Here is a 104,690-nt window from a genome sequence, read left to right on the forward strand (position 1 = left end):
TGTGATTTCCCAGTTAAATCGTTAAATCGATTCTGGGTTATTTTTTGATTACATACACATATTTGATCATTCAAATTCTAATTTCTCAATTGATAATTTCTGTATCTGCCAAATATAATTTTTGAATATGATTTTCATTTATCCTGTTACATCAGCAAAATTAATAACATTACATATTATAATTATACATATACATATTATATATTATTTAATAACATATACATATATATGTGTGTGTGTGTGTGTGTGTGTTTTTCTGTAGTGCTTTCCACTTTTTCTACAGTACAAATATGTGGATGTTGCAAAGCTTTTACTATATTAATGTAAATTTGTCATGTCAACAAAGCACCTTGTCACTAACCTTGAACTGAGAGAGAGGAAGTGCAGGGGGTCCTCAGGGTGATGTTACACACTCAGATGGGGGATTTCCTCCCACTTCAAACACAACACTGCACATATAAACTATAAAGTAAACCTCCACTCTCTCTCTCTCGCTCTCTCTCTCTCTCCTCTCTGTCTCTCGCTCTCTCTCTCTCTCCTCTCTCTCTAACTCCTCCTCTCCGGTCTGACTGTATTGGTATGTAAATGTCTGAGGGCTGAAACACCTCACAGGTGAAGCTCTGCTGTCAGACACTGACGTTCAGCTCTTTAACTCAGACTCAGTGAGTGTCGAGTGTTCAGATTTGCAGTGTACAGTCTGTCACTCTGTATCACTACTGACTCTCATTATGGGAACATTAACAGCTAAATACAAATGTGTACGTTCTTAATAGGGTTCCAATGTGTTTAGAACATTTTTTGCCTTTAGCTGAGTGTGTTTTGGATTTGTTGTTCTACAGTCTAGACTTTTTGCTCTCTAAACTTTCACTAAGCAATGCCTCTGCTCTCCTCTGTGGATAACTCTGGACCTTACTGGAGAAGGAACACAGTTCTAGATGTTATTAGAGCCTGAGGATGGTTCTGGACGTTATTGGAGACTGAAGATGGTCCTGGATGTGATTGGTGCCTGATGACTGTTCTCTGCATTACTGGAGCCTGGACTGTTCTAGATGTTCTTCTAGGACGGTTCTGAGAGGTACTGGGGTCCACTGTGGTGGAGCTGGGCTGGTATGAAGGATTTTGGTGGGTGTTCAGTTCTGGATCTGATCAGCTGGGTGTGAGAGCAGCTCTGATGCTGCTGCATTTCGAGCTCCTTCTCTGCTGCATCATCAGCGGCTGTTCGGCACTGTGGAGACCATGTACAGGTACAGCCTCTCACCGTGCACAGGTGTTCTGTCTCAGCACCGGCAGATTTTACTCAGCACTTTACCAATGACAGTTACACCTAACTTGCACAGGTACACGTTAGCTGGCACAGGTGCATTTTTCCCAACACAAGTACACCTCATCTAGCAGAGGTCGCTTCAGCTGGATAAAGTACACCTTACCTGGCACAGGTGCACCTCACCCAGCATTGATACAGCTCACCTATCACAGGTATACCTGAACCAGTATACGTATAGCTCACCTGGCACAGGGACACTTAGCAAACATCCACCTCACTCAGCACAGGTACACTGGATCTGGCACAGGTACTCTTTGCCTGGCACACGCACACTTTACCCAACACAGGCACACTTCACACAGCACATGTATGGCCTTTCACCAACACATGTACACCTCACCTGGCACAGGTATATTTTACCCAGCACTGGTAAACCTAAACTAGCATAAATACACCTCAACTGGCAAAGGCACACTTTACCCTGCACAGGTACACTTCATCCAGCACAGGAACACCTCACCTAACACAGTTACACCTCACCTAACACAGTTACACCTCACCTAGCACAGGTACACTATACTGAGCACAGAAACACCTCATCTTGCATATTACATTTTACCCAGCACAGGTACACCTCACCCTGCACAGGTACACCTCACCCTGCACAGGTACACCTCACCTAGCACAGGTACACTTTACTGAGCACAGAAACACCTCACCTAGCATAGTTACATTTTACCCAGCGCAGGTACACTTTACTGAGCACAGAAACACCTCACCTAGCACAGGTACCCCTCACCTAGCACAGGTACACCTCACCTTGCACAGGTACACCTCACCTAGCACAGGTACACTTTACTGAGCACAGGTACACCTCACCTAGCACAGGTACACTTTACTGAGCACAGGTACACCTCACCTAGCACAGGTACACTTTACTCAGTACAGTTAAAACCACCTCACCTGGCAGCAGCATGATCTCTGCTTCCAAAACTGTTATTTTGCCTAAATCATCTTTAAATCATTCATTATGAACAGCGAGCCACAGCGCAGGTGACTGTGCTCATCTGAAGGCGGCTGCCTGTTTCTTTATGCCGTGATGTTACAGAGTGCAGCTCAGCAGGTTCTGACACGTCCTTTTAATGTTAACTGTCAAAGGCAGTATTTCACTCTACTGTTCCAGTCAGGCTTTGTAATTACTGCAGATTTTCTACCAGATTGCCAGAGGATTATGAGCTTCAAGTTCAGTAAACTGTTTAAGCTAACTAATTATGTTCTATCATTCAAAAGCCTGCAGGTAAAGGGGAGGCGCAGGGCTGTTCTTCTGTTCTTCTGTATGATCTTTCCTTCCTCGCTCCCTCTTTCCTTATAGCTGAAGTGGACGTGGTGGAACTAGATGTAGTTGCTGTCGCGGAGATGAGATTCAGATTAGATGTGCCATCCAAGTGTTGAGATAAAACAGTTACGTCTCTGATGTGAGAAAATGAAACAATTTCTGCACAATATAAAAAAATGGACTGTCGAATGTTTGGGGACACCTGGGTGAACTCCTCCAGTTCCGCCAAATGTGAAATGGTTGAGTGTAGAGACTCTTTACAGTGGTGGTGATAGGAACCAGGGGTCACCAACAAATATAGACATTTTATTTACTATCCAGAACCACCAGTGAACCTACACGAGTCTTCTGAGTTTATATGGAATGTTGATGATGGAAAATAGTGGAAAATCTGAAATAATAAGTTTTCTTTGGGGACTATTTTGCCTCACAGCACCCCTCACAGCGCCCTGCATGTATCCCTCCACCATGAATGGAGTTTAAGTTCTCAAAACTATCATAAAACAGTGTCTCAGTCATCAGGCAGTGAATTCATAACCATTTCATGTAGTAATTTTCTGTGAGGGAGCTTTTAGAGCTGTGAACAGTTCTGACTCGGTACGTTTCTCTACACTCTTAAAAACATGGCTCTCTGAGGGGTTCTGCGGTATAGACAATGATTCTATAGAGAACCATGAACACTCAAAGAATCTTTTGCAAGATTAAATGGTTCTCTGCATGGTGAAAAATTCCTCAGTTTGTTAGAGAATGTGTTGCATATTTTTCTATATAGAAGCTTTTTGAAAAAGCACCAAATTGTTTTGATATCAAGCTCATAATGAAAGCAGAACCATTTTCAAAAAGCTGAAAAACCATACACAACATAACTTAAGCATGCAAATGGTTCTTTGGGTGTTCGTGATTCTATATAGAACCATTGTCTTTACTAAAGAACCTTTGAAGCGTTTCACACTAAAACACTCTTTGAACTTCTTTACATCTTATGCTGCAAAAAATACTCATAGCACATGAAAACATCCCTTAATGTAGTCAGTATATCTGATATTTCCCATTATGAGACTGTTGTGAAAATATTATAAAATTATTGAACTTATTTCTAGATAGTTTTGCTTGTTTTGAGTAATATATCTAGTGAGTGTCTTGTTCCACTGGCAGATCATTAAACTCATCTTTAGAAATAATGCAGGTACTACCAAAACACACCAACAACCTCATAATGAGAAATGTTAGAGATACGGACTAGATTTAAACTGTTTTGACTTGCTAATAGATCTTTTTTTCAGTGTAAACATTTATAAAAATTTAAATTGTGAAAAACTGGTGGAATGCCCGTAACAGAAAGTTATAAGTGTGATTCTGATGTTACGGGAGCAGCTGATAAAAGCCGTATGTTGAGATTAAAGCCCAAAGCTGTGCATAGTCTCCCCCTGATGTGATGTTACTTAACAGCACTCAGATGTTTAAACCACCTTTTAAACCAAAAGAGCTTCAATATGAGCTTCTAACAACATTCTGGAAATCATTATTTAGGCAGAAGCTGCTCTTCATACCAAGCAAAACACTCAAAGCATTAGTGAGTAGCTGTTTTATGTTTGCTCCTGTTGGGCGTGTTGGTGAACTTGGTCACCTGTACCTGTACGCTTTTACAGCGCAGAGGATACTGAGTGATGTCAGATCAGTGCAGCACAGCAGGTCACTCAGTGGATATGTTTAATGAATGTGGTAAAGCAGAACTGATTAACTGTGTTTGTAATAAAGTGGCCAGTGAAGGGAACCACAAGGTGGGTGTTTCTAATGAAGTGGCCAGTAAGTGGAAGCACAAGGTAGGTGTTTCTAATATAGTGGCCAGCTTATTTTGAACAGTTAAATTGACAGATGGACGGTATAAAAACATCAAACTTTTATTTTAATAACTGCTGTTGCTTATTGATTTGTTAAGCCATTGGCAGTAATTAACAGCAGACAGAATTACAATATTTTGCACGAGTAGTAGAACAGAATACAGTCCAGTAAAGTGTATAAATATGCCTGTACAATGTTATTTCCTTCTAACAGCCATTTGTATGTTGTAGTTTCTGAATGAAAAGTTTATACTGGAACAAACGGAACAAAACATTCTATCTCCATTTTTCAAAATTTGAAATTCCCCCTGTCGTTTCTGGTGTGTGTTCATTTTACTGAGTATGTTTTTTCTCTGTCCTGTAAAGCTGGCGTTTAGGATATATGAGGTTTTGTGACGATATTCTGCTTTGTTATTTTTCCTGAATGTGTTCTAAAGTGGTCTTTGTTCACACATGACTTCCACTGAACGTACAGCGTTTGTTGTAGAATGAAAGGTTCCTCAGAGCCGCTGTGTAAAGTCCTGTTTGCTGTCTGAAGCGGCTGCCCGGCTCTTCAGCTCTTTGAAATGTGATCTGTAAAGTCTCTGCATCGCTTCGTTTCCCTCTTTGATTTTTTCAGGCGAATCAAAACAAAACAAGAGGTTTTGCCCTTTGAACCTGAACCGTTTATTTAAGTAAACACTCGCTTCTCATAGAAATCTGACTGAGCCTGTCATCACTCAGCACACTTTCCAGAAACAGCAGCATAGCAGAGCAGCTAAAGGCTAATGACTGAACTGGAGCTGAGGCAAAATAGATTACAATCTAGGTGTGGACAATGCGGTTATATTGATTGTTATCATGATCATTTACATCATATTACATGACAGTACATGTTGTTGTACATCACATGAATGTTGGCCTGTATTTATCAGAGTTCTCAGAGTATGAAAACTGATCTGGTACCAGTTTATGTCGTTTATATTGTGCTCTATAGGACTACACAGACTGATCAGACCTGACCTTAGATCAGTATTTTTACTCTGAGTTGCCTGATAAGTGTGGGTCAGTGCTTAAAGGTGCGCTCTGGACTAAAACTCCAATTTAGTCCAATATGGTATTTGTGGTGTTGTCCAGTTTTCTGTAGAGAAGCTTTGCATCCCTCAACCTCAACGATTTGATGGAATTTACAATTTTATACCGCTTTTTAATCATTTTTACATTGTTTTTTTTTTAGTTCACTACAATACCCAGCATGCATTGCACTTGCAGTGTTTTCAAAAGGTCCTCCCACCTTCCAGATGCATCATCAGAAGGTTGTTTTTTTAGACCGTTTACAACAGACAATGGTTACGTTTCTCATTTTGGTCAGAGTTTCCCTTTAAAGAACACCTGCATGTTTCATAATAAAAAAGAGAGCATAATTAGGCCTGTTTCACTGGATTCAGTGGATTCAGTGGATTCAGTGCGAAAAGCTGAATAAAATCATTGTATCATTTTAAACGCAGCACTACTACAGTATTTTGAAAACATCTTCAAGTATCGTGATGATATACTTTTGCCGTATTGGCCACCTTAATTATACCTTGGTCAGGGCAATGTTTAATCTGCAACACATTAATCTTTGGACATAACTGTTAGGCCTTATTTGTGCTTTCTGTTTTATTTAAATAAATTACTAATAAAATATCAGGATTGGGCAAAATTCTAAATAAACTGTTCTAAATGTATTCAGTAACATATTTCATTACAGTACATAATAAGTAACGTATTCATACACATTTAGAAAACATTTACAATAAATGTTTCAGGCATACTGTAAATCTTTTTCCATGCTGTTCCTCACTGTTACTGGTTGTCAGTTTTCTTCATGCAGTTCTTCCTTGAACTATGTTTCATGAAAAAAATCACTAATCATTTAAATGAATTTCCAAAAATTCATAACTTTTTTCTCTCTCATCATCTGCTTCAGTCCACTGCTGCTCCCACAATCCCCGAAGCAGAAGTCCAGTACAACACTGATGCTAAAATTATTACTCCCAAACACGTCCACTGCTGAGGAGATCATTGGTTTATCCGTCTACTCAGGCTTTAGTAGGAACTTCAGTTTGCAAAGAATTTTTAATTCCGTTAATTGAGGCTCTCTTTAGAGTTGGTCTAGCGAACATGTTTGCTACACTGAGCACTGAATCCAAAATAGTTAATAAACAAGCAGTGATGGAGTTTATTTTAAAGACGGTATATTCTTTAATGTAGTGGGTGAGAACTCTTAAATTATTCTTTTTTTTCTGAATCCGGACTTTACAAAATGTAACTTGGATGGAAAACAGATACTTTATTTCTGTGCTCTGAATATTCCATTACATTCCAACCCTGTGAATGCCCTTTACTGCTTTCTGCAGTGCCCCCTGGTGGACATTCAACTGGTAGAATGAAAATTGACCCCAAATGAATGAATGAATATGACTGGATTTATCAAAGAAAAGCCCCACAGTCAATGAAACAACTTAAAATAGCTTAAGAGATCTTTAATAGAAAACAGTCATGCAGAAAAGGAGTAGAAATGTTTTTTTGTGGCAGACGAGCTTCAGTTCAAACTTCCTGGACTACAGTTTAATTAATATGATCAGATAAAATATTTTACCCACAACTCTGTTATCAGATGAACTAGGACTCTGTCATCTCTCTGTGTGTGAAATGTTGTTGAGCTGCTAGAGAGCAATGAGCCGTGAAAGAGGAGGGGGGGGACCCCCTGCTGTGAAAAATGATTCACACCTCTCCACAACGAAGGCCATGCTGACATAAAACAGACACCTGCAGCTTTCTTCATATTAGACAATCCTGCACAACTGACATAATAAACACGCACAGCGTTTAAACTCAATAACAACACTTTTGTAAATCAGACGCATTTCCATCTAAATATAATCAATCAACAATATTGAAGAATAATGCATAGGTCCACTGAGGGAGATCCAAAACAGGCAGAACTAGCATTTCATTGTATGTTATGCTGTTTAAAGGGTAATGTTTTTTTTTAGTTCATGTTCGTGCCCTAAATCGTTGTGTAACTAAAAAGCACTATACAAATATAGTTTAGCATGAGTACTAATATTACTATATTTCCAAAAAAGTTGGTATCCTGGGTGAAATGTAAATAAAAACAGAATGCAACAATGTGCAAATTATTTAAAACTTATATTTCATTGAAAATAGTACAGAAACAACATATCAAATGTTGAAACTGAGATTTTTTTTTAAATACAGGCCTATTTTGAAATTGATTCAGCAACATGTTTCAAAAAGTTGTGCAAGGGGCAACAAAAGGCTGGTAAAGTTTTGTAAAGTTAAAAAAACACCTAGTGGAGCATTACATAACCAATTTGGCTAAAGAGGAGAGGGACCCCCTGGCTTGTTATCAGCACACAGTTCAAAAGCCAGCGTCCTTGATGGTATAGCAGGGGGGCATTAGTGCACATGGCATGGGAGACTAGCACCTCTGTGGAGGCACCATTAATGCTGAACAATATATACAGGATTTGGACCAACATATGCTGCCATCCAGACGACGTCTTTTTCAGGGAAGGCCTTGATTATTTCAGCAAGACAATGTCAAACCACGTTCTGCATGTATTACAACAGCATTGCTCCATATTAAGAGTCTAGGTGCTAAATGACCTGCCTGCAGTCCAGATCTGTCACCACTGAAATGTTTGGTGTATTATGAAATAAAAAAATTTGACAAAGGAGACCCTGAACTGATGAGCAGCTGAAATCCTGTATCAAACAAGAACGGAAAACATTTCACTTTCTAAACTACAGCAGTGTCTCCTCAGTTCCCAAACACTTACAGAGTGTTGTTAAAAGAAGAGGGGATGTCCCAACTTTTTTGGAACATGATCTAATAATCTAATGGCCACATATGTTTTTTTAAAAAATTATATTTCTCAGTTTTAACATTTGACGTCATCTTTTTAGTATTTTCAATTAAATATAGAACTTAAATGATTTGCATATCATTGTATTCTGTGTTTATATTTTGCACACCTTCCTAACTTTTTTGGAAACAGTGCTGGGGCTTGTTTATGACCACATGAAGATGAAGGCCTGTCAAGCCTCTTCGAGTCAGGGCCATAAATCATAACAGGTTCCTAAAATAGCCGAGTGTAATGACGCGCTCTTCCCCATCGCTGATAAGAGCTTTCAGGTCAGAGATTATCTCCACTGATTCCTTCATCACTGCCATCTTCATCCCTGCTGCTTTGCATCGTCCTTAATTTGCCTGTTGGAGCTGATAGACACAGTTTTCCAGTGACAAGCTCAATTGGGCAGCTGACAGACTGTGACGGAGCTCAGTGAACTCCTGCCTTCTGTATTAAACACGTCACTCACCAGAAACAGGCTTTTCTTAAATAACTTTTACAACAAGATCATTAGTCTCATATTTCTAGATCTGTCATTTTAAATCTTGGTGAGCACGTGTAGGTTCACTGGTGGTTCTGGATGGTAATAAAATGTCTATATTTGTGTTGTAGTCATGGCAACCCCTGGTTCCTATCACCACCACTGTAAAGAAATCTGAACCATCTCACACCAAACCTCTCTGAGTGTGTACAGCTCACACACATTCAGTTATAGGGGATTTACAGTGAGATAATTTTACTTAATAAAAACACTCAAAATAAGCAAAAAAAAGTCTAGAAATATATAATCTTATAATAAGCTTGAAACAATCTCAACACTAGAAATATTACATATATTCTCCAGATTTAGGATCATCTCACCTGCCCAGATGCCATTTTTTGCAGTGTGTAATGTTAATGGTGGTAAAATAGTGAATAACTATCATAAAACAGTGTCTCAGTCATCAGGCAGTGAATTCATAACCATTTCATGCAGTAACTTTCTGTGAGGGAGCTTTTAGAGGTGGACGTCTGGTTCCTATCACCACCACTGTGAACAGTTCTGACTCAGTAAGTTTCTCTAGAATGTTTGGTGTTTCACACCAAACCACTCTGAATGACTCTGTTTACATCTTAACCACTTAATTATGCAGAGATTTATGTCCCTCATTAAGGGAATACTGGCATGCTTTCCTCAGTAAATGAATGCCCTGCTGATTAAAGGCAATAAGAACCATTAGGATAAAATCTGAAGGAATGAAAATGTATAATTGTGAATCATCAGCATAGCTGTGAAAATTTATATTGTGTTTTCTGAAGATATCACCTAGAGGTAACATGTACAAAGAGAAAAGCAAAGGCCCTAAAACTGAACCCTGTGGGACTCCATAAGTAATTTTAAATTTTTTCGATGAAGGATTTTCCAGGGAAGCCAAGAACTGTCTATGAACTACCCTGCTGAAAAAAGACCATTAGAACCATTAGGATTAAAACCTGATGGTTTTGCTTTCCAATGGGAATTGGTTTATGGGTACCATTTTTTTATGGGTACCGAGTCTTTTACACATCATATCAATCCATGATAACACAGAACACTATTAGAGACTATTGGGCACCATCAGAAACCAGAAGAACATTTTAAAGAGTAACTACACCCCAGAAGATATGGAGAATCAAATGGCACTTTTGTAACTGAGAGTCTTACGAGGCTGAAGACTTTTCTCTACTACCCTCTCCCTCTTCGATGAGGCAAGGTGTTTCTGATCAGGCAGTGTGTCTCAAGCCTTAAGAGTATGAGCCGCTGACTCAATCCGCTGAAGAGTTAACTGAGTGCCAGATAACGATATTTTAAGCAAGGCTGGTATATTTTATTATTACAGAGCAGTGCATTTTAGCTGTTAATGGGAAAAAGGTTTTAGGGTGGAGTTACTCTTTAATGGGTTCTATGATTTTATTCAACAGGTACTGGAGTCCATTCCTCATTAACTGAATCCCAGAGATTGTTCCTGTGTAAATTTGTGATGACGGACACCAAATGTAGTCAACCAGCTGAGACGTGTTTGGTGTCTGAAGTTTGTTTCTTTAGTTTTAGCACTGGAGCTACAAGGCTAATGTAGCTAACAAGCAGTAGAAGCTTATACCCACCTGTTAGCATGGTGCTAACAGCACACCTAAAACATCACATGCTTGTCTCAAACCGTGTGGAGTTGTTCAGTATCTCTAATAGACTATACAAGAGAAGAATTAAAGTGTGACTGAATGCGCTGCACCGTTCCAACTCCAGAATGTTCCGTCTGATCAGGAATGGTGTGGTTGTATATGGCATTTTGATCAGATGTCCAATCAGTAATGATTATGTATCAGTGATGAAGAATGAGGAATGGTGTGCAAAAGTTTGTTTTTGTCAATACAAGACCATTAACAACATCCTATTAACCATGTGAGGGAACCATAGCATCCACAACAACCTAGCAACTCCCTAGCAACCACCCAGCAACACCCAAGCAACCATTTATCAAGACCTTTGCAACTACCTAAAATACCATATTAACCGTTCGGCAACACCCTAGCAACCACCTGGGATACCAGAGCAACCACTAATTAAGACCTTTGCAACCACCTAAAATACCACATTAACCGTTTGGCAACACCCTAGCAACCACCTGGGATACCAGAGCAACCACTTATCAAGACCTTTGCAACCACCTAAAATACTATAGTAACCATTCGGCAACACCCTAGCAACTACCTGGGATACTATAGCAACCACTTAACAAGACCTTTGCAACCACCTAAAATACCATACAGGTTTAGGCGACTGTGCCCATCTCCTTGGTCTGTTTCCTCTACAGATCTGCTGCCGCTGGACTTGCTGAGGCGGGTGGTTCCGGCGGGGGGCATGTATCAGAGCCACGTGCGGTTGGTCCAGTCTCAGGGCGCACGGGGTGTGAAGTTCTCTGGACCTCCTCAGGCTCTCAGCTTCCCCGCAGCTCCGCTCTTCACCAACTGCAACTTCTTCCCTGCTGAGTTCTCCATCGTGGTCACGCTAAAGATACCACAGCTAGCTCCTAACGTGAGACACACGCTGTAACACTCATTAGCTAGGTTTTTAAATTAATTCCAGGCCTCGTGGCCTCACCACCAATCCATCTGTGTCCTGCAGTATACTTATGTGCAAATGTGTAGCAGGTGCTAATTTGTGCTCATTTGTGCTAATGTGCTAATAAGCTAAGGTGTACTAATGTGCTAATATTGCTGAGGTACTCTTACAGTAGTAGTGTGCTAATTTGTGCTGATTTGTATTGATGTGCTAACGTGTGCTGATGAATACTGTGCTAACGTGTGCTGATGAATACTGTGCTAACGTGTGCTGATGAATACTGTGCTAACGTGTGCTGCGGTTGTGTTTGCGTGTGACACAGAGAGATGAGTATATCTTCACTCTGCTGGACGGAGATTCGAACCGGTTGTTGTTAGGCCTTCGTCTGGCCCGTGATAAACTCCACTTCCTCCAGCGCTCCCGGCGAGTGACCTTCAGGGCCGTGGGGCTGGCAGACGGCCGCTGGCACACACTGGTGTTAGCTGTCACCGGACACTACAGCATCCTTACTGTGGACTGTGGAATCCCCCTTGAGCTGTGAGTTACTGACCCTGGAACCTTGCTGGACTGGAGTGTGTTCAAATCTTTATGTGCATTTTAGGCTTGTGTTTGGCTTTTAGGCAAGTGTTTGGTGTCTGAAGTTTACATCTTTAGTTTTACACTAGAGCTACAAGGCTAATGTAGCTAACAAGTATTAGAAGCTTATGTTACCTAACCAATGAGCATCATTCTCACACTGTATAACATCTTTTACCTATAAACATGAACATATATATATATCCACCAGTTTAAGAATGACATTCCTCACTAAGTGATGGCAAGGATTTTAGGTGTTTCACCCTGTACAGTGCATAATATTACCAAAAGATTCAGGAAATCCAAAAAATCTGTGTGCATATCACCTTATGGACTGGGGAACACTTTAACAAACTGTTGTCAATAAACACCATCCGTAAATGCAGGTTAAGACTGTACTATACACAGCAGAGGTAACAACATCCAGAAACACTGCCAACTTCTCTGAGCTCGAGCTAATCTAAAATGACCTGATGCTCAGTGGAAACGTGTATTGTGGTCTGATGAGTCCACCTTTCAAGATTGTTTGTGAATGTAATGGACGTTGTGTTCTCTGAGCTAAAGAAGAAAAGGACCATCCAGATTGTTACCAGTGTAAAGTTCTAAATCCAGCATCTGTCATGGTGTATATGTGTGTGTTTAGGGGGGGGTATTAGTGGGTAACCTGCACATCTGTGAAAGCACCATCAACACTGAACACATTTTGGAGCAACATATGCTGCCTTTTAGATGACGTCTTATTCAGGGACGTCCATGCTTATAACAACTAGACACCAAGCTGCATTCTGACACTGAACCACGTTTTACAGCAGCATGGCTGTGTAATCAGAGAGTGTGGATGCCGGACTGACCTGCCTGCTGTCTAGAACCGTGTTCTTTTGAAAACATTTGGAGTGTTATGAAGAATACAACAAAATGCCCAGTGCGGTTATGCAGTGGAAAACTTTTACAACCCAGGAATGGCTAAAAATTCCACTTTCAAAACTGGATCAGTTTGTGTCTTCAGTCTCCAAACGATTATTAAGTAATGTTTAAAGGGAAGGTGATGTAACACAGTGTAAACATGCTCCTGTATCAACTGTTTTGGAACATGTTGCCAGCGTCAAATTTACAGTGAACGTCTATTTACAAAAAAACAATTATATTTGTAAGGTAAAACATAGACTATTGTGTTTCTGTACTGTTTTCAGTTTAATACAGGTCAGTCAGAATTTACTAATCACTGCATTCTGTTTTTATTAGCATCTCAAACACTGTCTCAGCTTTTTTGGATCTGATGATATAGGCATGCAGTTAATGAGATATGCTAATGCTAATTTGTGGGCTTTAAGCTTCCATTACTTGTTAGCTACGTTAACCTCGTAGCTCTAGTGCTAAGACTAAAGAAACAAACTTCACCAAACAACACAAAACATTTCTGCCTGAACTTTAGCTTTAAGTCCAGATATTTACTGTGTTTCTGTTTCTTCATGAACTCCAGGCAGACAGAGAAACCTTTCCCTGAGGATCTGAACACTAAAGGCTCCACCTTTTTCATAGGCAGCAGGAGAAGGTGGAATGGACTGTTCTCGGTAAGACCGCTGGACCTGTTCCATATACAGACATAGAATAAATAATAAAATAACTAAAATAACTACTTGTTGGAGCAGAATATGAGTTTTATACTCAAATACTACAAATACAGCTAATGGTTGCATACAGTAGAATACTTTAGAAAATCAACATTTAGTATCATTAAGAGTTTCTGAACACTGAAGATCACTGTAGGTCCAATTTATGATTCTTAAGTAACATTTTCAAAGACCCAGGGAACCTAAATCTGTGAAAACTGGAAGCGTGAGCTCCTTGGATGCATCAGCCTCGGATGTGATTCCTGCTGTCGCTGTGCTGCTGCTGAAGGAGACAGATGAGGATCAAAACTATGAAAACTACTTTACTTACAGCTGTACAGAAGAGCTTTTCTGATGGTGCTCTTCTCCACTGTAGTGCTGCTCGATCAGAGATCACTAATATAGCAGAGCGAGATAACGACCTTCATTTAACATCAGATAGAGTTAATGATTTAACTGTTAAAATACATTACACCAATTTACACTAACAGCTACTTCATTCTAAGTAGGTACTCAGTGTGGTATCAGACTCGGTATCGGCGAATACTAAAAAATACAGTCTGAAAAAATGGTGTCACTGCCTTCCTCGTTCCAATGACCAATAAATGACCAATATATTTCACCATATTTCTCTCCTCTCATTGTAAATTGATCTGTCATAATCTTGAGTAACGCTTCTGTAAGCATTTGCCTGACCAATCACAAGGCTGCATCTCTGGCCCCTCCCACACAGAAGGATTTCAGAGTCAGAGAATCTTCGCGAGCTAAAGCTAACACAGCATAACCAAAAGCTAGCGAGCCACACCACCTGTCTGTAGCAGCCTGTTGCCCATTCACTCGTTTATCTGTACACAGACACTGTTCCCTCGTCCATTCCTTCATTCAAGGGTTGCTTCGTTTGTCCGTCTGCACATCTGCTTGTTTGTTAATTTTTTCCGCTGGATAATGATGTGAGATCTGGATGAGGGGCAGAGCAGGCTAGGAGTGTTGAACAGAGAGCTGTCAACCAAGCTGCTCATTAGCCACGCCCACACAGTTCTCAGATCAGCGGTCTGATCAGCGGTTTTTAAGCCACGTTTTATCATATTTATATCTTATATTTTTCATTCCAGCTTTGCTGGATGTTTAAATAAATACTCAAGTTTAGTATCGTACAGACACTTTTAATATTTTAATATTTTACTCTGAGTTCTCTGGGAGGTTACTGGCTTATATCCTGCCTATCCTGTTTGTCTCAGACTCACTTATACTGTTTTATGTACTAAAAAACTGTCAAAACAGTTCATTTCTATCTAGGGTTCACTCCTCTCAGACCTCACCTGCTTTCTAAAATACATTTTTAGCCTGTTTGCTATAGTTATTCTGCCTTTCATTGGAATAATAATTCATGTGTCCGACACACACTTTCACTTGTTCTGGACAAACGTTAATGTTGAGTGTTGCATATGTATGTCTGTAGTAACTGTTAAAGTACTAGTATCTCTCTCGCTCTCTGTCTGTCTGTCTCTCTCTCTCTCTGTCTCTCCTTCTCTCTCTCCCCACTACCCCCTCTCCCTATCTCTCTCCCTCCTTCTCTCTCTCTCCTCTCTTTCTCTTTCTCTGTTCCCTGTCCTCTCTCTTTCTCTTTCTCCCCTCTCTCTCTCTCAACCCCCCCGCCCCCTGTAGGGTCTCATGAGACAGCTGGTTCTGTTACCCGGTTCTGATGCGTCCTCTCGGGTTTGTCCGTCCTCTCAGCCTCGACTGTCTATCCTATCCGTCCCTGAGGTTCTGTTACACCTGCCAATCAAACCACCGACCAATGAGCTTCCACTCTACCCGTACGGTAAGCAGGAGCATTACCTATCTGACTTCCTTCTGAGAAATGGAACATTTCAGATCAGCCCCCGCCAAAGCTCCTCCCACCTTAAAGACGCATCATCAGAAGGGGGTTTAGTGTTTAAAGTGTAAGATCTCACTCTGCAGGTGCTGCAGCTCCGCTGTAGGAGGAGAGCAGGTGTGTTTACAGCAGATGTAGTGATGGTTATGTTTTTAATTCCTGCCAAAGTGTCGCTTTAAGAAACTCTAGACGAGACGTTTTCCTCAGGCTCGTTATTGCAGACCTGCAGCGGGCTGAGGAGAGGAGATGGACGAGTCCCGCAGATGGAGTTTTGGTTTGTTTAGGCGGGTTTTCACTTTCAGAGGAGACACTCAGTGGTTTGGAACCAAAAACAAACACTTGAGCAGAGAGTGATTCTCACTTTACACCAAATGAAAAGGAAAAAATAGGAGGAGGTCCAGAGAGACATTCGGGAGATTTACAGTATTTATTTAGCACCTTTAATATGATAAAAACACAAAGTGCTTCACAGTGTGTGAATAAATCAGTGTCAGTGAAACAGTGTTTGACTAAAACGATCATAAAATCGGTCGATTCAACCGTGTCTGCTGTAACAAAATCAGCTGATGCTGTGAAAAGCTAATGTAAGATTCTAATGTGTGATCGTCTCACAGGTAGATGTAAACGTTAAAGTTCATGTTGAAAAAAGTCAACGCCAATATATTTTAGCATGTAGCTTAGCAACCTGGGGCTGTATTAGAGAAACAGTTCAGATCTGACAGGTCAAGATAACATTTTTCACACATTTCTATCACAGAGGCAGATCTGATCTTTTAGGAATGTTATCTGATCTTACAGCATCTTATCTCCAGTTAGGAAATCTTAACCTACTCAGTCGACAATCAGTTGTCATGACTGTTTCCAGCTGAACGTAAACACATCATCAAAAAAACGTAAAAAATGCGAGTCCCAGCTGCTGTTACTGATGTAGAAAAGGTTAAACAGAGCTAAAGTGTGATAAACTGTAAGTAGTGAATACTGTGAGAGCGCCCCCGCTGTTTATCAGAGCGTCGCCGCTCCCCAGTTTCAGTCTCCATTTCCCCAAACGCTTTAGCTGAGCGCGCTAACGTTACTCCTCCTAATAAACAGACACACGTTCAGCTCCATCTCCTCATTATTCACCACCATCACTGTAATATTTCATCATCAACATTAACACACGAAGGTAATCAGAGGGGCGGTGGAAATCGAGTCTGCAGCGTCTGAGATCTTTAAAACGCAGAGTTAGAAAAGAAAATCATCTCACAGTGAAAGCAGCGTTTTACAGTAGAAATAAATGGAGCTCATTATGCTGGTAGTGAACTATGCTGCTGACTCAGCTGCCTAAAAACCATAGAAACGGACCTTAAACAGAAGTGAGGACCCTGTTGGGGTTCATCCTAAAGTTAGGACAGTATTTAGGAGGTTTAGTCTAGTTAAAGCAGGGGTGTCCAGACTTTTTTCAAAAAGGCTCAGATTGTACTGTGTCATGCAATGATGTGCAAATCATTTAAACCCAATATTTTATTGTAAATAGTACAAAGACAACATATCATATGTTGAAACACAGAAATTTTACTGTTTTTTGAAAAATATTTGCCCATTTTGAATTTGATATCAGCAACACATTCCAAAAGTTGAGACGGGGGCCTGTTTACCACTGTGTTTCATCACCTTTTCTTTTACCAACACGCTGTAAGTGTTTAGGAACTGAGGAGACACTGCTGTAGTTTTGAAAGTGAAACGTTTTCCATTCTTGTTTAATACAGGATTTCAGCTGCTCAACAGTTCAGGGTCTCATTTGTCTTATTTTTCATTATGGGCAGAATGTGGTTTTACATTGTCTCGCTGAAATAATCAAGGCCTTCCCTGAAAAAGACGTCGTCTGGATGGCAGCATATGTTGCCAAACCTGTATATATTATTCAGCATTAATGGTGCCGTCACAGATGTGCAAGTCACTCATGCCATGTGCACTAATGCCCCCCTCTATACCATCACGAATACTGGCTTTTGAACTTTGCGCTGATAACCAACTGGATGGCCCATCTACTTTTTAGCCTGGAGGATGCAGCATTCATGATTTCCAAAAAGTTTTGATTTCTCTCTCTCTCTCTCTTTCTCTCTCTGTTTATCTCTCTCTCTCTCTCTGTCTATAGAGGCTGAGGTGCGGGTCAGTCCGGTGGTCCCTCTCTGTGGGGTGGGTGAGGAGGGTCAGCTGTGGTTCAGTACGGTGAAGAGAGGCCTGTTCCTGTGCGATGGAAACACGTGGATCACCATGTTACAGGGTACACACACACATACACACACACACACACACACACACACACACACACACACACACACATACACACCTCCACGCACTTTCTGGCTAAAGCTGGCTTCCTATTCACCAGCACTTGTTCAGATTTTCCGTTCCACCTTAAATTTTGCAGCCTTGGGCACCGGAATGTGTTTGAATAAGAAACTGGCAAATAGGAAGCCAACATAAACAACACGTTTATAGTTCAAAATTAACATTTCATAAAATTCATCAACATTTCTTTTCTATAATGCCTAAAAAAGTACTAAATTCATCATGTATGTGTTAAAATTTGTACAGTTAGCCAGCTAAATCATTTCAGGGCCAAAATATGTTAATCATTTGAGACGTTTGAAACAGCTCTCTAAGCTCGGCATCAATCCAGCTTTCGTGAAAAGAATTTTTCGGAAAATAACCAAACCTATCAACAAAATTTCATTCTAAAACAAATGTTAATGTGATTTTACATTAACCTCCTTAAAATATAACTATACTAAAAAAAATATGGTTCTTCAGGGGTTCTTTAGTAAAGGGAATAGTTCTGTTTAGAACCATGAGTTCTATAAAGAACCATTTGCATGCATGAAATGTTCTCTGCATGGTGAAATGGTTCTTCAGATGTGTGTATGCGTGTTTTATATGGTTCTATATAGCACCAAAAAGGCACCAAAAAGGACTCTTCTGTTATTATGAGCTTGATATCATAACAGCAGAACCCTTTTTCTTGCTGCATAGAACCATTTTCAAAAATATACAACGTGTTCTCTATCCACCTGAAGAGCCATTTCACCATGCAGAGAACCATTTAAGCACGCAAATGATTATAGATAGAACTTTTGGTTCTAAATAAAGCCAGTCTGCACTAAAATGTTCTTGAAGAAACCTATTTTTAAGAGTCTGAAGAGCCCAGCAGACACTAAGAGTTGGAGGCCAGTTCTTCAAACCATCTCCGGTTCTGCTGTTCTCCACAGAGAAAGAGAGGCTGGACTATGTGGAGGAATACCAGGATCTCTTCACCGTCTCAGAGACGTTTGATATCGAAGTGTTCAGCATCCCGTCTGTGGGACTCTTCATGGCGACTGCGAACCGAGACCAGGGCTCGACTGTGTACCGGTGGACCAACGGCAGGTTCGAGAGATACCAGAACATCAGCACCCACGACGCTCAGGCGTGGAAGTTCTTCACTGTGGGGAAAGAGGTTAGTGGGGCTCCTCCCTGCGTTCCTCTACCTGATGATTCTTCTAAAATAATATGCTGGATCAGTCAGATCCACCTGACTGGGTGAACGTTTTCCAGAGTCTAAAGGACAGTTTGATCTAATGGCTTAAGCTTAAATGGTTGAAATTTGACAAATAATAATAAATGTCCTCCAAATGAAAACATTTAAATGTAAGAATCCAAATTTAACCCTTAACCAACTAGTATTAGTTGGCAATTAATCACTTATGTTAGATCTGCAACTATTGACTATTTTGATAGTCGAATAATCTGTCGGTTATTGAAATGAATTATGAAGCAGCCAATTACTCAGTTCACTCTCAGAAATAAAGGTTCTAAACTGTTACTGGGGTGGGACCCTCGAGGGTCCATCTCAGTCCCTTTAGTCAGGGAACATAACTGAACCATAATCCACTGAAATGATATATTCTAAGCTGTACTGACTCCACACACCCCGTCTCGTCTCCAGGCTTTTATTTTACTGTTCTGTTTAAAACATTCGGTTATGAAAAGGTACAAATATGAACTTTTCACCTGGAAAAACTTATTTAAGGTTCACAATCAGACCTTAAAACCACTGTTGGAGCTTTGAGGGAACATTTACGCTGCTTGTATCTTGATGAATGAAAAATGTACCTGAACAGAACCTTTATCTCTAACAGTGTTCAGCGGCTGCTGTGTGTGCAGAAGATCATGGCCAGCATAGCTGGCATTTGATGTGGTTGTCTGAGCAGAGACACTTTTAATGTCATAAATCAAACGAGTGAAATCACAGAAATTAATTTTGTCTGATGTTAAATGGAAGCTTCCCCTCATACCCATAATTACAGCCAGCAGCTCTCCAGCTGTTCAGCCTGCAGCTGCTTTATCTCTCTCTCCCTCTCTCTCTCTCTCTCTCTTTCTCTCTCTCTCTCTCTGCACTGATTTATATTACAGCTCCTGTCAGAGGCACTTAAACCTTAATGTACCTCAGACTTCCAATTACGGCAGAGCAGTAAAGTAAAATTTAGGGTGGATGTTAAGCATTAACACGCCTCACTAATCACTAAACATCCTTCCTCTGTATCCCAGAATTCTCCACGCCACTTTGAACCCAGATCTGAAGAGAACGCACTTTAAATTAATGAGCAGCAAATTCATTACACTCACAAACTTTCACTCATAACATCCTCTTATATATGAAGTTTTTATTTCAGAATTGCAGTAAAAACACATCTGTTTTTACAGATGGTTAAAAAGGCAAATCTTAACCCTTAATATTCCAGACCTACTATTCACTTATTAATCAGAAGACTTATTATTCAGTGCCTAATATGAAGTATTCAGTAACTATGTTCAGAGTAGTTTGAAGTTTCTGGGATGCTATTAGTATGTCACCGCGAACCCACACCAGAAGAAGCTCATCAATGCACATATTTGTTATAACGTCTATTACAGGGGTCGCCCAAATGTTAAGAAGAGCGATTTTACCTTTCAACACAAACCAAACCACCTTGGGAGCCACAACATTTTCTGTCCATTTAACCATCTTGGCTGTAAATATGTCTCAGTATGTGATGAAGCACTAGTACAGGCTAAAATATAATATAAATGAAAACACAGACTTACTTTGCTCTGCTTTAAGCTTTAATTCATCTATAGCTGCTTTTCTCACATCTCCAGCAGGAAACTTTTCCAAAAGTAGAACAGTTTCTTGTAAAATGTCTCTCAACATTCGGCTTTTTACAAGGCTGAAGTCGCTTCTCATTCACCAGCTTCTTGTCCGAATTTTCCCGTTCCACCTTAAATGGCTTCACGATTTTTTGTGTTTGTCAGTTTCTCACTGCAGATTAAACGTATCAGGAAACCACCTGGAGTGATTATAAAGTCCATTCATCTCTAGATTATCGATGTTCATCTTAAGTCTTTCTCTTTACCTTTTCGTTACCTACTAGCTAGGTCAGACTGTTGTCTGTGTTGCTATGGTGACCAGCAGTCTGCGCTGATCTTCAGGGTTAAAGGGTGAATTAGCAGTTCTACATTAACTCCAGAGTTTAAGACCATTTATTGTTAAACTGTGTTGAACGATCAGCAGAGCTTTATTTTACTGTAAAGGAGGATTATTTTATTTTTACCTACAAATCTGATTCTGCTGTGGAGCCACAACAGGGCAGTAAAAGAGCCGCATGAGGCTCCAGAGCCACATGTTACCGACCCCTGGTCTAATATAACGACTAGTGAAGCAGTTTACAAAGGATGTTGGGTTACTTACTATTATATTATTTAACCTGTGGTTTTATTAAAAATTCACCACAATCAATGTTAGATTTCTTTAACAAGAAAATATTGTCCTAATTATTTTTAGATATGGCCCAGGCCTCTAGTGTCTACTGTTAATTATTCAGTTTGTACTGTGAAACTAATATGTAATTTCTGTGATTATGAAAAAGAGGGATTATAATTACTATTATTATTGTTGTTGTTGTTGTTAATTGTAGTGATAATAATGATGATTAAGACTTTCTCCTCCCACAGTGTGTAACTGAGTGCTGTGTTTGTGTGGTGTAGAGTTTCCTGGTGGTCGCTAACTCCGGCAGTAATGGTGGTCAGGAGGTGTCGGTGATCTATAGGTGGAATAAGCGAACGCTGAGGTTTGTTGTGTATCAGAAGCTACAGACGCACAGCGCCCGTGACTGGGAGGCTTTCCACATCCACAACGAGGCCTTCCTCGCCGTGGCCAATCACAGACAAGGTGAGACTCACCTGCACAGGTAGAGAGATTTATTTTCTCTTCACAATTAACACCTTTAGAAAAGTTTACAGTGATAGTTCTGCAGCAGCTCCTCGAAAGTTAGTTTCACTTTGTTTTTTGCTGCTTAACAACATAAAATCATGTACTGAATTGGGGGTTTAGTGGGCCATGATTGGTTGGTGGGCCTGCACAGGCTGGTCACAACATCATCACTACCAGATATTGTTAAACAGAGAGACTTACAACACGTGAAAAACAGTGAGAGGAGCCAAACTGCTACTGCCATTGCAGAATGAGGCAGCAAGAATATTAACATGGACTAGAAAACAGGACCGTATTAGAGCGGTTTTAGCTTCACTGCACTGACTTCCTTTAGAACCCAATATAAAATTTCACTACTAGTTTTTAAATCTCTTAATGATTCAGTACCTTCATACATCTCTGAGTGCTGATAGGTGATGTTCCAGATCCAGTTTTAAGATCATCCAGTGCTGCTTCTCCATATTCCACATATGAAACTTAAACAGAGTGAAGAGGTTCTGTTTTTATGCATCAGAGATCTAGAACACTTTACCAACAAACATCCATCAGGATCCTGCTGTCAATAAAAAACAGTTAAAACTTATTTCTTTACTTCAGCGTTTAACTCATTTCTTACTGTTTCCTTTGTTTTTACTGGAATATTACTGTTACTTTTACTTTCTTGTTAGTTGCATTTTTATTGTATTTTTATTTCTTATTCATGCTTTTATCTTGTGCTTTTTAATTGTAATCATTATTAATACATCCTTTTTTCTGCTATTTATTATTTATTTATTCTATTATCTTTTTTTTCTCTTTGTGAAGCACTTTGAGCTGCATTTTTAATGTATGAAAGGTGCTATATAAATAAACATTATCATTATTATTATTATTATTACATTTAATATTTGCAGAGAATCTTTAAGAATTCATGACCTAAAATTCTGCAACAAACGTCATTTGTAAGGGCAAAACATGCAGTTTTTGCCATTACAAATGTATTTTGTAAAACTGCAATTTTATTTTTTAAATTACAAATAATAACACAGTGAATATTCTCTGTAAACCCCTGTTTTTCACTTATTTTCCTTTGACTTTTTTTTGACCTTTGTCTTTGTCTTCTGCAAGTAGATCATCTTATATCTAATCTGCTAAAATATCTCCTGAAAAATCAGTAACATATACTTAATGACGATTCTGCTAGGTACTATTTTTCATAAACATAGAGTTGAAAGTGTGCAATTTTCAACTTGTAAGAGCTGCAATTTATATTATATAAGCCGCCTTTGGAGAAATTAGACCAATCAGATGCAACACAACACCATGTTCTGTATATGTGACATCACAACCACAACTAACTCATAGTCTGACACACTCAGCATTCAAGCTTCATGCCAGAAAAAGTGGACATTCTGGTCTTTTTGGGCAAAAAAAAAACAAGCCTGGAAATTCATTTATAGAAAATGACTACATTTAAATCATAATATCGGTCAGAAAAATTGCAATTAGACATTTTCCCCAAATCATTCAGCCCTACATAAACATAACATTGCTGCTCCTAAATTGCTTCACAGACCCAAAACTGTGTGTTCCACTGAAATGCAGGGATGAACAGCCTCTAGAGCACCGTCTGTAATGATAATTACAGTCTGTGCTCGGCGTGATTTACACACTAAAACCCCCCTCAAAAACATCTACAGGTGAAATGAACCACAACATTGACAGTGTGATCTACAAGTGGAACCCAAACACCAAGAGGTTTGAAGTGAATCAGACCATCGCCACGTCTGGAGCTTACGACTGGGAGTTCTTCACCATTGGCCCGTACTACTTCCTGGTGGTGGCCAACACCTTTAATGGAAAGTCCACCGTCATCAACTCCACCATCTACATCTGGCTGGGAGGAGCATTCCAGCCGTTCCAGTCCATCATGGTAACTGACAGAACTCACTCATAACCTGTAATTTTTAGCTCATTTTTATTTAATAGAATCTCCATGTTTGTTGTATTTAAGCTCTTGATCTTATTTCACTGTTAAGTTTTGATTGGAAGCACAAGGGGTAAAATCTTGAAGTGTCTAAAGGAAAATGATCCAATCAGGATTGTTCTCTCTGTGGTATCTAGGTAGATACAACTAAGCGAGCTCTCCCATTGGTTAGGAGACTGGACTGAAGGCCTTACATGTTAGATTAACTACCAACATCATTAGGAAGCAACAGAGGAACCAACCAATCACGCGTTAATTTACAATACCAAACAAAAAATTATTGTAGGCCTTATGTAAGTTCTAGATATGTCGCTGACTGTGACTATGTCCGACTACGAGTCATAGTCTAAGCAGGTTCCGGTTAATTGTTAGGAATGTATGTCAGATCTATGTCAGAACTCTTTACTGAAAGAGTCACTGTCTGTGTTTAGATGCAAGAATTTTGCCATTCTGATTACAGAAGACTGAAGTGTTTTTATCTCACTCTACTCAGCAATCTGATGAAAATCTCCGTTTACATGCTCACTACAAGTAATCCAATCCAAAGTTACGCGCATGCGTAGAGAACCACTTAGTGTAGACGTTACCATGATAACCAGCATCACGTGAGTCCAGTCAGAGTGAGGTGAGCAGCAGTGAGCAGCGCTTGTGTTTTAATTACTTTAAAATGATGTCAGACTCAGGAAAACGTCCTTCACATGTCCTTATTAAAGAAGGCCGAGAGGAAGACGTCGTGTTCTGAGACACATAAGCTGGACGTCCGTCCCACCGCCGTCTTTTAAAGATCAGAGCATAAACTTCGTCTCCTCTGCAGACCAGTTTCTGCTCCGCCATGTTGAACGGTATAAACTTTCACTATGACGCAACGAACATGATCAGAACATACTTAAACTTTCCGATAGGGAATGTAATCAGATACAGGCGTTTACACAGATATTATTCTTCTATTTAACGGATTATTTACAGGATCACCCACCTCGATCAGTCGGATAGAAACTGTATTCTGAAAGGCCTCAATCGTACTAGATTATTCTGACTGAGGTGTAAACATGAACGGATTCTATTCAGATTGAGCTATTAGTCTGATTATTAACAGATTATTAGGCTGCATGTAAACGTGGCTACTGTAAAACTGATACATACAAGCTCAGATATATAATGTCTGTTACAAGCTTCAGATAAAACATATGAAATCGCTTTCACAAGTCTTTAATCTAGAACAGCAAAAATATGGGTGTTCATGTGATTCGCTGTTAGCTTAGTGCTAACATACTTCTAGAATCTCATAAGGGTGCTAGGAAAAATAAGCATTTCATATGTGTTTTTGACCAAGTTTTGACAAGCATTCTTCAAACTGAAGGACTAACTGTAATAGTCATGGTTCAAAACTGCTCTAGAACATTAGCAATATTGTCAAATTAGCAATATCAAAACCTGTTATTGTGAAAATCAATTTTTCTCCTGAATATTCCTCTAAATTTTGAGTGAATCATTTAGCGTATGCGTTTATCAGAGGGCACTTAAACCCCCTGCAGGCATGTGAGCTGTATTATAGCGGGGATTTCCGAGGCTGCGGTTTCTCCTGTTTCATTAAAGAGTGGTGTGTGATTAGTTCCTTTGAGGTCTAACCTGCTGTGTTTAATGAGAGGAACTCTGGATGTTTTGTCTGACCTTGCAGACCACTGGAGCGATAGACTGGGAGATGTTCCAGATTGGGAACAGGTTCTTCCTGGCTGTGGCTAACAGTCAGAGACTCGATGGCTCTGGCTCGATTCTTTATAATATCAACTCCACCATCTACGAGCTCAACATGACCTCACAGACCTTCGTTAAATTCCAGGACATCACAACCAGCAGGTAACAATAGCTTCATTATCACTGACCCCACCAGCAGGGCTGCACTCAGGATGACCACTACACAGCTTTGTGTAGTTATTTTTTTTTTGTGTCATCTAATTTTGCTGCAGTGTTTAATGAAGCAACATTTACTTTATTAAGATGATTTTACACAAACAAGACCTGACCCAAACTGGAACCCACAGAACTCACAGTTCTAGTTCTAGTGCTGGAGAGACAGCTGGAACAGTTATAATAACCATGATTAACAAATTTAAAGATCTTTTTGGTCATTTTATGACCAAAAGTGTCCAATTTGTCTAATTAGCTCACCTTATTGGCTGGTATGAAAGTTTATATTGCACTTTGACGCTCACTCTCACTATTATGTCCACATTTACACAGAATCAGGTGTCGAATCAAACAAGTTTTTCTCTGTCGCGAGTAAAATAAAAGCAAAAACACTCGTTCTGTAGAGGCTACTATACATGCTAATTGTGTTTCCATACTGAAATCTGATATATGTCAATATGTAGGTTTCAAATACATGAAATACATTGTCATTTATCAATTTCTCTTATATACAACTTATATTTGTCACATATGGACTTGTTTGTGACATATATGCCATCTTATTTTAAATCGGACATTTTCAAACATGGGACATATATTTCAGCCTCATATCAATATACACAAACATATATGTGTAACACACATTTAACAATATATGTTAGAAAACGTTATTTATGTATGGGTGGTATGTATTACTCATATATACTAGCTGCATGCTATATAAGGTTTTTATGCATCTTCTTTGTTTCTTCTTCTCAATGAAGTGAAAATTAGTATAACAGCTGCATAACTAAACTCTAAAAACATGCACATTTTAAGCTATGTAATAAAAGCATTAAAATATGCAATAATAACTAATATTGTTCCCAGGCGCATTTAAATAATTTAATATTTAAAAGTAAACTGTTAACTTAGTAACGATTATAGCTGTACTGGGATGTATTCAACCATGTCTTAGACATACATGTATGATCCATATATTATACATTTCTGTCCAATATTTGATACTTATGTATACGTACACAACATATATATACATATATTCTATACATATAATATATATGCCTCACCCTTTATGATATATGTGTGTATATGGCCATATATAAGATTTCCATGTGTGTTAGCTTCTTAACTATGTCTCCTTATGTCGAACTACCTATGAAGTCATAATTCTAAAAATAGCAATGAACACATCAGCATGGCGTCTTTACAGTCTGGAGCTCATATTGGCCAAATAGTAGTGCTGGGTAACTTTATCTTCATCTGTAAGAGTAAAGAATTGGCTAAATGATTGTCAGTGTTGGCTGCAAGTGTTCGCAAACACAGAGGAGCCTCAGTGGGGTTAATGCTGCTAATAGCAGCTCTACCTGCTTCTGAAAGCTGGAGAACAGGAAAAACATCAGTAAAACCCATTACATACTGACATCACAGCCTCAGACACATGAGATTTCACTGTTATTGCCAAGATTTTATCTGTATTTACTGTAAGCCGTTCTGTGACTGAGAGCTGCTGGATGTGAATTACCACCTGAAAAATCATAACCAGTCTTTATGTTTACAAACATTCTGATTTGGTCTAAACTGATACAGCATTAATACTGCAATATGCAAATGAGCCTCTAACCAATCACTGTTCATTTGTGCGCTGAGCATCCTGACCAATCACAGAGGTTGGAAGAATCAAAGCATTGACTACGGTGGCTGAGAAGACCCAACAAACGGCACATAAAAAAGAAATGCAAACTCCGAAAACACCTTTATCAAAATGACAACATATGCATTTTATAAACGCTCTGCAAATAATAAAACGTGTTCCAAATTCATAGACGCTCCACAAACTCCGAAAACAATTTCATCAGAATGGCAACACTAGCGCTACGTTTCACAAACGCACTGCAAATTCAGAAACACAGCAGAGTCACTCACATCACAACGGAAATGGTTACAGAGACACTCAAAGAGGACGGAGACGTTAAAATTTTACATTTAATGCAGCATAAACATTCACCAGTAACATAAAGTTAACTTTTATTTGAACAGAGAAATAATATCACTGTATCGTGATGGGAATTAGCTGTAGAGTATTACCAGATACCTACTGTAGTACAGCCAGAGAACTTGTAGAGAGGAGAATTACCACTCTGTATTGTTTTCTGGGTTCCTTAAACACTAGAGGGCGCTCCCGGGCGAGTCCAAAATGAATGGGTTAATATGGAGCATTTGACCAAAATCATAGTTTATAAATGCTTAAAACATTTTAAACAGCACAAAACATTTTAACACTGCTTTTATATTTTTAAGAGCTTTTAAACTTGCTGCTCCGCTCGCCAACCAATCAGCACTCAGTAGCAGTAATGTTAGCGTCCTGCTGCCCAAAACCCGTTTGCTGTAGAAAAAGGAAACATACAGGTGAGTTTTCTTTGCTTTTTTAATGAAATCAATCCTTTCTGAAATTCTGCCTTCTAAAATTAAAGGACAGTTCTGGGCGAGTGATTAGAAACTATTTTAACTTTGTTTTGGGTGTTGAGCTCCATTTACTCCCATTCAATGAGGACTTGCTTGTGAGCGCCTTCTGCTGTTTAGCAGTCCTGTTTTTGAGATAATAGGGGAAATAAGAAGTGGCCAGATACCTCATAAACCATCTGGTACAGCCATGGCATACAGCATGACTAGCCAGCCAAGCTTACCATGAATGTACTGTAAGCCTCATCAGCTTCTGTCAGTGACTCTCCATCACAGATATTCCATCTCCTTCCAGAGTCTTCCAAAGACGTCTCCACTGTGGCTCACTGCCGCTGTGCTGTGACCGGCTTTGCAGCGTCTCTGAAGTTGTGTGTTTTCTGTATTTGCAGCGCGTTTATGAGTTTGTAAGACGTCTATATTCGTACTGTGTAAAGGGTCCTTTTAGCCACTGTAATTTACACAATCCAACAAACATCAAACTACCACAGGCCAACCTTTAACCATGTGAAAACACTGTTGGTGTAGTTTATTGGAAAGCCCATCTCAGTACACAGCAGTGTTTCTGTGCAGCCCGGCCCCCCGCAGGCCCTGCTGCCCCGCCATGTGTTAACACTGTCCTCATGGTTTGTGTCCGCAGTGCTCTGGACTGGGAGTTTTTCACCGTGGGGGATGATAAGTTCTTGGTGGTGGCGAACTCATATGATGGAAACTCCTACTCACTGAATAGTGTTATCTACAGGTGAGGTCACTGCTGTCCTTTGGGTGCTTCATTCGGTCATGAGCTGAGGTCAGTTAGGTACACACACACCTGACCTCAGGTCACCTTTATTACAAAAACACTGTACGACTCACAGATGCATGAAATAAGCTGTTTTGTACAGGAAGACTTATCAAAACTAATACAGACGTTTGTAGTGTTTCCTCTAAAAGGAAGGTGTTAATAGTGCTGACGTGAGCAGTAGGGAGTATGATTTCCTTCAAATTCTACAGTAATGAATTACCAAAATATGTACATTCTTAAGAAATCAATTAACAAAGGTACGACAATTGTAGAGTAATTGATTACCAAAAAAGGTATATTCAATAGAAATCAATTACCAAAAATTTGACAGTTCTAAAGTAACAATTTACTAAAGATATGTAAATTCTAGAGAAATGAATTAACAAAAATATGCAAATACTAAAAAAAAGAATTATTAAAAAAAAATAAATTCTAGAGAAATGAATTACCAAAAATATGTAAATTCTAGAGTAATTAATTACCAAAAATGTAAATGAGACAGACGGTCAGTCACTGAGACAGATGGTCAGTCACTGAGGAGCTCTGCAGTTCACAGTACAGAAACTCAGAGAGAAAGAACTACAGCTGTGTGTGTGTGTGTGTGTGTGTGTATCTGTGTGTGTGTGTGTGTGTGTGTGTGTCTGTGTGTGTGCGTGTGTGTGTGTGTGTGTGTGTGTGTATGTGTGTGACTGTGTGTGTGTGTGTGTGTGTGTGTGTGTTTATGTGTGTGTGTGTGTGTGTGTGTGTGTGTGTGTGTATCTGTGTGTGTGTGTGTGTGTGTCTGTGTGTGTGTCTGTGTGTGTGTGCGTGTGTGTGTGTGTGTGTGTGTGTTTATGTGTTTATGTGTGTGTGTGTGTGTGTGTGTGTGTGTGTTTGTGTGTGTGTGTGTGTGTGTGTGTGTGTGTGTGTGTGTGCAGGTGGCAGGGTTATGAGAGGTTCGTTCCTGTTCACACTCTGAGCACTAACGGATGCCGAGATTGGGAATTCTTCACTTCCTCAGACGGATCCTACCTCATCTCCTCCAGCGCCAGACAGGCCCTGTCCAAGATCCTCAGACTCAGAACCTACTATCAGCACTGACCCGCTGCCAGTCCAGTTATCACTACACTAAAGCTGCATGCTAGAACTCTGTACTGGACACAGTAACGTCCAGTCATCACTACACTAAAGCTGCACATTGGAACTCTGAACTGGACACAGTGACGTCCAGTTATCACTACACTAAAACTGCACGCTAGAACTCTGAACTGGACACAGTAACGTCCAGTCATCACTACACTAAAGCTGCATGCTAGAACTCTGAACTGGACACAGTAACGTCCAGTCATCACTACACTAAAGCTGCACACTGGAACTCTGAACTGGACACAGTGACGTCCAGTTATCACTACACTAAAGCTGCACGCTAGAACTCTGAACTGGACACAGTAACGTCCAGTCATCACTACACTAAAGCTGCACACTGGAACTCTGAACTGGACACGGTAATGTCCAGTTATCACTAACCTAAAGGACAGTGGAATTAATTATTATTCATATTGTGCTTTTGTTGTTATTATAATTATTATTATTGTTGTTATTATTGTTGTTATTAATCTATTTGAGATGTTTTATTTTCTTCTCTCTGTTATTTATGAAGTACTTTTTCTATGCGTTTCAGGTCCATCAGCTCAAAGTGCTGAACGATAACACTGAAAAACAATCATTTCAAGCGAGATACAGTGCTGTGCAAAAGTCAGAGACCCCCTCACTAACTAAATTTACAGTTAAACCGGTCATTAAATCACTGTCTGGCCAAAATAAAGACACACACTAATATTTTGCTGGACCACCTTTAGCTGGTTATGCCGTGTATTCGGCATGGCTCTGTTTCAGCAGCCTCAACATCACTACATTTATTTCCATCCAGAGTTGCACTAACGTTGGAGATCTTGTACTGATGACAGGAGATTAAAGATAACCTGAGATAACAAGATAATTAACTTGTTATCTCAAGATAACAATCCAGAAAACTACCTTATGGCCTTTCTTGACTACGGAGCCCCGCTGTTGACATAATGTGTGGCCACGACTTAGTAAGGCATGGGAACAAGATAATTAGGTTGTGGCCACAATCAGACCTTAGAACCACTGTAGTACCTTTGAGGAACATTTACACTGTTTATAACTTGATGAAAGTAAAATGTACCTGAACAGAGCCTTTATTTCTAACAGTGTTCTGTTGGATCTAATCTGTGGTTGTTTATTCACTGTTACTCTGATCATCACACTGGCAGCTATCAATAATACTGCAAACTATTTATTCTTAAAGGGCCCATATTTATCGTCGCTGTCCAAAGAAAAACATGTATCTCCATCATTTGAGCTCAGCAGCTGCTCTTTACACTGAATGAGAAGGTCAGGATGAACGGACCAATAGAAATTCTCCAAAATTGCTTTCAATAAAATCTCTTTACATTGACTTACATTGAAAATAAGGAGTGTTTTTGCCCTCTTACTATTTTGGAGATACTTGTTTTTCTCTGGACAGTGACAATATGTAAATATGTTCATGTCTGTGATGTCACAGCCATGCTTTATATTTAAAAACAGGCTCTGTATGGACAGAGCAGTGAGTGGTCCTCTTTAACATGTTTACAAACTACATTCGACACTTTATTTTAAGAAGATAGTCAGTTTTCCATGATATGGGTCCTTTAACTCTCCTGTAATATTGTGTTTATTGTATTTATCTGTGCTATGATCTCTTCAGTGATGGGACACTCCTGCCTTTGAAGCTGCTACAGGTGCAGCTACATTTCTGACCACGGTGTCTTTGGTTTTCTCTCATATTTACTGTGTGTATTGATGTGTATGAAGCTATAAATGTATGTAGGTTTAGAATGAACAGGATATGATTATTATTTATTTATAAATCTGTAACATTGTGTGGTGAATGCGTCTGTGCTGGTCAGCTGTTGTTTATGTAAGACTGTAAGACTCTGACCTTCATCACAGAGTGAACCCTGACTTGTTATTTCACCTTTGAAGCTTTTCTGTTTGTGTTCTGTGAGTCTTGTTTGTTTCTCAGTAACAGATTATATTAATATCTGAGGAGCTTCACAAAGGCTTCAGTCTCAAAAGCACTGAAAAGACTCTACTGTAGTCCTCTGTATCTATATATATATATATATATATATATATATATATATATATATATATATATAGTTTTAACTACTGAGATTTAATCACAGAATAAATATTATTTTATTGTGTATAAATAACACAATAGCGCCCCCTATTGACAATAAAAAATCACTGAACTCCGGCTGACAATAACTCTTTATCGCCCTCTAGTGTCATAGCTTAATTTTTACACTGATTTTTGTCAGTTACTCTTGATCTTCAGCTCTCAAAACTGCAGTAAAGATGAAGTTATTAACACCACCGTCATGTAGGATAAACACAGATTCACAGATCAGCAGTAACATGAAACCACCTCCTTGTTTCTACACTCACTGTCCACTTTATCAGCTCCACTGACCACATAGTTTCACTTTGTAGTTCTACGGTTACAGACTGTAGTCCATCTGTTTCTCTGCATACTTTGTTACCCTGTTCTTCAGTGGTCAAGACCCCCACAGGACCCCCACAGAGCAGGTACTATTTGGGTGGTGGATCATTCTCAGCACTGCAGTAACACTGACGTGGTGGTGGTGTGTTAGTGCGTGTTGCGCTGGTACGAGTGGATCAGACACAGCAGGAATACACAGAGACCTCTGCTTTAGGGCCCTAACCTAACATAACCCTTAACTTAACATAGCCTATCACTCTTAAAAAGATGGTTCTTTACTAAAAACAGTGGTTCCATATAGAACCATGAACACTCAAAGAACCATTTACATGATTTAATGTTTCTCTGCATGGTGAAACGGTTCTTCAGATGATGGAGAATATGCTGTGGATGGTTCTATAGAGAACCTTTTTGAAAAAAGTTCTTCTATTGTTGCAAGTTTGACATTGTAACAATAAAAGAACCCTTTTGGTGCTATATAGAACCCATTTCAAAAAGGTTCTATATAGAGCCATAAGTAACATATTTTCCATCGATCTGAAGAACTCTTTCATGATGCAAAGAACCAGTTAATCATGCAAAAAGTTTTTTGAGTGTTAATGGTTTTAAATAGAACCATTTTCTTCACAAAAGAACCCTTGAACAACCATCTTTTTCCAGAGTGTAGCTGAGCCAAAACTGAAATCAGTGACTGAAAAAAAATTGATTGCAAAACATATCAAATGCTAAAAATAATAATAATCATAATAGTGAATTTAATAGTAAAAAACAATCAAATCAGAATAAACTATTACTAATAATTAATATTATTCAATATTTAAAAATAATATAAGTAAGTAATTAACAATAAATAATAAATAGAGATCAAATAGTAAGTGTGTACTTGTGCACAGGACATATAAAACAGCCTTTATCGCCTACATTAATTTTGTTTTGTGCACGGATAAAATATAATGTGCGCACTATTAAAAGAAAATGAGAGAACGGATTGTTAATCATGGGAACGAATTAAGAAATCGTGGCCACGAATAAAAGAAACCGTGCATACAAATTGCAAAACATTGCAATATTTTTACTCTCCTGTCTGTAGAAATATATATATTTTTTATTTTTAAGTTTCCGTAATTTTAATAACACCTTTTTCGCTCCATTTAAATTTCTGAAATGGACAAATTCAGTGTCAATTTCAATAAAATTAAAACGGCCGCAGACCCCGCCCACATCGTACATACGCCACGCCTGTGTCGCGCAAACGCCCCGCCTACTCCCAGTGAGACAGGCGGGCTGAGCAGGCGCTGTAGCGGAGGGTAAACACGCTGCGCTGCTCCGGTTGCGGACAGTAACCTGACTTTTCTGCCTTTTATTCCTTCTCTCTGCTTCTTTCTCCCTCTTTTCTCCGTCTGTACCGGAGAAATCATCATGAGTGACGCCGGGAGGGAGTTCGCCGAGCGGGTAATGGACCTCAGTAACGGTTAAACGCGCTTAAGTTAGTCGCTTCTTGGATGTTTTGCTTGTGTATCACTATCAGGCGAGCGCTGAGGCTGTTCATGTACTAAATGCGGCTGTATCTGCTGCTGTATATGAAGTTATATGTCGTATATTTTATGATTGTGTTAATTTGTGCTTTTAAATGTGAGCTATTTTAGGCCAGCTCGCCAGCGTCTTGTTCGAATTGTCCGTTCCACCTTAAAGAGGCGCTGCTGCACCGTTTAAGGTGGAACGGAACATTCGAACAAGAAGCCAACTAAAGCCTCGCTGTTCAGTTTTCGAGGTTTAACCAGCACAGCGGGATAAATAAAGTGAAAATAATGCCATAACTGTTTAATTCTGATGCTGTTCTTTGCTTAAACTCCGAAATTGAACCCGTTTAGCTTAGCTTTAGCTTTAGCTTTAGCTTCAGCTCCGCCTGCATTTCTAACTAGCTTAGCTGCACTTTGTGCTTAATGTACCACACGAGCAGAAGGACACAGTTCGAGTGTTTTTTCGCCTAATTACAGCTTTAACGTTGTCCTGTATGGTGGAGATTATGCCAGTCAGTCGCCCTGATCAGAAATCCTGATCAGAAATAGGTTAATTGTTTTATTTTTAGCTTAGCTTAGCGTAAGCGCGACAGGCCTGAACCCGCAGCCACACTCACACATCGCCGTGTTTAAAGGGGAAATACACTTATTTAACAAACCTTCTGCATAACTCAGTGTTTGAGATGTGAACAGAGTCATTCAGAGTGGTTTGGTGTAAAATGCTCCATTTTAGAGAAACTTATCATTTCAGATGTCTTTACAGTGGTGCTGATAGGAACCAGGGGTCGCCATGACTACAACACAAATATGGACATTTTATTTACTCTCCAGAACCACCAGTGAACCTACACGAGTCTTCTGAGTTTATATGGAATGTTTACTAAAACTAGCAGTGAAAAAAATGATCTTGCTAACTGACAAAAAACAAAAAAAAAACAGTTTTCAGACACAAAAACTGAATTAAAACTGTACTGTCCTCTGCCAAACTAACTAAAACAAATCTGAATGCCTGAGAATAAACCTTTAGTTTTTATTTTTTTCCAGTGGTAATGAGAGTTTAGGAGTGTGTTAGTGTGTTCACAAGGAAAGCTGGAGCCGAGCTGAGCTCAGTCTGCTGCTGTGATCATTATATTCCAGTCTGATCAAAGACCAGCTGTCACAGCGCTGACAACTAAAACTGAAACAGAAACTAAACTAAAACTGTCACTTTTAAGAGAATTAACACAAAACTAAAATGTTAAAGCACCATTAAGACTAACTGAAACTAAGCTGGAGTCAAAAACCAAACAGAAAAGCTAAATACAAGCTATAATAACCTGGTTGATGATGATAAAATAGTGATGAATATGGAAAAAAAGTTTTCTTTTTGCTTCACGACGTCCTGCTTGTATCCATCATGAATGGATTAAAATATTCATTTTAGACCAAAATCTTTTCAAAACTTTAGTAAAGCACTGAGTGCATTTACATGCACTTAATAATCCGATAACTGCAGAAAATCAGATTCTGTCAGTAATCCGATCAACGCGTTTACATGCACTTGAGTAATCAGATAATGGGGAAACTCCAGGTCTACATGAGTCAGACAGTAATCAGATTTCTGCTTTACAACCAGCCAATAAACTCACCAAAGAAGACGTGACGTAAAGGTAACATAAAACTCTTTGCTGCAAAACTTCATGCTGCAACTTTTAAAAACATCACGTTGCTCTATCTGAAAATATGAACATACATCATCTAGAAGATGAAGAATATTTAAGTCCTTCATTTCATGTTTGGTTTCAGTGTCGCTTCAAAAGTGTTTTGCTGCGTCTCACAGTGACGCTGCTCACTTATTTCCGGTGCCGCTGTCTGTTTTCACACATGCTCAGACCGAGAAATATGAAAGAAATCAGAGTAAGAGTTTACAGCACTGAGAAATCTGGTTACTGAGCTAAAATCCAGCCTCTTTATCAGATTTCTAGATCTGAGTATGGTGTTTACATGACCATTTGAATAATCAAATAACTGCAGAAATCCGATTATGATCGGATTATTGATCATGTAAATATACTCAGTGTCTCAGTCATCAAGCAGTGAATTCATAACCGTTTCATGTAGGAACTTTCTGTGAGGGAGCTTTTAGAGGTGGACGTCTGGTTCCTATCACCACCTCTGTGAACAGTTCTGACTCGGTAAGTTTCTCTAGAACGGAGCGTTTCACACCAAACCACTCTGAACCGCTCTGAACCACTCTGTTTACATCTTAACCAGTTAATTATGCAGAAATTTTGATATATCATTGGAGTTCCCCTTTAATGCTACTACATGTGAGTGAATGTTGTGATTTGCTGCTTGTATTTTACCCCAAATTATAAAGTAATATTCATTAATATCCAGTAACGGTCAGTTATATTAATAGCTCCAAGGTTCAGGATGATCAGAAATGAAATGTAGTCCCCTCCGACTCACCTCACACTGTTATCACTCATGAGAATTTACACAAAAATGAAAGAAAGAACAAAAATCAAGACTCTTGTGATGTGTAGTGTTGCACATTCTTCATCCTTTTCTTTTTTTGTCAAGGTGTATGGTTGGAAGAGGAGAATGCTGGACGAAGTCAGATGAAGTTGTTAATGAAAATGTGTTGAAGCTCAGATGTGTGAAGCTGAATTGTCAATGCATGCTAATAATGAGGCGGAGAAAGAAGTTCCCAGATGTAGCATTAATGAAGTCAGAGGAAAGAAGTCAGACATGAGGTTGAAACTGAAGAAAGAAGAAGAGATGTGTGTTGAAGTAATGAAGTTAAGATGAGAAGTTATCTGGATTAAGATCGCAGCGCTAAGTAACTATTAGTATGTTTTGTCCCATGCGTGCATGCACACTGTTCATGTTCTCATTTGTTTACATTGATTCCAAACATATTTCTTGCTGATTATTTTTAATTGATTAGCTACTCTGCTGTAACAGTATAATTGATTCATGTTTAATGTTTATTAAATATGTTTTTATCTTAATTAAAATGGAATTCAGCCTGAATGTTTTTGTATCTCAGGGTCATGTAGGCTAGACGGGCCTTTAGTGGGCCAGACCAGGGTGCGAATTACAGGGGAGGGTGGTCTGAGGGGGGCTCCCAGTTCACACTCTAACTCCCCAGAAGGAAGTAGGACAAAAGGTTGAGGAGGTGGTTCCTAATATTACTTGTACTAGATCATTTTAATATGAAACACTGAGATGTAGATCCTGATCTGTTCAGGTTCTACAGTTCTAAGCACCCCTACAGTGGGCTGCACCATCTCTGAACCGCTGATAGTTCCTCAGTTGACTCTGTTCATTGCTGTGTTCATTATCATGAAGACTTCAGTCTTATGTCTTATAAGTTAATTAATATTAATATAATTAATATAACTATTAATATAATTTTATATATATAATACATTTTTTCTCACATCTGCTAAATGGTTCTTTGCCTGTAGAAAATGGTTCTCCTGATTGGTGGAGTGTTGTAGATCATTCTGTATAGCACCAAAAAGGGCTCTGCTATTGTGACAATATCAAGCTTGTACATGCTTAAAAAGATGGTTCTTCAAGGGTTCTTTAGTACAGGGAATAGGTCCATTTAGAACCATGAACACTCAAAGAACACTGCATGACAAAATGTTTCTTTATATTGAAGGAGAATGCACTGTAGATGGTTCTGTATAGCACCAAAAAGGGTTCTGTTATTGTGACAAACTTGTACGCACCTAAAAAAAAAAAAGATGGTTCTTTAAGGGTTCTTTATTAAAGACAATGGTTCTGTATAGAACCTTCTTTTTCCATGGTGAAATGGTTCTTCAGATTGCTGGAGTATATATTATATATTGAATTATATATATATATATATATATATATATATATATATATATATATATATATATATATATATATATGTATAGGGTATATATTGAAAATGGTTCTATATAGCACCTAAATGGGTCCTGCAATTGTTGTGATGCCAAACTTGTACCAATAGCAGAACCCTGTTTGGTGCTATATAGAACCATACACAGCACATTTCCCATCAGTCTCAAGAACTATTTCAGCATGCAAATGGTTGTTTGAGTGTTCAGTTCTATATAGAACCATTGTGAAAAGTGTTTTATGTAGCGTCCAAACAGGTTCTGCCATTGTTATGATGTCAAGCTTGTAACAGTAGCAGAACCCTTTTTGGCGCTATGTAGAACCATATACTGCACATTCTCCATCAATCTGAAGAAGCATTTTACCATACAAAGAACTCTTTAATCAGGCAAATAGTTCTTGGAAAGTTTGTGGTTCTATATAGAACTATTTTCTTTATGAACCATCTTTAAGAGTGTACCTAAGTGCCTAGCTTGCTGGTGAAGCCGGTTCCCTCCACTTTTGCTATTGACTCTAGTTAAAATATAGAAGGTGCTTCGTTTCATAAGAACTGGGTAGAATTCACTGCATGAAATTCTGTGTATTGAATAAAATGAAACTGCAACGTTAATAAGTGTGAAAGTTTGGCAGCTTGATATCATCGTTTCTGCTGTGTAAGAGCAGCTCAATTAGGGCTGAAAGGTTAATCGTTTTTAAATCACAATCGCAATTTAAGAAAATGAAATTTTCAAATCACGACATAATTTTTTACATTTATAGTCTACGTTATCAAAAGCACTATCAAAAAAGTTCTAAGAGTGGAAATTTAACCTTATAACACAGTTTATACTGCCTGTAGAGTTAGACCAATCAGAGGCAACCAAACCTCCATCTGTTGTGACATTACAACCACAACCTACTGGCTGTCTGGAACGCTACGTTAAGGGGTCGTGCCTCAAACCAGAAAAAACAGGTCTGAACCTCAATTTATAGAAAAAACTCAATTGCAGTCGCAATATTAGAAAAATCACAATGAGATGTTCTCCCCAAATCGTTCAGCCTTAGCTCAAATGAACCACCTAGGTTTTTTCTGACTGGAGAACATTACACTGCAGCTTTAACATGAGTCTCAGCAGCTGAGAGAACATGACAGTGATTTTAGTCCCAGCTGCTTTAGCCACTGTGGCTAAACACAGGTGAAGGTGTTTGTTTCACTGTTGCTATTAAAGAGCTACATTGCCTTAATTAGCCATATTTCAGTATCTAACTGATCCGGCTCCTGAAAGACTAGCTGTGTGTTGTTGGTGCAGCTCACTGAGACACAGATCTGTAATATTATGTAAGTAGGGACCCTGTATGGTCACTGTGAGGGGACATGGCTGACCCTCCTGAGGGTCCCTGTAATCCGCACTCTGGTCTAGCTGGACGTTAATGGACACTGTGAGTTTGCTGGACGTCTCCTCTGCCTGTGCGGTGCTGAGGCTCTCTCTCTGCGCCCGCTTTAGGAGTCGCGCTCGGGCTCCAGGAGTTTGAGTCCGAGGGGCTCTCACAAATCCACCAGCCGCTCCCCGGCCCACTCTCCTGCCCGCTCAAAGCAGGGCTCGCACCACTCCCGCTCCAAATCCCGCTCGCGCTCCAGGTCCAAGTCCGGGTGAGCACCGCATTGATTCATCACTTTAATTGTCAAATAAAGATCACACATCAGATACACCCAGCCACACACATATAGTCAGTCACCCATGACATGTTTGGTGTCTGAAATGTGCTTCTTTAGTTTTATGAGGCTATTGTAGCTGAAGAGTAATGGAAGCATAGACGCCACCTATTAGCCTGGTGCTAACTGCAGGCCTAAATGACACTGTCTGATACACTGTTATCTATAAACATGGACTAAAGTACATTAGCATAGCTAAACACAGCAGCAGCTCCAGCTTCAGACTTTAATTCAAGAACTTCAGAATCTGCATTACAGAAACAACCCATCTTTAGTCCTAAGTTAGGATCTGAACATGAATCTAAATGCAAGTTTGGTAGCTAGACAGGTACTGTTTTCATATAGGTGGGTGTGGGTGTGTGTGTGTGTGTGAATGTATATATAAATACATGTATATATGTGTGTAAAATGTGTGTGTGGAGAGAGAGAGAGAGAGATATAACTACTGTCAGGACAAAACCTACAAAAAATTCAAGGTTTTCTGTCTCCATTTTTGTCGTTTTTCATTTTTTGACATTTCATGATGAATGGACCAAAAGAAATGGTCCAAAATTATTAAAATTACAAATATTTCTCTGTTTACTTCCATTAAAAGTTAAGAATGTTTTTCCTTCGCCTGTAAAGTCACCGTTTCGGAAATACAAAGTTTTGTTCTGACAAGAGCTAAATATATAGCTACAGGCCTTATATGCCTTTTTCTCAAATGTTCCTCTAAATCACTCAAAGAGAGGAAGTGTAAACTCTGTCTGTATCAGAGCTTAAAGAGTGATGTGAGAATACTGAAATATGTGAATGTGTAACGGCTGATAACAGGTGGCAGTTTCACACATTCCTGAGTGAACTGTTCAGTGCTGAATTTAGTGTTGAGTTAATTCCTGGTTTATCCAGAAGTGGGTGCGGTTGTTCACAGCTGATGTTTATTTGAGAAAATCAGGTCTATGTAACCGTTTCAGATGTCAAGTTTGCTGTAGAGTTAAACTAATCATAGAAAGATCAATGAAAAATGTTTTCAGTTATAGTTAAAGGTCCTTTTTGACTCATTCTGACTGCAGGTACTTTATTTTTTAAGCAATATTGGTACTGTTAGCAATAAAACAGCTTTTTTCATACATAGAAAAGCAGCTCAGAGTTCGACGTATTTAAATAAAACAGGGAATATCAGACAGTAGAATTAGAAGTTAAAAGGATGTGCTTGTTTAGCAGGTTGTAAAAGGAAAAATCAGTCAAACAGAAACTGAAGTCAATAAAAATTTAAAAAAGCGTTTAACAAAATAGTGGATTTTTGTGCCAGTTTGTTGTTAAAGTAGTTTCACTGATTCTGCCTGTTCTGTTCTGTTCTGCCTATTTTTTAAATTAGTTTTCTCTCCTCCTCCTTCAGATCCCGTTCCCATCGGAGCTCTCGGAGGCACTATTCCCGTTCCCGCTCTCGTTCCCGCTCTCGCCGCCACCGTTCCCGCAGCCGCTCCTACAGTGGAGATTCCAGACGCAGGCGGAGCCACAGCCGCTCGCCGATGAGCAACCGCAGACGACACGTCGGGAACAGAGTAACAATAACTTTACATCAGCTCACTGTATCTAGAACCAGGTTTTAAAGAAATTAACACACAGAACAAGGTTCTAAAAATTTAGCATTCAGAATGAGGTTCTAAAGAAATTAACATCCAGAATGAAGTTCTAATGAAATTAACGTCCAGAATGAAGTTCTAATGAAATTAACGTCCAGAATGAAGATCTAATGAAATTAACGTCCAGAATGAAGTTCTAATAAAATTAACGTCCAGAATGAAGTTCTAATGAAATTAACGTCCAGAATGAAGATCTAATGAAATTAACGTCCAGAATGAAGTTCTAATAAAATTAACGTCCAGAATGAAGTTCTAATGAAATTAACGTTCCGAATGAAGTTCTAATGAAATTAACGTTCCGAATAAAGTTCTAATAAAATTTATACCCAGAATGAAGTTCTAATGAAATTAATATCCTGAATTAAGTTTTATTAGAACGTAACCAGAAAAGTTGAAGTACTGAATAAAGCATCTGTAAATGCTTTACTGTATAGTGTATTAAACATTGTATACATTGTTTAAGTTATAACTGTATTTAAATATTAATGAGTCTAAACTTGAACAGTAGTGTAAATTAGTTGTTGTAACTGCTGTAGCTGTAGTTTCTGCTCCATGTCTGTGACTGAGTGATTGTATATATTGAGTTTCTGAACCGTCTCTGTCTGTCTGTCTCTGTCTGTCTCTGTCTGTGTCTGTCTGTCTCTGTCTGTATCTGTCTGTGCCTGTCTATGTCTGTCTGTGTCTGTCTGTCTCTGTCTGTGTCTGTCTGTCTCTGTCTTCGCTGTCTGTGTCTGTCTGTGTCTGTCTGTGTAGGCGAACCCTGACCCGAACCCCTGTCTGGGCGTGTTTGGTCTGAGTCTGTACACCACAGAGAGGGACCTGCGGGAGGTTTTCTCCAAATACGGCCCGCTGGCAGACGTCTGCATCGTCTACGATCAGCAGTCCCGCCGCTCGCGGGGCTTCGCCTTTGTGTACTTCGAGAACAGAGAGGACGCACAGGAGGTCAGTTTAGCTCCGTTCTTTAAAGGTTTGTTAGCTCTACACACAGCAGAAACCACAGGATAGTCCAGTTTCAGTACAACATCAGATCAGAGAAACACGTTTAACCTTAGAATCTTGTCCAGAGGGACTTTTTTACTCGCAGCACCTCTAAATTAAAGACATCACACTAACGTTCCGCACTGCTGACCGTTATGGAGACTTTGCCGTATTTCATGTTTTGGATGGCATGAGTCGTGTCCGTTTATATCCCTACACCATTGAAAATATGTTTATTCTAGATATTAGAGCTGCAGATGCTTTTAGAGTTCAGAGAATATGTAAATATATAATGGCTGATGCCGGGTGGCCGAGGGCCAGATGTTTATGTTCATCATTACATTAGTTAGAGTTGAGTTAGAGTGAGCTAATTCCAGGTTTAACCAGAAGAGGGCGCTGTCTGCAGTTAGAATGTAAATTTGGAGCTTGTTTTCACAGCTGAGAAAATATCATGTACAAGAGCTTCTAGAGCTGCGAGGTTAAATCTTGTGCTAGACAGAGTTTATTTGTATAATTTTCTGCTAATGAAAATAAGTGTTTGGCAGTATATTAAAAAAGAAATACAATGTGTAAAAAAATGGTGAATAACAAATGATGGGCTAAAAAATTTACACTCTACAGTACATTAAGATAGAAGGAAAATAAAAGCAATAAAGTAAATTAAATATAGCTGCAGGTTTCAGCCTGTGGGCCGCAGCCCCCCAGTCGGCTGTGATGGTATTGCTAGGGAGCTTTTGGCAGTCATTTATTACATAGACATAGACAAATACATAGACGTTTAACCATTAAAAATTTCGATCGGGCTCAGTGACTGGTCTTGCAAAAATGCATGACTGATGTATCTGACATAGTTAACTAGATATGTATGTTTTTAGTGAAAGTCAATGCAGAACATTTCTATTTTTGACCATATCGAATGCTTTCATCATGGATAAATGGGCACAAACAGAAATGTAGGAGTTTTTTGGTGTTTGTCAGTCAGTTGAAGTTCAGTAAGCTACGTTCATTGCTGAGTTATATTTGCTGTATCGTATTTGGTTAAACCTACTGCTGCAAAAGCTTTTGTGGTGAGTTTTGCGGACCATGAGTTGCGAAAAGTTGGGAATCCCTAAAATATAGGATTATATATGTAATAGGGACAGGCAGTTTGGCAGTATTTTATTGTTATGGTGATAAGTTGACCCAAAATGCATTTCTGAGTATATTGTAGATATCGTCTGTGTCTACAGAAGACTGAATAATTAAATGTTTCATCACAAAGTGAGCTTAATTAGGCCTGTTTAAATGGATTTAGTGCATTACAAGTTTGTAAAACATTAAATAGAAATTATTGTAGTGGTAGATTTGTTTTGTTGTTATTGTTGTTATTATTATTATTATTATTATTATTATTATTATTATAGTGTGTTTAAATGTGGCACTACAGGTTCTGTTTTGTCTGTTCCAACTTATTAAATCTCAGAAAAACTGAATCTCATGATGCATATCATGTATTGAAGTATCGTGATATATTTCTTGCCTTATCGCCGACCCCTAATATGTGATCCCAAATCAAATACATCGAGTTCTGTGTTTGTTGATGTGACGTCGTGTCCCGTTTCCAGGCCAAAGAGAGAGCGAACGGGATGGAGTTAGACGGCCGCAGAATCCGGGTGGACTTCTCCATCACAAAGAGACCCCACACCCCGACCCCCGGCATCTACATGGGCCGACCCACATAGTGAGTGTTTAACCTCCTGCCTCATTAACATAGTGTGAACATGCACTGACGGGTCAGTGTTAAGGTGGTGCTTAGCAGCATCGGATAATCTGTAATAGGAATGTTCAGTACAGCGTGAGATTCATCGTTCGTCCTGAATAAGGTTCTCAGGCTGTTTCTGCAAGCTTAATGTGTGTTTGTGTGTGTGTGTGTGTGTGTGTGTGCGTGCGCTGCAGTGGCGGAGGCCCCAGCATGAGCCGACGCCGCGACTACTACGACCGCAGCTATGACAGAGGCTACGATCGGTATGACGACAGGGATTACTACAGCAGGTCGTACAGGTGAGGCGGCACAGGGCTGAGTGGACAGAATAACGGAAACGGTGTCTCCTAGTTTCTCAGCATCATCCTGAAGTTTTGACCAGCATTCAGAAATCCAGATCCACCTTTTTAGGTTGTTATTTAACAGAGCCGTTTGACAGAGTGTCCCACATATGTCTTAAAAACTTCATGAAGCCCACCTAAGCTATAAATTTACAGAAATTTTGTAACATTATTAATATTCTGAACTTTTAGAATTAGGTAAAGATTTACTATATAGTATGTATAACAAGCCTGCATTTCCTTGCGCATCTTAACACTGAGAGATCAGTTAAAAACAGGACTTTAGTGCAGTCTTATAAAGAAATTCTTCTTACACGTCACTAAATCAGAATCAGCGGGAGTGGAAGGGAGAATAGGAGTGTTGAGAGGCTGAAGGTTCTGCCTCCAGCAGATACAGAAGCTGAGAGTTGGGTCAGGGAACTGAGGGTAAATGAGTGAAATGGAGGGTTTTATAATGAGTGTTTGCTGTCTTTCAGGAGAAGATCTCCATCTCCGTACTACAGCCGCGGTGCGTACCGCTCCAGATCCCGCTCTCGCTCCTACTCTCCCCGTGAGTAACAGAACACTGTCTACATCCTGAATACCAAAACACTACATACATTCTGAATTAAAGAACCCTGCCCACACTCCCAGTCCCAAAATACTACTACAACTCAAATCCCAGAGTGACAACTATATTGCAAAATGCTTATATTCCCAAAACGCTACATACGTCCCCAATCCTCAAACAATGCTTATGTCCCCAGTCCCAAAATGGCAACTATATTTTGAATCCCAAAACGTTGCCGATGTCCTGAATCCCAAATCATGCCCATGTTCCGAATCCCTCAGCATTGCATACGTCCCCAGTCCCAACAAAGCCACCTGCAACTCGGGTCCCAAGCGCTGCAAGTCCCAAGCCGTGCCTATGCCCCAACCCCAAAAAACAGCCTTTGTTTCTAGTCACAGTCCCAAAACATCCCAAAATGCAGTCTGTGCCCCCAAACCCAAATGCTGCCCAAGTCCCCAATTCCAAAACACCAGCTTTATCCCAATTGAGCTGAATATTGAGTCCCAAAACGTCGAATTCCTCCCTGATCCTAAAATGCTGCCTGCATTCCCAATTCCAATTGCCAGTGTCCCCACAGTCTATATCCCCAATCCCACAACACTGTGTAGATCCTCATTCCCAGAACGCACTCTACATCCCCAATCCCACAACACTGTGCAGATCCTCATTCCCAGAACACACTCTACATCCCCAATCCCAAAACACTGTGCAGATCCTCATTCCCAGAACGCACTCTACATCCCCAATCCCACAACACTGTGCAGATCCTCATTCCCAGAACACACTCTACATCCCCAATCCCAAAACACTGTGCAGATCCTCATTCCCAGAACGCACTCTACATCCCCAATCCCACAACACTGTGCAGATCCTCATTCCCAGAACACACTCTACATCCCCAATCCCAAAACACTGTGCAGATCCTCATTCCCAGAACACACTCTACATCCCCAATCCCACAACACTGTGCAGATCCTCATTCCCAGAACGCACTCTACATCCCCAATCCCACAACACTGTGCAGATCCTCATTCCCAGAACGCACTCTACATCCCCAATCCCACAACACTGTGCAGATCCTCATTCCCAGAACGCACTCTACATCCCCAATCCCACAACACTGTGTAGCTCCTTATTCCCAAAATACAGTCTACATCCCCAATTCCAAAATGCTGTCTGCATCTCCATTTCCAAAACATCATCTTTGTCTTCAATCCCAATGACACTGCATATGCCGCCAATTCCAAAACAGTGCCCAGGTCAGCAATCCTGGAATGCTGCCTGCTTCCATTATAGAGTAACACACTCTGGCGCTGAATATCTGTGTGTTTATGTGAACTTCTCTGTTTTCCCACAGGTCACTACTGAAAATCTGATTTTTTTGTGTTTTGCCCCTGAAGAAGATTGAAGATGAAGAATGAAGATGATAATGAAGATGATGATGATGACAGTGTTTATTATATATTTTTTTTAATTCATTGAATGTCAGATGAGTTTATGTTTCAGCTCAGTAAAAGTCATTTTCATGCAGCTGAGTTTGAGTTGATGCCCTAAGCCTGTCATGGTTCTTTTGCACTCTTTGTTTTTTTTTTCCATCCAGTTTTAATTTGGATGTCTGAGCTGTTTGTTCTTTAAGGTGCTGGAGTCCAGAGCGATGGCCGCTGTGCCCCCTGCCCTTCAAATTCATATCTTTTGTGTTTTAAAGTTAAAGTTAATGTTATTATCACAATAAAATCCACTTCACGCCACAGATCGTGTCTCAGATCCTCATCTTTACTTCAGCTTCTCCTGCAGGATTCTGAAGCGCTGCAGTTCAGCAAGACCTGTTACTGGGTGGAGCTTTTAGCAGATAACCAATCACAAAACTGTTTGATGTGAAATATTACTTCAAATATTCTTACAAATCTGAGTTCCACAGGCAAAAAATTTGTCACCTTGTGTGTTTAAGTAACTGGTAGTAACTTCAGTTTCAGTTTAAGTAAGTGGTAGTAACTTCAGGCTCCTGCAGATGGCGCTGCACAAGGATGATCGGGCTATAAATACCTGTGAGGTCTTCGACGGGATTCACGGATTGAGAAGAGGTGGTACAGTGCAGGCAATATCTCGTTCAATGTGTGGAAAATGGGTAGCAAAGGAGATATTAATGATCGGCAAAAAGGAGTGATTGTATTTGGGCAGCCAAAGGCCACAGTATAAAGGAAGTAGCTGAATTTGCAGGTGTATCGAAGCGTACGGTCATACGGGTCAACCAGCAGTGGCAAAAATCGGAAAAAAAGCATGAAATTCTCGTCAGAATTTTAGACGAAAGACAAAACTGACAGGGACCGCCGGCCAATGCAGGTCCTTCACAACCAATTTCTGAAAGAACCTCCGCAGGGAACAGCATACCATGAACATATGGAGCAGAGCAGCATGCAAGAGGCCTTTGATCACTTCTGCTCACAGAGTTGTCCGGTTACAGTGGACGAAGAGACACAAACACTGGACTGTTCATGACTGGAAACGTGTTATCTGGTCAGATGAGTCTCGTTTCTGCCTGTGTGTGAATGATGCTCAGCGTCGTGTTCATCGTAGACCTCAGGAAGCCTTCAATGAGGACTGTGTGCAGGTGTGGTTCAAGGTTCTGTGATGTTCTGGGGATGTTTTAATTATGCAAAAATGGGTTCTTTGGTTGAGGTGACAGTAAATTTGAACCACAGTGCCGACATTGAGCTGCGGGACAACCAGATTTTGCCTTTTGCTCATCATCTCACCAAGGAATATAACATTCCCATCCCTGTATTCCAAAATGACAATTCTCGTGTTCACAGGGCTGCAGATGTGACTGATTGGCATGATGAACGTTCAGAAGCGTTCACACATCTGGACTGACCTCCAAAATCCCCACATTTGAATCCTCTTGAAAATCTGTGGGAACAACGAGGAAGACTCCAGGGAAGGATCCACAAAATCTGGCAGAACTGAGCAATTCTTTGATGTAAGTGTGGCTAAACATTGATGTCGCCTATGTCCAAAAACTTATCCAGTCCATGCCGAATCAAATCCCAGCTGTTATTCATGCTCGTGGAGGTATTACATGCTATTTCTTCAGTAATAAAATTGAGTTGATTAGGCACAAAATTCAAAATGTGCAGCATTGCAGTGCAGCGTCCTATAAACCTAATCTAGATCTGGAGTGCAGAATAACCACTACAGAGACGCTGAAGTCTTTTACTTTACTCCAACAAACAGAGCTCGTCCAAATTATTTCATCTTCAAAAACAACAACCTGTATACTAGATCCAATTCCTACAGGTTTACTTAAAGACGTTTTGCCAGAAATAACCAAACCTTTTCTATCTATAATAAACTCTTCTCTCAGCCTCGGCTATGTTCCAAAGTCTCTTAAATTAGCTGTAATTAAACCCTAATTAAGAAACCCAGTCTTGACCCCTCTGAGTTATCAAACTATAGACCTATTTCAAATCTTTCCTTTTTATCAAAAATTTTAGAGAAAGCTGTGCCAAAACAATTATGTTCCCATCTGCATAGGAGTGATATACATGAAAAATTTCAGTCTGGCTTCAGGCCTCACCATAGTACTGAAACAGCGTTAGTGAAAATTGTAAATGATCTTTTATTATCCGCTGATAAAGGAAACATATCCCTACTGGTTTTACTCGATCTTAGTGCAGCTTTTGACACAATAGACCATTCCATTCTATTAGACAGGCTTGAGAAACTAGTAGGAGTGACAGGTAAAGCTCTTTCACAGTTCAAATCTTACCTTAGTGATCGCTTTGAGTTTGTTAATGTAAATGGTGAACCATCAGCTCTCACAAGAGTAAAGTATGGTGTTCCACAGGGCTCTGTCTTAGGACCCATGTTATTACCTTATATATGCTACCACTAGGTACCATCATTAGAAAACGTGGCATCAGCTTCCACTGCTACGCCGATGATACACAATTATATATTTCAGCTAAACCAGAGGACAAAATTGACCTTAATAAGATAGAGGACTGTGTAAAAGACATTAAAGACTGGATGTCAAGTAACTTCCTCTTACTAAATTCGGACAAAACAGAAGTCCTTCTTCTTGGTCCAAAAGCTGCTAGGGATAATCTGCCTACGTTTACTCTTAATCTCGATAGTTTCTCAATTGCACCAGGCACATCTGTAAAAAGCCTTGGTGTCACGATTGATCCCAGTCTGGCCTTCGATGAGCATATTACCAATATTACCAGAATAGCTTTCCTCCACCTGCGTAACATTGCTAAATTAAGAAATGCACTGTCGCTACAGGATGCAGAAACGTTAGTTCACGCCTTCATCACGTCCAGGTTAGATTACTGTAACGCTCTGCTTTCTGGTTGTTCCAGCCAAAACCTTAACAAGCTTCAGTTAGTCCAGAACGCTGCAGCCAGAGTTCTCAGCAAAACCAGGAAATTCGACCCCATTAGCCCAATTTTGTGTACCTTACATTGGTTGCCAGTTAAATTCCGCATTGAGTACAAAATTCTTCTACTGACATATAAAGCTCTGAATGGCCTTGCTCCTCAGTACCTCAGTGACCTTATCTCCTATTATCAACCGACACGCCCACTTAGATCACAAGGTGCTGCTCATTATTAGTACCCAGAATAAATAAAGTTACGTCAGGGGGAGGAGCCTTTTCATACAAAGCCCCCCAGGTTTGGAATAACCTACCAGTCTGTGTCCGGGACTCAGACACAGCCTCCATCTTTAAGTCTAGGCTAAAAACGTACCTGTTTAGTCGAGACTTTGGTTAATTAGTTTTCCTAACTATGTCCCTCTTTTCTCTGTAAAGCTACTTTGTGACAACATCTGTTGTAAAAGGCGCTGTATAAATAAATCTGACTTGACTTGACTTGACTATTAGGTACGTTTGTCACAGGTGACTAATTTTTTGTCCGGTGAGCTTATTATTGTGGTTAAAGTAATGCAGACCAACCCTTTTAACTGTGCAGTATCAAGGCCTTGCAGTTGTTTTTAATATATATAGGTGTATCATTATCACAGTTATAGTGTATAGCACCAGAAGTGCAGTGTGATGTTTTGTATCATGCAGCTCTGCTGCAGCATCAATACCAGTGATTGGATTATGACCAGTATTATATGATTTGATCATATTAATGCCGTGATGTCAGCAGTCTTTGCCAATGACGTTAAAAGTGTTTTTTGTTTGTTTATTGACAGTGGACTCTACTTGCTTCTGGAGCAGCTCAGGTTTAGCAACATGCCATAATTCTCATCAATACTATTAACACTAATCAGTGTTACTCAATCTACTCAATGCGGTACTCAGTAATACTTATTGATACTAAATAATACATGTCGACAAAATGTGGTGCTCAGTAATACTTAGCAGTACTAAATACCTGTTGACACTCAACGTGGTAATCAGTAATACTCATCAGTAGTAAATAATGCCTATCAACACTCAACGTGGTACTCAGTAATACTCATCAGTACTAAATTGTACCTGTCAACACTCAGTACCCATCAGTACTCAATAATACTCAGTAATGCTCTTCACTACTCAGTAATAAGTCTCATCATACCAATACTCATTCATATGCAACAGAATCTCAAAACGTTGCCTTTGCCCCCATCGGCCCACCGGCACTACACTTCTATATCCTAAGAATAGCTCATCCAGTTTGTATTGAAGTCCCTGTCATTACTGGATAATAAGCCTTAGTATGTAATAAACCTGGGATTCTAAGAGGTTAAACTATAAAACTATTTTCCATCATCAACATTCCATATAGACTCAGAAGACTCGTGTAGGTTCACTGGTGGTTCTGGATAGTAAATAAAATGTCTATATCTGTGTTGTAGTCATGGCGACCCCTGGTTCCTATCACCTCCACTGTAAAGACATCTGAACCATTTCACACCAAACCTCTCTGAATGACTCTGTTTAAATCTCACACACTGAATTATGGAGGAATTTGGGAAAATGTGCGGAATTCCCCCTTAACACTCCAGTGTGAGAGCCACTGTCACTCTGACCCGACTGTTGGGGAATAAGAGAGGCTTTACTGTGTGTTAGGCTCTGTTGGGGTTTGTGGTGGGCGGTGCTGGTGGGCGTTTCTCAGAGTGTACAGCAGAGCTGCACAGCTCCTCCTCACTCTGCCTTCACTTTACTCGTTTATACTGTCTACTTCCTCTCTGTTCTCTGAAGCTTGGCCCGGCCCCGGTGTGGGTCACTGCGGGTCTCTGCGGGTCTCTGCGGGTCACTGGGTGAATGTCATGCCTAAACTGTATGTGGGGAACCTGAGCTCGTCTGTCACGACGGAGGATCTGCAGCGGCTCTTCCACCAGAGGAAGCTGCCCAAAGCCCATCAGGTCCAGCTCAGACAGGGACATGCTTTCGTGGACTTTCCTGACCACAACTGGGCCATAAAGGCAATAGAAACACTGTCCGGTGAGTGCAGCACTGTATAGGTGTGCACAGCATGCATATACATTATATAATATTTATATATATATATATATATATATATATATATATATATATATATATATATATATATATATGTATGTTTATATATAGCATGCATATGTATTGTTTATATGGGTATATATAAATATAACTTTACATACATATACATGTACATATACAAACAATGCATATGCATGCTATAAATAATATACACATATAATGCAATAGCATATATATCATACATATGCTTTGCATAGAGAGAGAGCATGCATATGCATTGTTTGTACACACACACACACACACACACATATATATATATATATATATATATATATATATATATATATATATACAAACAATGCATAAGCATGCTATACATACATATACACATATAGATAGCATGCATATGAATTATATCTACATGAGTGTTGCATATGTATGTATTCATGGCGTGCATATGCATTTCATATGTACCTCTCTATGTATGCAGCATGTATCATCTTTATGTGTGGATGTGCTCGCGCCTGTTAGTTGCTGCTACAACTAGTTGAGAAACAAAAAGCAAACATAAGTCCTGCAGACAGGAGTTGCCCTGTTTTGCACGCGCTGGGCGCGCGCACGTTCTCGCTCATTCAAGGTCCTTTCTTTCAGTTTTTGTGAATAATAACGCGGTCTGGGTTCAGACAGTGTGAAAGTGAGCGAGCTGACCGCTCTGCTGCTGGAGCGCGCGAGACGGGCTGCTGTGCATTTTCCGGCTATTTTTTAAACCTGATTTTATTGAAAGGGCGCGCGCGAGGCGATCGTGGAGAATAGCCCACCCTCGCGTTCCTCGGGGGTCCGGGGATGTTTATACGAGGAGCCTTAACGCGAAGTGCCGGGGGTCCAGAGGAAAGCGCTCGTGAACAGGTAGGACGAAGATGGAGTGGGGGCTTCCTGTCCGAACACTCCGGTCCACCTTAAACGGCGCGGGAGGCGCCACAGTGTAACCGCCGCACCATTTAAGGTGGACCGAGGAAATTCTAATAAGAAGCTAACTTCAGCTTCTTTGAAACCTTACCGCATGTATGAGGCTTGTCCAGATGTTTTGACACATAATGGACCGGCCAAAACATCTGGACAAGCCTCAGCGCGCCTTTTCTGGATTTTCCACCTGCATTAACGGCCCGATATTGTAGGAGTTCCTCATTAATAGAGTAAATAAAGCACCATCACTGCCCTTTATTACTAACGCTGGAGGTGTGAGTGCTCCGATCACTCGGTTCACTCGGTTCACTCTGCACAGATGCAGCTCTGTGATGAACCGTCACACTGATCACGTCTGCAGTAAAGATACAGCAACGCATTGATTTTGTTTGCAGGTTAAGATCTTTAATACTCTGTTTATTTATATCTTACCCAGCCCTGCTGGTGACACACCTTATAAATAATAATAACGTGTGGCCACGACTTAGTAAAGCACGGAAAAAAGATAATTAAGTTGTGGCCACGACTTAGTAAGGCGTGGGAATAAGATCCTAATGCGTGGCCACAAGTTAGTAGGGCATGGGAATGAGAAGTTGTGGCCACGACTTAGTAAGATGTGTGAACGAGATCCTAATGCCTGGTCACAACTTAGAAGTGTGGGAATAAGATAATTAGGACCTGGCCACAGCCTAATAAGGCATGATCTCATTCCCATGCCTTACTTATTCATGGCCACATCTTAATTATCTCATTCCCACACCTAACTAAATCATGGCCACAACTTAATTATCTTGTTTCCACACCTTACTAAGTCATGGCCACTCATTAGGATCTTGTTCCCACGTGTTAATACAGTGTGGCCAGGCATTATTTTAATTTATACAGTGAGTCACCAGCAGGGCTCCATACTATCTGTTTATACAGGGACAAGTTAGTCCATTCAGACCTTCTGCTCTTAAAAAAGATTCTTTAGTAAAAGAACTGGTTCTATATAGAACCGTGAACACTCATGGAACCATTTGCATGCTTAGATGGTTCTCTGCATGGTGAAATGTGCTGTATATGGTTCTATATAGCACCACAAAGGGTTCTTCTATTGTCACAAGCTTGGCATCATAACAACACAAGAACAGTGCTATATAGAACCCCTTTGAAAAGATTCTATATGGAACCGTATACAGCACATTCTCCATCAGTCTGAAGAACCATTTCACCATGTAAAGATCCATTTAAGCATGTAAAGGGTTCTATGAGTGTTTATTGTTCTATATATAGAATGAAACAATTTGATGGAAAAGCATTTCAAATATTACTACTAATCATAATAGTGAATGTAATTGTAAAAAGTCAACGATCAATTTATTAACAATAAATAATAAATAGAGATCAAATGGGGATGAAATAATTAAAACTTCGTAAATAAAATAAATAACATAACAGAAGATGTAAAACAATGACTCAGCAGTAACTAAGAAGCAAAAGTTGGTAGTAAAATAAATAAAAGAATAATAAAAGTGGAACAGCAGCTAAAACATACCAAGATCGTATTAAAATAAACTAGAATCAAGTAAACCAGTGTGAGGCTGATTGGAGGAGTTTAGAGACTGAAGTTTAAAATGGTCGTGTGACGTGAGCGACTGACGCTTTAGAGTTCCCTACAGTGAGTTCCAGCTCACTGGTGCTGCAGCTAATCACAGATAAAATGGAACAAAATTATATTTAGACTTTTAAAACAACTTAAACATTGAATTTACACTAATTTTCATTGTTTTTTTTTACAATGTCAAGCAAAAACAAGCATAAAAAATACATACAGGACAGCAGAATGATCAGTTTTCTGTGGGTTAATTTAGGAAAAGAACAAAGAACAGAAACTAGAGCTGAGAGATAAATAGAATCACAGTTTCTCTTGGTAAGTGATGATACTGGACCAGATAAAATACTGGCGCATTTTAAAAATACTATCAAACTATAATTCCAGTGATGTATATTCAGCATTTTACACACTGAGCTGCACTAAGTCCAGTGAATCAGGACTAACCCTGCTCTGTGATCAGACGATGTCTGTGATCCACTCAGTGAGGCTGACTGAGATGTAGCTGGTCAGGGTGAAGATGAATGTGGTCATATTGTCCGGCTCTAACACTGACGCCGCATTCCGGAGGTGTGTTCTTATTTGGAGCTGGTTCTGATAGAGGGGCAGTGGTCACTCTGCTGTAGGACAGTGACTGACTGACCCCAGTGTGCTGTGACAGGATGGCTGTTTACGCTGTGTTCGCTCTGTGCAGGGAAGGCGGAGCTGGACGGGAAGGTGATTGAGGTGGACTACGCCGTCCCCAAAAAGCTGAGGTAAGCCGAGTGGTGTTATTGATCATTTTCTGATCAGTGTGCGCGGCTGCTTTGTTGTGTGGGTCGTTTGTGTCTGCAGTGCACCTGAAGGCCAGGTGTGAACAGGTAGATGTATTAGAACTGTGTAATTCTCCTCTTCCTGTAGAGCTTTCAGAAGTTCAGACAGTTTAGGACAGAACGCTTCAGAAAGAGCGTGATACCAGACGTTATTCAGGCTTTAAATAGTAATGTAATTGATTAATTCTGCAGATGGACTGCCTTCCTATTTTCTTCTTCTTCTTCTTTTTCTTCTTCTTCTTCTCATTCATTGTGAGGGTTGTTTGTGTCTGCAGTGCACCTGAAGGCCAGGTGTGCATCAGTGCTGTGTCGTTATAAACAGGCAGGTTCATTTGTACCAGTTGGCACAAGGTGTACACAGCGTAAACAGCCAACCTGTCACAGCACGCTGGGGTCAGTCGGTCACTGTCCTACAGCAGAATGACCACTGCCCCTCTATCAGAATATATAAAACCTCGTATGTCAGTTTTTTATGTTTTTCAGTTTTTGACATAATTTGAAAAAACCTGTTGCCGTTTACATTGTTTGTAAGTTTCATGATGAATGAACTAAAAGAAACAGGCCAAAATGACAAAAAGGTCTGGTTCCATTGACTTACATTAAAAGTAAAGGAGGTTTTTCCTTCTCCGGTAAAGTTACTGTTTTGGAGATACGAGGTTTTCTTCCGACAACAGCGATAAATAGAAATTGTGATTTTCCATCTATCGCCCAGCTCTAGTCTGTGTTCTTTGTTCTTTTCCTAAATTAACCCACAGAAAACTGATATATATGTGTCGCTGCTGTCGGATCTCCAAAATGTATAACTTTACAGGAGAAGGAAAAAACATACTTTACTTTTAATGTAAGTCAATGGAACCAGACTTTTTTCCAAGTAATTTTCGGCCGTTTCTTTTGGTCCAATCATCATGAAATTTATTATTTAAAATTCTGTCAAAAACTGAAAAATTCCAAAAAAGGACATATGAGGTTTTGTTCCGACAGCAGCGACATGTATATATACATATATATATATATATATATATATATGTAGCTGTATTAGAACTGTGTAAACCTTCTCTTCTTGTAGAGATTTTAGAGGTTTAGACAGTTCAGAAGGAGCTCGTTTCCAGACGTTATTCAGTTATGGAGTTTTTGAGTAGTAATTTAACTGAGTGATTAATGAGTGCATATCAGTCTCTAAACAAAAACAGAGTGATGTGGAGGTGAGCTGAGGCACAGGCACAGTAAAGCAAAAAAGTGTCAGCATTGTGTGATTTAGGCCTGGGCGGCAGTAATCAGATATCGTCGGTGACTGACTAGTAACCTGATGCCGATGATGAAAGGGTGATCATTTTGGGAAGCTGAGGGAACCGGAGAGAACTCCTTGAATAGGGAATTATGGTCTGTGCAGACATGTACAAAAATTACAAAATTATCATCTGTGATAATTAACAGTACGATACTGATACAGTAGACACAGACACAGATACAGGTCTAAAAACACTGGAGTTTTCCACAATAAAACCACCATAAAAAACAAAGTGAATCAGAGTGAATCAGAACTGATGAATCATCCAGTTCTCAGAACACAAACTGTGTGGTTGAGTGCTCGTACTGAAATATGATATCCATCAGTTTATCCTCTCAGTGCAGTAACGCTCAGAAACATCAGGCCTGTTTTAATGTAATGAATTGTAATCTAATTCAATCAGGACGTACCGAATTGTTCCCTAAAGAATCATAATCTGACTGAATCATGACTTACCGAAATGAATTATTCATAGCAGACACTGAATAATTCATAGTAGATCCAGAATAATTTATAGTAGATACTGAATAATTCATAGTAGATACTGAGTAATTCATAGCAGATGCTGAATAATTCATAGTAGATACTGAATAATTCATAGTAGTTACTGAATAATTCATAGTAAATGCTGAATAATTCATAGTAGATACTGAATAATTCATAGTAGTTACTGAATAATTCATAGTAAATGCTGAATAATTCATAGTAGATACTGAATAATTCATAGTAGATACTGAGTAATTCATAGCAGATGCTGAATAATTCATAGTAGATACTGAATAATTCATAGCAGATGCTGAATAATTCATAGTAGATACTGAATAATTCATAGTAGATACTGAATAATTAATAGTAGATACTGAATAATTCATAGTACATATTGAATTATTTGTGGTAGTAATTAATCAGGCCTGCAGTTTATGGGGTTGAGAGTTTCCTCCAGCAGTGCTGAATCTGCAGCTGTTCCTCCAGTGAAGGATTCCTTTGGTTGCCGTGGTAACCGGATGGGAGTTTTTGGAAAGAGAGTTTAATGATGGAATAAAAGGACAGTGTATTAGAGATTTTTAAAGTAAAGCAGTAGAGTCTGAGGGCAGCATTCAATCATTTTGTACAAATGAAACAATAGCAGGCTGTCTGCCCCCCTCTCTGTCTCATTCTCTCTCTCTCTGTCTGTCTCTCTCTCTCTCTCTCTCTCTCTCTCTCTGTCTCTCTGTCTCTCTCTCTCTCTCTGTCTCTGTCTCTCTCTCTCTCGCTGTCTCTCCCTCTCTCTCTCTCTCTGTGGTATTTCAGATATGAAGTGTGTGATTGGAGCTTTTTTTTCCAGACCTGCTGGATCGGTTTATTGAGTTTGTTTGCTCCAGTCTGTGTGGAATAAAATCTCTCATTTGTCCATTTTTCTATTTGTCTGAACCCGTCAGGTTCAGTCAGGTTCAGAGGTCATTAATATGCGTTGGGTCGGGTATAAATTTCTTGTTGTTGTTCTCACAGTCCGCCTCCCACTGTTAACAGATTTCACCTGCTTTAGTTTCACTGCACTCTTCACTGCTTTCACTGCCTTAAACAGTGTTTAATCTGTGATGCTGGAGTCACTTGGTCCTGTTGTTGATGGAATTTAATGTCGAGCTGCACACTGAAAAAACTGATGTGAGGCAAATAAAGTGTGAATGGGTGGGGCTAAGCTGCTTAGTTTCCATATATGGACTGTGGAGTGAACAGTAGGGTTTAAAACAGTGTTTACATACATCAAAGTTTCTTCATAAGCACTGAGTCAGTTTGTAGTGCTAATAAATTCAAATGTACACAATTTTCCCTTCACCCCAAATGTGTTTTGTTTGACTATATGGAGTAAAAAACACACCATCACTTTCTGATCACATTTGTGAGAGATATAAAGATAATGAGGACAGACCTGATGTGCTTCATATGTAATACAAGATATAAATCAGCCATGAAGCACATTTCATCAAAGGTAATGAAATGTGTTGTTTTTTGTTTAAGCCGTTCGGCTCTGCTCTCCACAACCAGCCCTCATCATAAAGCCTGTTATCTGTACAGAGTGGAACTGAAACTTTTGAGAGCTTGAAAAGGAAAGGTGTCCCTGGAGCAGGTACAGAAAATCGATTTAAAATAATGCATTATGTATTGCACAGCAACAGTGAATCATAAATGCTCTGTGCTGTACAAAACAGTCTGAGCACATTCTAACAGCAATGGTATGAGAATTCTAAAAGGAGTTTGATTGGACCTTTATTCTTATTCTGCTCTTCCTTCCAGTCAAGAGTTTGGACCACTTGACTGAATGCGTGCTTTCATGTGTGCAGGAATTAGACAGGAATGGTACAGGGGTAGGTATAGAATAGGTTTCACGGGGACAGGAATGGTAGTGGGGAAGGAACAGCACAGGGACAAAAATGGGATCAGGAGAAGAATGGGGCACTAATGGCACAGGGCAAGAACAGGATAGTGACAAGAATGGGAGTGGGAACAAGATAGAAATGGTACAGAGGCAGGAATAGGACAGCTTGACAGTAGGCCAGAAATAGGACGGGGTAGTGTTGGGGAAAGGACGCGAATGGGACAGGACCGAGACAGGGGCAAAAACGGGTTTGAAATGAGACAGAAATGGGATGGGGTAGGAAAGAGGCAAGGACAAGAAAAAGACAGGAATGGCATTGGGGAAGGAACAGCGCTGGAACAAAAATGGGATCAGGGCAGGAATGGGATAGTACTGGGAGCAGGAACAAGATATTGGGACAGAAGTGAGATGGGGTAGTGACAGGGTAGGGACAAGAATGGGACAGGACCAGGAGAGGGGCAAGAACGGGATGGAAATGGGACAGAAATGGGACAGGGGCAAGAATAAGACAGAAATGGGGCAGGAATGGGACAGAGGTAAGAATGGAACAGAAGAAGAACAGCAATGGGGGATGGATGGAGAGTGAGCAGGACAAGGATGACAGCTCAACAAGAACAGAATAGGAATGGGATGGTGAGCAGGAATGGGGCAGCATATGAATGGGACAGGAATGAGATAGGAACAGGATACGTCAGAAAAGAGATAGGAATCGGACAGGAATTAAATAGGAAAGGGAGGGTATGGGATGGGGCCAGAACGGGACCAAAATGGGATAGGAATGGGAAAGGGACAGGACAGGGACAAAATGGGATCAGGATGGGAATGGGGCACTAATGGCACAGGGCAGGAACAGGATATGGGAATAGGAATGGGAGTGGGAACAAGATAGAAATGGTACAGGGGCAGGAATTGGATGGGGCAACAATGGAACAGAAATGAGATGGGGTAGGAACAGGGTAGGGAAAATAATGGGACAGGACCGGGACAGGGACTGGGATGGAAATAGCAAAAATTGGGATGAGGCAAAAATAGGACAGAAATGGGGCAGGAATGGGACAGAGGCAAGAACGGAACAGAAATAGAACAGCAATGGGATGGATGGAGAAGGAGCAGGACAGTGATGGAACGGGACAAGAACAGAATAGGAATAGGAATGGGACGGTGAGCAGAAATGGGGCAGGGCATGAATGGGATAGGAATGAGATAGGAAAGGAACGGGACAAAAAAGGGATAGGAATTGTATAGGAATAGGACAGGGATGAAAGAGACAGGAATGGCATGGAGCAGGAACGAGACAGGAATGGGACATGAAAAAGAATGGGATGAGACAGATAGGAATAGGAAAGGAATGGGAACAAGTTAGGAATAGAACAAAGACAGAGACAGGACAGGACAGGACAGAAAGACACAGGAGAAACAGGCGGGGACGGGAACAGGGCAGGGGGGACAGGGTTCCCACATTCTCTCACTGTCTGACCGTGTCTCTCACGAACATGTAACATTCCCTCGTCAGTTGTGTCCCACCAGGCGATTGTGTATTGTGTGTGCAGAAAGACGGTGGGACGGCGGATCCTGACTCTCTCTTTATGAGAGCACTCTGTCACACTGAGGCTTTGTCTCCCTCTCTCTGGCTGAAATGCCTCAGCCTTCATTGTGGAAATCAGTCAATGAGCACATTGAATGAAAATTTCCCTGATAAATATTTAGGCTGTTTAGCGCAGCCTCCTACACAGCAGCCGGAGAAACAAGGCCATTCAGGACGCAGAGCTGTAGAGGAACAGAGACGAGTTTAACACGGACTCGGGCAGTAAAGTCCAGATGTAGTTTTGTCTTCACTTCAATAGTTTGAATATTTTATTAGGCTTTTCCAATGTCCAGAGCTTTAAATGTGTACATGGGTGGGTTCACTAAGCATCAGTATTGGGGTCAGACAGAGTCAGAGTTGGGGTCAGATAGGGCAAGGGTTGGAGTAAGTTAGGGTCAGATAAGGTCAGAGTTGGGGTCTGATAGAGCCAGGGTTGGAGTCAGAGTCAGATAAGGTCAGAGTTAGGGTCAGATAGGGCCAGGGTTGGAGTCAGTTAGGGTCAGATACGGTCAGAGTTGGGGTCAGATAGGCAAGGGTTGGAGTAAGTAGGGTCAGATAAGGTCAGAGTTGGGGTCTGATAGAGCCAGGGTTGGAGTCAGAGTCAGATAAGGTCAGAATTAGGGTCAGATAGGGCCAGGGTTGGAGTCAGTTAGGGTCAGATACGGTCAGAGTTGGGGTCAGATAGGCAAGGGTTGGAGTAAGTAGGGTCAGATAAGGTCTAAGTTGGGGTCAGACAGGGCCAGATTTGGCGGCCAGGTTTAGAGGCCAGATTTGGTGTCAGTTAGGATCAGATAAGGTCAGGACTGGAATCCGTTAGGGTCAGATAAGATCAGGGTTGGAGTCAGAGTCAGATAAGGTCAGGGTTGGGGTCAGATAGGGTCAGGTTTGGAGTCAGTTAGGGTCAGATAAGGTCAGAGTTGGGGTCAGATATGTTCGTTTTATTTTCCTGCTGTGTCTGTTTCCACATGTTGCTTCTCTGTGAGCCATCGTGGCGCCTCGGTGTAAACCAGCCAATCAGAGCAGAGCTCATCAGATTATTCACGAGCCCCCCAGAAAGGGAAAACAGCTCATTTCATTCTAGAGCCAAATCCTAGGGTTGTAAACAAGTGTGTTAAACAGCATCTGGGCATTTTACACCCCGACCAAAGTTACATACCTTCTGTGTAGACATCAGAGAACAGTTTAAAATACTGAAATGCATTCTATGGCAGCTTTAAACAATTTTTTAAAAGTGGTCCAGTATACTTATAATGACCCATCTGAGGAGTCTAAGATGTACAGTCATGGCTGAAATTGTTGGCACCCCTGAAATATTTCCAGAAAATAAAGTATTCCTCCCAGAAAATTATTGCAATTACACATGTTTTGTTATACACATGTTTATTTCCTTTGTGTGTATTGGAACAACACAAAAAACAGGGAAAAAAGCCAAAAATGATATAATTTCACGTAAAACTCCAAAAATGGGCCGGACAAAATTATTGGCAGCTTTTCAAAATTGTGGGTAAATAACTTAGTTTCAAGCATGTGATGCTCGTTCAAACTCACCTGTGACAAGTAACAGGTGTGGGCAATATAAAAAATCACACCTGAAACCAGATTAAAAGGAGAGAAGTTGACTCAATCTTTGCATTGTGTGTCTGTGTGAGCCACACTAAGCCTGGAGAACAGAAAGAGGAGAAGAGAACTGTCTGAGGACTTGAGAACCAAAATTGTGGAAAAATATCAACAATCTCAAGGTTACAAGTCCATCTCCAGAGATCTTGATGTTCCTTTGTCCACGTTGCACAACATAATCAAGAAGTTTACAACCCATGGCGCTGTAGCTGATCTCCCTGGACGTGGACGGAAGAGAAACATTGATGAAAGGTTGCAACGCAGGATAGTCTGGATGGTGGATAAGCAGCCCCAATCAAGTTCCAAAGAAATTCAAGCTGTCCTGCAGGCTCAGGGTGCATCAGTGTCAGCGCGAACTATCCGTCAACATTTGAATGAAATGAAGCGCTATGGCAGGAGACCCAGGAGGACCCCACTGCTGACACAGAGACATAAAAAGACATAAAAAAGCTAGACTGCAGTTTGCCAAAATGTATGTGAGTAAGCCAAAATCCTTCTGGGAAAACATCTTGTGGACAGATGAGACCAAGATAGAGCTTTTTGGTAAAGCACATCATTCTGCTGTTTACCAAAAAACGGAATGAGGCCTACAAAGAAAAGAACACAGTATCTACAGTCAAATATGGTGGAGGTTCAAAGATGTTTTGGGGTTGTTTTGCTGCCTCTGGCACTGGGTGCCTTGACTGTGTGCAAGGCATCATGAAATCTGAAGATTACCAAAGGATTTTGGGTCGCAATGTAGGGCCCAGTGTCAGAAAGCTGGGTTTGCGTCCTAGGTCATGGGTCTTCCAGCAGGACAATGACCCCAAACATACTTCAAAAAGCACCCAGAAATGGATGGAAACAAAGTGCTGGAGAGTCCTGAAGTGGCCAGCAATAAGTCCGGATGTAAATCCCATTGAACACCTGTGGAGGGATCTTAGACTTGCTGTTGGGAGAAGGCACCCTTCAAATATGAGAGACCTGGAGCAGTTTGCAAAAGAAGAGTGGTCCAATATTCCAGTTGAGAGGTGTAAGAAGCTTGTTGATGGTTATAGGAAGCGACTGATTTCAGTTATTTTTTCCAAAGGGTGTGCAACCAAATATTAAGTTGAGGGTGCCAATAATTTTGTCCGGCCCATTTTTTGGAGTTTTGCGTGAAATTATATCATTTTGGCTTTTTTTTCCCTGTTTTTTGTGTTGTTTCAATACACACAAAGGAAATAAATGTGTATAACAAAACGTGTAATTGCAATAATTTTCTGGGAGGAATACTTCATTTTCTGGAAAAATTTCAGGGGTGCCAACAATTTCGGCCATTGTAAAATTGTAAATGCAGATAAACACTTCTCAAATACTCCTAGTCCTTGATAACCATTCCATGAGTAGTAATGTCCTGACTTTTGTCTGGAACCGGTTTGCTGCAGTTTTGTATATGTGTGCTGTGCTATTAGGCTTGTTTTGCTCTGTTTTCTCTAGTTGGCCCGTCTGTGTTGTGACCTTGTGTTCTGTATTGTGTTTTTGAGTGTGTATTGGCCTTTAGTTAGTGTGTCTGCTGGAGTTATTAAGTCTTACAGGAATTTAAATTAAATAGTTTCCTCACATTTGCAGACTCCCTGCTGTTACTTTGCTGGTGCATGAGTGCTGCTTAGTAACCAATCAGACCTTCAGCTGCTTATACAGCCACTGAATTGGGCTCAGTATTAGTGCAGATAGACCTTTGTGTGCATGTGTGTATCTCCAGTCAGTAATACTCTGTTGAGTCTAAGTGCTCATGGAGATGCGCTCAGTTAATCAGGGTGGTCTCTGACACAGTACTGTGTGTTACAGCAGTCGGCTGGGATTAGAAATTAACTTCTAGCATCAAGCATCAAACTCACGACAGCATTAAGCAGTGATTCTCACCCTGTGGCTGTGAGAATGTGATCTGCTTCAACAGGTGTTTGAGTTTTCTTGCTGTTTATTTTGCAAATTCTGAAACATAATTTTATACAGGTTTTGTGTCTTTTATCAGCTTTTCACACATGTAAAGGTGTTTTATGTGTTAGTTGTTGGTTGCTGTAAAACCTCTGTATGTTTCTCCTAAAAACAACAAAATACATACTTTTAAATGGGATTTAGAACAGCTTTCAGTCTTAGTCATACTCAGTCATACTCAGTCATACTCAGTCATACTCAGACATACTCAGTCATACTCAGTCATAGTCATACTCAGTCAATACTCAATCATACTCATTCATATTCAGTCATACTCAATTACACTCATTCACATTTTTATAATCATATGCATTTGAACTTTGGACGACACGTCCCAAAATAAAATCTAGTAGCAATGCATTGTAAGAGAGTCTGACACAGAGGAAACATATATATATATATATATATATATATATATATATATATACAGCAGGAAAACTCCTACCCTGGGCCTACTCTGAACAAATCTCCCTATCTCTCTCTGTCTCTCTCTCTCTGTCTCTCTCTCTCTCTCTCTGTCTCTCTCTCTCTCTCTCTCTCTCTCTCTGTCTCTCTCTCTCTCTCTCTCTCTCTCTCTCTCTCTCTCTCTCTCTCTCTCTGCAGGAGTCGGAGAATTCAGATCCGGAACATTCCTCCTCATCTACATTGGGAAGTGAGTGTTTTTGTGAAATTACACTTCTGTTTGTGTTTTGTTAAACAGTTAAGATGTAAACAGAGTGATTCAGAGTGATTCAGAGTGGTTTGGTGTGAAACGCTCTGTTCTAGAGAAACTTAAAGACTCAGAACTGTTCACAGTGGTGGTGATAGGAACCAGACGTCCACCTCTAAAAGCTCCCTCACAGAAAGTTCCTACATGAAATGGTTATGAATTCACTGCCTGATGACTGAGACACTGTTTTATGATCGTTTTGAGAAGACTTCGGTCTTAAAAGATCTGTTCAGAAGTCTTATGCATGTCAACACATTGTTGAAAACCTTTATCTTGGTGCTGAGCATGTTTTTGCTAAAAGGTAAATAAATACGGTAAAAGGGAAAAATAGTTTCTTATTTTGAATTAAAGTACTGAATATCTTGTGAGAGACTTTAAAGAAAGTTTGGTTCCAGAGTTCTCCTTGATGCTCTCAGCCATCACAGGGGTTTATTATCAGCAGCACCTGATTTAACACCGATTAGATAAAGCAGGCATTGGATGACAAACATGAATAATACAGGGCTTCCCTGAACAGAGGATTGGAAATGTTTAAATGAACACATTGACACACGCAAATCACTACTTACACTATTAGCAGTATTTCTGTTTCTGAGTTCTTTTTAATTATTTTTTTAGGTGCCTAAAACTTTTGCACAGTACTGTATTATTAAACTATTCATGGTGGAGGGACACATAATATGCAGGGCGCTGTGAGGCAAAATAGTCCCCAAAGAAAACTTATTATTTCAGATTTTCCACTGTTTTCCATCATCAACATTCCATATAAACTCAGAAGACTCGTGTTGGTTCACTGGTGGTTCTGGATAGTAAATAAAATGTCTATATTTGTGTTGTAGTCATGGCGACCCCTGGTTCCTATCACCACCACTGTAAAGAGATCTGAACCATTTCACACCAAACCACTCTGAATCACTCTGTTTACGTCTCACACACTGAATTTAGAACAATTGGCAGAATATTGTAGTTTTTAGTCCAGAGCACACTCAATAAACAAACACCAACATTCTCATGACTGCACTTTGAGTATGATTGTGTTTATGTTTACAGCTGGACAAATCAGCTTTAAATTAAAAACAACAGAATTCACTTCCAGGTGTTCAACGCTGGTGCCGCTGCACTGATACAACAGGATTCTGTACCTGGTCTGATCCTTATTTGAGAGTTATTAATTAGGGTACTGGAGAAAACAGAGCTTTTTCAGTGATCTTGAGATGAAACATCTAAATACTGAGGTAGTATGATCCTCTAAGGAGAACCCCTCTCTCTCTCTCTCTCTCTCTCTCTCTCTCTCTCTCTCTCTCAGCAGCAATGGGGCACCTTCGCACTTTTTAAAGGCATATTGACCCCATTTCCCCCCAAAACATTTCACATTACAACCTCAAACACAGCAATATTTGACCATCATTGACCATATTTTGGTTCAGTCTATTCTGTTTGTATTCACCACTACTTAAAACCAGCTGCTTCCACCACTGACTGGATGCGTTCTCCACCCGCAAGTGCAGCCAACACTCAAGTTTACAAACATTCTAAACTGGTCTATAAGAACCGCTAAACCAATGTTCTAGGACAGTGTCAGGGTGGGGGTGGGGGGGTTCTAGAACAGTGTGAAATGGGACAAGAATATTCTAGAACAGTCTAAATAGGTTGGAAAATTGCCAAGTAGTGGGTGAACATTCTAGACAAGCATGAATAGGGGAACAAATCTAGATCAATGTGAACAGGATAAGAACATTCCAGACTTTTGTGAATAAGAAAAAAATCCAGAACAGTATGAATGGAGGGAGAAAAAAATCTAGAACATTATCAATGGGGGGCATTCTAAGATAATGTAAAATAAAGGACCACTAAAATTTGGCCAGAGACAAAAAACTAGAACAGTATCAATGGGGGAGAACATTCTAGACCAGTATGAATGGGGAAAAATTCTAGAGCAGTGTGAACAAAGTGAGAACATTCTAGACCTGTATGAACAGGATGTGTTGTGTGGATCTGACTGTAACTGTTCCTCTGTGCAGGTGCTGGACGGTCTGTTAGCTCAGTATGGTACTGTAGAGAACGTGGAACAAGGTAAAGATCCTCCAGACGAACTGAACTCTTTTATTCCATGGATTATACTTTACTGTATGGACATTAGAGCATATTAAAGGATTAATATCTGTATCTGCCTTGAGTTACCCGAAATGTAAATGTGTGGGAGAACATTCTAGAACAGAGTGTAGAGGGAAAATTCTAGAACAGTGTTTAAGGGGAAGGACTTTGTAGAACAATGTGCATGGAAAGAACATTCTAGACCAGTTATAATGTTGGAGAAAACTGAGTAAATGAAGGAACATATAAGAACAGTGTGCGAATGGTGGGAGAACATTCTCAGGGCTGCCAGCTCTCACGCATTGACCATGAGACTCATACATTTAGGTCTAATCTCATGTTCTCAAGTCACACTTGACATTTTTCATGCATTTTTACATCTATACTGAAAATGACCTACTGATGAACCTGAACGCTTGTAGAGGTTCCTACTTCTACTCAGCGCTCCAGCTTCACTGATCAGAAACAGTCCAGACGAGCAGCGGCACTTTACTTTAACGCCCGTGAAGGAGAGCATGCTAGCTAGCCAGTCACTGCCGGTCCGCTTGTGCTTCAGATCAGTGGGGGTGGGGCCTGTATCCATAGCAACAGAAAACCAAAGTTCAACCACATAACTAAAGCTCACAGAACACAGAGAGAACCTTCACTAAACATACTGCAAACAGATGAGAACTGAAGGAAAATGAAAAGGTAAATAAACGTAAACTTGTTTAGTAAAAATGATCAATAAACACAGATGTTAAATAAAAAGATAAGAGCTAGAGCAGCGCTGATTAACCACACACAGCAGCACAGTTTACACTGCAGAACGAATGCGGTTCTGTCTCACTGACAGGCCAAACGGTTTTAGCTAATCAGCTAGGTCAGCTAAAGGCAGGCTGTTCTTACTCTTCTTCACTGTGTAGCTGTTAGCTTTGAAGTCCGTGCTCATCAGGTGCAACCAGGTGAGGAATCAGACCGCTGGTCACCGACAACAGACACTTTTTAACTGGTCTGCATTCTATATTCTCTGTAATTGGACTGTACTCTGCCCTCATTACAGCAGACTGACCAGTTCAGTGGTGGGCTAACAACAAATTATCAGTACTGAACAAAAGAAGGGCGGTAGAGCTGGAGTCTCACAGCAAGAAGGGCCTGGGTTTGATCCCCCGGCCGGGTGACCGGAGTCCTCTCTGTGTGGAGTTTGCATGTTCTCCCCGTCTGTGTGGGTTTCCTCAGGGTGCTCTGGTTCCTCCCACAGTCCAAAGACATGCAATCATACATGCTAGATTTGCCCTAGATGTGAATGTATATGTCTGTGTGTCTGCTCTGTGATGGACTGGAGACCTGTCCAGAGTGTTTTCTGCCTTCCGCCCAATGACCGCTGGGATAGGCTCCAGCTCCCCCAGTGACCAAGAAGGATAAGCAGCTTAGATAGTGTGTGTGTCTCTCTCTCTCTACAGTAAACACTGATACAGAAGCTGCTGTGGTGAATGTCACATACTCTACGAAAGAGGAGGCTAAAATGTGAGTGTCCACTCTGCTCTGAGCTCACTGACCATCAGCACTTGATTTCAACACACATTTTTCTTCCTGTTTACTGTTTATTTAACAATTCAACCCCATTAAACACCACAGTAGAGTTCCCCCTTTCACAACCACACAGATCACACAATACTGTCCCAGAACATACTGAATAATTCATATTAGATACTGAATAATTCACAGTAGATATTGAATCATTCATAGTAGATACTGAATAATTCACAGTAGATATTGAGTCATTCATAGTAGATACTGAATAATTCACAGAAGATACTGAATCATTTATAGTAGATACTGAATAATTCACAGTAGATATTGAATCATTCATAGTAGATACTGAATAATTCACAGTAGATACTGAATCATTTATAGTAGATACTGAATAATTCACAGTAGATACTGAATCATTTATAGTAGATACCGAATAATTCACAATAGATACTGAATAATTCACAGTAGATATTGAATTATTCATATTAGATACTGAATAATTCACAGTAGATATTGAATCATTCATAGTAGATACTGAATAATTCACAGTAGATACTGAATCATTTATAGTAGATACTGAATAATTCACAGTAGATACTGAATCATTTATAGTAGATACCGAATAATTCACAGTAGATACTGAATAATTTACAGTAGATACTGAATAATTTATATTAGATACTGAATAACTAATAGTAGTAGTATATAATTCACAGTAGATACAGAATAATTCATAGTAGATCCTGAATAATTCACAGAAGATATTAAATAATTCAAAGTAGATACTGAATAATTCATATTAGATACTGAATAACTAATAGTAGTAGTATATAATTCAAAGTAGATACTGAATAATTCATATTAGATACTGAATAACTAATAGTAGTAGTATATAATTCACAGTAGATACAGAATAATTCACAGTAGATACTGAATAATTCATAGTAGATCCTGAATAATTCACAGAAGATATTAAATAATTCAAAGTAGATATTGAATAATTCATAATAGATAGTGAATAATTAATAGTAGATACTAAATAATTCATAGCAGATACTGAATAATTAATAGCAGTTGCTGACTAATTCAGTAGTTAGTATTTGACTCTGTCTCTCTCTCAGAGCGGTGGAGAAGCTCTCAAGACACCAGTGTGAGGATTACTGGTTTAGAGTCTCCTACATTTTGGAAATGGACGCTGCCCCCTCACCGCCCTCACGCAGGCAACGCAGGCGAGGGTCCCGGTCGCAGGACCCCCAGCCTGGACCCTCTGTGAGTCCTTTGGGGTCCCAGAACAAGCCACCAGACCTCCCCTTGCGTATTCTGGTGCCTACACAGTTCGTAGGAGCGATCATCGGCAAAGAGGGGCTGACCATCAAAAACCTCACCAGACAGACACAGTCCAGGCGAGTCCCTGTCCGATCACAGTGATTCTGCACTGAGAGGAGCCACTGCTATGAGGTCATATTCAGCACAGTTGTTGTGGAAATGTAATGTGATGATGTAATGTGTTTTGGTAATGTTCATGCAGGGGGAGACGAGTATAACTGCGTCTAAGAATTCGTGGCCTAGACTGATAGAAACATGTGTGGTACATTTACAGTGGCTGACACTCAAAACCCTCTGTATATGTATTTCATTCTCCATGTTCCTTTTCTATTTTTTGTATAATTTGAAAGTTCCAGTTACCTGTTGCATTGTGTTTTTATGATGAATAGACCAACAGAAATGCTCCAAAATTACTTGTAAACACTAATTGTTGCATTAATTTCCATTAAAATTTAAGAAGGTTTTTTCCTTCTCTTGTAAAGCTGCCATTTTGGAGATACAAGGATTTTCCGACAGTGATGATCCTTTACAGTTGAATAATGAAAGACCTGTAGCATATGGTTATTACAAGATGTTATGTTGTAACTGTGATAAAACATCACATAATTATGAGACAAATTTTTAGCAGTGTTGGAAAAGCTTTGGCTGGGATGTAGTCAGTTGTAATTTGTGTTAACTCAGGTTAAATTGGGCTAATTTGAACTTTGTCTGTGTTATTCTAGATGTGTTGGTGTTTAGGAGTTCTCTGGCGTGCAGCTCCATGTGTGTGGGGTGATTTAATGACTGTACGTGTGTGGGTGTGATGTTTTAGGGTGGATATCCACCGTAAGGAGAACGCAAGAGCAGCAGAGAAACCCATCACCATCCATTCCACCCCGGAGGGCTGTTCCGCTGCCTGCCGCATGATCCTCGAAATCATGCAGAAAGAAGCCTACGACACCAAGGTGTAAGTCTTAGACCTGCTCTAAACCCTAAACCCTCAACCGTAAAGAGTAAATACTGAACTCTAATCTCTAAAATCTAAAGACTAAACACTAAACCCTAAACTCTCAGCTTCAAAGACTAAACACTAACTCTCAACCCTAAAGACTAAACACAAAACCCTAAACTTTCAACTCTGAAAACTAAACACTAAACCTTACAGACTAAACAATAACTCTCAACCCTAAAGACTAAATACTAAACCCTAAAGACCAAACACTAACTCTCAACTCCCAATCCTAAAGACTAAACACTAAGCCCTAAACTCTGAACCCTAAAGACTAAACACAAAACCATAGACTCCCAACTCTAAAGAACAAACACTAGACCCTAAACTCTCAACTCTAAAAAAAATTAAAACCCTAAACTCTCATCTTCAAAGACTAAACACTAAACCCTAAACTTTCAACTTTAGAAACTAAACACTAGACCCTAATGACTAAACTCTAACTCTGAATCCTAAAGACTAAACACTAAACCCTAATCTCTCAACTCTAAAGACCAAACACTCAACCCTTAACACTCAACCCTAAACACTAAACACAAACTCTGAACTCTAAAAACTAAACCCTAAACTCTCAACTCTGAAAACTAAACACTAAACCCTAAACTCTCAACTCTGAAAACTAAACACTAAACCCTAAACTCTCAACTCTGAAAACTAAACACTAAACCCTAATCTCTCAACTCTAAAGACCAAACACTCAACCCTTAACACTCAACCCTAAACACTAAACACAAACTCTGAACTCTAAAAACTAAACCCTAAACTCTCAACTCTGAAAACTAAACACTAAACCCTAAACTCTCAACTCCAAAGACTAAACACTAAACCCTAAACTCTCAACTTCAAAGACTAAATACTAAACACATAATCTGAACCCTAAAAACTAAACACTAATCTCTCAACCCTAAAAACTAAATACTAGACCCTAAAAACTAAACTCTCAACTCTAAAGACCAAACACTAAACCCTAAACTCTCAACCCTAAAGACTGAACACTAAAACCTAGACTCTCAACTCGAAAGTCCAAACACTAAACCCTAAACTCTCAACTTCAAATACTAAATACTAAACACTTAATCTCAACCCTAAAAACTAAACACTAATCTCTCAACCCTAAACACTTCATCTCAACCCTAAAAACTAAACACTAATCTCTCAACCCTAAACACTAAACACTAAACCCTAAACTCTTGACCCTAAATACTGAACACTAGACCCTAAAAACTAAACTCTCAAACCTAAAGACTAAACACTGAACCCCAAACTCCTAAGCCAGCCCTTCAGAAACACAGACAGCTCTCTAAAGCTTCAGCTGGTCTGTTAAAATCAGGCCTTTTTACAGACTGTGTGTGAAAAGTCCTCAGACTCTCCTCGCGTCTCACACTCAGCCTGTTTGTGTCCTGCAGGTCGGAGGAGATCCCTCTGAAGATCCTCACCCATAACAGTTTGGTGGGGAGGCTGATAGGGAAGGAGGGGAGGAACCTGAAGAGGATTGAGGAGGAGAGCGGGTCCAAGATCACCATCTCATCGTAAGAAGCACTACATCTACACAGAGCTTGCTAATCCATTGTCTTTGATTCAGAGGTGCGAGTTCTGACTCTAATATTACAGTATCTGTAAGAGTTAATGAGATATCAGGTTAACAACAGGGAAGGAAACAGAAACAGCAGACTTTAGAAAGAAATTAGCGTGGAGCAGTGGGCTGAGTTGTTAGCAGTCCACGTGTGGAGCGCCGTGTTCTGTGCATAATGTAAACTCAGTCCAGCGGAGGGAACCCGCTGCTGCCTCACGCGGCGTCTGCGGCCGGCCGGGCTGAACCGCAGCTCTCCCACAGGAGGATTTATTCACTTACTCACTGACACCACAGCAGATGATGAGCTCCTTTCCCAGAAGTCTGAGTGAGAGAGGACTGACCTTCACCCCCTCTGAAACAAGACTTAGGCCTCCTTAAAACCGCTGACTCCAACAGAGCGCTGGAGCTGCTGCAGATTAAAGGGCCCATATCATGGAAAACCCACCTATTTAGCCTACAGCAGTTTAGCTCCACCATTCAGCTACAGCAGTTTAGCTCCACCATTCAGCTACAGCAGTTTAGCTCCACCATTCAGCTACAGCAGTTTAGCTCCACCCATTCAGCTACAGCAGTTTAGCTCCACCATTCAGCTACAGCAGTTTAGCTCCACCCATTCAGCTACAGCAGTTTAGCTCCACCATTCAGCTACAGCAGTTTAGCCCCACCCATTCAGCTACAGCAGTTTAGCCCCACCATTCAGCTACAGCAGTTTAGCCCCACCATTCAGTCTACAGCAGTTTAGCCCCACCATTCAGTCTACAGCAGTTTAACCCCACCCATTCAGCCTACTGCAGTTTAGCTCCACCCATTCAGCCTACAGCAGTTAAGCTCCACCCATTCAGCCTACAGCAGTTTAGCTCCACCCATTCAGCCTACAGAAGTTTAGCCCCACCCATTCAGCCTACAGCAGTTAAGCTCCACCCATTCAGCCTACAGCAGTTTAGCTCCACCCATTCAGCCTACAGCAGTTTAGCCCCACCCATTCAGCCTATAGCAGTTTAGCTCCACCCATTCAGCCTACAGCAGTTTAGCTCCACCCATTCAGCTACAGCAGTTTAGCTCCACCCATTCAGCCTACAGCAAATTAGCTCCACCCATTCAGCCTACAACAGTTTAGCCCCACCCATTCAGCTACAGCAGTTAAGCTCCACCCATTCAGCCTACAGCAGTTTAGCTCCACCCATTCAGCCTACAGCAGTTTAGCCCCACCCATTCAGCCTATAGCAGTTTAGCTCCACCCTTTCAGCCTACAGCAGTTTAGCTCCACCCATTCAGCTACAGCAGTTTAGCTCCACCCATTCAGCCTACAGCAGTTTAGCTCTGCCCATTCAGGATAAAGCAGTTTAGATCCACCCATTCATAACTGAAGTTATAAGGAATGTTTCAGCCTGCTCTGTTTTTTGAATGCAGGACAGCCAATTATAACTGAGCTCATTTACATGATCAGGCTTAAAGGCACAGCAACAATTTTTGGCTATTTGGCACATAAAACCACATAAACATCAAAAGTGGACCATGGGAAAATAAAATATAAGGATAATGGAGGACTTTTAAAGCAATAGTTCAGCCCCCCATTACCTCAGATGTAGTCAAGACATGTCTGGTGTCTGACTTCTGCTTCGTTAGTTTTAGCACTGGAGCTATGAGGGTAATGTAGCTAACAAGTTATGCAAGCTTATATACCACTGATTAACATGGTGCTAACTGCGTATCTAAATCATTATGTGTTTTTATGTTTATGGTTCAGTTTACAGGACCTGACGCTGTATAACCCAGACAGGACCATCATGGTGAGGGGCAGTGTGGACACGTGCTGCAGGGCTGAGGTGGAGATCATGAAGAAGCTGAGGGAGGCGTTCAAGAACGACGCCTCTGTTAATGTGAGCTGATCGTCTTCAGCACTGCTGCTGTGTTTAATATATAACAGGCTGATCTACAGTACAGTGCAGAGAGACTGTAGCCTGCAATGAGCTGTTCCAGTGGCCACTGCTTTAATATTGAAATCATTATGTAATATATGTGTAAAATATTATTTTTGGCTGCTGCAAAACACAAGAACCTTAAAGGGGAATTCCACCAAATTTTCAAAATTCCCCCATATTTCACAAAGGAGGCGTAGCGACTGTACAAATGTGCTAGTCACGTTATTCCAAAACAAACTTAACAAAAACCCCAAAACAGAATGATGAAGGTCCAAAAAAGAAACAAATCCAGACAGTAAAAAACAAACAAACCAGGGAACAGAAACTAAGGAACAGACAGAAAATGTAAGACAAAGACTGAACCGAACACGGGGGGTATAAATACACAGAGGGAAAACAAGGAACACCTGGGAAAAACGGGAGGGCGGAGCTACAGACAAGGGGTAGGACCAGGGAGGAGATCAAACCAAAATAACAACAAAAGCACATGGAAAAACATAAACAGAAACGCACATGGCTTAAACAGGGAAGACATAAAGAAAAACCGGATAAGATGTTACACCAGAACTCAGTGTGTGAGGTGTAATCAGAGAGATTCAGAGTGGTTTGGTGTGAAATGGTTCAGATGTCTTTACAGTGGTGGTGATAGGAACCAGGGGTCGCCATGACTACAACACAGATATAGACATTTTATTTACTATCCAGAACCACCAGTGAACCTACACGAGTCTTCTGAGTTTATATGGAATGTTGATGATGGAAAATAGTGGAAAATCTGAAATAATACGTTCTGTTTGGGGACTATTTTGCCTCACAGTGCCCTGCATGTATCCCATCAGATCAGAAATCTGTGTGTCTCTCTCATTAATTGCCCACATCAGCTCTATAGTTAAAACTTCTTTTTTCATCTATGCAATATAAACAAAATTTGACCACTCCTCTCTCTTTCTGCTCCACTATCTCTTATATGTATTCATCTTCAGTGGTTCAGACTACTGTAACTCTCTACCTGCAGAATCAGCTCTTCTTCCCTTCACAAGAACTCTCGTCTTTCACTCATCCTCGCTCTCATAACCTCATTACAGCTGTTCTCCATGATCTCCACTGGCTTCCTGTAAAGCACCGCCTTCACTTCAAAGCTCTGACCGACCTCCCTCCTTCTTACTGTCTGATCTCCTTCACTGTAAACCCAGCTGTTCTCTCTGCTCTTCTTCAGCTGATTTACTGAACATTCCTCCATCCAACCTTCATAGTTTTGGTGATCAAGCATTCCCTAGATTTGAGGAGCAAATCCTCCTCCACCTCAAATGCTTCCTCCTCATGTCTGTCAGTCTAATTCTTTTCCATATTTAAATCAAATCTCAAAACACATCTCTCCAGCTCACGACTTACTGCTGAGCTAATCTTACCCTCTCATTACAGCTTCATCCTGTCTTCTTCTCTGTTGTCTGTTTCTGTGGTTTCCCGTTTGTCTTCTGGTGTTCTGTACTCTTTGGGTTCTTGAAAAAAGAGCTATATAAGTTTAATGTATTATTATTATTATTATCCCTCCACCATGAATGGGTTTTAAGGCCAAAACCTTCTCTAATCTATCATAAAACAGTGTCTCAGTCATCAGGCAGTGAATTCATAACCATTTCATATAGTAACTTTCTGTGAGGGAGCTTTTAGAGGTGGACGTCTGGTTCCTATCACCACCACTGTGAACAGTTCTGTCTCTGTAAGTTTATCTAGAACAGAGCGTTTCACACCAAACCACTCTGAACCACTCAGTTTACATCTTAACCACTTAATTATGCAGAGAGTTTTGAAAAATCAATGGAATTGCCCTTTTTAATGTGAGTGCTTTAAGGATATGATTGAGATGGTGGAGGTAGCACAGTTTAATCCTCTAGCTAGTGTTAGCTAGAACCATGTAAACATAATTCTTTCTTCCTAGTGGTAACTTCACAAGCTAACATGTGGGAACATCATCTACTGAGGAGAAAAGACCTTGAGTAGAAGCCCATGAGGCCCATCAACTGCTGCACTGGTTAGCTCTAGTGTTAGTGTTAGCTCATTAGCTCATTAGCTCAGCCTCTGTTACCCAACCTGAGGTGAAAACCACGACTGAAAGATTTCGCTCAGCTATTCCTGAATAACAAAACATGTTATCTAATGTGTACCTCAGAGTCAAAATATCCAAGATCAGTTAATATCAGCCAAATAATATCAGAATATCGTAATGATATTATCGTTAATAATATTGTTATTACTAGCTGAAGCCTCCTTTTTTGTTTTTAACTGATCATCTGTACATTAAACTAACTCTGCAGCCAAAATAAAAAAAGATGACTGTATCACTACGTCTGCTGTAAACATGCCTACTCTGCTCCTACAGCTGTGCAGCATCTCCGAAGTGAGATTTCCCAGTTTTAAGGCTAAAACCAGCTTCTGATGGTGCATCTTGAAGGTGGGAGGAATTTGGTGCTTCAGGGTTTTTAAATGTTTTTGTTTTTATTCGCTGGTGAAAACAGAATGAAGGCTGATAGCTAACATATGTTTTGCCACACACACATTTTTCCACCGAATGTTGCCGAATCCTCTGAATTACGAGATCATTAATGAGTGAAATAGCAACATTGCTACATGTAAGCTAACACCGCAGCGCACTGAACTGACAATAGAAGACTGACCTCACCAAAAATACCCCAAACAACCCAGCAGCCTCTGTCCAGTGTGGTAGTTTAGAGGCTTTGGCAGTTGTAGGCTGCAGTTTGAGTAGCTGGTGTTGGATATTACAAAAGCTCTGTTTGAGCTGGATTAGTTTAATCTGTGGAGGTGCTGTAATCTGAGAGATTACCGACGAGAGCCTTGATTTTAATTCAGTACGAATCTGTCGTGTGTAGTTTTTACCATCTGCTAAGTAATAATTCCAGAGTGAATTATTTTTTATAATTGTCTGAACTCCTCAGTTAATAGTAATCCTGTTCAAACTGACATCACAGTAATGTAAAAACAGAACCAGGCAATAGAAAATGGTGCCTCCATTTTTTCTTCTAGTGATGAGAAAAACATTTATCTACTATTTTCTTCATACATTCCACTACTTTTGTGAATCTGAGACTTTGGTAAACACATTTCAAGCACCAAAACAATCCGTCCACATCAGTAAAGCTGTTTTCACAAGAGATGTTAAGAATTTCTAAAACCAGATTTAATTTTTTTAGCTTTTGGGCCCAGTTACCTCTTTACTCCAGGTCATATAGGGCCTCATTACAGAGAGAGCAGAGATTGTTCCGAACATTTTGATATATAATATGTGGGTATCATTTCATATGCAACAGCCTTTAAAGGTGCATTTAAGAATATATGCAAAAATCAAGAAAATGCCCTCAGAGCCAAGAGGGTTAAACCTCAAATTCATTACAAAACTACTGAAGTCCACAACAGTTTTGGTGATGGCAGAATTACAATGAGGGTAAAAGTTAATCTGCTGCTTGCCTGGTTGCGTTTATTAGCCTGTCTCATACGGAAAAGCCTGGTTTAAACATTGTGTGCTCGATCATTTATGCTTAGCGCCTTCTGGTGGATTTAAAAGACAAAACACTACTTTGAAAATCTGGCGTTTACTACAGTTATTAATCTTCTTAATTATTTTCTGTACTTACTTTTTTTAAATTTCAAATATATTTGGATATTTGATAGTTAAAAAAAGGGAAAATTTGAATTTGACTTGCAGAGTTCTACTGCTCACTGGTGTGTGTGTGTGTGTGTGTGTGTGTGTGTGTGTTTGTGTTTGTGTGTGGGTGTGTGTGTGTGTTTGTGTGTGGGTGTGTGTGTGTGTGTGTGTGTGTGTCATGTGGGTTGTTTTGTTCATTGTGGACTGTGTATTTTGTTCCCATTGTGAAGCAGCCCTGGGTTTGAGAAAAGTGCTATAAAAATTTAACTTGTTATTACTGGAGAAAGGGGCGTGGCTAATGGAGAAAAGGTGGTGTCTGTTGGGCAGTAGTTGCAGTTCGTTCCTGTTGGTTTATGGGAAACTGTGACTCAGTGTTTCCCCCGCTGAGCGTGTAGTGAACACCCCATCATCCTGTCAGCAGCTCCACCACTAAAGCACCGTCGTCTCCACAGCTAACAGCCAAACTGAGAAAAGCTTCGCTAGATGCGGCGCTAAAGGGCTTTAATTCTGCTCGGCACGTCCAGCTGAATCACCCAGCAGAGACAGACGCTCCTTATCTGATACAGATCACATTAAAGCTCACAGCCTGCGCTACATTAGTCACCACAGCTCCGTAAATTATTCACATACAGATCCAGTGTTTCTGAGGCAGTTCTGCCACGTATCAGGTGATATATGACGCCTCGCTGCTCATTTCAAGGAAATTAAAACTGAACTGAGGTCAGAAAGCACCTTTATAAAGTGGCGTTAAAGCGATAGTTCAGCCCAGTATCAAATTCCCAGTTTACACACCTTAACAAAAAATGGATACTTGCAACTGTGGAGGCTCTCGAGGGGAACTGGAGCTTTGCTGTGGCTTTTGTTAGTCTGCTGCTTGTTGAGTTATCTGTAGTTCTACCACAAGCACTGACCAGTGCTAACGTTACTGTATGACTGATTTTGCTGCATTAGCAGAGAGTTTGGCTCGTAAAGGATACTTCAGGAATGATGTACTTTGGTACAGAGCTATAATAGAACCAGTTAAAAGCTGGATTTGAACAAGAGCTACAATTGCGGATTCTGCTAACAGCAAGGTTAAATCATCTCACTGTTGTTCATTAATCTTTAATAGACATTATGTGGTTTTTGACCCTGAGTGTGTTTACATGCACTTAATAATCTAATAACTGCAGGAAATCAGATTTTTTCAGTCATCTGATCAACATGTTTACATACACTTGAGTAATCAGATAACGGGGAAACTCCGGGTCTACATGAGTCAGACAGTAATCAGATTTCTGCTTTACAACCAGCCAATAAACTCACAGAAGAAGACGTGACATACACATAATGTACAACTCAAACTTCATGCAGCGGCTGTTTTTTAAAAACATCTGCACTGAAAATATGAACAAACATACACAAAGTGTTTTGCTGCGTCTTGTGGCGACGCTGCTGCTTATTTGCAGTACCGGCGTCTGCTCAGACTGAGAAATCCAAAAGAAATCAGAGTAAGAGTTTACAGCACTGAGAAATCTGATTACTGAGCTAAACTCCAGCCTCTTTATCAGATTTCTTAATCGGATTTCTAGACCTTACTCTGATCTGAGAAATCAGAGTGTGCTGTTTGCATGACTATTTGAAGAATCAGATAACGGCAGAAATCAGATTATGATCTGATTATTGATCATGTAAACACACTCGCTGTATATATGATATAAAAATGGATGAAAGTACATTAGCATAGTCAAAAACAAAGGAGGTTCAAGGATTTTAGGCTTATTTTAATGGATCTGATATCAGCTACTTCAAACCTGATCCAGTTCCAATCCTATGTTTTCTGACTCCACTGTCATAGATTTAGTGTAAATGTACATTTCCCACTATCTGCAGCAGTGAGGAGTGTTTTCAGAACATATTAAAAAGATCTAAATAATAGCAAAACATGAAAACTGTAATATGTGCAGCTCAGTGAGTGAAAGGCACCCAGACGCACCAGATACACCCTCTCTACGGTTTTCACTCGCGAGTGGTTGAAAGCAAAACTATTTCAGAAGCTGCTTTTAGATTTAAATAGTGAGAGAAAAGAGCAGCTACTGTACAACACATTAGAGTAATATAAACTTATAGTCTGCATTGTGAAAGATGATATCTTAGCATTGACATTCTCATGATCAGATTGTTGTGAGAATATTATAAGATTATTCAGTCTGTTTCTAGATGTGTCTTATTCCACTGGCAGATTATTTTTACTTGTTTTGAGAATAAATGCAGATAATTTAGCACATGATGCTTGAAACAGGTGAAAATAGACACTTTCATAGGATAAAATTACTAGTAGTAAGTTCAATAATTGTTTAATAATATTCTTACGACAATCTCAAAATGAGAAATATTAGACAGACCACATTTGAGATGTTTTTATTTGCTAAGAGGTCATTTTTTGCAGTGCACTCGCCTTAACTTTAAAAATAAGTAAATCATACACATAATCCACAGAAACTAAAGAGCTCTCAGGGTGTGCAAATATGCAAATATCAACAATGTGATGTAAAAAAATTAATTAAACTGCAGAAGATTAAAGTAACTGGCAGCCAAATGAACTGAAAGGTCAGTCAAACTGGATCATAATCAATATTAAACACACTATAAAGTGGGAGTTTTGGAAAAGCTGAGGTTTGGGAGGATGATGATGCCCGAAGGTCCAATCTAACGTCTTATAAATCTCCCTTCTCTACCTTCTCCGTCCTGTGACCAAGTTTTCGCACCCCTCCACCTCCCTGTGTCCTCTCTGTTCCTCTCAGTCTACCTTTACTCCGACCTTCAAGCTCAAAGCAGAGCCTCCCAGAACTTCAGCCACGTTCTTAACGTTCTTCTACAGTCACACAGTCTCCTCTCACTCTACACCCCTGTGCTGAGGGCTTGGTCTGAAAAACAAAGGCAAAAAAACAAAACACATCAGTCCACAATGTCACATTATTCACATCATAAAAATGAATCATAAATCAATCACATCATAATTTTTTTTTTATTGTGGTATTAATTGTCAGTTCAGCTTATCTTATCTTAATTATGTGTTCTGCATGTATATTGTCTATGAAAACACAAGGGTCGGATCAGTATTGGCCGATAACCAACATTACAGTAGGGGTGGGCGATATATCACGATACTTCAAGACATTTTCATAATACATGATGTGCATCATGATATTTATATGTGGAACATGCAAAATAGTGCTGCATATAAATACTACTACTACTAATAATAATAATAATACATCTACTATTACACAACTAGTACTAGTGATTTTATTCAGTGTTTTCCAATCTGCATTGCACTAAATTCAGTTAAACAGGCCTAATTATGCTCACTTTGTGATGAAACATGTAGTCAGTCAGTGCTCTTTAACTACTGATGATATCCAGGATGTGCTCAGAAAAGTGTATTATGCATAATTTATCACAGTAATTATAGAATATTGTCATATCACAACCCTACATAACAGCACTCGGATCCCATAGAGGGTAAACAAACTGTATTAGGACACCACGAGTAAAAAGAGTAGCAGCCGTCTGTTCATACTTTAGTTATGTTTATAGATAACAGTACAGTCTGAAACCACACAGGCTGGGAGCACCAGGCTGAGAGCTCCACCTAGTGTAGCGCTGAGGATACTGCAAACCCCCATACAGTGCAGAGTCTGATCTGGAGGGCAGACACACTGATTCACTGAAATGAAGAAACAGACTCTGGTTCTGAATTCTGATTGGCTGGGCTGGTCTGTACACACATGAACACACACGGTAACTGAATTCTGTGTTTCTCTCCCTCAGCAGTCGTCCGGTCTGATCCCGGGACTGAGCCTCAGCACTCAGGGCATCTTCTCCTCCGGGCTCTCCATGCTGCCCTCGACCTCCGGCCCCCACGGGACCCCCAGCTCACCACAGACCCTACACACCGCCTACAGCCCCTTCAGGGTGCGTATACACTGCAGTCTGGAGTTGGATATACAGTGTTTATCAAGTTCTACAGGTTCCTCATCACACACTTCTGCATTTCTACACACACTGAACATCAGCACTTTCAGGACTCGTGGATTTTTAAAATGGTTTTAATATAAATGATCATGTTTTCTGAAGTTTTCAACTTCCCAATTAGACAAGTTATCTGAGAGTTCACTGTTGAGAATTGAGCTCATACTGTCACACAAACATTTTTAAAAACATTTTTAATAATAATACTTTAATAATGCTACATTGTATGTAAATATTTTGTTTGCCATCATATATATATATATATATATATATATACATACATATTATGCACAGTTAGTTTATACTTTTATTAACATAAAAATAGTAATTGTGCCATGCATAAAAGATAAAAGTTCCAGTTGCAAAGTCTCAGAACTTAATTGGCTCGGTAGGCCTTAATTGGCTCATCAGGGCAGATCAAGGATTGTCATTAGGAATTATCAGCAGAGAATTCCAGAGTGAATGAATTCTCTAACTCTTCAAGCCTTAAACGAACACTAATGTGACAGTCACAGACTGAGGCTGTAAAAGAGGCTTTTATAACAGGACAATGATCCAAAACACACCTCAAAATCCACCATCAACTACGTCAAGAAGCTCAGGATGAAGCTTTTGGATTGTTCCTCAGAGTCTCCTGACCTGAACTTCATGGATAATCTGTGTGTGTGATCTGTCTTAAACATGCTGAGCAGCAGGACGACCTGAGAACATTGCAGAACCGGTAGCGATCCGTAAGAAAGAGTGGACGAAAGTTCCTGAAACAAGAGCAGAAACACTCCCAGCTGGATACAAACCTATTTGTAAGCTGTGATTTCTGCCAAAAGGGGAGTTAGTTCTGACTTAGCAGGGTGTCCAAACTTTTGCACATTACTATTTTATTATTTTTTAAATTAATTAAATATGAATGTATACAACACTTGAATAGAGCAACCAAAAACACAGTTATGCGAATGTTCTCGTTCTTAAACAGGTGGAAAATGAAGCAGAACTAGAACCCGTTGGATGATTCTTGTTTGGGTCAGTTCTGGTTCTGAGTGTCCAGCGGAAAAACGCTCACAGTGTTTCTGGTGTTGTGTTGGTGTGTGTGTGTGTTTCTGTGCAGGGTCACTCAGCTCCTCTGGGGGGGCTGTACGGGGTCTCACCAACTGCTCCTCACGCTCAGCTGCACACTGTAAGAGCTTCTCTCTTCTTTTCTTCTCCTCTATTTTCTCTTCCCTTCTTTACTCCTCTCCTCATTTCTCCTCTCCTATTTTCTCCTCTTTTCTTTTCTCCTCTCTTCTTTTCTCCTTTCCTCTTTTCTCCTCTTTCCTCTTCCCCTCTTTTCTCCTCTCATTTCTCCTCTCCTCTTTCCTCTTCCCCTCTTTTCTCCTCTCCTCTTTTCTCTTCAGCGCAGCGGCTAATAGCTGTGATGTATTAACTCTGTAGCTGCTCTATGTTGTATTAGTGTGTGTGATTCAGTGCTGTGTGTGATTCAGTGCTGTGTGTGGCTCAGTGCTGTGTGTGGGACTCAGTGCTGTGTGTGAGACTCAGTGCTGTGTGTGGGACTCAGTGCTGTGTGGGACTCAGTGCTGTGTGTGTGATTCAGTGCTGTGTGTGGGACTCAGTGCTGTGTGTGATTCAGTGCTGTGTGTGGGACTCAGTGCTGTGTGTGATTCAGTGCTGTGTGTGATTCAGTGCTGTGTGTGGGACTCAGTGCTGTGTGTGATTCAGTGCTGTGTGTGATTCAGTGCTGTGTGTGGGACTCAGTGCTGTGTGTGATTCAGTGCTGTGTGTGATTCAGTGCTGTGTGTGGGACTCAGTGCTGTGTGTGGGACTCAGTGCTGTGTGTGATTCAGTGCTGTGTGTGGGACTCAGTGCTGTGTGTGATTCAGTGCTGTGTGTGATTCAGTGCTGTGTGTGGGACTCAGTGCTGTGTGTGATTCAGTGCTGTGTGTGGGACTCAGTGCTGTGTGTGACTCAGTGCTGTGTGTGACTCAGTGCTGTGTGTGATTCAGTGCTGTGTGTGTGACTCAGTGCTGTGTGTGTGTGATTCAGTGCTGTTTGTGTGATTCAGTGCTGTGTGTGATTCAGTGCTGTGTGTGTGATTCAGTGCTGTGTGTGTGTGACTCAGTGCTGTGTGTGTGGTTCAGTGCTGTGTGTGATTCAGTGCTGTGTGTGTGACTCAGTGCTGTGTGTGTGATTCAGTGCTGTGTGTGGGACTCAGTGCTGTGTGTGGGACTCAGTGCTGTGTGTGGGACTCAGTGCTGCGTGTGACTCAGTGCTGTGTGTGTGATTCAGTGCTGTGTGTGTGACTCAGTGCTGTGTGTGATTCAGTGCTGTGTGTGTGATTCAGTGCTGTGTGTGGGACTCAGTGCTGTGTGTGATTCAGTGCTGTGTGTGTGACTCAGTGCTGTGTGTGTGTGATTCAGTGCTGTTTGTGTGATTCAGTGCTGTGTGTGATTCAGTGCTGTGTGTGATTCAGTGCTGTGTGTGTGATTCAGTGCTGTGTGTGTGTGATTCAGTGCTGTGTGTGTGATTCAGTGCTGTGTGTGATTCAGTGCTGTGTGTGTGATTCAGTGCTGTGTGTGTGTGACTCAGTGCTGTGTGTGTGGTTCAGTGCTGTGTGTGATTCAGTGCTGTGTGTGTGACTCAGTGCTGTGTGTGTGATTCAGTGCTGTGTGTGGGACTCAGTGCTGTGTGTGGGACTCAGTGCTGCGTGTGACTCAGTGCTGTGTGTGTGATTCAGTGCTGTGTGTGTGACTCAGTGCTGTGTGTGATTCAGTGCTGTGTGTGTGATTCAGTGCTGTGTGTGGGACTCAGTGCTGTGTGTGATTCAGTGCTGTGTGTGGGACTCAGTGCTGTGTGTGATTCAGTGCAATGTGTGGGACTCAGTGCTGTGTGTGGGACTCAGTGCTGTGTGTGATTCAGTGCTGTGTGTGGGACTCAGTGCTGTGTGTGATTCAGTGCTGTGTGTGGGACTCAGTGCTGTGTGTGACTCAGTGCTGTGTGTGACTCAGTGCTGTGTGTGATTCAGTGCTGTGTGTGTGACTCAGTGCTGTGTGTGTGATTCAGTGCTATGTGTGGGACTCAGTGCTGCGTGTGGGACTCAGTGCTGTGTGTGATTCAGTGCTGTGTGTGGGACTCAGTGCTGTGTGTGATTCAGTGCAATGTGTGGGACTCAGTGCTGTGTGTGATTCAGTGCTGTGTGTGATTCAGTGCTGTGTGTGGGACTCAGTGCTGTGTGTGATTCAGTGCTGTGTGTGACTCAGTGCTGTGTGTGATTCAGTGCTGTGTGTGTGACTCAGTGCTGTGTGTGTGTGATTCAGTGCTGTTTGTGTGATTCAGTGCTGTGTGTGATTCAGTGCTGTGTGTGTGATTCAGTGCTGTGTGTGATTCAGTGCTGTGTGTGTGATTCAGTGCTGTGTGTGTGTGACTCAGTGCTGTGTGTGTGGTTCAGTGCTGTGTGTGATTCAGTGCTGTGTGTGTGACTCAGTGCTGTGTGTGTGATTCAGTGCTGTGTGTGGGACTCAGTGCTGTGTGTGGGACTCAGTGCTGCGTGTGATTCAGTGCTGTGTGTGTGATTCAGTGCTGTGTGTGTGACTCAGTGCTGTGTGTGATTCAGTGCTGTGTGTGTGATTCAGTGCTGTGTGTGTGACTCAGTGCTGTGTGTGTGACTCAGTGCTGTGTGTGATTCAGTGCTGTGTGTGTGATTCAGTGCTGTGTGTGTGACTCAGTGCTGTGTGTGATTCAGTGCTGTGTGTGTGACTCAGTGCTGTGTGTGTGACTCAGTGCTGTGTGTGTGACTCAGTGCTGTGTGTGATTCAGTGCTGTGTGTGGGATTCAGTGCTGTGTGTGATTCAGTGCTGTGTGTGATTCAGTGCTGTGTGTGTGACTCAGTGCTGTGTGTGATTCAGTGCTGTGTGTGTGATTCAGTGCTGTGTGTGGGACTCAGTGCTGTGTGTGATTCAGTGCTGTGTGTGTGACTCAGTGCTGTGTGTGATTCAGTGCTATGTGTGGGACTCAGTGCTGTGTGTGGGACTCAGTGCTGTGTGTGACTCAGTGCTGTGTGTGACTCAGTGCTGTGTGTGATTCAGTGCTGTGTGTGTGACTCAGTGCTGTGTGTGTGTGATTCAGTGCTGTTTGTGTGATTCAGTGCTGTGTGTGATTCAGTGCTGTGTGTGTGATTCAGTGCTGTGTGTGATTCAGTGCTGTGTGTGTGATTCAGTGCTGTGTGTGTGGTTCAGTGCTGTGTGTGATTCAGTGCTGTGTGTGATTCAGTGCTGTGTGTGTGACTTAGTGCTGTGTGTGTGATTCAGTGCTGTGTGTGGGACTCAGTGCTGTGTGTGGGACTCAGTGCTGCGTGTGACTCAGTGCTGTGTGTGTGATTCAGTGCTGTGTGTGTGACTCAGTGCTGTGTGTGATTCAGTGCTGTGTGTGTGATTCAGTGCTGTGTGTGGGACTCAGTGCTGTGTGTGATTCAGTGCTGTGTGTGATTCAGTGCTGTGTGTGGGACTCAGTGCTGTGTGTGATTCAGTGCAATGTGTGGGACTCAGTGCTGTGTGTGATTCAGTGCTGTGTGTGATTCAGTGCTGTGTGTGGGACTCAGTGCTGTGTGTGATTCAGTGCTGTGTGTGGGACTCAGTGCTGTGTGTGATTCAGTGCTGTGTGTGATTCAGTGCTGCGTGTGGGACTCAGTGCTGCGTGTGGGACTCAGTGCTGCGTGTGTGATTCAGTGCTGTGTGTGTGACTCAGTGCTGTGTGTGTGACTCAGTGCTGTGTGTGATTCAGTGCTGTGTGTGGGACTCAGTGCTGTGTGTGGGATTCAGTGCTGTGTGTGGGATTCAGTGCTGTGTGTGACTCAGTGCTGTGTGTGATTCAGTGCTGTGTGTGTGATTCAGTGCTGTGTGTGGGACTCAGTGCTGTGTGTGATTCAGTGCTGTGTGTGTGACTCAGTGCTGTGTGTGATTCAGTGCTATGTGTGGGACTCAGTGCTGTGTGTGGGACTCAGTGCTGTGTGTGATTCAGTGCTGTGTGTGGGACTCAGTGCTGTGTGTGATTCAGTGCTGTGTGTGATTCAGTGCTGTGTGTGGGACTCAGTGCTGTGTGTGGGACTCAGTGCTGTGTGTGTGATTCAGTGCTGTGTGTGTGACTCAGTGCTGTGTGTGTGATTCAGTGCTGTGTGTGTGACTCAGTGCTGTGTGTGATTCAGTGCTGTGTGTGGGACTCAGTGCTGTGTGTGGGATTCAGTGCTGTGTGTGTGATTCAGTGCTGTGTGTGGGACTCAGTGCTGTGTGTGATTCAGTGCTGTGTGTGATTCAGTGCTGTGTGTGTGATTCAGTGCTGTGTGTGGGACTCAGTGCTGTGTGTGATTCAGTGCTGTGTGTGGGACTCAGTGCTGTGTGTGATTCAGTGCTGTGTGTGATTCAGTGCTGTGTGTGTGACTCAGTGCTGTGTGTGTGATTCAGTGCTGTGTGTGATTCAGTGCTGTGTGTGTGATTCAGTGCTGTGTGTGTGACTCAGTGCTGTGTGTGTGATTCAGTGCTGTGTGTGACTCAGTGCTGTGTGTGATTCAGTGCTGTGTGTGGGACTCAGTGCTGCGTGTGACTCAGTGCTGTGTGTGTGATTCAGTGCTGTGTGTGTGACTCAGTGCTGTGTGTGTGATTCAGTGCTGTGTGTGTGACTCAGTGCTGTGTGTGTGATTCAGTGCTGTGTGTGTGACTCAGTGCTGTGTGTGGGACTCAGTGCTGTGTGTGGGATTCAGTGCTGTGTGTGGGATTCAGTGCTGTGTGTGGGACTCAGTGCTGTGTGTGGGACTCAGTGCTGTGTGTGTGATTCAGTGCTGTGTGTGGGACTCAGTGCTGTGTGTGGGACTCAGTGCTGGGTGTTTGATTCAGTGCTGTGTGTGATTCAGTGCTGTGTGTGGGACTCAGTGCTGTGTGTGGGACTCAGTGCTGTGTGTGTGATTCAGTGCTGTGTGTGTGGTTCAGTGCTGTGTGTGTGATTCAGTGCTGTGTGTGTGACTCAGTGCTGTGTGTGTGATTCAGTGCTGTGTGTGGGACTCAGTGCTGTGTGTGACTCAGTGCTGGGTGTTTGATTCAGTGCTGTGTGTGATTCAGTGCTGTGTGTGGGACTCAGTGCTGTGTGTGGGACTCAGTGCTGTGTGTGTGATTCAGTGCTGTGTGTGTGGTTCAGTGCTGTGTGTGTGATTCAGTGCTGTGTGTGTGATTCAGTGCTGTGTGTGTGGTTCAGTGCTGTGTATGTGATTCAGTACTGTGGGTGTGGTTCAGTGCTGCGTGTGTGATTCAGTGCTGTGTGTGTGGTTCAGTGCGGTGTATGTGATTCAGTACTGTGTGTGTGAATCAGTACTGTGTGTGGTTCAGTGCTGTGTATGTGATTCAGTACTGTGTGTGTGAATCAGTACTGTGTGTGTGGTTCAGTGCTGTGTATGTGATTCAGTACTGTGTGTGTGAATCAGTACTGTGTGTGTGGTTCAGTGCTGTGTATGTGATTCAGTACTGTGTGTGTGAATCAGTGCTGTGTGTGTGGTTCAGTGCTGTGTATGTGATTCAGTACTGTGTGTGTGAATCAGTACTGTGTGTGTGGTTCAGTGCTGTGTGTGTGGTTCAGTGCTGTGTGTGTGATTCAGTGCTGTGTGTGTGCTGTCTGTCCTGCAGGCTCCTGAGCAGGAGGTGGTCTACCTCTTCATCCCCACACAGGCGGTGGGCGCGCTGATTGGGAAGAAAGGACAGCACATCAAACAGCTCGCCCGATTCGCCAGGGCATCCATAAAGGTACAACCCAAAACTCGTTGACCCTTAGAACCCTTACAGTTCTCATTACCGTCCTGCTGTAATATTTAAGGGGTCTATATCCTTTTTGTGTCTTATTTTCCCCTGGGGGCCACTAAAAGACTGCTTTTGTTCCTGTGCCTTTAAGACTGATACATGTAAATAAGCTCTGTTCTGATTGGCTGTGCCTCATTCCGAAAGCAGTAAGTGGAGCTCAGAGGGAAAATAAAAAACCAAGAAAAATATGGGCACTTTAAGTGTCTGAAGTGCTTCATTAATTTTGTGATTAATTTCATAATGAGAATTTCATTATACATCTACACGGTTTACATTTCTATGACAGTTATGATAATATTGAAATATTTTGTGTTGTATAGAGCCCCCTAGTGGTTGGGAGATGCTAATACATGCTGAACTGAACAGATTCAGAGACAGTTGTACGGCCTAAAAAAAACGATTTAACAGAATTGATTTTGGAATATGATAGAATTGATTATGACCAATTATAACAATACTTAATAAAGTCTGCACTTATTCGCCAAATGAAATTCTCACACCAACAGTAAAAAGCCCTGCTGTGTTGATGTCATTGTCTTTATTCCAGCACTGTGTAAACCGCTCACCCAGCTACATTAGTGTATTTGTCACGCATGTAACGAACTCTCAGGGAGAGTTGGACTCCATGTGACAGAGAGACTTCATGCTGAGTCGGAGTCAGAGAAAGACTCCAATACCCACAAGTCACTCAAGGATCACGTGACTTCGGACAATGTCTCACGCACCTGTCAACGATCAAAGTCTCCTGGATATTAACCTGACTCACCTGTGCTCTTATCATGTGATCTGTTTAGCTTAGTATTTGAGCCCAGGCTGTAGGTGGAGTCAGTGTGAGGTATTGTTTCCCAGCGAACTTACTGAGCGTTTATTTCTATCTGTATGTTTCTGATTATCTGACCTTTGCTTCGTTCTTTGATTTGCCTCTTGCCTGCCCCTTTTGTACCATTGCCCTGTCCTTTTGATCTGTGTTTTTTGAACTTGCCTGCCTGTTTTTCGACCACGTCTTTTGCCTTGTCCCTTTGGTTTTGTTCGCCTGTTGTTATGATCACCATTGTGATACTCCGCTTTTTGGTTTTGATCCCTGCCTGTGTATTGAAACGAGTCTGCTTAGCGATAATAAAACCTTTTTTACTCAGTTAATCCTGTTTGGTTACAGTATTCAGTGTATTCTTACACGTCATTCTGAATCAGATGAAAATCATGTGAATCATTTCGTGATGCACTGAATCTCTGGACAGACAGATATTGACACGCCTCGTCTGCGTGTTCCATCAGCCCACAGACTGAGTAAGGACGAAAAGAGCTGATGAACTTCAGACGTGTGCTCCAACCCTGATCAGCCTCTCTGTTGGGGAAACGCTGGTGTTCATGCTGGGTTCTGCATCACTTCCTGCAGTGAGAACACAGCACTGACTGGTCCTGCTGTGTTCAGCGCAGAGTTTTAATCAGGCCTGAAATTTTGGTGCGAACCCACATAGAGCCTGAGAACTTCCTGTCCGAGTCTGGCACGAACCACATCATCGAGTTTTGAGTCTGAAACTGTCCCGAGCTCAACAGAATTCTGTCTGGAACTGACCTGAACCGGCTCATCATCACCAGTGACCAGTTGCACCAGCTGTGCACAAGTTCATCTGTAGGTTAGTTGTAACGTAAGTGTTTACTAAGTTCTGGTTCACGCATTGCTTAATCTAAACGGGTTGCACCACACAGATTAGTTTGTATGTAGGAACTAGTAGATACTAAACTACACCTCCACCTTTGCTGGTGTAAGTTACGATAAAGCCCACGGCAACCAGAATATGGCTCGTTTGGAGCGCTGCGAGCGGGGTGACAGGAATAACCTTCGTCGTCGGGTGGTAAGAGACAGGCTACACCCTTTAGATGCTGCGATGATGTGGATATCTATGCTTGATTTCTGTTCAGACGAGAACAAATTAGTTTTCTGTGCACCTTCTTGGCTGATGCTGCAGCTGCTGGTGCTGTTATGCAAAAACCGTTATTCTGACCGTAGTTGTTGCTGGTTTGGACAAATACTTCAAGCTGTAGCTCAGCATGTTCAGAGGTTTGGTTTGAGTGTTTGATGGAGTGTGTTATCTGCAGATTGCTCCAGCGGAGAGTCCAGATGTTACAGAGAGAATGGTCATCATCACTGGACCTCCTGAAGCTCAGTTTAAGGTAAGACGAGTGCTGTGTGTTTACATTATGATATTAGATGGACAGCAGTGAACGGATATTCTGTATCTTTCAGTGGAGCCATAATGGCAGTGCACCGCAATGGTCAGTGAGGTGTTCCCTCAAGAATTTGGTTTTCCCAATTTTTGCCAAGTGGCTGCAGTATCCTACTTTTTTAGGACGAAGTAGTGGCCGAACACCATAACCCTGCACCCGGAGAGGAAGACCACTGTTAAACCAGCAGCATACATCAAACAAAAATAAAGTTTTAAAATGAAACTTCTTTTTGACCAAAATGATGGTCTCTGCCTTGCTTTTTCTAAAACCTCTCCCTGACTGTGATTGGTCCTGATCACCTTCTCATTTGTTCTGAGACCTCCCCCTGACTGTGATTTTTCCTGATCACCCCCTTAATTATTCTGAGACCTCCCCCTGACTATGATTGGTCCTGATCACCTTCTCGTTTGTTCTGAGACCTCCCCCTGACTGTGATTGGTCCTGATCGCCTCCTCGCTTGTTCTGAGACCTCCCCCTGACTGTGATTGGTCCTGATCACCTTCTCGTTTGTTCTGAGACCTCCCCTGACTGTGATTGGTCCTGATCACCTCCTCGTTTGTTCTGAGACCTCCCCTGACTGTGATTGGTCCTGATCACCTCCTCGTTTGTTCTGAGACCTCCCCCTGACTGTGATTGGTCCTGATCACTTTTTAAGGATATTTACGACAGCATGTTCTGCAGTAGTTTAGTTCTTTCATTGTTTGAAGTAATCGGTTAATTTTACTCCAGTAATTCTGTCACCATGACAACAGTTCCATGGCTGCTTTGACTCTTACCTGTAAAGAACAGACTCTAATGGTGTGTTTCAGGCTCAGGGGAGGATATTTGGGAAGCTGAAGGAGGAGAACTTTTTCTCATCAAAGGAGGAAGTGAAACTGGAGACACATATCAAAGTACCCTCATCAGCAGCTGGACGGGTCATAGGGAAGGGCGGGAAAACGGTAACAGCTGCTACTGCTAATAGAGGTCCTAACACTGCATATTTATTATCTTTATTATTGTTATTATTGCAGATGTTGGGTCAGCATTTGAGTTGTGATTTTTCAGGTTAATGAGCTGCAGAATCTGAGCAGTGCTGAGGTCATTGTGCCTCGGGACCAGACTCCAGACGAGAACGACGAGGTTTTCGTAAAAATAAGTGGGCATTTCTTCGCCAGCCAGGTGAGACTGATTTTAATAAACGATTTAACGATTAATAAATGAATAAAGGTCAGGTTCCTCTGCAGCTTTAAGCTTTGAGCTGTTGTTCTCACCGTGGACTGCAAGAAGTCCTTTTAACAGATCACTTTAAGTCCACTCCAGTAATGACCAGTGGAAAACAGCATTAACCCATGGGGCCCTGCTGGAGTCATGGTCACAGTGATTATATACACTCCTTCTGGGATATAATGAGCTAGACAAGCCTTCAGTAAAGGTACAGAGAGTTGTACTGTGGTCATGGTATGAGTGGCAGTGTTACTGTTCAATGTAAACGCAATGAAAACACAAAGACGTCTAAAATGAAAGAGCTGTTGTGCGACTGACTGTACAAATAGATTCAGCAAGACCTTTTTACAGACTGCTGGAAAAGAAGAGAAGTGAATGGATGGCAGCTGTCCCTGTGTTCTCAGCAGCTTTGAGGCTCATTCGTTCTCTGACTGTGTTTTACCTGCACGTTACTGAGTAACAGTGTTTGCTACAAACAAAGTAGTACCTAGCGTACAGTTTTTCAAGTAAAAGCTGTAATAAGATACAAATATTTGTGCAAACCTGTCCACTCACAACCAGCACATCCACTGATGTCGTCATCACTTTAATTCCCCCAACAAATCCCACCTTGAACTTCGACCAAGCACCAAGCGTCACAATAAAAAGACCCCTCGCTTCAAGAATAGCTTTTTCCTGCTGCGATGAGCAGCGTAATTATAGTCTGTCTGTGAGAATTCCAGCCTTTGAAAGAGCACACAGATAAAATTACTGTAACAATAGTCATGATTCTCCTAACCCAGGGGTCGCAACCCAAATGTTAAGAAGAGCCATTTTGTACTTTCAACATAAATCAGACCACTTTGGGAGCCACAACATTTTATGTCCATTTTACCATCTTGGCTGTGAATATGTCTCAGTATGTACTAATATACTAATATAAGCTAAATAATATAATATAAACAAAAACACAGACTTACTTTGCTCTGCTTTAATCTTTAGCTCAGCTATAGCTGCTTTTCTCGCATCTCCAGCAGGAAACTTTTCCAAAAGTAGAACAGTTTTTTGTAAAATGTCTCTCAACGTTTGACTTTTTGCGAGGCTGAAGTTGCTTCTCGTTCACCAGCTTCTTGTTCGAATTTTCCCGTCCCACCTTAAATAGTGCCTGAGGTGCCAGAGTGTAGCTGCTGAACCATTTAAGGTGGAACGGAAAAGTTAAAACAAAAAGCTGATGAACGAGAATCTGACTGCATCTTAGTGACTTTTTAGTGTTTTCAGTTTCTTATTCCAGATTAAGCGTATCAGGAAACCAGCTGGAGTGATTATAAACAAAAATAAGTCCATTCATCTCCAAATTATCAATGTTCGTATTAAACCTCTCTCTTTGCCGTTTCGTTAGCTACTAGCTAGGCGAGATTGTTGTCTGTGTTACTGCAGCAGTCTGCGCTGATCTTCAGGGTTAAAGGGTGAATTAGCAGTTCTACATTAACTCCAGAGTTTAAGACCATTTATTGTTAAACTGTGTTGAACGATCAGCAGAGCTTTATTTTACTGTAAAGGAGGATTATTTTATTTTTACCTACTAATCTGATTCAGCTGTGGAGCCACATCAGGGCAGTAAAAGAGCCGCATGACGCTGCCCCCGGTATAGTGAATTAAGGATATAGGTTAATGAGTATATTATCCAGTACAGTATAATATAGTATAGTAAGTATTGCATGTAGTGTGTAAGTGCTACAGTAGGTAACAGGTTTAGTATGTAATGGGTGTCGTATGTAAGTGGTGCAGTATGTAATGTATAGTTTGTGTAATGTGTGTAGTATATCAGAGGTATAGTATATGATGAGTGTACTGTATAAGAGGTATAGTAGATGTATTATGAGTATTGATGTGTGCTGCTTTGCTCCTGCAGACTGCACAGAGGAAGATCAGGGAGATCATCCAGCAGGCCAAGCTGCATGAGCAGAAACACCAGCTGGGTGCCTCAGGGTCACACCACTCCAAGTGACCACCAAGGCGGCCCTAGCGGCCAGGAGCTGATGAATGTAGCCCTTCCAGCCAGCAGGAGGAGCCGGGGGTCCTGCCAGGCAGACCAAACTGCAGAGAGGTCGGCGTGTGTGTACGGCAGAGCGGAGCAGCGGCCCTGGCGTCCTGACAGAGTGGGAAAATACGAGCTGTGTGGGAATTAAAGCTGATCTAGGATCAGATTCTCGCGCTCAAGCAGTTAGGCTGACTCGGACAGGCAGGGGGCGCTGCAAGTGGTTGCTGTGGAAACCGCACAGATGTATAGAAGAATGGCTGGTTGACTTAAGTGATGCACAAGGAGGGGGCGGGGCTTATGCTGTGGTCACACCCACGCTCTAATGACTGGGCTTTGTTTCTGCTTATAAATTCTATTTTGTTAGAGAACTTTTATTTATCAGAGCCAAACCAGCCTGAGAACACAACCAGAGCTCTGTAGAGGCAAAAACAGTTTAACACAGAAAATATTAAAAATCAAATCGAATCTTTACCTCAGAATCGTATCCAGGTTGGACATGTGTGTCGTTTTGCACCTGTTATGAATTAACAATGCCACACGTTTCCATTTAATCAAATACTCTCAGAATCCAGACCCTTACAGAAAAACAAAACATGAATTTCACCTGTGAATAAACAACACTTTGCACATTTTCCGTTATTTTTTCATGTCAAATGTGATCACACATTATTCACACGTGTAAACATCTGATTTAGGCACATTTCACATGTGAATTATATCATCACTGTGGGAACAAAACCTTATTTCTTTATTTTTGTTTTTCATTTTTTCCCACATGCATTGAAAACAGTGGTTGGCTTTTACAGTGAGTGTGTTTACATGCAGTTAATAATCCAATAACTGCAGAAAATCTGATTTTGTCGGTAATCTGAACATCGTGTTTACATACACTTGAGTAATCAGATAATAGGGAAACTCCAGGTCTACATGAGTCAGACAGTAATCAGGTTTCTGCTTTACAACCAGCCAATAAACTCACAGAAGAAGACGTGACGTAAACGTAACGTAAAACACAAACTTCATGAACAGCTTTTTTTTAAAACATTGCGCCACTTTACCTGAAAATATGAACATACACCATCTAGAAGATGAAGAAAGTTTAAATTCTTAATTTCGTCAAGCATGTAGTTGTTTTCTGCGTCCGTCCAAAAGTGTTTTGCTGCGTCTCGTGGCGACGCTGCTGCTTATTTCCGGTACCGCCGTCTGTTTTCGCACATGCTCAGACTGAGAAATCAGAAAGAAATCAGAGTAAGAGTTTACAGCACTGAGAAATCTGATTACTCAACTAAAATCCAGCCTCTTTATCAGATTTCTTAATCGGATTTCCAGTCCTTACTCTGATCTAAGAAATCAGAGTGTGCTGTTTATATGACCATTTGAATAATCAGATAACTGCAGAGATCTGATTATGATCGGATTATTGATCATGTAAACACACTCATAGTATAAAATATTTCATGATAAATTGACCAACAGAAATGGTCCAAAACTGCTTCAAATACGATTCCGTTAACTTCCATGAAAAGTTTTTCCCTCTCTTGTGAAGTTGCCGTTTTGGAGATACGAGATACGTTTTATTCCGACAGTGACGATATGTGACTTTTCTGTAAGGGCAGAATTTGTTACCTCAACATAAAACACAAATGAAATCAATGTCAACATATTTTCAGTTTGTAAGTCAAACAGCCCCCTTGATTCATTGTTTTGAGTGAGTATTAACATAAACCAGAGACATTAGCTTGAAGCTAAAAGTTAAAAACGTCCACAGCTAGTTATCCTTCCCAAAACAAACGGTAGATTTCCAGTGTTGCAGCCAGTGAACGGAGCTAATATCCCAATTTTTGTTTTGCATCTGAAGATGTAAGATCACTCTGTTGTACGTTAACTGGGTTAATACTGGGGACGATCATTTTAGTCAAATATGTGATTTTTCACAACATTCTTTGAATTATATACGTCAAATATCTACGGCACGTTTTACAGCGCCCTCTGGTGGAGAACAGAGTTCAGACAAGTTGTGGCACTCAAACATGAGAACGAGTAACGTTAGAAAAGCTGACATCCTAATTTACTATTTTATTTTTAAGCGTTTGTGACCATTTCAAAGTTTGAATATTTCGACTCCCCCCTTGTTAATACGTTAGCTTGCTAGGCTAATTGCTGCCGCTGAGCTGCAGGAATAAACCAAAGAACTTCATGAAGACTTAGCGAAGCGTCCACTGCTGGGAGAGAAAACCAGAGTGAAATTTCTATTTTTTTAAAACAACAAATGCTAAACGAGTATTGGATTGGAAATGACTGCCTGTCGTCTTCACAGGAAGTGGATGCTCTTCATGTCCACCTTGTATCTTCTCTCTGTAGCTGGACTAACAGGAACCGAACCGACTGATGAAAGGATCCATTAACTCACACTGACACATTCTGACCGAGAGTTCACTGTTTTCTGTTTGTCTGTCGTTCAGCCGGGGAGCCTGAAGGGTTTGTAAGTGGGTTTCATAGCAGTTACTAAAACACGGCCTTAAGATTCAATAAATAATGCAGTTTAAGGAGTTTATTGCGACTCAGTGTGATCAGCCGGTAAAGCCTGTAGTACAAACACAGCCACGAATGGATTTAAAGCAATAGCCTGGCAAAAAGATCAAATCTACCCAGTTTTTCCATCTTTACCCAAATGTAGTCGATCTGCCATGACTAGTTTATTCTTCACTGCAAAAAATGACATCTTAGCAAGAAAAATGATCTTAAATCTCTTCTAAATATCAAATATTTCTCATTTTGAGATGGGTGTAGGAATATTATAAGATTTTCTAACTTCCATATATATTTTGTCTTTAAATAATCTTACAGACCAACAAAGTTATGGAACCTGTAAACAAGTTAAATAGTTTTATAATATTTTTACAACTATCTCAAAATGAGAAATATTCACTTCCCAATATACCATTTCTGAAGTGTTTCATTTTAGCGCTGGAGCTACGAGGCAGAAAAAACCCATATAAACCATTAAGTGTTTCTGTTGGTTCCTGATGGTTCTGTAATGTGTTTTGGCTTTTCTGATGGGTTGATATCACAGTGTAAAGGATCCTAATGGTTTAACAGGTGACCACTGAGTGAATGTAAATGCTTTGATGGTTTTCTAATGGGATATAAAGGTGTTCTACAGGAAAGCAATGGTCTCTATCGGAAACCATTAAGCCAAATTCCCATTTGAAAGCAAAATCTTAAGGTTTAATCCTGATGGTTTCTAATGGTCCTTGTTCAGCAGGGTAATGTAGCTAAGGCTTCCTGCTCTTACTTTGTCGGCTAGTCCTGTTGAGTTGGGAGAGACTCTAGCGTGAGCTCATCAGGTTTTTCTCCTGGACACAGTTAAGTCCAGTTTGAGATCAGAGTGAGACTGAAGCCGATTTCTCCTGTTTCTGAAATTCAGCTCCTGAAATAAAACTCAGCTTTTCTCACTTTGATCAAAATGAGGTCACACATGTGGATTAACTCTTTAGAGTCTGACTCGTCTCAGCCCAGCCTCAGCTGAGTAATATCTCCATTAGAAAAGTGTGAGATCTCATTGTTCTCTTATACAGCTCTGTTCTAGATCACAGAACCCTCTCAGCAGTCTGTCAGTGCAGAAGGAGAACTCACACTTTTCTCCTTCATCACCAGAACGTCTCGCAGTGAGACGCTGATGTTGATCTCCTCTTTTCTCCTGAGGAGGTTCAGGAGAAACAGCTCAGAAATCAGTGATCCTTCATTAATATAACACTGAGATCTGCTGTATTTCTCTGAGACGATCTTAAGACAGACTTTTCCCTCTGGGTGTAGCTCAGTTCTGTGTGCTCGATTAGCTTCTCTCAGTTGTTGGTTTTCTCAGAGTAACTTTCTCCAACTCAAACACGGAGACGGTGGAGGGAGCGCAGAGTTCAGTGGAAGCTGTGCAGGATAATCCACATCAGCCTGGTGATCGGTGAGGTTAATGCTTAAGCAAGCGTCACTCAAGATTAAGACCACTTCACACCAAAAGGGTAGAAGTTTGTTGAAATACATCAGTCATTTACTGGACACTGGAGCGTCACACACAGGACACACTTTCACTTGTTTATTGCCCACAAGAGCAAGATTAGCCTAATTGGAAAGAAAACAAGAATTTCAGTTCTCTGGGGCTTAAAATTAAAACTAATCCAGCTTCAGTTTGGATTTAGTTTGGTTTTTACTGAGACTCTTGTATGTGATTGGCTGTTTGAGTAAGATGTAAATTGCTGTTGTCAGAACAAAACCTTGTATCTCCATTTTTGTCCGTTTTCTGTTTTTGACATCATTACCTATTGTATCTGTTGCTCTTTACATTGTTTGTAAATTTCATGATGAATGGACCAAAAGAAACGTCCCAGAATCACTTGGAATAAATTCTGGTTCCATTGACTTACATTAAAAGTAAAGTATGTTTTTTCCTTCTCCTGTAAAGTTACTATTTTGGAGATATGAGGTTTATTTCCGACAGCAGCGACATGCTTATTTATTATTTTTTATTCATATTTGTTTGTTTTGTTTCTTGACCCTGGAGGTTTGAGGCCTTATTCACCATCACTTATGTCACAGAGGTGGAAAATATTTATGGATATATTTTGACATTTTTCCCATTTTGTGATGAAATTCTATGATATGAAATGACAGTGTTTTTTTTTTTGTGGGACGCTCAATATTTTGAAGGAAAGTGTTTATTTTTGGGAAAGTAGCTCTGAATGATGATGTGACCTAAAAGCAGAAGGTTTTGACCTCCTGGTCAGTGAGAATGTGACCTCTGTGTGTGTGTTGTGATCTACCTCAGGGCGTCAGGGTTCTGCAGTGTTCTCAGTTCCCTTTCGTCCACGTTTTATACAGCCTATCTTGTGAATTAATAGTTTTTGGAGTATTTTATTGTTTCTTTTCGGTAATAAACACTCCCCCATGCTGGACCTTGCGGACGACGCTTCTTTCCTTACTTGATGCCGCAACACCTCATGACAGAACTGATTTCATGAGATTAATTGCTTTTAATGTAGCACGGAGTGAGGATTATGGGTACATATCATCCTGAAGTGCTTATAAATGTGGACACTGAGAACTAATTTCAAGATTAAAGGCAGAAAAAAGTGTAAGAACTGCTCTGCAGGATCAACTGACATCTAAAACCAGCACTCGGACACACGTTCAGGAGTATTTTAAACCCAGTGTGGTTTTGTTCACCAGGCTCTGAGCATTTGGACCCTTTACTGCAGTGTGAACAACAGCAGAATGGAATCAAACCCACTTTTATCATCTACAGAGTTCACTATTTGTGTGCAGAGATACTGTTTTTGCTGGGACAACAGCGTCTGTAACCGTGTACAATCAGACTCACAGCTTTCAGTCTAAACTCCTCTTACAGACTCATTTCTCTGATTTTGTGCCGTTTAAAATACGGTTTCGCCTCTTTACCCCAAATGTAGTCGATCAGCTGAGACGTGTTTGGTGCTGAAGTTTACTTCTTTAGTTCTAGCACTGGAGCTACAAGGCTAATGTACCTAGCGATAGCAGTGATGGCATTGTTAACTACTTTGTAGTGAAAGTAGCATTGTGCTAACTGCATACCCAAACCTTCACATCCTCGGGGGAAATTCCAGTTGATTCCAGTTGAGTAGCTGCTCTGCAACTGGCTGTCTGCTGATGTCTTTTACCGAATCCAGTTGGTTGAAATGTCTGCGCCAGTATAAGTGTTCAAAGTTCCAGTAAAAAACAGCTGAATCTCCTACCAGTTAAAGGTCAGCTGATCCCAATAATAGGATTTTCCAACTTTTATTCTCCTGGAATTCCACTGGGGCTGCCTCAAACCATGCCAAGCTGAAAATACAGACAATATTTAGGCTGCCACTACTGTGTTTAGCTATGCTAATGCACTTAGCCCTTACAAAAAAAAATATGTACTCAAAGTTCATTTTATTAAGTGAACTTAAGTTCAAGAATATTTGATCCCAATATCAATGTGCCAGTAGTTTTCTTGTAAGTGAACTATTTCAGTACTTCTCTGGACTAAATTGGCTCAATGTTTATCATCATCATCATCATCGTTAACCGCTTAATCCAGATAGGGTCGCGGTAGCAGTTGGGAGAGCAGAGAATCCCAGGTGACCCTGTCCCCCGCAACTTCCTCCAGCTCATTCCCGGGGACCCCAAGCCGCTCCCAGGCCAACTTGGAGATATAATCCCTCCAGCGGGTCCTAGGACGACCCCGGGGTCTTATTCCGGTAGGCCGTGCCTGGTACACCCCCACCGGGAGGCGTCCCGGGGGCATCCGGATCAGATGCCCGAACCACCTCAGCTGGCTCCTCTCAATGCGGAGGAGTAGCGGCTCTACTCCGAGCTCCTCCCGAATGGCCGAGCTCCTCACCCTATCAAATAGAGTGTAGCCCGCCACCCTGCGAAGAAAGCTCATTTCTGCCGCTTGTATTCGCGATCTCATTCTTTCGGTCATTACCCACAGCTCATGACCATAGGTGAGGGTCGGGATGTAGACCGATCGGTAAACAGAGAGCTTCGCCTTACGGCTCAGCTCCCTCTTCACCACTACAGTCCGGTACAGCGACCGCATTACTGCTGCCGCTTGTCCCAGCCTGCGGTCGATCTCACGATCCTTCTTCCCATCACTCGTGAACAAGACCCCGAGATACTTAAACTCCTCCACCTGGGGCAGGTCCTTTCCCCCTACCTGGAGTGGGCATACCATCCTTTTCCGGGCTAAGACCATGGACTCAGACTTGGAGGTGCTGATCCGCATACCAACCGCTTCACACTCAGCTGCAAACCGCTCCAGTGTGCGCTGGAGGCATCCATGTGATCCAGCCAAAAGAACAACATCATCTGCAAATAGCAGAGACGCCACCCTCCGGCCTCCACACATAATGCCCTCCTGACCCCGGCTACGCCTTGACACCCTGTCCATGAATATCACAAACAGGAGTGGAGACAGGGCACAACCCTGGCGGAGTCCAACGCTAACACTGAAAGAGTCCGACTTAATGCCGAGTATACGAACACAGCTCTCACTCCGGGCGTACAGAGATTGAATGGCCCGGAGTAGTAACCCCGGCACCCCATACTCCCGGAGGACCTCCCACAAGATATCTCGGGGAACACGGTCGTAAGCCTTCTCCAAATCCACAAAACACATGTAGACTGGGTTGGCAAACTCCCATGCCCCCTCAACAATCCGTGAGAGGGTGAAAAGCTGGTCCATTGTTACACGGCCGGGACGGAATCCGCATTGTTCCTCCTCAATCTGAGGTTCAACTATCGGCCGAAGTCTCCTTTCCAGCACCTTGGCATAGACTTTCCCAGGGAGGCTGAGCAGTGTGATACCCCGATAGTTGGCACACACCCTCCGGTCCCCTTTCTTGAAAATAGGGACCACCACCCCGGTCTGCCAGTCCAAGGGTACTGTTCCCGAGGTCCATGCACTATTGCAGAGGCGTGTCAGCCACGACAGCCCCACAATATCCAGAGCCTTAAGCATCTCCGGACGAATCTCATCCACCCCCGGTGCCTTGCCACTGAAGAGCTTGCCAACTACCTCAGTGACCTCCACCAGGGAAATGAGGGAGGCATGTCACCCGGATTAAGGAGTTCCTCAAAGTGCTCTTTCCACCGACCGACAATATCCTCATTTGAAGTCAGAGTTTCTCCACCCCTGCTGAATACAGCCTGGGCGCAGTCACCCCGACCACTCCTGAGTCACCGGACAGTTGTCCAGAACCTCCTCGAGGCCGACCGAAAGTCTTTTTCCATGGCCTCACCAAACTCCTCCCACGCCCTGGATTTTGCTTCTGCCACAGTTGCAGCTGCCACCTTTTTTGCATGTCGGTACCTATCTGCTGAATCGGGAGTCCTTCGGGCCATCCAGTCCCTAAAGGCCTCTTTCTTCAGCTTGACGGCCTCCCTCACCACCGGTGTCCACCAGGGGGTTCTTGGGTTACCGCCATGACAGGCACCGACAAGCTTTTGGCCACAGCTGCGCCTGGCAGCTTCCACAATGGAGGTTTTGAACAGGGTCCATTCAGACTCTATGTCCCCTACCTCCTCCGGGACATGAGAAAAGCTCTCCCGGAGGTGGGAGTTAAAATCATTCCGAACAGGGGCCTCCGACAGTCGTTCCCAGCACACCCTCACTATTCGCTTGGGCCTACCGGGTCTAACCCTCAGTCTTCCCTGCCATCTGATCCAACTCACCACCAGATGGTGATCAGTTGACAGCTCAGCACCTCTCTTCACCCGAGTGTCCAGAACATATGGTCCCAAGTCAGATGAAACGACAACAAAGTCGATCATTGACCTTTGACCCAAGGAGCTCTGGTACCATGTACACTTATGAACATCCTTGTGTTCGAACTTGGTGTTCGTTATGGACAATCCATGCCTGGCACAGAAGTCCAATAACAATTCACCATTCGGGTTTAGATCGGGCAGGCCGTTCTTCCCAATCACGCCTCTCCAGGTCTCCCAGTCATTGCCAACATGAGCATTGAAGTCTCCCAGTAAGACTATGGAGTCTGTAGTTGGGACCCTTTCCAGAACCCCGCCCACTTGCTCCAAGAAGGCCGAATACTCCGACCTGTTGTTTGGTGCATAAGCACACACAACAGTCAGAGTTTTCCTCTCTGCGATTTTAATACGCATTGAGGCGACCCTCTCGTCCACCGGGACAAACTCCAACTGTACTGCCGCCAGCCGGGGACTCGTGAGTATCCCCACACCCGCCCGGCGCCTCTCACCTTGTGCAACCCCGGAGTAGGAGAGGGACCAACCCCTATCCAGGAGTTTGGTTCCAGAGCCGATACTGTGGGCGGAGGTGAGCCCAACTATATCTAGTTGGTACCTCTCAACCTCCCGCACAAGCTCCGGCTCCTTCCCCCCCAGTGAGGTTACGTTCCACGTACCAAGAGCCAGTTTCTGCCGCAGGGGCCTAGGCCACCAAGGGCCCCCCTGCAATCTCCCACTGCCTGTACGGCACTGCACCACTCCCCCATGCTGGACCTTGCGGGTGGTGGGCCCACATGGTCCCCCCACGTTGCCTCTTCGGGCTGAGCCCGGCCGGGTTACGTGGGCTGCCCGGCCACCAGGCGCTCGCCGAGGGACGCTACCCCCAGGCCTGGCTCCAGGGGTAGGTCCCGGCGACCCTCTCCCGGGCAGGGTACACGATGTTTTGCGTCCGTTTTTCATGGAGGTTTTTGGATCGAGTTAGTCTGGGTCTTCACTCCAGACCTGTTCGCCCTGGGAGACCCTACCAGGAGCATGTTGCTCCCGATGACTTAGCTCTGAAGATCCCTAGACCACACAAGCCCTTCCGCCACAACAAGGCCCCGATCCAGGAAGGGTGTTTAGTTTCAATGTTTAGTTTATGAAAGTTTTCTTTGAAGTATAGCACAAGTTTATATAAATTATATATAAAACCACTGGCCTGACTGCATGTCTGTGGACTGTGGGAGGAAACCGGAGCTGCGTCCAAAGTCTAGTCTGCACTTCTCGGCGCTCCGTCATAGAAGGCCGTTCTAAAGTGAAGAACCCTGAAGTATACAGCCTAGACATGCAGCCTTTGTTCTGAGTGATTTGAAGGATGCATTAGATGTTTCCTTCCAGGCCTTCAGTTACCCACAGTTCTCTGCGCATGAACGGCGCGAAGGAGAAAAGAAAAACAACACCATGAAAGTAGCGGAAAACAAAGCCGTTGGAGCAAAGCCTTGAATTCGTCTTCGTTACCTTATAATGTGTAAAATGACTGATTAATTAAAGAATTCGTCCATATATTGTATTTTATTTAGAAGTATTTGTGTATATGTAGTTTATCGTACTACATAAGATCATCTCCTCCATTTCTGTGAAGAAATGAAAAAGCAACAAACTCAATGCAGCGGCTCCGTTTTCTCTCACCAGTTCCCTCACGAGTTTGGCGCCGCTCTGGTGTCGTCACCACGCAGCCTCGTTAGGACTGCTCCATTTGTGTGACCATCAGGCTACTAAGGAGGAGTCTTCATAGGACAGTCCTACGTAGGACCCGCACTACCTCGGCTGCAGCCTCGGCTCTGGAACGCAGCTACAGAGTGGGAGAAGACATGCAGATTCCACACAGAAAAGACGCTGGTCACCTGGCCGGGGTATCAAACCCAGGTAACAAGTAAATTAACTAGTTTACTGCAGTGCTGAGAATGATCCACCACCCAAATAGTACCTGCTCTGTGAGGGTCCATGGGGGTCCTGACCACTGAAGAACAGGGTAAAAGGGGGCTAACAAAGTATCAGAGAAACAGATGGACTACAGTCTGTAACTGTAGAACTACAAAGTGCACCTATATAGTAAGTGGAGCTGATAAAATGGACAATGAGCGTAGAAACAAGGAGGTGGTCAGAATGTTATGCCTGATCTGTATATAATGTAATAATGAGATCCTGTCTCATATTTCTGACTTAGTATGTCATAATTGGTGGGGTCTAAACTTCTGTTTACTTGTTTCCATTGCTTGTTAGCTACATTAGCCTTGTAGCTCAAATGCTAAAACTAAAGATTAAGGCAAACTTGAGACACCAAACACCTACATTAGGGGGTAAGACGGAAACTGTGAACTGCCACAGACCAGCACGGCTGTTCACCAGCAAAATATGCTGTGTTTTGAATGCTGGTATCGTGATCAACCAGCATGACCATACTGGGTGACCAGCTAAACCAGCACCAGACCAGCGCAAGCCTGCTTATAATTCATGCTGGTCTATGCTGTTTTTTTTCAACAGGGTAGGTTTTTTCTCCCAACTATCTCCGTAGGACGTGTTTTACTCTGGAATTGTGGGATATTGTGAAAGAAACAGCTTTTAGCCTTATTTTTAACTCATATTTAAATAAGAGTTTCTGATGGTTTCCAGTGTAAACTGGTTGGAGATTTTCCAGAGGAGGAACTTCAGTCATGTTCATGTGGTTCATATTGGATGAGATGTGGAAGCTGTGAAACGGTTGTTGTTTGTTAGCTTAGTCAAGTTAGCATCAATCGATTATGGCCAATTAAACAGATGTTGCAGTAATCAGATGTCCCATACAGAAAACTCACATGTCGCTGTTGTCGGAACAAAACCTCGTATCTCCAAAATGGTAACTTTAGAGCAGAAGGAAAAAGCATACTTTATTTTCAATGTAAGTCAATGGAACCAGAGTTTTTTCTAAGTCATTTTGGGCCGTTTCTTTT

At 41.3% G+C, this 104,690-nt stretch overlaps 3 protein-coding genes across 5 annotated transcripts; all 3 read left to right on the forward strand.

Annotated features, from left to right (window-relative positions):
* The first annotated feature begins 617 nt into the window (after window positions 1-617).
* Window positions 618-30,248, forward strand: tspearb (thrombospondin-type laminin G domain and EAR repeats b). The gene is made up of 13 exons (XM_036573088.1): window positions 618-662; window positions 922-1,244; window positions 11,175-11,395; window positions 11,745-11,959; window positions 13,479-13,569; window positions 15,274-15,430; window positions 17,622-17,750; window positions 18,736-18,962; window positions 21,530-21,713; window positions 23,435-23,667; window positions 25,400-25,578; window positions 28,730-28,831; window positions 29,791-30,248. The coding sequence occupies exons 2-13, from the start codon at window positions 1,172-1,174 to the stop codon at window positions 29,951-29,953; spliced, it is 1,974 nt and encodes a 657-aa protein (XP_036428981.1). The 5' UTR covers window positions 618-662; window positions 922-1,171; the 3' UTR covers window positions 29,954-30,248.
* An 8,915-nt stretch (window positions 30,249-39,163) lies between these two features.
* On the forward strand, window positions 39,164-46,506 carry tra2b (transformer 2 beta homolog). Its single transcript, XM_036572556.1, has 8 exons — window positions 39,164-39,172; window positions 39,313-39,458; window positions 40,900-41,065; window positions 41,900-42,088; window positions 43,729-43,844; window positions 44,060-44,164; window positions 44,683-44,756; window positions 46,114-46,506. The coding sequence occupies exons 1-8, from the start codon at window positions 39,164-39,166 to the stop codon at window positions 46,122-46,124; spliced, it is 816 nt and encodes a 271-aa protein (XP_036428449.1). The 3' UTR covers window positions 46,125-46,506.
* A 4,403-nt stretch (window positions 46,507-50,909) lies between these two features.
* igf2bp2a (insulin-like growth factor 2 mRNA binding protein 2a) lies at window positions 50,910-94,197 on the forward strand. 3 transcript variants are annotated; one of them, XM_036576441.1, is made up of 16 exons: window positions 50,910-51,189; window positions 54,459-54,519; window positions 63,982-64,030; window positions 66,109-66,160; window positions 67,624-67,687; window positions 68,818-69,099; window positions 69,834-69,968; window positions 71,417-71,539; window positions 73,331-73,463; window positions 80,980-81,123; window positions 82,283-82,351; window positions 87,834-87,950; window positions 90,105-90,179; window positions 91,043-91,174; window positions 91,281-91,394; window positions 93,331-94,197. In XM_036576441.1, the coding sequence occupies exons 1-16, from the start codon at window positions 51,015-51,017 to the stop codon at window positions 93,424-93,426; spliced, it is 1,821 nt and encodes a 606-aa protein (XP_036432334.1). In that variant the 5' UTR covers window positions 50,910-51,014; the 3' UTR covers window positions 93,427-94,197. The 3 variants fall into 3 exon arrangements, with proteins under 3 accessions (XP_036432334.1, XP_036432343.1, XP_036432352.1); XM_036576450.1 differs by having other exon boundaries at window positions 51,015-51,189; window positions 80,983-81,123; XM_036576459.1 differs by lacking the exon at window positions 82,283-82,351 and having other exon boundaries at window positions 51,015-51,189.
* The last annotated feature ends 10,493 nt before the right edge of the window (window positions 94,198-104,690 follow it).

This window comes from Colossoma macropomum, unplaced genomic scaffold, assembly GCF_904425465.1.
Source record: "Colossoma macropomum unplaced genomic scaffold, Colossoma_macropomum, whole genome shotgun sequence".
Classification (NCBI taxonomy): domain Eukaryota; kingdom Metazoa; phylum Chordata; class Actinopteri; order Characiformes; family Serrasalmidae; genus Colossoma; species Colossoma macropomum.

Excerpts from the sequence above, each read along its gene's own strand:
- tspearb (XM_036573088.1), top strand. The coding sequence starts at position 1,172 with ATGCTGCTGCATTTCGAGCTCCTTCTCTGCTGCATCATCAGCGGCTGT. Across the intron at positions 21,714-23,434 it reads CGTGGCCAATCACAGACAAG|GTGAAATGAACCACAACATT; the intron begins GTGAGACTCACC and ends AAACATCTACAG. Across the intron at positions 23,668-25,399 it reads AGCCGTTCCAGTCCATCATG|ACCACTGGAGCGATAGACTG; the intron begins GTAACTGACAGA and ends CTGACCTTGCAG.
- igf2bp2a (XM_036576441.1), top strand. The coding sequence starts at position 51,015 with ATGCCTAAACTGTATGTGGGGAACCTGAGCTCGTCTGTCACGACGGAG. Across the intron at positions 69,969-71,416 it reads GAAGCCTACGACACCAAGGT|GTCGGAGGAGATCCCTCTGA; the intron begins GTAAGTCTTAGA and ends TGTGTCCTGCAG. Across the intron at positions 87,951-90,104 it reads TCGCCAGGGCATCCATAAAG|ATTGCTCCAGCGGAGAGTCC; the intron begins GTACAACCCAAA and ends TGTTATCTGCAG.
- tra2b (XM_036572556.1), top strand. Across the intron at positions 42,089-43,728 it reads ACAGAGAGGACGCACAGGAG|GCCAAAGAGAGAGCGAACGG; the intron begins GTCAGTTTAGCT and ends TCCCGTTTCCAG. Across the intron at positions 44,165-44,682 it reads TACTACAGCAGGTCGTACAG|GAGAAGATCTCCATCTCCGT; the intron begins GTGAGGCGGCAC and ends GCTGTCTTTCAG.